This window comes from Haliotis rubra, unplaced genomic scaffold, assembly GCF_003918875.1.
Source record: "Haliotis rubra isolate DU_JTF1 unplaced genomic scaffold, ASM391887v1 Scf48, whole genome shotgun sequence".
NCBI lineage: Eukaryota > Metazoa > Mollusca > Gastropoda > Lepetellida > Haliotidae > Haliotis > Haliotis rubra.
The window spans coordinates 234,441-361,803 of record NW_025767168.1 but is presented as its reverse complement, the minus strand read 5'-3'; the positions used below and the strand labels follow the sequence as shown (position 1 = coordinate 361,803).

At 39.0% G+C, this 127,363-nt stretch overlaps 1 protein-coding gene across 1 annotated transcript; it reads right to left on the bottom strand.

Annotated features, from left to right (window-relative positions):
• Window positions 1–58,112: 58,112 nt before the first annotated feature.
• On the bottom strand, window positions 58,113–112,665 carry LOC124291053 (neuronal acetylcholine receptor subunit alpha-10-like). The gene is made up of 7 exons (XM_046727955.1): window positions 112,364–112,665; window positions 65,999–66,116; window positions 65,443–65,606; window positions 65,105–65,149; window positions 62,239–62,348; window positions 60,986–61,524; window positions 58,113–59,289 (listed from the first exon to the last, which is right to left on the bottom strand). Exons 2-7 carry the CDS (start codon window positions 66,069–66,071, stop codon window positions 58,724–58,726), a joined length of 1,497 nt encoding a protein of 498 aa, XP_046583911.1. The 5' UTR covers window positions 66,072–66,116; window positions 112,364–112,665; the 3' UTR covers window positions 58,113–58,723.
• Window positions 112,666–127,363: the final 14,698 nt, after the last annotated feature.

Sequence of the window (127,363 nt, the reverse complement as noted above, 5' to 3'; positions counted from 1 at the left end):
TAGAGATATTCATATTCTTTGTGGTGACTTCCCTTACTTCCTGCGATGCAGCATGCAGGATATTATGCATATGCATGGCGCTTTCAATTGCTTATAATGAATTGATCACAACTGCGTTAGCTCACTAGGTTGTGAAATGACGATGAGACGAGGTGGAAATTAAGAAAATAGAATCAGGTCAATGAAATATGTTTATTACAAAAGTTTAAAAATACATGTTGTAATGTTGCGTGTGAATCTCAATAATTATGTACAGGAATGATTATTTTGCCTCATAAATGTTTATGGATGTTAGTGAACGTGAACGGAAGGGGGCTATAATGACAGGATAACTCAAGTGCAATTACAAATGTGTGTTATAATATTCCCTCGACAACGTCCATATCGATCATCGGGCCAAATATGTTACTGTTATGTAACTCTTGTCTCCTTGTTCACACTGGAGGTTCATGGCGTGTTGCACTTAATCTGCAATTATTTTCCCTTTTTATTCTAATTTCGTCTTTATCTAAAATCGATTCACGCGAATCTGTATTTGACAATAATTTTTACCTCCGTCAGTTTGAACGGTCGATGAGTCGAATGTCCCAAGTCCTATTGGGGAAACACAAATAATTCGGTTCATTATCTCAATCTCACTTTGCGACCACTTTTAGATTCTTTATGTTCAGATGCAGAAATTTCAAATCAACAACACTTGGAAAAATCTCCAGTGAGATGAAGCGGAAAATATGTTTGTCATCAAGGAGACTCGAATTTACGATAATGTCTTCTTCCAATGTTCAATTCGGGAAATGAATAATTCAAAATTTCGCTGTAAAGATATGGGTCACAAGAGTGCACTTAAAGCGTGTATTCACATCATCAAGTGTTGCGGGAAAGCTGGAGAAGGAAATCTTACCTGGAATGTGTTCATGCCTGTATGTTTGGATCTTTTCTGCGTGGAAAGTACTCATCTTTATGTCGTTGTCGTGGGTTAGAATTGGTCCCCGAAACGTAAGGAACTTGATGGACGGACTCGGTGACAGTTTGATCGTATGTCATAACACACCAACTGGACGGGTCATTGTGCATGAAATTATTCAGTCGTTTGCCGGACCTAGGTACGATTGAAGGTGGTTTTATTATTGTTTAAGTTCTCCTGACTGCAGTGTAAAACAATAAACGCAAGGTACACACGTGAAATGGAGTGGAGTGTCTTGCAACAGGGTCCATGATGTTTCAACAAGCTACGAGTGTATATGGGACATTACCATACGAGGTCTTAAATATACTAAGGCAATCTAACCCGTCAGATACTTTCAAAGCAGATGATTCCCTGATATAAATCCACCGAATAGTTATGATATGGTTTATATTTACATGTGAGCATAATCATCCGGTACATATACACAACGACCGCCTCCGTGGTGTAGTGGTTAGAGCGTCCGCCCGGAGTGCGGAAGGTCGCGGGTTCGATCCCCGACCGCGTCATACCAAAAGAGGTTAAAATATGGTACTTGTTGGTCCCTGCCTGGCGCTCGGCATTAATGGGTACAACAAGGACTGGTTGGCTCAGAGTCAGTATAATGTGTCTGAGTGGCGTATTCATGCCTCACTGCGGCATGGTATCTCAGCGGGCTAGCACTATAAAACCAGTTTAAGTCTGGGCTAGTACAAGCAGCCGCACATACACATACACACCCATGCACGTCGTCATATGAGCGAAATATTCTCAAGCACGACGTTAAACCCAATTCCACCACCACCACCACATATACACAACAGCTCGACAAGAGAAGTGCTCTCTAGAACCTGTGGCTGTAAGTGCCGACCAATGTGATCTGACTTGTCTTGCTTGTTGATTACCACCGCATTCAGCAATATTCGAGGTATATGGCGGCGGACTGTAAATAATCGAGTCTGTGCCAGACATTCCTGTGATCAACAGCATGAGCATCGATCTACGCAATTGGGATACGATGATTGTGTCAACCCAAGACTGCGTGCTTGACCTCCCGATCCCGTTAGTCGCCTCTTAGAACAATGATGGGTTGATGAAAACCAAATCTAACCCGCATCTTCACGGGTATGACATGTTGTGGTTATAGTACCCTCACTACGTGTCTAGTTGATCATGGTATCAACCACATACCTAGTGCCACAAAGCAGAGTATTTACACCTTACGAAAGAGCTTCCCTTAGTCAGGCTGTGGCCAAAACTATGGCCTATCCTCATCTCTAATTGTGACCAACGTTGTCTTTGGAACAGATTGAAAACCTGGTTCTAAATACACATGTGTACTATTTACAACTCCTGCTGTAGCATTTTAGCATTCTCTCTACTTAATAGAGTAAATATTAATCATTCTAAATCCCAGTAATTGGTATTATACTGACTTACAGGGAACATCATTGCCATAACAGCAAATGTCATCATCCTTGTGACAAAGCTTTAAGGGATTCAACGAAAGCCATTGTAGGAGTATTTATGTGCTCTTGCTTTTCTGAGGGGCGGTGGGGTAGCCTAATGGTTAAAGCGTTGGCTCGTCACGCCGAAGACCCGGGTTCGAATCCCCACATGGGCACAATGTGTGAAGCCCATTTCTGGTGTCCCCCGCCGTGATGTTGCTGGAATATTGCTAAAAGCGACGTAAAACCAAACTCAGTCAGTCAGTCCTGCTTTTCTGAACTCCTTTCTTGAATAATATGGACCCTATAGATTTTTTTTAATTTGTACAAATATGGAATCTTACCAAGAAAGATTACAGGATTATGAATGGCAATATCAACAATGATAATTGATTTAATGAGGACATAAATCCAATTACTGCTTTGTAAGCTCAGACACAATACATAAGATCCCCGGAACGTTTAATAATGAAAGGTACCGGATGTATGTGGATTGTTTATGAACAGCAATTGACTCAGTACCAACGTTAGCCAAAAATAATGAGCAATCATTTGACATTTACGCACACTTCAATAGGACCCTGTAATCTATTTAGATTGTTATTGGCGTCTGAGCAATCTCCTTTCAGAATCTATTCCACCATTTGACCGTTTTTCACTCTGCCCAAATGCAGGAAGGAAGGATCTCTTAACGCCCCGTTGTTTCAATTTCACTTAAAAAATCTTTGTCGACATATTAGTTATTTCGCTAAATCTCCAGCTATGTTTCTGAGCCAAAGGGAAACTTTGTCGATGACGATAATGGGGAAAGTTGCGAGAAAAGACATTGCTAGCAAATTATACTGAGACGCATTTACATTGGATTAACATTAGTTTCTGAGAATAGTTTCTGTACCACTCGTTATAGAAGGTCTTGTAGGTTATATTAGTTGTATAGGAGAAGTCATTTCGTGCTTTTTAACACCATTCCTTAGCAAGATTAACAAACCTGAATTGTACCATTCCTCAAATAACGGCTTATTGAGCTCTTTTTGAAATATACATGAGTGCAATCACAGACTATAAACTTATCCAACCGTGAAGATACGGGTTAGAATTGGTCTTCAGTAACCCATGCTTGTCGTAAGAGGCGACTAACGGGATCGTTGACACATGTCATCGTATCTCAATTGCGAAGAACGATGCTCATGATGTTGATGACTGGATTGTCTGGTCCAGGCTCGTTTATTTACAGATCGCCGCCATATAACTAGAATATTGTTGAGAGCGGCATATAACAACAACCAACCATAAACGTATCCCACCCATCTATGTCACAGAAGGTGAGGTCACGGTGAACTGAATATGAACAGACAACTTTGATGCTCGCTTTGATGAAAACAAACATCACCAAGTGGAACTCCTGCCACCTCTGCTCATCTGGAAACAGAAGGAGATTCTTGAGCTAACGTTACAATCATGGGTACTGCCAGACTGCAGCACATGTTTCAGTAAGATCGAAACATACATATAAACATAAGGCAGCGTCACTCTACCGTAATTCCAAAATCATGCAGTTTATTCGTTTTTTTTCTTCTTAGATTGATTCAAGTCAACATTTTTCTGAATAAAAATCAATATGACAAACATAGCTTGTCCTCTGCATCGTTGAGTTTAACTCAAACTGCATATATTGCGTAAGATTGGAAAATACTTCAAAACCATTCCATTATAGCCTTTGGGAACTTTTCTCTGCATGATTTTACGAAATTGGACTTCTGTGGCATTTTATTGGCCGAATTCTCCAGGGTTATAATGCTGTTAACGATGCAATATTGACGCATCGAGTGGAGAATTATAGTGTTGGCTTAAAATAAAATCAATTAATAACGAGAGATGCTCCCTCCTCACCAATCATGACCTCGTCAATACTTCGACAACACACGAGGCAGACACTTGATACTCACTGGGGTTCCAGCTGAAATTAGATATTAAAAATAAATTATGAATCTGACAGTAATTGATCCACGTTCCAGGACACATCCCAACATGTGATTGTCAGACACCATTACGAGATTTGCCATTGTATAGAAAATTGAAATTGCGCAAATGCTGCTTCTTTTTATCGGAATTTATTGCATATAAGATGGATAATGTCGAGTATGGATTTAAAGCAGAAACATGATGAAGTGATGTGCAATGACATGGCCACAGTCTCTGTGATATATCTGTAAGCAAATATAGGTATTATGGGTAACAGCCCTTTGTATTCCGAGCACCCAATGCGGTAGACGTTGTGTCCTATCGGCATTACATCACACATAACAAGTATAGTGCACAGGATTACATAACACATTTAAGTTCCTGTTGCCGTCATATTAAGAACCATTTTGCCAGGATGTTCTGTTTGGATAGTGTACAAAACGTATATAGGGTATTCAATTTCATTGATTACCTTTATCCTTCCGACGTTCTTGTCTGGGACTCTACGAATATGCATGGTATATTTCATGAGAATTGAAGGCCAACAATGTTGGCCAGGATGTTCCAATGCTAATTGAATATATGCAATGAATACAAATATGACATTGACTTAATATAATTACTTCCTGGAGGCAACATGCGACAATAAATATCGAAGGTCTTCAAGAAAATACCCATTTCTGAGCCAACAAGCTTATGCTTGAAAGCACTGCGTGCTTTTGATTGGTGGTATAGTGGACTATTCTTCGGTATCTGATCGTTGATCATTATAAGAAATTTATAGCATAGGGGCCACACATCTGTCAAGTTAATTGACGTAGAAAGATGTAAACAAGGACCTTTCTCCATAACTATTTCTTGGTAGAGTTCACTTGACTGTTTTATTAAACGATTATTCCATAAATCGCCATTTAATTCCCTTACCATATCCCGTTGATGCGGCGTAAAGCAAAGTTCATTCATTTACTTACGACCTTCACACCCACAAATCCCCCCAAAGACATTGTTGTTATAAATCCATATTAGAGGGAACGAGATGAAGTAGAGCCATATTTCATAACGGACATAATTTTGTATCAAAGCGACTATCGATCCCTTTGTTTACCCGATATTTAAGGATAAAATTATGTCATGATAAATTCCTGAACATATAACAAGTGGTATTGGTTTGAAGATGCATATATTGTGACGTTACTGCTGTTTGAAAATGAATGTATTCTCTGAATCGGTCTCGGTTTCCTTTATCGATCAAGCCTTTGCTTTCCAAGACACAGCTTTTTTCCTGAAGCTTTCAAAGATAATAACGATTAATAACATAACAATGTGATTTGCTCCCTGATTTGAACATTTTTGTCCCGAAATGGCTACATTTGTCTGAAAGGGTAAATCTGATCGACACTGAGTTAAAATCACGGCGGAAGCTTGATGCATATATGCCATGTTGAATGCATATCAAAGGACGTAACTTATCTATTGCAGGCACTCTAATGATGAATCCACATCCGAGTTCTTTGAGGACAAGTTTGCAATGCATATTCGAAAAGGCAGAGACATATAGCATACATGAAGCACTAATTACGTGTAACTGATTTTTCTCAGGGAGACAAAATCTGTTATTACCGTTATGGCAATAAATCTGAACAATTCGAGGTCGTCAATGAAATCAGTACTGACGCTGAACATGCCATCCGGCATTATGTCAGATACGTTCCCATGGGGAAATATCCGGGACGAAAATAAACATGCTCGCAGTCCCACGCAAAGCAGCTCGCGTCCACCGACGGCGCATATCCAACACGGAAGAGGAGCTGTAATAAGGTCTTGAGATTCACGACAAGACTTCAGTCCGCGTCAATAAAGTAATGAAGGCTAATGAGACAATCAATACGATCACGCCGTTTATTTTCATTTCAGTCAGACTTGCATAAAATGCAATATGGAGACAAACAGAGAGACGAGACTTGCGAGAAAGACACAAGTATAATAGGAAAGGTCTTATTGCGTCGTATGGCCAAGCTGTTAACAAAATAGACTTCGTTTCGACGAACCTGAATTGAAATACCATACAGCGGTTTCACCAGAAAATCGTTTTCGAGACTCTGCTATTCGACAAATCAGTTTACGTTTTTCATCGATAATTTGCTAGTATTTTTATGCTTTTCATAGGTTCACATTATTGCAATCAACAACTGACATGGCGGTATTTTACCGGTGTGTGGAAGTAGTGTAGTGGTTCAGGTGTCTGCTCATCACTCCAAGACCCGTGTTCGATTCCACACATTATAACAATGTTTATAGCCTATTCCTTGTGTGCTAGATTGGTACTACATGTATTTAGATAGCGCTGAATGTGGCGTGGCACTACACTCACTCATTCATTCGTACCTTAACACTGTTTCGTAATATAACCACTGGAACTTGATGGGATGCTAACAGAGGGCAGATAGTCAGTTATATAGATGACGTATTACTCAGTGGTCCATTCATATACTTTTCACAGCTATCTTTTCCTTTACGCAAAACGAAATCTATTTCCTAGGACAGCCAAGCTGATTATTAAGAGGCAATCGGAGGTTGTCCGAATATTCTTAACTCCTGCAATATAAATCGTTATGAGAATTAAATATTGATACAGTTTAGAGTGTCTGTAGGGTATCGGTATATTTACACCTAAACAAATTCAGATAAATAACCGTGTTTTTTAATTATAACATATGTATCCACACTGCATGTTGTACCGATCCGAGTTAGAATACATACCACCATTCTATTGCTCGTGATAAGAGACGACTGATGATGATTGGCTGGACAAAACTTCATGATATTTTCACGGGAAAATGACATTTTTCTATGCAATTTGCTTGAATCTTAAGTTTGACCTGGATAGTACTTCAATCAGCACCCAAGCTCCCCCGGTGTCGATGACAATGGCCTTTACACGGGACAGACTGATTTCAATGGGTCAACCTGGAGTCACTTCAGCTCCCTATTGTCTTCCAACTGAGCTTCTTGATCACTTACGCAACCTTGGAATATCTACCAGCAAGAAGACAAAGAGAGGTGTTCGAGCAGGCAGGAAAATACAAAGGAAAATTCAAGTTCTACATAATGTGTTTAACCCACGTAAAAATCTGCACTCAAGGACAGTGAATTTAAACAATCTTACCCATGTTCACCCAACTTCCCAATCTCCACTCATCCTCATCGGCCTGTGGAATGCAAGGTCATCCCGCAACAAAACACAAGAAATCTGTGACTTAGTTGTTAACGATAATCTTGATATTTTGGTGTTAACTGAATCATGGCTTAGTTTGAATGGAGATGAAGGTAAAATAGCTGCGATGACGCCACCCTCACACAATTTCCTTCATGAAGCAAGGCAAAACAGAACTGGGGGTGGCATTGCCGTCATTTATAGGAAATCTCTTTCTGTTGAGAAAGTCTGTCTTAAAGACGATCTCTATAAATCCTTTGAGAAACTTGTTCTGAAAGTGGTTATCTCAGAAACAGCACTTACAGCTGTGTGCATTTATCGACCGCCTTATTCAAAGCAGAATAATTACACAACACTCGACTTTTACACAGACTTTTCTCATCTGTGTTCGTCTAAGACAAAAGCCAACTCTATATTTCTGGGTGACTTTAACATCCACTTCAATGGAAAGGATAAACCTGATGTGAAAAAGTTCGTATCTCTCCTGCATACGCACGGTCTTCAGCAACACGTTGATAAGGCAACTCACAAATCAGGAAACATTCTCGACTGGGTTTTGTCTCGTGATGACTCTAACATCATCACCAGCGTGTCAGTAGAAGACAGACTAATGTCAGATCACCACCTTGTACTTGTTAACACCAACCTTCATAAACCAAAACCCGAACACAAATATGTGCTGTGTAGAAATTTGAAGAGCATTGACATGGATGCTTTTCGGGCAGACCTAGAATATTCAGACTTGTTGACTAAAGATACTCCCCAGGATGTTAACCAGCTTGTACAGTTGTACAACCTGACACTACATGAGCTGCTCGATAAACATGCCCCTCCCATGGAGAAGAAAATAACTCAGCGTCAAGGTCTTCCATGGTATAAAGAGCAGGTACAGGAAGCGAAATCTCTACGAAGAACGGCTGAACGAAAATGGCGTAAGTCCCGTCTTGAAGTTCATAGGCAACTCTACTGTCAGGCCAGAAACAACACAACTAAAGCTATATCCCAAGCTAAACGGGAGCACTGTCTGAATACCCTTCAGAATTCAAAACGAGACCCCAGGAAAATGCACAAGTTCATGAAATCACTGCTGGGCAAGAACAGCGATAGTAGACTCCCTTCTTGCTCAGACCAGAAAGCCCTAGCTGAGTCATTCAATGTCTTCTTCATAACCAAGATAGACAAGATAAGAAATACACTCCAAACTGACTCACAAGCTGAACACAGTCTCATATCATCACAGAATTTCAGTGGTGAACCACTTACTAACTTTCATCCGTTCTCCTCTAATGAGATTTCTGACCTCATAACTGCTTCCAAGCCTACAACGTGTGACCTTGACCCGATCCCAACAGCCATTCTGTTGCAGCTACTAGATCAGCTGCTTCCTGTCATAACAGAAATTGTCAACATGAGCCTGGAATCTGGAATATTTCCTTCTCACTTTAAACAGGCAGTTGTGAGACCTCACCTCAAAAAGCCGAACTTGGATCCTAATGACCCTAAGAACTTCCGACCTGTGTCCAACCTTTCCTTCTTGTCCAAGTTACTAGAAGAACTGTCAACACCAGGTTAAAGGTCCATCTATCTGTCAATGCTATACTTGACAAGTTCCAGTCTGCATACCGCCAATATTACAGCACTGAAACAGCCCTGATACGTGTCCTCAATGACCTACTGTCTGCACTGGATGATGGCTTCATGGCTTCCCTTGTCATGCTCGATCTGTCAGCGGCATTCGATACCATCGACCATGAAGTTCTCCTAAGCTGTCTTTTGGTTGAATCTGGCATCCGTGGTAACTGCCACAAGTGGTTTTCATCCTACTTGGAAGATCGTAGACAAGCAGTCATCATCGGCAATGAAAAATCCGATTTCGTCAAACTACACTGTGGTGTTCCACAAGGATCTGTTTTAGGTCCGATACTCTTCACGCTGTACACGGCAAATCTGGCTAACATCATCCAACACTTCAAGCTTCTTCACCATGGATATGCTGACGATACACAAATGATGGACAAATTCAAACTCAAGAACCTTCAGGTGTCCTTCCAACGCATATCTGATTGTACGACAACAACAAAGTCATGGATGACAGCAAATAAGCTGAAACTGAACGAAGAAAAACAGAGGTGATGCTGATTGGCACTAAGCAGCAGTTGGCCATAGTAGAAGAACAGTCCATCTGATAGCGGACACGGAAATAGTTCTCAGTGACCACCTTAAAGATCTGAGAGTATTTCTGGACTCACACCTCTCCATGGAGAAACAGGTTACCCACATCAGTCGAACCTGTTATTATCATCTCCGATCCATCAGCAACATTCGACATTTAATAACCGCAGAACCTGCAAAGGTACTTGCCCATGGTCTAATAACATCAAGACTAGATTACTGCAACAGTTTGCTTCAGGGCATCAGTGGTAAACTGCTATCTAAGCTACAGGTGCTGCAAAATTCTGCAGCACGGGTCATCACAAGAACACCAAGACACGTGCACATGACACCAGTGCTCAGAGACCTCCACTGGTTGCCAGTAAAAGCTAGAATAGAGTTCAAGCTTCTCTGTATCACATATCGATGCCTCCATAACACCAGCCCTGACTATCTATCTGAACTCTTGACTCCACACACTCCAGCACGTAAACTCCGATCAAGTGACCAAAATCTCCTCCAAGTTCCTAAATATCGACTGAAGACATTTGGCTCCAGATCCTTCTCCAGCACTGCCCCTATCCTCTGGAACTCACTTCCATCAGAGTTGAAACTGTGTCCAACCTTTGAGAAATTCAAATCAAGACTAAAGACCCATATGTTCTCCAAGTATCATAGTGACATTTAACTCCACTCAACAACACTCCCTGACTTTTATCTTTATACATTCCCATTGTAGCGATAGCCTTGAGCAGGCATATCTGTCTGGATTGCGCGCATTATAAATGCACATTTATTATTATAGTAAAAAACATCAAACGAGCCATATAAAAGGAGACTTTAACGTCTCTCTAAAGATCATTGATTTCTGTCCATTCATCAAATATTTTGTCGAGAGAAGGTCTTGATTAATGACGGCATATATCAAGTGCATCACGCACTGGCTCTCAGTACAACTGATACCCTTCCATCTGATCTCAAACAACACGATATCTGGTTACTGTTGCCTTTCATCCATATTACATCTTCATCTTCATCCTAGCAATCTCTTCTGTGTGGAAATGTTTACATATTTGGAAGGCGTTAAACGCGTATACGAGTCAGGGTGGCCGATCTGCCTTAAACGCAATAATTCATTATGTAGTGTTACATCCTTGTGCCGTGATAGGATTCACTGATCACTGGTTCGATTCTCAGAATTATGCGTCACTTCCTATTCTCCTGCTACGGCAAACAAGGGACATTAAAATAGACCTCTGTATATCAGGACGGAACGTTCCCACTGAACAGAAAACGTCCCTAACAAATTTTAGCAAAAATAGGATTCCCGGAGATCGCAGTAACGAGTGTTGATAGTATAGGGATATATATGCATTATTATGTGTGCAACATGCCCCTTTAAACCGCCACTGTCCATGGAAATATTTATGGCAATGTACATGGGGAATACTGCAAGGTTTCCTTCGGTACCATTTGTTCTAGGATTTGTTTTAGGACTTATCTTAAGAGCGATAAGTAAATCTAACATATAACACGACACTGGTCTGCAGTAATCTATGTCTTACCCTATTCATGCTAACATCGAATCAGTGTATATTTAGTCTGTTCTTTGTTCGGCGTGGCGCCTTAATACATACCACGACGGACATGAATGACGTCATCTGGCGTAGTGCATGCTCATACCTGGTGAAATCCTCCACAAAAGTCATTCAGCCCTAGCTCTGGATTATCAATGTGATGGTGGTAATGTATGAAAGTAAGATATCAAAGAATATGATATAAACCCTCTGCGGCAATGAAGTTTCAACAAGAGGGAGAATTCGATTGAAGCACAGAAACGGATAAGTATATATCATGAACGTTATATTTTGACTAGGTCCTCACAATGGAGTCAATGACGGACCTGGAATTCAATCTCACACATAGGTTTGATACCTGTTATGTCAAATTGGTTTCATAACTCACTTGTATCTACGAACCTTAATATTCTTAGTAATTAAACTATTCGTAACTGAATCCCGATCTCAGGCGCAAATAGAGAAATGTGCTATTCGTTGTGCAAAGACGTTAAAAATTGAGCAAGCTTCAAGATACCAATATGCAATGTATTGTTTTGGCGCTCTCTCGACAGATCTGAGTGAGTATAGTTTAAGGCCAGTTTGAACATTAATTCAATTTACATATGGTACTGGCAGACTGCGAAACAAAACTGCAGATTTCTGGCAGGCCTTCGACAGATATGGATACACGTTGTCCTAAACGAAGTTATAAACAATATTTGAAAAAGAACACCACTCTCAGAGGAAGACAAATGGGTCCTTACATTTCGTTCAAAACTATAATACAGTATTAAACAACAACAGACCTATATATTCAACCCTTTTCAATGTACTGTAATCTTGTCCTGCCGTCATAACTATAAAATAATTTCTGAAAGTAGAAACAAATCCTCGAAATATATTCAGCATGGGAATGATGCATTGTACGTAACTATCCCATTAACATATTTCTATAACTCATCTAGCTCATCACTCTTGATCAAGGACCATGAAATCATAACACATAATGAAAAGTACATACAACCCGTAGAGCTACAATCATTAACGATGCCATCTGTTATCCATTCGTGAAAGTGTGTAGGTTATGACGGTGGTGCTGAATGGAAAACTATTCTTAACCTGTATGCTATTTTCTTGTGCTATTATGGATTGGCACTGACGCCAAAGTGTGATTCACTTGAAATTATACAGTTATTGTCCCAGAACAAAAAATCCAAAAGAGCGGGCAGTATATTTCACTTGGCAGCGTCAGTTTCCTAGTTGGAGTCACTTTGGTAAATGTTCATGTTTGGTGTAGGAAGTGAGGAAGACTCTGTGAATGGTTTCGATATTCCATAAACTAAGTGTAAAGTCAGCAAGATATATTGGAATGCAATAGTCAACATATTTGATCACTAAAGATTATCTGCAATACTCGAAATGATTTAAAGAGTCGTGCATATGACGCTATCATATCAAGTTTCTCTGGCAAGACGTGTTTTTTAACTTTGAGTTGTATATACCACATTAACCATTTCTTTCATAAACATTTTTTAATAGACATCTTTTTAGATTGTCGTTGATGCCGAGACTAAGAACACCAAAAAATAATAAAGCAGGCGTTATTTTGGTTTCTTCTTTAAGACGGTTGCATCGATTCTCACTTGCTCATACAACTACTACTAATGGGTGAAGTGTGTGTTTTCTTGTTGCTATCCTACTAGATTGGCCTTCTCATTGCAGTCATTGACCTGAGATCCGAGAAGGCTTGCAGAGCGGCTTGCACTACGCAGAGCAGAGATGAATTATAGAAGAGGCCTGAGGCAACTTACTGTTATTTTTGTGCCTTGAAATGTTTTCCAACAGTGGAAGAATAATACAACGATTGTAGAACTTTGCGATTGAGTATTGATTGAATCATGCATATAAATCTAAACAAAAACACATATCAACGTCGTTGTTCTACATTTACATACACTGTCGTACTACTGGCGTACCACTGGCGAACAAGATATATTTAACAGTTACATGTATAATATATAACATGTTTCCAGTTGATCCGAGGAATACGACCTGAATTGATTATTGTACATGGACGTATTCTTACGATGTGAAGGATATTCCAACACCCAATGAACTTCTTGTATCGATCTTTGTTGCATTGCAATTGTTGCAATTGTTGCATGTACTGAAACTCTTTAGGATGTACAATGTGCATCACCATGTGGTGTAACAAGCAAACTCATTGACAATAAGCCACGGGGTAAGCCATATGGGATTTACAGTGTGCGGTTTGATAATATGCTGTAAAATGTGTCCCGTATTTACTTCCTTTGCCTTTTTGTAAATGTGAAGGGTCCTCTTGGGTGTCATTCATAAAGGCTATTCGCAGAGACATGTGCTAAGAAGCTGAGTGAAACATTATTCATCTTTATAAGTGGCATGTCGGTCTTCAATATTGTGACCTTGTCTTATTCGTATAGTGTAAATATAGGCCAGTTAATACCATTCCAGTTGAAGCACATGTGTATTTATGATGTAACAATCTCAGCAGAAGATATTAATGTTGAATAACGAAATTGTAGTTAACGTCAACTTCAGTGTTGACGTAATGTGTCAGTGATGATGTGAAAGACGATTATAGTTGACGGCACATTGGTGCCGTAAGTTTCTAGAGACGGTAAAAAACGTTGTGATCTGACTATGGCTAATAGTAAGGATTGGATGCTAACAACATATTTACAGGGAACAGGTCAAAAGGGCCGCATTGCAAAAGGGCCCCAAAACGGAAAAGTCAAAAGGGTAGCAAGAAAGTCAAAAGGGCCGCAAACCCCTAGTCAAAAGGGCCCCATATGAAAAAATAATAACATCTTTTTTTAAAAGTGTATTATAGTAAAAGGTTATATACATCTATACAATGTATACTTTATACATACTAGTTCAGTTTTTAATAGTTATTTTTTTTCAATATTTGAAAGAAAATGCTGAGAAAAAATAGGTGTATGTGATGGTTATTTATTTCATCTAAGTAACAAAACACTTATCATTTATGATTATGACAAATACTTTGGCAGAGAAATAAACAATCTGTCTGTCAGTTTTAGCTAGAAATTCTATTGAGAGATTTGTAACACCCTTAAATATGTCACTTATATAGGTATTTACTTAAACTTAATCAAGAAATATTTGATATTTTCAGCTTGAGCATTTAATTGTTGAACACCTTGAATGTATTACTTCAGATCCAGTTATATTGATTGTTGGTGATTTTAATGCAAGATCTCCTAGTTTGGTGATCTACATTCAGCTGTTGGCGATCTATAGCCAGTGTTTTATATTGTATTGTCTTCTTTAATTGGAATGGTTTACCTTTGCTCGCTAGTTTTATATTATATCTGTGATTATCTAGTATTTTTACTGTCCGTCGTCGACAGGTTTTAATCAAAACGTTTTCTCTATATATTGTATAAATTGTTTTCGTCACGATATGGCTGAGATATTGCCGATGTGACGTTAAATATTAACTCACTCACTCACTTTAATGCAAGATCAGGTGATTTTAAGGAGAGTATTCCTGATTTTGATAACAGTACAAGCACTGATTTTGAATTTGCTTACACAGTTTGTTACTCAACAACAGACAATATTTTTGCATTAAATGCTCTTATTCAAAAACATATATCTAAATGGAAAGGTAGATTCTATGTAGCATTTATAGATCTCCGTAAAGCCTTCGACTCTATTGATAGAAAATATATAATTATATCACTAAATCATATAGGGTTATCAGGAAACATTTTGAGTGCTTAATGGGCTATTTATTACGGAAGCGTAGTAGGGCCACGGTGAAAATTTTTTGGGGGGTCGTAGGACTTATCTCCTACGTAGGGACTCCTACGTAGGAATATTCTCCTACGTAGGACTTAGTAGTATCTCCTACGTAGGACTTAGTATCTCCTACGTAGGACTTAGTATCTCCTACGTAGGACTTAGTATCTCCTACGTAGGACTTAGTATCTCCTACGTAGGACTAAATATCTCCTTTCTAAGGATGGTTATTAAGTTGAGAAATGTTTGGCTATGCAGGACGTTAGATAGTCGAAATATGTGAATATTCATGACACTAACGCAGTGTTACTGTACAGTGTTATTGTGTGTGTATTACATTAGGGTGACGTGGACCCTGTTCTATTTGCAGTTATGGAGGTTTGGGTATGGTTATGTTTAATCTATCATAGATACATCTATTCACACACACAAACACACACACACACACACACACACACACACACACAGAGGTGGGTGGGATGGTTGGGGTGAGGTTGTGATATGAAACTCGGGTTATAACACGACCTCCGCAAGTTGTTGCTTGTCTTTATAGGGCTAGGTTGGATCGGATGCAACGCTCGTTTGCGGTTTTATTCTTAATTGTTTACAGGTTGACCTGACTGGGGTGGACAAGTGTTGAGTGCGGCGTAAAACAATACGAAATTCTAAAAGGCAAAGAATTGTCATTATAGTTATTTGTATAAATATAAGGGGATACGTGCACATAGATTGCCACCTATAGTCTACGACACGTCTGTACACGCAGATTATGATTCATGTGCAACGACCTCTGAAATATCCAATGCATAAAGTGTAACAAAGTGCAACATATAACAGTGAACTAACTGCAACGCGTAATAGTAAACTGAACGCAAGGCAGTAAAGTATAACAGTCGGTCCAAAACAGTAATGTGCAACAATTAGTTGAACACATAACTCTAATAGTGAAGGAAACAGTAGACTCTAATAGTAAATTGAAACACATGATAGTAGACTCTAACAGTAAATGAAACACATAACTGTAGACTCTAATAGTGAATGAAACGAATGACTGGTAGACTCTCACAGTGACTGAAACAGTGAAACAGGAGATTGTGTGCGTGTCTGGGGATTTAAGTCGACCGTTTCCGATTAATCCATATAAACGTATATCGATCATCTCCTACAGGAAATAGTAAGTACTACGTAGGAGATACTATGTCCTACGTAGGAGATGCTAAGTCCTACGTAGGAGATACTAAGTCCTACGTAGGAGATACCCACTTAGGAGATACTAACTCCTACGTAGGAGATACTAAGTCCTACGTAGGAGATACTATGTCCTACGTAGGAGATACTAAGTCCTACGTAAGAGATATTAAGTCCTACGTAGGAGATGCTAAGTCCTACGTAGGAGATACTAAGTCCTACGTAGGAGATATTAAGTACTACGTAGGAGATAGTAAGACCAAAAACAAATTCACCTTGGCCCTACTACGCTTCCGTAATTTATGAAAAGAGTGAAAAACACAGAAAAGTCTAATGATTCCTTCTCAGAGGTATTTGAATCGTCCCTGGGACTACGTCATTGAGTTTTCAAACACTTCACACACTTTTCTGACATGGTAGAGGGAAGTGATATCAAAGACAAGTCTGTCCAGGATTTTAAAGTCACATATTGACACTGAGTCAACTCAACTGACATATGTATTTCAATTGTAAGGTTTATTAACAATGAAAACAATACTCTAAAATATTCTGACAGTATTCACTGAAGAGCAAAGAGATCTTAGGGATTGGTGACAGCTTACACGATTGTCAAAACACGGCAAAATACGGCATCAAAGGGATAATGTGTTTTTGTGAAATGTTTTAGTTTCTTACAGGTGTGTTGTGGTACAAATGCATTTCTCTGCCAAAGTATTTGTCATAATCATAAATGATTTTTTATGCTTAGATGAAATATATAAACATCACATACATCTATTCTTTGTCAACATTTTCTTTCAAACATTGAAAAGATATGTTATTAAAAACTGAACTAGTATGTATAAAGTATACATTGTATAGATGTATAACCTTTTACTATAATACTCTTTATTGATATGGAGCCCTTTTGACTAGGGGTCTGAGGCCCTTTTGACTTTTTGATGCAGCCCTTTTGACTTTCTTGCGGCCCTTTTGACTAGGACCCTATTTACACGTGTGTATCATACGTGTTTATGTACTCGAAACAAGATGCTGTTGCTCTTCAGTTTTATAAAGTTTTTTTATAGGAAATGTTTCTCAATGTAAACGCAAAGAGCAGAATTGTGGGACACATACACACGTGTAACAATACACAAGTAAACACGATAAATATCTGTTGATGTACTTCTGTGTTTCTGTGTAGAAACTTCACAGGTCAGCCAGAGCAGTGTGAGTGTGAGTGAGTTAATATTTATCGTCACATCGCCAATACCTAAGCCATATCGTGACGAGAACAATTAATGATTATATCATATATCAATAAAATTAGAAATTAAAACTTGTTGACGAAGAACAGTAAAAATACTAATACAGTTGTATATCACAGAAATCCAGTTAAAACTAGTGATGAAATCGAAAACACGTTAGCTAGAAATGACAAGACAATGTAAAACAGGCTATAGAACTGCCAACAACTGAAGGTAGATCACCATACTAGGGACCATGGGGACTTACAGTACATATGCTTCCTGCATGGACCCCAGCTGGATTTACACCATTCCTTCAGCCGTTAGCAGTTTAGACACATTTAGCCATACATTAAAAAATCACATATTCTACGATTAAAAAGGATGGATAGATTTAAATTGACTTTGAATGTTTTGGGACTTACGTACCCTCTCAGGCGGACAATAATTTTACAATACTTCAACCCCCATTGAGGGTCAGCCAGAGCAGTCTTTGCAGTATCATTGTTCGCGTGTTCCATAAACACGGCCGTTACAACCTTGCTACTTTTCTAAGATCTTTATTTATTTTTGCTGTCATGTATGTGATTTCAGTCTTAGAGTGAGAGAGGGAATAAGTGTTGTTTAGTGCCGCAAGCAGCAATATTCTATTTCCGGACAAGGCAAAATTGTGACTGAAAAAAGGGAAAGTGATTCGTGTGATCAGCGTCTCAACACACCATCCAATTTAGTCTCCTACAACGTCCAGCAGTGTGGTGGGATTCGAAATGTCAACGACTAACCAACATCTTTGTTAAATGGCAATAGTTCATTACATACACACAAACAGAAAAGTAGGAACAATTTGTAATGCCATTCGATGTATTGTTATATTTTTTTCAATGTTCACAGAAACACCAGGGAAATGAATCATACCTTGTGGATAAACACATTCAAATGTCTACATGAATTTTCTGCAAGACCACTGAAGGAAAAACGGATTTTTAATCCTACTTTAATCAAACATATTCGACTTTCAAAACGATGATTTCACAGGGATATGAACCCTTACATTCAAATCGAATTTTCATTAAACTTATGTACGATATTTGGAATCTCATTAAAGACAATTAAATGGATGAAGAACGCCATTAATCTGTATCCAATGTTATAAAAATCTCTCTCATGGAACGTAGGAGTCTAACGTGAGTTGAACTATCTTCATCTGCAGGATTCACGGTCGCTGTTCACACACAGCCAGCTCTTTGATAACCGGGTGAGCAAACCTTTGACTGCGGATGAGAGGAAGACGCCAAGACGGAGGATGTTCCCACCGAGACACCAAGAAATAATGTATCCGTTTTGCTATAGATTGAAGGAACGTAAGTATTATTGCAGGGTGATTTCTGAGTGTCTCGAACCTCAGGACGTAGTATGTTTAGGTTTAGAGAAGGCATGTGAAATCCACAGTATAATCATACTGAGTACAGGGACACATGGACGTCGGCGATCATTTAAGGCACTGCTTGGCTGCAGTTGTTTACTCCCCATGAGTTCTGGCAAAATCATGTGCATTACGGCTAATATGGCTTATTAATATAAGCATTCATACGGCTTATTGTGCCGATAAGACATTGATCGTATTTTGGAACGAATGGATGAAGGAGGACATAATATAATTTAATAAAAACAATGCGACGTTTTCAAGGACATCTCGAGAGTCGATTGTACGATTCCGACTATGTAATTAGCATGTATTCGTGTATCACTATCAAATAGTTTTGATAACGGGTGTTCACGACAAGGTGAGCATGTCCAGCCCCACCTGTCGAGCCCATCACAAACATAAAGGGAAGTCGAATGTTCTGCTGAATAAACTCAGGCATTTGATGGTACAAGTGAAAATAGGGAATTACATAGGGCATCCTTTAAGACACTGATCCGTTGAATCAGGAAACATTTTTAAGCTTATTTGTTACTTGAATGTTGTGACCTTGATCACACGTGTTTTGACTAAATGTTGCCAAAAGTGGTATTTAGAAGTTAACAAATAGCTGAAACTGAATCACATGTGTGAGATTAGATTAGAAGGATTTGATTGTGTGGAGCGTCAGGATGATGCTGGATCTTTCAATAGACTTCGAACATGTGATCAGCAGGTGCCTCCGCGACTAAATTATTGAAGGACACAACAGTGCTTATCCAAAAGACGACATGACTGGGTCACCTCCACTGTATTAGGAAACCAACGATCATGGGTTCAACTATCGATTTGTCCTAATTGAGCTCCGACCCCGAGCTAACACTACTGCACCAGTGTTCAACACGATTCTGCTCCATATATATGCTAAGTACGATATTGCTATAGTTTGCCATGGCAATGTTCGTCCACTCTATGCACTTACTTGCATAACTGATATTAAACATTGATGTCGATTGCAGCTTTAGCCCTTTCCGGCGCTGGCTAATCACGCACGTGGAACATCGTGCAACGACGGATTAATACTGACGTCGCCTGACAGAGAGGGGCTTAATGAGAGGGCAAAGGTGTCGTGTATTGAGTAATCATATCTTAAGGCACCACCAACAGTTGTATCTACGCCAAACAAAGTTACTCAAACAGAAAAATTAATGAGCCTTTTTACTTGCTTTAAATACCTTCGTGGGGTACATTTGTATTGTTTATTTAAGTCTAGTCGGTGCTTGCTGGAATGTGATATATGTTGTTAGGCAATATGGTGATAGACGAATACGATTTTTACAGTTGTCAGTACCGAATTCCAGAAGGGAAGGGTCTATGTGTCGAGTATTAACGGTATCATGTTTTCTTTGTCAGCCTTGACCATCCACAAACATGTTGTAATAACATAGTATTGTATTCTTTAAGATGTTTGTGCATTCGGCTAATGACAGCTGTTGCTTAATACAAAGAATGAAAATAAAATATCATGTTGCCGTTTCGTGACAGTCACTTGTACTGCAATGTATGGATAAGAGTTTGATCTTTGACTGGTTATTGTTTTTTCCGAAAAATGTCTGAAAAGTGTGTTGGGCACATTTATCACGAACCCCCTGTGCAGACGCAGAAATGTCCGTCAATTTGAATAGTTGTTAGAAGACATAAACATTGCTGACGGAGTAAAAATCCGTAAATATTCACTCTTTATTTATTCGCTCGTATTTTAAACAGGAAGTATCATTAACTTATACGCCTCTGACCAGAGAAAGATAAAACCTTTCCTGTAATCATTCGAAATCTCTGCGAGAAGAGACTTCGCTCAACAATTCCGACTGCATGTTTGTGAAATGGGGCGTGAATCCAACGTCACCTGTGGCACGTGTCACAAATACATTAAAAGACAAGGCAGACCTCCGATGTAACAAACACTCGGGCTAGAATCGAATTGCGAACTTTGAATGTTTCGTAGAAAGCGTATGCTTGATTAAACATCAAACGTTGTGAAAAGTAGACACCGAATGCTGATGTTGTTTGAGTACTGCTCGACAATACGTAATACACAGACATACGTATCCAACACACAATCGTTTGTCATCAAGCGTCAATTCAGAATATCATGTTATGGAACCATTTTTGAATGCGAACCTTATGGAACTGACATTTGCACACGTACGGGGACAGGGAAATTCCATTTTCCAAACTTATAACATAACTATAAAAATGGATACTCTTCCATTGTTCCGAGACAATGCAATTCTACGAATACATTTACGCTTTTCATCGAAAAATAGACTTACATTTTTAAAGTTTTCATAGGAAAAGTTGACAGTATAGCACTGAATTACTGATATTGTCGTAGCTATGTTACAGATATGTGGCGGTAGTGTAGTGGTTCAGGTGTCCGCTTGTCACTCCAAGACCCGTGTTAGATTCCTCTTATTGGAACAATGTTTATAGTCTAATCCTAACGTGTCAGACTGGTAGTGTTTAAATAGTGCTTAATGTGGCGTAACACTAAAATCACTCATGCACTTGTACCTTATGACTGTTTCGTTAACATAACCTTTGGAACTTGATTGGATTCTACCAGTGAACAGATAGTCAGTCATATACATGATGTAATACTAACTGACCCAATCATATAACTTCCACACCAAAGAGAATATATTTGAGGATAGCCAAGACTGGCAGGCCCTTCCAAAGAGGCAATCGAAGGTTTTCCAAATATTCTTCTATGCTGCAATTCAAATCCTTATGAGAGCTTAATGCTGCTACCGTTCAGAATGTCCCTAGGATATCGGCATGTTTACACCTCAAAACATTGACATAACTAACTGTATGCTTTAAAATACCACATGTGTCCATTGAACTGATCCGAGTTAGAATACATCCCCCCATTCTATTGCTCGTGGTAAGAGACGACTGATGATGATTGGATGGACAAACGGGCAGAGTGGAATGTTGCTCACAGAATCAACCACTTGTTTCTTGTGACAGCTCGAGTATTTACTGTCGTCCTTGTATAGAGATAACATTATTGGATAATAAAACATGAAAGAACAAAACAAATGTTATGCTGTACACAGGCATGTTGATGGACAATAGAAACGCATTGTGAACTGTTATCAGGATATGCAAGCGTTGAATATGAACGCGTTCATCACTCTTCAAACAATTTTCCCTCTTTACAAGACGTTCCAAGAGTGGGTTTATGGTACTTATAAAAGATGTGCAGTTTTTCGTGATATTTCATACAGATACGGACGAATAATGTTTTATCAACATATATTTAGATCCTAATAGATAATTCCACTTCGTAAGTATGACCAGTAAAAAAACATCAAAATCATATTACTAGAGACTTTAAATGTCTCTCTTAGGATCATTAATATCTGTCTATTCATCAAATATTATATCGATAGATGGTCTTGATAAATAGCTGCATATATCAAGTGCATCCATCGGAAGCATCACGCTTTGGCACTCAGTACAACTGATACACTTTCATCTGATTTCAAACAACACGATATCTGGTTATTGTTACCTTTCATCATATCACATCTTTAACCTACCAGTCCCTTCTGTGTGGAATGTTTACTTATATCAAAGGCGTTAAACCGAATACAAGTCATGATGTTTGATCTGCCTTAAACGTAATAATTCATTATGCAGTGTTGACTCATTCTGCTGTGTTAGGATTCGTTGATCACTAGTTCGAATCTCATAACTTATGCGTCGCTTCCTATTCTCCCGCTACGACAAAAAGGGACATTACAATGTTGGTACTTGATACCCGTCGTACCAAATGGGTTTCTAACTCATGTGTGTCTACGTACCCAGTATCTCAGTATTTGTAACTGAAATCCCGATCTCTTGCGCAAATGCAGAAATGTGCTATTCTTTGTGCAAAGACACAAAATTGAGCGAACATCAAGAGACAAATACGCAATATATTGTTCTGTGACCCTCAGTGAAATGCAATTATGTCTACAAGTGTGCTATCTAATTCCTTAAGTGAATTTGCCCAGATAGGTAACAACTGTTGTCTGATAACATATGAACTTAGAGTAAATATGATATTGTAACTGAAATCACACATGCTTACTTATGGCTGAGAGGAATCGTGGTTGCAAATATATATTCGGTGACTTCAATTTGAAATGTATATTTTCAATGCAAACAGCAGCGTCATAATACGTGACTATACCACTCTTACCGTTGTTGGTGCACTTTTGCAACTTCTGGGACGTTGAATGGCGAATAGTATCAGAATGGCTTACTTCTGGATAATACGTTTGCTCTCTAGATAACGATTCGGACCTGTATTTGATTCCATCAATACGCATATAGTTCTCATGATGGACAGGACAAACTTTAGAGCTGTTCAAATCTACCAGGGTCAATGTCTTCGACATTAATTAAACTCAGGCTTATCCACTTTGTATGGGAGAAAAAATCCTGATGTAATGCTGAGTCGGAGATGTTCCCCAGCAGTGGTACTGGCAAAACTGGACACACGATTAGAACGAACTATGATTCAGCGTTAAAATCACAGGTTTCTGGCAGGCCTTCCACAGATATGGATAAATTATGTCCCAAATGAAGTTTTAACTTATTTTTGAAAAATGATCACCACACTCAAAGGAAAACAAATGGGTCCTTACATTTCGTTCACAACTATAATACAGTATTAAACAACAGCAGACCTATATATTCAACCCTTTTCAATGTACTGTAATCTTGTCCTGCCGTCATAACTATAAAATAATTTCTGAAAGTAGAAACAAATCCTCGAAATAGATTCAGCATGGGAATGATGCATTGTACGTTAACTATCCCATTAACATATTTCCATAACTCAAAAGTATATACTCTTGATCAAGGACCATGAAATCATTAACACATAATGAAAGTACATATCAACTTGTAGGGCTACAATCCTTAACGATGCCATCTGTTATCCATTCGTGAAAGTGTGTAGGTTATGACGGTGGTGCTGAATATAAACTATTCTTAACCTGTGTGCTATTTTCTTGTGCTATTATGGATTGGCACTGAAGCCAAAGTGTGATTCACTTTATACAGTTATTATCCCAGAACATAAAATTCCAAAAGAGCTGGCAGTATATTTCACTTGGCAGCGTCAGTTTCCGAGTTGGAGTCACTTTGGTAAATGTTCATGTTTGGAGTAGGAAGTGAGGAAGACTCTGTGAATGGTTTCGAGATTCCATGAACTAAGTGTAAAGTCAGCAAGATATATTTGAATGCAATATTTGATCACTAAAGATCATCTACACTACTCAACATGATTTAAAGAACACCCGAGTCGTTCATGTGAAGCTATCATATCAAGTTTCTGTGGCATGACATGTTCTTTAACTGTATTTGAGTTGCATATGCCAAACTATCCATTTCTTTCATAAACATTTTTCATAGACATCTCTTGAGATTGTCTTTGAAACCAAGACCAGGAACACCAAGAAATAAAAAAACAGGCATTGTTTTGGTTTCTTCTTTCAGAAAACACGTCGGAGCATCACGGTTGAAAGCAAGCCCTCGATGTATGGAGTAATATAAACATAAGTGTTTATAAAGAAAACATATGGAAGAAAGATGATACAAAGTCTCGAAGACAGTGAGGATGAACGACTTCTCTCCAGTTGTTAGGTGTTATTTCACATTCCTTAAGCAACAGCAATGACATTGAATGAACGTGTCAGAGAAGCTTCATGGTTGACGGTTGCATCGATTCTCACTTGCTCATACAACTACTACTAATGGGTGAAGTGTGTGTTTCAAAGTTGCTATCCTACTAGATTGGCCTTCTCATTGCAGATTGACCTGAGATCCGAGCAGGCTTGGCAGAGATACACTAGACAGAGCGGAGATGAATTATAGAAGAGGCCTGAGACAACTTACTGTTATTTTGTGCCTTGAAATGTTTTCCAGAAATGAAAGAATTATACAACGATAGTAGAACTTTGCGATTGAGTATTGATTATAACCATGCATATAAATCTAATCAGAAGCACAGATCTACTCAACGTCGTTGTTCCTACATTTATATTTACTGGCGTACTGGATGTATTTAACAGTTACATATGTATTATATGACAAGTTTCTAGTTGATCCAAAGAACAAACCTTGAATTGATTATTGTACATGGGCGTATTCTTACGATGTGAAGACTATTCAAACACTCAATCAATTTCTTGTACGGATCTTTTGAGTAAGAAGGAGATGGAACCATATTGTTGTGTGTACAGAAACGCTTTAGGATGTACAATGTGCATCACCATGTGGTATAACAAGCAAGCTCATTGACAATAAGCCACGGGGTAAGCCATATGGGATTTACAGTGTGCGATTTGATAATATGCTGTATAATGGGTCTCGTATTTACTTCCGTTGCTTTTTTGTAAATGTGAAGGGTCCTCTAAAGTATCATTCATAAAGGCTATTTGCAGAGACATGTGGGATAAGAGGCTGAGTGAAAAATTATTCATCTTTAAAAGTGGCATGTCGGTCTTCAATAATGTAACCATGTTTTCATTGGTATAGTGTAAATATAGACCAGTTGTTGTTTTTTCAAATATTTTTATTCAGTTCAAGGGTATACATATTTTAGCATAGTCTTTATATACACCACATTGATTCAATCTTGATACATTTAAATGTCAAATAAATGTCAAATTTCTAAATGTCAAATACATTTTCGCATGTTATACCAAAATATATACTGAGACTGGAACTATTGAAGCATATTTCAGTTCAAGAGTATACATAGATTAACATAGTTCATATAGGCCAGTTAATACCATTCCAGTTAAAGCACATGTGTAAAAATCTTGTAACAATCTCTGGAGAAGATATTATTGGTAAAGTAACAACGATATTGAATTAACATCAACTTCAGTGTTGACGTAATGTGATGATGTGAAAGACCATTATAGTTGATGACACATTGGTGTTGTAAGTTTCTCCAGACCATAGAAGACGTGTTCTGACTACGGCTAATAGTAAAGATTGGATACTAACAAAAGATTTACACGTGTGTATCATACGTGTTTATGTACTCGAAACAAGATGCTGTTGCTCTTCAGGTTTTTAAATATTTTTGATAGGAAATGTTTCTTAATGTAAACTTCAAGAGCAGAATTGTGGGACACATACACAAACGTGTATTAATACACATCTTAACACGATAAATATCTGTTGATGTACTTCATGTTTCTGTGTAGAAACGTCACAGGTCAGCCAGAGCAGTCGTTGCAGTATCATTGTTCGCGTGTTCCATAAACACGGCCGTTACAACTTTGCTACTTTTCTAAGATCTTTATTTATTTTTGCTGTCATGTATGTGATTTCAGTCTTAGAGCAAGAGAGGGAATAAGTGTTGTTTAGTGCCGAAAGCAGCAATATTCTATTTCCGGACATGGCAAAATTGTGACTGAAAAAAGGGAAAGTGATTCGTTTGATCAGCGTCTGAACACACCATCCAATTTAGTCTCCTACAACGTCCAGCAGTGTGGTGGGATTCGAAATGTCAACATCTTTGTTAAATGACAATAGTTCATTACATACACACAAACAGAAAAGTAGGAACAATTTGTAATGCCATTCGATGTATTTTTACATTCTTTTCAATGTTCACAGAAACATCAGGGAAATAAATCATACGTTGTGGAAAAACACATTCAAATGACTAAATGAATTTTCTGCAAGACCACTGAAGGAAAAAGTATTTATAATCCTACTTTAATCAAACATATTCGACTTTCAAAACGATGATTTCACAGGGATATGAACCCTTACATTCAAATCAAATTTTCATCAGACTTATCATGTACGAAATTTGGAATCTCATGAACGTAAATTAAATGGATGAAGAACGTATGAAGTCTGCATCCAATGTTACAAAAATCTCTCTCATGGAACGTAGGAGTCTAACGCGAGTTGAACTATCTTCATCTGCAGGATTCACGGTCGCTGTTTCACGTAGAGCCAGCTCTTTGATAACCAGGTGAGCAAACCTTTGACTGTGGATGAGAGGAAGACGTCAAGACGGAGGATGTTCCCACCGAGACATTGAGAAATAATGTATCCGTTTTGCTATAGATTAAAGGAACGTAAGTAGCATTGCAGGGTGATGTCTGTGTGTCTCGAACCTCAGGACGTAGTAAACTTGGGTTTTATGTTGCTGAATTCGGGTAGCGTCTGAAAGGTTTAGAGAAGGCGTGTGAAATCCGCAGTGTGGTCATACTGAGTACAGGGACACATGGACGTCGGCGATCATTTAGGGCACTGCTTGGCTGCAGTTGTTTACTTCCCATGACTTCCGGCAAAATCATGTGCATTACGGCTAATATGGCTTATTAATATAAGTATTCATACGGCTTATTGTGCCGATAAGACATTGATCGTATTTTGGAACGAACGGATGAAGGAGGGCACAATGCAACGTTTTCAAGGAAATCTTGTCCTCGTGAGAGGTACGTAATTCCCAAAACATTCAAAGTAAATTATAATTCTCCACATTTTTAATCGTAGAATATGTGTAGTTTTAATATAAGGCTAGATTATGCTAAATTGCTAACAGCTGAAGGGATGATGTAAATCCAGCTGGGGCCATGCAGGAAGCAAGTTTACTGTAAGTCCCCATGGTACCTAGTATGGTCTATAGCGGCCTGTTTTATATTGTATTGTCGTGTATAGTTAAACTGTTTTAGATTTAGTTCTATCTGTGATAATCTAGTTTTTTTATACTTTTACCTTTAGTTTATATTAACTTGATTTAGTCACGATATGGCTGAAATATTGCCAAAGTACGATTCCGACTATGTCATTAGCATGTATTCGTGTATCACTATCAAATAGTTTTGATAACGGGTGTTCACGACAAGGTGAGCGTATCCAGCCCCACCGGTCGAGCCCATCACAAACACAAAGGGAAGTCGAATGTTCTGCTGAATAAACTCAGGCATTTGATGGTACAAGTGAAACTAGGGAATTACATAGGGCATCCTTTAAGACACTGATCCGTTGAATCAGAAACATTTTCAAGCTTATTTGTTACTTGAATGTTGTGACCTTGATCACACGTGTTTTGAGTAAATGTTGCCAAAAGTGGTATTTAGAAGTTGACAAATAGCCGAAACTGAATCAGATGTGTGAGAGTAGATTACAAAGATTTGATTACAACGCGTAACTGGCATTAAACATTTGTGTTGATTGCAGCTTTAGCTCTTTCCAGCGCTATGCAATCATACATGTGGAACATCCTGCAATGACGGATTATCGCTGACGTCGCCAGACACAGAGGGGCTTAATGAGAGGGCAAAGGTGTCGTGTATTGAGTAATTATACCTTAAAACACCGAAAACAGTTGTAGCTACGCCAAACAAAGTTCCTCAAACAGAAAGATTAATGAGCCTTTACACTTCCTTTGAATACCTTCAGTGGGGACATTTGTATTGTTGATTTAAGTCTAGTCAGTGCTTGCTGGAATGTGATATATGTAATCAGTGAATATGTTGACAGACCAATACGATTTTTACATTTTTCTTTAAGATTTTTTCTTTAAGATTTTTGTGCATTCGGCTAATGATAGCTGTTGCTTAATACAAAGAATGAAACTAAAATATCATGTTGCCGTTTCGTGATAGTCATTTGTACTGCAATGTATGGATAAGAGTTTGATTTTTGACCGGTTATTGTTTTTTTAATGAAAAATGTGTGAAAGTTTTTGTTGGGCACATTAACCCCCCTGTGTAGATATCTAGGGCAGAAATATCCGTCAATTTGAATTATTGTTAAAAGTCATAAACAATGCTGACGGAGTAAAATGCGTAAATATTTACTCTTTATTTATTCGCTCGTATTTTAGACGGGAAGTATAACTTCCCGATGCGCCTTGTACTCAGTCTGACCAGAGAAAGACAAAACCTTACCTATAATCATTCGAAATCTATGCGAGAAGAGACTTCGCTCAACAATTCCGACTGAATGTTTGTAAAATGGGGCGTGAATCCAACGCCACCTGTGTAACAAACACTGGAATATTCGGGCTAGAATCGAATTACGCGCTTTGAATGTTTCGTAGAAAGCGCATGCTCTATTATACATCAAACGTTGTGAAAAGTAGACACCGAATGCTGATGTTGTGCTGCTCGACAATACGTAATACACAGACATACGTATCCAACACACAATCGTTTGTCATCAAGCGTCAATTCAGAATATCGTGTTATGGAACCATTTTTGAATGCGAACCTTATGGAACTGACATTTGCACACGTACGGGGACAGGGAAATTCGATTTTCCAATTTATAACATATCTATAAAAATGGATACTCTTCCAGAATTATCATAATTACACATTTTCATTTTTGAAGAAACAGAATAGAGAAACCTTACAGCTAATTCTCCAGCCTTAAGTACATTGTTTCCGAGACAATGCAATTCGAGAAAATTAATTTACGTTTTTCATCGATAAATTGCCTTACATTTTTAAACTTTTCATATGAAAAGTTGACAGTATAGCAATCAAATACTGACATTGTCGTAGCTATGTTACAGATATGTGGCGGTAGTGTAGTGGTTCAGGTGTTCGCTCGTCACTCCAAGACCCGTGTTCGATTCCTCTTATTGGAACATTGTTTATAGTCTAATCTGTGTCACACTGGCACTTCTTAAATAGCGCTCAATGTGGCGTAATACTGAACTGACTCACTCACTTTCACTTTTTTGTATTATAACCTTTGTAACTCATCACATTCTACCAGAGAGCAGATATTCAGTCAACTCGATGACGTACTATTCAGTGATCCATTCATATAACTGCCACACCAAACGGAATTTATATCTGAGTATAGCGAAGACTGGGTGTTCTTTTGCACTGATTATATATCAACACTTTGCAGGCATGTGAGGCAGTCCCTTCCAAAGGGGTAATCTAAGGATGTCCGAATATTCTTCTCTCCCGCAATGTAAGTTTTTATGAGAACTTAATGCTGATGGTGTATAGAAAGTCCTTAGGGTATCGGCATATTTACACCTCAAAGCATTTGTCTATATAACTTTATCCTTTAAAATACCATATGTGTCCATAGTAGGTCTCGTACTGATCCGAGTTAGAATATATCCCATCATTTTATTGCTCGTATAGATATAAAATTTTCGTGATATTACATATAGATACCGATGAATAATCTTTTATTAAAATATATTTAGATCCTAATAGATAATTCCTCTTCGTAAGTATGACCAGAAATCATCGGACGAAGTTCAACCATATTGGAAGATACTTTAAACGTCTCCCCTGAAGATCTGTCCATTCTTCAAATACTCAACCGAGAGACGGTATTGGGCATATATCAAGTGCATTCATCAGAGGCGTCTCGGTACAACTGATACCCTTTCATCTCATCTCACACAACACGATATCTGGTTATTGTTGCCTTTCATCCATATCCTATCTTCATGAAACCAGTCCCTTCTGAGTGGAAATGTTTACTTATTTGGAAGCCGTTAAACCGAATACCAGTCATCGTGGCCGATCTGCCCTAAACGCAATAATTCATTATGTCGTGTTACATCCTTCTGCTGTGTTAGGATTCGCTGATCACTAGTTTGAATTTCAGAGCTACTCCATGTGCAAAGACGCTAAAGATGAGCGAGCATCAATATGCAATATTTTGTTCTGGCGACCCTCAGTAAAATGCAATTATGGCCACAAGGGTGCTGTCTAATTCTTCACTGAATTTCCTCAGACAGGTAACAACTGTTGTTGTCTGGTAACATATAAACTTACAGAAAATATGTTATTGTAACTCTAGTCACACATGCATACATATGGCTGAGAGGAGTCGCGGTTGAAATAATATATTCGTTGACCTAAATCTGAAATGATATTTTCAATGCAAACAACAGCGTCATAATACGTGCATATACCGCTCTCACTATTGAAGTTGTTGGCGCACTTTCTCAACTTCTGGGACGTCGAATGGCGACTAGTATCCGAACGACTTACTTCTGGATAATATACATTTAGCTTTCTCGATAACGATTTCAGCCTTTTTTGATTCCATCAATACGCATATAGTTCTCATGATAGACAGTGCAAACTGTACAGCTGGTCAAATCGACCAGGGTCAACGTCTTCGACAGATAGAGCGTAACGTAATTTTGAACTTAAGTTAAACACGGGCTTATCAACTTTGTGTGGGAGGAAACCCTGATATAATGCTGAGTCTGAAATGTTACCAAGCAGTGGTATGGTACTGGAAAAATTTGAAACATGATTAGAACGAACTGTTAATGATCTAACGTTAAGATCACATGTCTCTGGCAGGCTTTCGACAGATATGGATACATTATGTCCCAAATGAAGTTTTTAACCTATTTTTGAAAAATAATCACCTCTTCTAAAGGAAATGGGTCCATACCTTTCGTTCACAACTATAATGCAGTCTTAATCAACAACAAAAACTATATCTCAAAACCATTTCTATGTAACATAGTCTTGTCATAACTATAAAATATTTTCTGAAAGTAGAAACAAATATATTTATATTTAGCATGAGAATAATGTGCTGTTCATAACTATCTCATTAACCCATTTCCATAACTCATCTAGCTCATCACTCTTGATCAAGGACCATGAAATCATAACACATAATGAAAAGTACATACAACCCGTAGAGCTACAATCATTAACGATGCCATCTGTTATCCATTCGTGAAAGGTTGTGTGTAGGCTATTCAGGTGGTGCCGAATGTAAAACTATTCTTAACCTGTGTGCTATTTTCTTGTGCTATTATGGGTTGGCACTGAAGCCAAAGTGTGATTCACTTGAAAATTATACAGTCAGTTATTGTCCCAGAACATAAATTCCAAAAGATCCGGCAGTATATTCACTTGGCAGTGGCAGTTTCCGAGTTGGAGTCACATTGGTAAATGTTCATGTTTGGAGTAGGAAGTGAGGAAGACTTGTGTATGATTTTGAGATTCCATAAACTAAGTGTAAAGTCAGCAAGATATATTGGAATGCAATAGTCAGCATATTTGATTACTTAAGAGCATCTACAATACTCGAAATGATTTAAAGAACACCCGAGTCGTTCATATGAAGCTATCATATCGTTTCTGTGGCATGACATGTTCTTTAACTTTATTTGAGGTGTATATACCACATTAAACATTTCTTTCATCAACTGTTTTCATAGACATCTCTTTAGAGTATCTCTGATACCAAGATCAAGAACTTAAAAAGCAAACGTTGTTTTGGTTTCTTCTTTAAGAACATACGTCTAAGTATCATGGCTGAAAGCAAGCCCTCGATGTATGGAGTAATATAAAGTTAACACATTTGTCTATAAAGAAAACATTTGCAAGATAGATCATATCATTTTCGGACAAACGACTTCTCTTCAGTTGTTAGGTGTTATTTCACATTCCTTAAGCAACAGGAATGGCTTTGAATGAACGTGTCAGAGAAGCTTCATGGTTAACGGTTGCATCGATTCTCACTTGCTCATACAACTACTACTAGTGGGTGAAGTGGGTGTTTCAAAGTTGCTATCTACTAGATAGGCCTTCTCCTTGCAGTCATTGACCTGAGATCCGAGAAGGCTGGCAGAGATACAACTAGACAGAGCGGAGATGAATTATAGAAGCGCCCTAAGACAACTTACTGTTATGTTTTGCCTTTAAATATTTTCCAGCAATGGAAGAATAATACAACGATTGTAGAACTTTGTCAAAGACGATAATAGTTCCCAGCAAGTTGATCCTGTAAGTTTCTTGAGACAGTAGAAGACGTTGTGTTCTGACGACGTCTAATAGTAAAGTTTGGATGCTAACAAAAGGTTTACGCGTGTGTAGCATACGTGTTTATGTACTCGAAACAGGCTGGTTTTGCTCTTCACTGACTGACTGACTGAGTTTGGTTTTACGCCGCTTTTAGCAATATTCCAGCAACATCACGGCGGGGGACACCAGAAATGGGCTTCACACATTGTGCCCATGTGGGGATTCGAACCCGGGTCTTCGGCGTGACGAGCCAACGCTTTAACCATTAGGCTACCCCACCGCCCCTTTGCTCTTCAGTTTCTCTGGGGTTTTGTATAGGACATGTGTATGGGACACATACACATGTGTAACAATATACCATTAATCAGGATAAATATCTGTTGATGTACTTCATGTTTCTGTGTAGAAACGTCACAGGTCAGCCAGAGCAGTCTTTGCAGTATCATTGTTCGCGTGTTCCATAAACACGGCCGTTACAACTTTGCTACTTTTCTAAGATCTTTATTTATTTTTGCTGTCATGTATGTGATTTCAATCTTAGGGTGAGAGAGAGAATAATTCTTGTTTAGTGCCGCAGTCAGCAATGTTCTATTTCCGGACAAGGCAAAATTGTGACACACCATCCAATTTAGTCGCCTCGAACGACTAGCAGCGTGATGCTGGGATTCGAAATGTCAACGACTAACCAACTCCTTTTTCAAATTACAATAGTTCATTGCATACACACAAACAGAAAACTAGGAACAATTTGTAATGCCATTTGATGTCTTTTCCTAAGCAGTATCTTACGTACCTCTATTACGAAAGCACAATATTCTTTACTATGTAATTACATTTTGTACACTGAAACACCAGGGAAATGAATCATACGTTGTGGACAAACACATTGAAATGCCCACATGAATTTTCCGCAAGACCTATGAACGAACGAGTTTCACTCCTACCTTAATGAAACATGTTCGACTTCCAAAACGATGATTTCACAGGGATATGAACCCTTACATTAAAATTTGATTTCCATCAAACTTATCATGTACGAAATTTGAAATCTCATTAAATGGATGAAGAACGCTATAAATCTGTATCCAATGTTTAAAAAATCTCTCTCATGGAACGTAGGAATCTAACGTGAGTTTAACTATCTTCATCTGCAGGATTCACGGTCGCTGTTCACACGCAGGCAGCTCTCTGATAACCAGGTGAGCAAACCTTTGACTGTCGATGGGAGGAAGACGCCAATACGGAGGTTGTTCCCACCGAGACACGAAGAAATAATGTATCCGTTTTGCTATTGATTAAAGGAACGTAAGTAGCATTGCAGGGTGATATCTGAGTGTCTCGAACCTCAGGACGTAGTAAACTTGGGTTTTATGTTGCTGGATTCGGGTAGCGTCTGAAATGTTTAGAGAAGGCGTGTGAAATCCGCAGTATGGTCATACTGAGTGCAGGGACACATGGACGTCGGCGATCATTTAGGGCACTGTTTGGTTGCACTTGTTTACTCCCCATGAGTTCCGGCAAAATCTTGTGCATTACGGCTAATATGGCAGTATATTGTGCCGATAAGACATTGATCGTATTTTGGAACGAACGGCTGAAGGAGGACACAATATAATTTAAAAAAACAGTACAACATTTTTAAGGAAATCTCGAGAGTACTTTACCTGTACGACTCCGACTATGTAATTAGTATGTATTCGTGTATCACTATCAAATAGTTTTAATAACGGGTGTTCACGACAAGGTGAGCTTGTCCAGCCCCACCTGTCGAGCCCATAACAAATAAATGCAAAGGGAAGTCGAATGTTCTGCTGAGTAACCGCAGGCATCTAAAGGTACAAGTGAAAATAGGGAATTGCATCAGACATTCTTTACGTCACTGATCCTTTTACTCTGGAAGGGTCATCCACATGTCTTCCATAAAACAATTTCAATCGTATTTGCTACTTGAATGATGTGACCTTGATTCACACATGTTTTGAGTAAATGTTGCAAAAACAGGTGTTTAGAAGATGACAAGGCGCCGCCATTTATCAATAAGGAATCAGATGTGTGAGATTTGATTATAGGGATGTGGTTCTGTGGAGCGTCAGTATGCTGCTGGCAAAAGCAGGGACTGTTTGTATGGATGTTCGCACCTGTGATCAGGGGATGCTTCCACAGCTATATTGTTGAAGGGCACAACGCCGGTACCGCTCATTAATAGACGACATTGTCGAGCCACCTCCACTGTACAATGGGGAACTGGCGTCTCTTGCCTTTCCGGAAACCATTGATCACACGTTTGAATCTCGATGTGTCCTGAATATGTGTCGGGAGTGTCACAACTATACCTATGCCGCTGGGTTTCAAAACCAAAGCAGAAAACGTATGAGACCTGGATCACTCGCCGGCGCACCACCGACCCCAACCCTCTGCCCACCTCCTCCTGATCCCCACTACAAGCTAACACCACGGTACCAGTGTTCAACACGGTTCTGCACCATATATATGCCAAGTACGATATTGTTATAGTTTGCGATGGCAATGTTCGTCCACTCTATGCACTTACTTGCATAACTGATATTAAATATTGATGTCGATTGCAGCTTTAGCCCTTTCCGGCGCTGGCTAATCACGCACGTGGAACATCGTGCAATGACGGATTATTACTGACGTCGCCTGACAGAGGGGGGCTTAATGAAGGGGCAAAGGTGTCGTGTATTGAGTAATCATACCTTAAGGCACCGCAAGCAGTTGTATCTACGCCAAACAAAGTTACTCAAACAGAAAAATTAATGAGCCTTTTCACTTGCTTTGAATACCTTCTTCGTGGGGACATTTGTATTGTTGATTTAAGTCTAGTCGGTGCTTGCTGGAATGTGATATATGGAATTAGTGAATATGTTGACGGACAGATACGAATTTTACATTTTTTCAGTACGGAATTCCAGCAGGGAAGGAAGGGTCTATGTGTCGAGTATTAACGGTATCATCTTTTCTTTGTCGGCCTAACATGTCATTATAGCACAGTGTTGTAATCGTTATGGTGTTTCTGCCTTTGGCTAATGATACCTCCCCACCCCACCCGCCGTGTTGATTCCAGAAATGTCCTATGATTGTCTCAAGGAGAGAATATATTTGCGATATAACATTGTTTAAACTATCATATTGTTTTACAACAAACCAACAGTTTGGTTAGTCCACACCAGATGATTGTTAGAATTCATAAATAATGCTGACGGAATACAATCCCATTATCATTTGAAATCTCTGCGAAAATAGACTTTACTGAACAATTCCGACAATATAACAACCATGTGTATCTTATAACAGGTGTTTCATAAAGAAGAATGAATATAACCCCACCTGTAGCACTTGTCACAAACACATTCAAAGGCAAGGCATACCTTCAATTTAACAAACTCTGGAACATACAGTACAATCCGAACAGGACCTTGCATCGCTTCGGTCACTGCGTTAAATATGGAACTGGTCTGCTCAGGAATACCTCATAATATTTTGTAACCTCAATGAAACAACCCCTGAGCCAGAGTCAAATTACTCGCTTTGAAATTTCGTAGAAACTGCATTCTCGATTTTACATCACACTATTGTGAGAAGGAGACGCAGAATACTGGAGCTGCTGGAGTACTGCTCGACAATACGTAACATACGTATCCTACACACCATCATCAAACGTCAGTGTCAGAATATATTTTTATAAAACAATATACAGTGAGAACATTGTGTAACTCACATTTGTACACATCCCGGGCAACAGGGAACTTCGATTTTACAAATTTGTAACATATCGCTGAAATGGATACTCTTGACGAATTATCATTAATTACTAAAATGTGTGGGAGAACGATGATAACCACATTACTTTCTTTATTTTTTTATCAATATGTATAAAACATAATCCTATGTGTATGTTCTAAATAGTCCATGGCTGAATGTATGGTTCTGTGTATATCAGTGGGTTTCACTGTATGTCTCAGGTATCTTGTGTACGTGCGTGTGTATGTGTGCGTGCGTGTATGTGTGTATGTGCGTGTGTGTTAATGCCTCCTGTGCACATTATTGAAGGTGACGTCACATATGTCAAACTTGTAGGTTGTATTTCGTGCAGCCGTCAGTCATACAGACATATTCAGAATCAAATGTCTGGTTCTTATCTTATTGCCACGAAAATCAATGTCCCCCTTCAGTCCAGTTTGCTGAGTAGGAGATAGCTAACATCTCCTAAAAGTAGAGTAATTGGTTGTACAGTGAGGAGTATTTACTATTACGAAACGCATTACCCGAAGGCAGGGTGGAGTAGGATTGAGGTTAAAGCATTCAACGAAGATCCGGTCTCGGTTTTCCATATGAGTATTGGTGTTGGTGTCTACTCAACGTGAAATAGCTGGGTTTGTGGCATAGGTGACATCACAACTCTCACCCACTATTGAGTAACAAAGTGACGTCGTGGATTTAGCTGTTGAGAACCATGCGGTTCAGTCGAACCATAGACATCCACAATCTTCTAGGCATTTATACAACTATGCATTACTGTACACGTTACTATCCTGCAGTCTTGTACAGAGCCAGTTAGCCTCGCTAAAATACACAGTGTCATTAAGAGTTGTATGTATAACAAGGACCGAACCTTGCTCACAGCTAGCTGGTGATATGGTGTACATGTGTGCAGGGACTTCCTTCACGATTCGCACGTGCTGCATGTGCTCAATTTGTATACTGCTTTGGGGTCATTTAATAAGATGTGTACATTCTTATTGACAGCAGCGCGTCTATTCTCAGCTGGACCTGACAACTATCTCCCTCAGTCACTCTGAAATTCCAAAGGATCTCGCCGTGCAATATCGAATTCAATTGCAGGAAAAGCTCGGAGATTATACAGGTTCATAACTGAATTAACAGCATCTCTGTATTATAAAGTACTTGAGTTCACATTTTATAAAGTTGAGAACATGCACGCTCGAAGCGAAAACGTATAGTTACTTTGTTTAAAGACACATATTGAGGTGATATAAATGATTATACATATGCCTCGCTTTACGTGGATTCTTCTAATTGAGGGCAGGAACTTTATCCAAACTAGAAAATGAGTCATAAGTAGGTTCAAATTCATTGATTTACGTCATGCACGAACAGCACAATCCACATCTAAATGTGTACCTGACACCAGTACCATGCCCGAGATAGGAATACCTGTCTGAGACCTGCACAGACCATAATATAGAACTTGCTGAGGAGACAGTAGCAAAACAACGTTATATCAGGTTCACGATAAGGTAATCCATTTGGATATCATTGTGCAGCAAGATTCGAACTTCCTGTCTGGAAAATCGTTTCCAGACACATGGAAAGCTGGATACGACCAATATAGACAGGAACAGGTTGACGTTGGGTGCATGTTTAAGGTATCGTTGCTAGGCGACAAGGGCATCTCACAATGACGGCCAAGCGCCGACATGTACATCTGCAATTGTGTAGACAGAATGTAAGCTGGGACACGCATAGACCAGTGATCGTAAAGGTCTCATATGAACCATGCCTCCTTTTGAAAGATCTAACGGTAGAACAAGACGTGACAGAAATTGCAGCAAATTTTACGGTTAGCTTCAGTGCTGGAGACACTTTCATTGAGATAGAGAAGCATTCACCGACACTAAAATATAGCCTAGATGATCGTTACGTCTTGTGATTTTATCGTACTACTTACATATATGAAAGAGTGCATCCCGTAGTAATAGCTTTCATACACCTTTACATCCTAGCATGTGTTTTACAACCTCGGTAAGACGACACGTTGTTGAGATGAAGCATCACTATTTGCAATAGAATATCGTAGATGTATTACCTCGGCCGACAGAACATTTCGAGCGATCACCTATTGCGCAAGTGTGGAATGCGACGTAACAATATGTTTCTTCCGTCTTCGAACAAGCCAAACTGCATTAAGGTGGCCCGTTCCCTACTATTACCTATTATATTTACCTTATTGTAACTACCGCCCCAAAGAAAGTATACCACTAGTTTCGAAATCGAATTAAGAAACAACAGCACGATTTCAACAAAATATGATGCCAATTTCATATTTCATTAGAGTATTAATTCTGCATTATTTAAACATAAACACAATTCAGAAATAACAAGAAAGAATAAAGAAATGAAATGGAAACAAGCACATGGGGTGTGGGGTCCAAAATGGATCATAACAATAAAACTGTACAAACAGAAAGTTTGTTACAATTTAGAGCCATGTACTGCCTCAGTGGCGAGTATGTCCTCCTTGAGCATTCACAGAAGCAACAATACGTCGGCTCATGGATGACGTCTATTGACGTTGCATGGAATCTGTTGCCAGGCTTATTTCAGGCACTGCTCCAGCTGTCGCACGTTGACTGGGGGTACTGGTCTGTTCCTGACCTGCCTGTCGAGGTGGTCCCACAAATGCTCGATAGGGTTCATGTCTGGTGAACACGCTGACCATGGTAAGACGTTGACGTTTATGTTGTTCAGGTAGTCTCTTGTCAGTCTGGCGGTATGGGGTCTTGCATTATCATGTTGGAAGACAATGCCACGTGGCTGTTGGTGATTGAATGGAAGGACTACCGGTCGCAGAATGTCATACCTGTACCTTTGTGCAGTAAGGTTGCTACGAATGTTGACTAGCCTTGTTTTTAGTTCACGACATATCCTCCCCCCCCCCCACACACACACACCATAACACCACCAGCACCATACGCCGGAACTTCCTGGATACAGTTAGGAGCTAAACGTTCTCTAATACGTCTGTAGACACGTTGACGGCCATCAGCTGTGAATACGCAGAACCTGCTCTCATCCGAAAAGAGAACTCGTGACCAGCCTCGGACTTGCCAACGTCGAACTTGTCTTGCCCACTGGAGCCTGTTACGCAGGTGTTGTTGTGTCAGTACCACCCCACGGTATGGACGACGTGCTCGAATAAACATGTTCACGCAGTCGTCGTGATACTGTCTGTCGTCTGATAAAATGTCCGAGTGCCGTTGCTACCGTTGCTGTTGCCGGGATGAAGCGGTTCATAAGGTGGATTACCCGGATGTAGCGGTCCTCCCGGGGCGTGGTCACCCGCGGTCTCCCTCTTCTCGACATGTCTACTGTCTGCCCTGTCTGGTGGAGACGCTGAAACAACCTGGTGTTGCATACCCGGGTGCAGCCGAAGGTTCTCGCGAAGAGGCCATGTGACGCTCCTTGTTGGGCCATTCCTACGTCTCTCTCTCTCTGTACTGCGGTCAGGCGTGGCATTTTTCATGTGTGCTCTTAATTATTCGGTGACAATACCTTGTGTCATCAGCTGCTTTTATACGGTGCATTTTGTGGAGCACATGCAGAAAACTTTTTCAGATAATGAGCGTTTGAGCGAGAAGATTCGCGAGACGAGGAATTTGTCATAACACATAAGTAGCCATTACCTTGTCACATGTTTCTGCAAATTTTCCTATATCTGGGTTCAAAATTAAGATTTTTAACGACAAAAATATTTGGTATACTTTCTTTTGGACGGTAGTATATATAGCAGTAAAGCCAACGTCAGAGCCAACGTCTGCCAAGAACCATATGGGAAACATTCACAATACTGAACAAACACCCTTTGGTACGTTTGCTTGCTTCCTACCAACGTAAGCGTGTTTGTTTGTTTGTTGCTTAATGCCCCACTCAGCAATAGTCGTCTCTTGATGAAGAACAATTCTAAACCGAATCTTCCCGGGTGACATAAGCATGAATTGTTTAGCTGCTTGTCCAAATGATCATGATGTGTAGTTTGATCAATAAAAAGATGTCAGGTCTAAAATATACCACCACAGTCAGTAAGTATAACAATGAGTTTCAATCGTATGTTAGAGTGTTTTGATGAATAGAAATCTTCTTGTAGAAAGTTATTTAGCGACTATCCCAACTGACTTACATTTGCATGCATTTCTGACGGGTACCATATGTACGCGATACATTATATCATCAATACTTGATAAGTAGTAACAAACATAATAAAATGCTTCTGATTCAGTCGAAATCGTACGGTAGTATCCGCTTTCAGAAACGATTTCATGTGTGAGAACAGCGGTGTTACCTTTAGGGACGGTATGTTTACTCTTTTCAGGTGAGAACAGGATGCCAACTCTTATTGTATTTGGTCCATTCGTATACTTTTAACTTCTTGCCCTTTACGCCAAGTGAATATGTTTCTGGGGATAGTCAATACTGGGTATTCTTATATCATGATGTGTTATATACTGAGTCAAAAAAGAAACTTCACAAAATGTAATTTGAAAAATCATGAATAATTTTTCTCTGATGATACATCTATGTATGCGAAATGGGATCCCTATATTCGACTCTAGAAAAACGTTAGCAAAACCCACTCAAACCCATCCATTCCTCGTGCAAATGACGTTAGTGCCAAATCAGGTTTTGCACGTGCAGTCGATCACGTGATCTTCGCATCGAAGTTTTCTTCTTATGCACGTGTTTGCATTGGCCTCAAAACACTTTTAAACCACAGTTCTAACGGTACTTGAAATGCCACGATTGTCAAATGTGCAACGTGAACGTGCCGTTGGCATGTTGCAAGGGGGAAGATCAGTTATTGACGTCGCAAGAGCAATGGGATGCAGCCGTCGTACTGTGTATGACTTGCGAGGTCGTCTACAACAAACTGGCACCACTTCTGATCGCCCAAGGTCGGGTCTTCCACGTGTGACGTCACGAGCAGAAGACCGTCAAATCGTCCTACGTCACCTACGTGACAGATTTCTGCCGGCTACACGAACCAGGGCTGAGATGTTTAGAGGTCGACTGTCCTCACAGACCATTCGAAATCGGTTGCGGGCTGCCAATCTCCATTCTCGACGTCCATATCGTGGGCCAATATTGACGCCGTTTCATCAACGTCAACGTCTGCTGTGGACCCAACGTCACCACGATGGAGCCAGAGAGACTGGAATCGAGTCGTCTTTAGCGATGAATCCAAGTTTACCCTCAGATTCGCGGACGGCAGGCATAGAGTCTGGAGACGACGTCGTGAACGGTATGCCCAATGTTGTGTACAGGAAGTCGACAGTTCGGGGGCGGAAGTTGCATGGTGTGGGGTGCTTTCTGTGGGAACAACCGTTCCCGACTTCTGGTCATGCGTGGAAACCTCACAGCTACTGCTTACCGCGACCAGGTGCTCACCCCTGAACTCGTTCCTTTCATGGCGGCTCATGGCCGAGGTCTACAGTTCCAGCATGATAATGCTCGGCCGCATACCGCGATGTTGACACGAAATTCCTTCAAAACGCTGGAATCAACGTCATGGACTGGCCATCGAGGTCCCCTGACCTTAATCCAATAGAGCACGTTTGGGATGCACTTGGGAGAAGGCTTCGTGGTCTTAGGAACCAACCTCAGAATTTGCAGGAACTTGGCGCTGCCTTGCAAGAGCAATGGCGCAGAATCCCCAACCACGTGTTCACAAGCATCAGGCAGTCGATGAGGAGACGGTGTTTGGCAGTGGTGAATGAGCGGGGCGGCCATACACGATATTGAACTGAGACATTTCGCATTTTTAATTTTTATTCTTGTGACTTGACATTCTGTATACCAATGTTTTGGAACGGCGGTGTAGCCTAATGGAACTGATTATGCCACTGTCAGTGTACCGAGTACATCACACAGATCTCAGCAATGAAATAATAACAATTTAACCATCTTACCATCTCTTGTTCTTTTATAGTGCCCTGAAGAAAGAATGTGAAGTTTCTTTTTTGACTCAGTATATTTGTGATTATTAAAACGTTTTTCACTTTTAGAGTTATGCACACCAAAATGTACATCTATATATTTATTCTGGAGTGCATGAGATCTACTTTGTGTTGCTTGCTTCTCGTGCGTCATGGTGTGAACATTAAATGGCAAAAGCCAGGACGATGAACAAATAAATAATAAATGATTCGACTGTGTTACATCATGGTTAACAGTAAACATTGTTTAACTTAGCGAATAAAATCTCCTGAAAGTGTAACGCAAATTCCACATTAACAACTTCAACCGCGACTACCTCACGAGCCCATTAATTACAACAAGGGCGTTTTGGTGATAGAACGTTTCACTTCAAGTCCACAAAGTTACAGCTTCACCTCAACTGTTGTCACTAATGACTTGAAGAGTGTCAAGCTCGTATCAATTTGAGATCTTTGCTAACGTCGAAATGTTGTTCCAGTCAGGGATATCATGGAATGGAAGGAACTCCATTCTCTGCCCGGATTCAGTTTTATGCTCCTTGTGTAAGGGTGAACTCGTCAAAGCCCCAATCGAGAACATCACCAGCACAATCCTGTCATAATTATATCATACTTTGTGACATGATCTTTAAAGTGAATTGTTATACCTATCCCAAGTGACACTCTGATACAGTACATTGCGTTTGTTCGTAAAGATCAACTGAGAGAATGTGCTGGGTTTTACTCTTCACATGTCAATTTTTTTGTCACGTTACGAAGGGCCACGCGAAATGGCTTCACACATGATGGGAATCTAACCCAAGTCTGCGGAGTGACCAACAAGTAGTAAAGCGAGGGTTTGCCCCAATGATCCTATCGTTTCATCTCCATATGGGTACAGTACGTGAAGCCCTTTCATTGCTCTACGTTAACGGCGTAAAACTGCCCTCGCAAGAAGTGACATAGGTCATCAGTCGACTGATGAATGAAATCCACGAGTGCAGATGCTTATTAGGATTCACATCAATGATGACGACTGGGATACTTAGTGTACATCAATAGCTAGACAAATGATCCCGTGTAATCTTTAATCAATCTAGATCACTGGACCACCTTTGTTTCCTCAACGTTATCACATCCTATAGTGTGTGCAAAACCTTGTGTATTTGTCCCTTTGTCAGGATACAGTTTCATCATCCACTATCAGATTGACATTGACGTTGCAAACAAACTCGCAATACACGTGAGAGAGAGAGAGAGAAAGAAAGAGTGAGAGAGAGAGAAAGAGAGTGAGAGAGAAAGAGACAGGTTAGAGAGAGGTATTAATTATAAAACTTTCAATTTTAGCAACAGGTAAGAGATTGCATGCCTTCTCCCTGGAGTACATAAATACCTGCAATACACACCAGTAATGTCCTTATCCCTCTCGGTCCCTTTATGTAATCCATTATTTACAACTAGCTTTAGCATGAATGGAACAACGTTTACACTGAAAACCTATTCGAGAAACTAACAGGAGCAACATGCCGTCAACAAATAGTCGTCTTTGACGTCATTACTGACACATTACGTCATCTCGTTGGAGATGTTCGATGTGTACCCAGAACACGGTTAGGTAGATGCATGCTGCAACGTTTCTACTGGCAACGTGTATACCCTTCAGATGATGTCCATTACAGATGAGAAAGTAGGTCCGGCATTAAAGATGAAAATAATCACAAATAACATTAACGTGGAAGAGCCAGAACAAAACAGAAGCTTCTTATCTGGCGGAATTGCATATAAATAAACATTAAAGGATAAGCAGTAAGACAGAAATGTCTTATTTGCGTCTCTGAACAGAAACGTCACGGCATAATCCGAGCCAATCCTCAGCTGTGGCCAAACTACAATCGGGCTTAAGTCTAAATGTGTTCAATATCGTGTACGTTGGAACTGATGAGTGTGGATCACACATTATATGTACTCTTCTTGAACTAATCTACATATTCATCACTTGTGAGTTACCAAAGTTATATATATCACCGAAGTGAGTTACTGGCTTTCCTTTTGCGTGTGCCTGTGGCATATCACCTGCGGTACAGGGTACGGACATCTGCTATCACCACTGTTTGATATATCGTACAATGAAATCACTTTCATCAGAGATTTCTTTTATTTGCATCAGTTCTCGTCTAACGATCCTGTATCTGAGAATCTGTAGTTTACGTGAGACACAGGTGGTGTTAAGTGGCTTTGTTTATGTTGTGAGAATTAACAGTCGGAGCTATTTACTTTGCTACCAACCATGATATACCGGTATATATTTACACATATATGCCCCTTTCAGATGAGAACAAAAGAACGTATTTGGAAATCTTTGAACACCCTTGCCAAACAGTGACGATATACTTGCGTGCCTTCCAGGACGAGAATCGTTAAAAAACTATTCGAAAGAGATTGTTTGTCTACGGTCTGGTTTGGATGAGTTTACTTAATCATCCCGATGTTGGGGATTGTTGATTGTAAAGTTGCTGAAAGATGTACCACATGGAAAGCGATGTATTATAAAAATAAGTGGGCGTTTAACTGAGAGGAATTCAGGCAAGTTTTTTGTAGAGATAGTTTGCACGACTGGGCCTGAAACGGTTGAAGATACTGTGTGCATGATCCTGAAGGTATGAATTATTTGTGATTGCGGAGAGTTGTCACTATTGTTTATATACCGTTATTTATACCGTTATTTATATATTGTTTATATGCCGTTAATTATTTGTGATGGCGAAGAGTTGTCACTATTGTTTATATACCGTTCACATACTATGCTTACAGCAACAAAAAAGTAGCATATGTATAAGTTGCACTTTCCATCTGTGATCACGTCGTCCCAGGCATATGTGACATAAATTCAGTATATATTTGTGCATTAATATCATTTAAAAGATGTCTACTTGCTTGAAACAGTCTTTGCGCTATAGTCATCATACATCCTTCAGATCATAAGATCGCTTGCCATATACATGTCAAACAAACAAATATTTAACATTGTTGGGAAAAGTATTACTGTCTATTTAATAATGCATTCAGCGAAGATCCGGTCTCCGTCCTCCAGATGAGTACTGGCAAATGTTGGTGTCTACTCGTGGTGACATAGCTGGCTTTGGTGACGTCATAGGTGACGCCAAAACTGTCACCCACTGTTGAGTAAAGAAGGGATGTCGTCGATTTAACTGTTGAGAACCATGCAGTTTAGTCGAAACATTAGACATACGCCATCGTCTAGGAATTTGTACAACTACGCATTACTATACATGTTATTATCCTCCAGTCTTGTACAGAGATTGTATCTCCCTAAAATATAAACTGCCATTTAGATGTATATGTATAACAATGACCGAACCTTGTTCACAGTCAGCTTACCCGTGAAGATCCGGGTTAGAATCACTGAGTTGGTTAACACATGCCATCGAATCCCATTTGTGTAAATCGATGCTCATACTGTTGATCACTGGATTGTCTGGTCCAGACTCGATTATTTACAGATCGCTGCCATAAAGCTGGAATATTGCTGAGTGCGGCGTAAAACTAAACTCACTTACAGCCAGCTGGTGATATCGTATGCACGTGTGCAGGGACTTCCATTCACGCTTCGCGCGTTCTGTACGTGCCCCATCTGCATACTGCTTTGGGATCATTTAATAAGGTGTGTACATTCTTATTGACAGCAGCGCGTCTCTCCTCAGCTGGACCTGACAACACTCGTTATAGCCTATCTCCCTCAGTCACTCTGAAATTCTAAAGGATCTCGCCGAGCAATATCGAACTCAACTGCAGGACAACCTCGGAGGTTATACATGTTCATAACCAACAGCTTCTCCGGGTTTACATTTTAAACTTTGAGAACACGCACGCTCGAGAGGAAAAAGGAAGTAACTTTGTGTCTTACAGATACACACTGTGGTAATATACAAGATATGTGTCGGTTTACATGGATTCTTCTAATAAGGGCATGATCTTTACCCAAGCTGGAAAATGAATCATAAGTAGGTTCAAATTCAATTAGTTCCGTTATACTGGACGAACCACATCGATGTGAGTACTTGATACTAATACCATGCCCTAGAGAGGAATACCTCTCTGAGACCTGCACAGACCATAACGTAGATCATGCTGAGCAGACGGTAAGGCATCAACGTTATATCACGTTCACGAGAAGGTAATCCATTTGGATATCATTGTGCAGCAAGATTCGAACTTCCTATCTTGAAAATCGTTTTCAGCCAGACACATGGAATAAGTGATATAAACAGGAACAGGTTGACGTTGGGTGCATGTTTAAGGTATCGTTGCTAGGCGACAAGGACATCTAACAATGACGGCCAAGTACCGACATCTACATCTGCATTTGTGCATACAGAATGTAAGCTGGGACACCAATAGACAAGTGATCGTAAAGGTCTCATATGAACCATGTCTCCTGGTGAAAGTTGTGATGGTATAACAGGACGTGACAGAAATTGATGCAAATTTTACGGTTAGCCATGAATGCTCTAGACAGACACTTTCATTGAGATGGAGAAGCATTCACCGACACTAACATAACCTGGATGATCATTAGGTCTTGTGATTTGATCGTATTACTTACATATATGAAAGCATTCATCCCGTTGTAATAGCTTTCATACACCTTCACATCCTAGAATGTGTTTTACAACCTCGGTAAGACGACACGTTGTGGAGATGAAGCATCACTATTTGCAATAGAATATCGTAGATGTATTACCTCGGCCGACAGGACATCTCGACCGATCATCTATTGCGCAAGTGTGGAATGCGACGTAACAATATGTTTCTTCCGTCTTCGAACAAGCCAAACTGCATTAAGGTGGCCCGTGCCCTATTTTTTACCTATTATATTTACCTGATTGACACTATGTGGCAGTAAAGCCAACGTCAGAGACAACGTCAACGCCTGCTAAGAACCATATGGGAAACATTCACATTACTGTACAAAAGTATCAAACAAACACCCTTTGATACTTTTGCTTGCTTTCTACTAACGTAAGCATGTTTGTTTGTTGTTTAACACCCCACTCAGTTATATTCCAGCTATATAGCAGTGATCTGTAAAAAAAGCGAATCTGGACTAGACAATTCAGTGATCAACATCATGAGCATCGATCTACTAAGTTAGGATGCGATAGCATGTATCATCCAAGTCAGTGAGCCTGACCACCCGGTCCCGTTAGTCTCAAGAATGGGTGACGTAAACATGAACTGTTTTGTCGCTTGTCCGAATGATCATGAAGTGCAGTTTGATCAATCAAAAAAGTCTTGTTAAATATTCCACCATAGTCAGCAAATATAACGATGAGTTTCAATCGTATGTCCCCGTGTTTTAATGAATGGAAATCTTGTTGTGGAAAACTATTTAGCCACTATCTCAAATGACATTTCTGACGGGTACTATATGTACGTGATACCTTATGTCATTAATATTTGATATTTGATAAACGTAATAAAATGCTTATGATCAGTCGAAATCGTACTGTGGAATTATCTGTCAGCAAGGATTTCATGTGTGAGATCAACTGTGCTACCGTTAGGGAGAGCACGCTTACTCTTTTCGCGAAAACATGGTGCCAGCACTTATATTTTTGGGGTATACTATTTGCCCTTTACACCAAATGAATTTGTTTCTGAGGATAGTCAGTACTGGGTATACTTCTACAATGACGTTTTATATTTATGATTATAAACACGTTTTTCACTTTTAGATTTAAACACACCAAAATGCACATCTATATATTTATTCCCCCGTGCATGAGATCTACTTTGTGTTGCTTGCTTTGTCGAGTGTCATGGTGTGAACATTAAGTGGCAAAAGCCAGGACGATGAACAAATAAATAATAAATGATTCGACTGTATTACATCATGGTTAACAGTAAACCTTGTTTAACTCAGCGAATACAATCTCCTGAAAGTGTAACGCAATTCCACATTCACAACTTTAATCGCGACTTCCTCACAAGCCCATTACAACAAGGACATTTTTTGTGATAGAACGTTTCACTTCGAAATGTTGCTCCAGACAGAGATGTCCGGAAGCAGTTTTATGCTCCTTGTGTTATGGTGAACTCGTCAATGCCTCAATCGAGAACATCACCACCAGAATACTGTCATAATTATATCATACTTTGTGACATGATGATTAAAGTAAATTGTCATACCTATCCCAAGTGACACTCGGATACAGGATTAACTGAGAGAGCGTGCTGGGTTTTCCTCTTCACTTGGCAACATTTTTGTCACATTATAAAGGGCCACACGAAATGGCTTCACATATGACGGGAATCCCAAGTCTGCGGAATGACCAACAAGTAGTTGAGCGAGAGTTTGCCCCAATGATCCTATGGTTTCATTCCCATATGGGTAGAGTAAGTGACGCTCTTTCATTGGTCTACGTTAACAGCGTAAAACTGTCCTCGCGAACAGAGAAGTGACATAGGTCATCAGTCGATTGATGAATGAATTCCACGAGCACAGATGCTGATTAGATATTCGCATCAATGATCACGATTGGGATACCTAGTGTACATCAATAGCTAGACAACTGATCCCTTGTGATATTTAATCAGTGTAGAACACTCACCCACCTATATCCTCAGCGTTTTTACATCTTATACTGTGTGCAAAACCATATGTATTGGCACCTTTGTCAGGATACACTGTCCACTTGTCAAGCTTTCATTGACACATAGCAGATCAAACCATCCAACCTCAACCGTCCGAAGCAAACAAGAGAGAGGTACTGATTATATAACTTTCAGTTTTAGCAACATGTAAGAGTTTGCATGCCTTCTCCCTCGGGAACATAAATACATGCAATACACGCCTGTAATGTCCTTATCCCTCTCGGCCCCTTTACATCATCCATTATTTACAACTAGCTGTAGCGTGAACGGAACAACGTTTACACTGAAAACCTATTCGAGAAACTAACAGGAGCTAAATGCCGTCAACAAATAGTCGTCTTTAAGGTCGTTACTGACACATTACGTCATCTCGTTGGAGATGTTCGATGTGTACCCAGAACACGGTTAGGTAGAAGCATGCTGCAACGTTCTACTGGCAACGTGTATACCCTTCAGATGATGTCCATTACAGATGAGAAAGTTGGTCCGGCATTAAAGATGAAAATAATCACAAATAACATTAACGTGGAAGAGCCAGTACAAAACAGAAGCTTCTTATCTGGCGGAATTGCATATAAATAAGCATTAAAGGATAAGCAGTAAGACAGAAATATCTTATTTGCGTCTCTGAACTGAAACGTCACGGCATATTCCGAGCCAATCCTCAGCTGTGGCCAAACTACAATCTGGTTTAAGTCTAAATGTGTTCAATATCGTGTACGTTGGCACTGAAGAGTGTGGAAGAAACATTATATGTATTAGAACTTGTATACATACTCATCACTTGTGAGTTACCAAAGTTATATATATATTACCGAAGTGAGCAACTGGCTTTCCTTTACATGTCTCTGTGACATATCACCTGCGGTGCAGGGTACGGACATCTGCTATCACCACTGTTTGATATATCGTACAATGAAATCACTTTCAGCAGAGATTTCTTTTATTTGCATCAGTTCTCGTCTAACGATCCTGTATCTGAGAATCTGTAGTTTACGTGAGACACAGGTGGTGTTAAGTGGCTTTGTTTATGTTGTGAGAATTAACAGTCGGAGCTATTTACTTTGCTACCAACCATGATATACCGGTATATATTTACACATAGATGCCCCTTTCAGATGAGAACAAAAGAACGTATTTGGAAATCTTTGAACACCCTTGCCAAACAGTGACGATATACTTGCGTGCCTTCCAGGACGAGAATCGTTAAAAAACTAGACGAAAGAGATTGTTTGTCTACGGTCTGGTTTGGATGAGTTTACTTAATCATCCCGATGTTGGGGATTGTTGATTGTAAAGTTGCTGAAAGATGTACCACATGGAAAGCGATGTATTATAAAAATAAGTGGGCGTTTAACTGAGAGAATTCAGGCAAGTTTTTTGTAGAGATAGTTTGCACGACTGGGCCTGAAACGGTTGAAGATACTGTGTGCATGATCCTGAAGGTATGAATTATTTGTGATTGCAGAGAGTTCGTTATTTATATATTGTTTATATGCCGTTGTCACTATTGTTTATATACCGTTATTTATACCGTTATTTATATATTGTTTATATGCCATTAATTATTTGTGATGGCGAAGAGTTGTCACTATTGTTTATATACCGTTCACATACTATGCTTACAGCAACAAAAAAGTAGCATGTGTATAAGTTGCACTTTCCATCTGTGATCACGTCGTCCCAGGCATATGTGACATAAATTCAGTATATATTTGTGCATTAATAGCATTTAAAAGATGTCTACTTGCTTGAAACAGTCTTTGCTCTATAGTCATCATACATCCTTCAGATCATAAGATCGCTTGCTATATACAGGTCAAACAAACAAATATTTAACATTGTTGGGAAAAGTATTACTATCTATTTAATAATGCATTCAGCGAAGATCCAGTCTCGGTCCTCCAGATGAGTACTGGCACATGTTGGTTTCTACCCGTGGTGACATAGCTGAGTTTGGTGACGTCATGGTGACGCCAAAACTGTCACCTACTCATTAGTAAAGAAGGGATGTCGTCGATTTAACTGTTGAGAACCATGCAGTTTTGTTGAAGCATTAGACATACGCCATCTTCTAGGAATTTGTACAACTACGCATTACTGTACATATCCTCCAGTGTTGTACAGAGCCAGTTAACCTCCCTAAAATATAAACTGCCATTTAGATGTATATGTATAACAATGACCGAACCCTGTTCACAGCCAGCTTACCCGTGAAGATCCGGGTTAGAATCACTGAGTTGGTTGACACATGCCCTCGAATCCCATTTGTGTAAATCGATGCTCATACTGTTGATCACTGGATTGTCTGGTCCAGACTCGATTATTTACAGATCGCCGCCATAAAGCTGGAATATTGCTGAGTGCGGCGTAAAACTAAACTCACTTACAGCCAGCTGGTGATATCGTATGCACGTGTGCAGGGACTTCCGTTCACGATTCATTTAATAAGGTGTGTACATTTTTATTGACAGCAGCGCGTCTCTCCCTTCAGATGATGTCCATTTCAGATGAGAAAGTAGGTCCGGCATTAAAGATGAAAATAATCATAAATAACATTAACGTGGAAGAGTCAGTACAAAACAGAAGCTTCTTATTTGACGGAATTGCATATAAATAAGCATTAAAAGATAAGCAGTTAGACAGAAATATGTTATTTGCGTCTCTGAACAGAAACGTCACGGCATATTCCGAGCCAATCCTCAGCTGTGGCCAAACTGCAATTGGGCTTAAGTCTAAATGTGTTCAATATCGTGTACGTTGGAACTGAAGAGTGTGGATCACACATTATATGTATTAGAACTTGTATACATACTCATCACTTGTGAGTTACCAAAATTATATATATTACCGAAGTGAGCAACTGGCTTCCCTTTGCGTGTGCCTGTGACATATCACCTGCGGTGCAGGGTACGGACATCTGCTATCACCACTGTTTGATATATCGTACAATGAAATCACTTTCAGCAGAGATTTCTTTTATTTGCATCAGTTCTCGTCTAACGATCCTGTATCTGAGAATCTGTAGTTTACGTGAGACACAGGTGGTGTTAAGTGGCTTTGTTTATGTTGTGAGAATTAACCGTCGGAGCTATTTACTTCGCTACCCACCATGACATACCGGTATATATTTACACATAGATGCCCCTTTCAGATGAGAACAAAAGAACGTATTTGGAAATCTTTGAACACCCTTGCCAAAGAGTGGCGATATATTTGCGTGCCTTCCAGGACGAGAATCGTAAAACGCTAGACGAAAAGGATTGTTTGTCTACGGTCTGGTTTGGGTGCATTTAATTAATCATTAATCATGTATGGGGACTGTTAATTGTAAAGTTGCTGAAAGATGTACCACATGGAAAGCGATGTATTATAAAAATAAGTGGGCTTAACTGCAACAAGATGTTTGTAGAGATAGTTTTCAAGACTGGACCTGAAACGGTTGCAGATGCTGTGTACGTGATGCTGAAGGTATGGATTATTTGTAATGGCAACGAGTTGTCACCATTGTTTATATACCGTTCACATACATTTTTATGTCTGGTCTTAACACATCAAAATAGTAGCATATGTGTAAGTTGCATAAACATTTAGAGAAGAAAATAGTAAAAAGAAGGTTAGACATGAAACAAAAACACCAAAATTTTGTTCATGTGTATGTCTTGAAATGCTATTGTCTTCAGGTTATGTTCGCGTTTCCAACGCCGCCCTGAAGCACTCGTTCCATTATCATGTTGGAGGTATTCATAGTGGCAGCTTACTAAAGGTGTCACCAGGCTCCAATGTATCGATCCATTTCATATTTAAACCAGACGATACACGATATGTCTACTCGTGTATGAGTTCATGAATTAATTCTGTCCAGATTTTCAAAAGGTTGTCATGATGATAACCAGATAACCAGGTCTCTCGCACACTCGGGCTAGCGTTATCGTAACAAAATTATAAGTGTTATTACTTTTATTGGAGAAACGGTGCATGTAAAGATCAAACCACCACATGAAGTTTAAACGCAGGTTTTACAAACGATATCGTGTTTGCAGGCTAAGAGGAAAATGGAAATCTCACGCCAGTATAGAGCAAAGTAAGTATCTAGACCATTAAGCAAAGTAAGGATCACGACTTTTATCGATATCTGGGTTTGGCGTGTAATATATTACCCAATTGACAGATTCCATGTAAACATTCAGCTTAAAGCCACATCTGAATGGTTCTAACCACTCACAAACACAATTAATTGCCGATAACAAGTTTGGATTTGTTTTCAGAAGAACGTGAAACCAATATATTTTGTTGCGCTTCCTCATTTCCTACATCGGGGCCAAGGGCTTAAGAAAACTAAATCTGTTTAGTAAACGTATGTTATATATTCTTCGAGTAATTATACCATGCACATGCCTCCAGTTTTCTCAAGTGCTGGAGTTCTGGAATAAGAGATTACTGCTATTGCCATATTGGAAATAGGGCAAAGGAACCCTCTCCATATGCGTAAAACCATCGATTTCGCAATTCTAAGTTTAAGAGAAACATTTTCATGTCTGGATTTTATTGAAGAATGATAGAGAACTCAGAGTTTATAAAATGCAAAACACTATGATGCAGGTAATCCATTTTATTTAAGAATATAATATTTTCTCATATAGGCTCTTCTTCTTGGTACTATTCTACTGCAATTGCCCGTATTGGCGCTGGCATCAGAGATAGATGTAACGAAACTTTACACTACAGTCTTTGCGCTACAGTCATCATATATCCTAAGCGGCGTAAAACCCAACTCACTCACTCACTTCAGATCATCTGAAGCTTGCCATTCACATGTACATGACGATTATTAGCTATTATAATTTTTGGTCACAATACTAATTTGTCATGAAGATTGCTGAGTGTGGCGTTAAATAAACAAACAAACATATGCTCATAGCATAGTCGGAATTGTACATTCGACTCTCCTTTTAGCAGATATTGTTTATGGAGGTGGAAATTGGTTTGTAGCGTTTATCTATTAGACCGAATGAGCCATGAGTTTCTGAGATCACTGTGGTCCATGAATCTGCAAGACGAACTGGCATAAAGTTTTCTTTTAATTAACCCTGTGGTTCGCGCATTGATATCTTATAGTACAGGAAGAACGTGTCTCACAATTCACCTTCAGGGATACCGTAAATCGTGATGGTAACCCATTAAACTATCGTTCGAAATCAGGAGTTAAGATCAATGGCAAAACCACATTCCGTTGAATAGAGTATTAAAAAAATATGTTCAGCAAAAAGACATGCGAGAAATTGCATTTATACTGGGTCGGTTGTGCGGCTATTCCACTGTCTCCCCGTGTCCTCCTCTGACTTGTACAGGTCGCCATGATCGGAGCAACCATTGCTAAAAGACAGGAATGTACGTCGGGCCCATAGTGCGCTTTGAAAAGACAGTCTATTCCCTAAAATAGGTGTTGACATACAGGTCAAACAAACAAATATTTAACATTGATGGGAAAAGTATTACTATCTATTTAATGCAGAAATAGAAGAAGTCTTGGGGCATATGTAGGAAGTGTGTTTATTCGTATTTCAGTGTGATGCAAAATATTATAGCTGGGTTGCAATGATAAATTCCCAAATCTGACCTTGCAATAGTAATGGCATCCTGTCAAATGATATAATGCCTAGTTATATAAAATGATGACGTGGAAGCAATTGTCCAGCTGCAATCAGGAATATAATGAGTTGGTAATGCAATAACGCAAATCAGCGATAACTGGAACACTTAATTGTGCAAATTACGATTAAGGAGTTAGCTATTTGTTTAGGCCTACGTATGCAAACTGGAGCCGAGATAAAGAAATTTACACCGTTGAGGATTTCGATTTCCGGAAAGTTAACTGCATGCCATTTTACAATCGTGCTAAGATCGCTTTGTACAAATGGATTACGACTTTGGTGTTGGAATTGTAAAGTTGATTGTAAGCTTTAAGCGCTAAGATCGATTATAAATAAGATTGGTGGCTGCATGTGGGCCTGTTGTAAACTCCAAAAACATTTTTGTCTCGTTCATTTATCCTGAATAATGTAACAAATATTGGTGTCAGGCAAAATCCATCGGCACCATTTGCTGTTAAGAAGGAAGTTTCCTCTACGTGCTTTCGAATGTTTGGGAGAACTACCAGGTGAATTATCCTTAGTTTCTTGCATGATTAGTACTATGCGCAAATGTGTCCTACAAATACATTTTAGGTCAGATGTTTTCTTTAGTCTGTGAAGCATATTGTAAAGGCACCTGGGATCGGATATAATTAGTCCATTTTTGTCCAGGATTGAAAATGGTATCTTTAGATATTTGCAAATGAGTATTTGGTAATATTGTCATTCAGCTTAGACGTGTATACCAATGGTGGTTCAAATGACTATGCACCACACAAACAGTGCATTGTACATAAGTAGGAATTGAATACCCGAGCAGTTTGAATGCTCAATATTGCATGTTTGTACGATGAATGGTTGGATTCTGATGTAATACAGGACTTACGCCATATATTTGCTGCACATGATAGATTTTATCAGGCTATCAAGCCTTATGAAGAAAACACTCCAAGATCTGTTTGTACAAAAAACAACAACATCAACACTGTACAATGAACTGACCATTAGGAGGACAGTAGGGCTGTCCTTGACCTTTGATTGTAAAGAAAAAAATATACCTTGATAGATGAAATAGGCAGCCTCTGACAAGACTTGCTCTCATTTTATTGGGCTTATTCACACCTTATTCACTTGCACACTACGTTTTAACTAAAATTGTTTGTGTGGTGAGTACTACCGGTAGGGATAAACATGCTTTCATATTTCGTAATCTCCTTGTGACAGTACTGACATATAGTGACCTATCCGTACGAGTTCCACTTTCGCCCTCTGTAGTGTGTTTCAGTGGATATTCCAGACTAATTATTCTCTGGTGTTGACGGTTTGCAGTAATCTGACAATAAACAACTCTGCACGGAATTGGAAACGCTACCGAATTTATGACAGTATTCTAGACCCCTCAGAAAAAATTGTACACAGAAAAAAAATCGATATACAAAACTGTTACTGCCATAGATGGGGGTTAGAGCTTATGCTTGAGAAACAAGTTGTTCTTTTTCAGAAATTGTGGATGGGAGTACAGCGAATTCAATATTTCGTGATCGTCATTTTATTAAGATGTTTCCTCAAATGACGTTTCTTCAAAAGACGTCTATTTTTAGAAAACGTAGGTAGTAAGTGATGTAAGTACAGATCATTTGATTTAAACTGAAAAGTATAGATGTTGAATATTGTACATGGGTAGACACTGTTATCAGACGGACCTGTTGTGAAATGCTTAAACCTCATGATGAAAAGAGCAGCAAAAACAGTATAGATAAAAACATACACTGGCGCTAAAATGAGGAGGGATTTCTCATATGCTTTGATCACAGACATTTGTGGATGCATATCTCCATTTCTTTCATGATCCTTTAGCATAAACATTTAGGTATATATATAAATTCACAATTGGCATGGTAAATGTGTTAGCTAACTACCAAGTCAATATTCGTTTGACATCATCCTACAAATAGATGTATACGTGAACTAGAACAAAACCTGTTCCAGTTACTTCCAAAGACAGACAATTGTTGTGACCCGCATACTGTGCAAATTCCGTGGTGTAAACCATGCGTGTAATCTTATTGAAATAGTGCAGCCTACTGAAATGTAGCCAATGTGAAGATTATACAGTTAAAGATGACAGATACACAGATAACAGACAAAAACCACATCAAAGACTGACAAATTGTACCCTTGGCTATGAAGGCTTTGCCACAGATAAGCATCTCGTCTTGTCTTCACTATGTGAAGAGTAGCCTCAGTTGATTACTCGCCTCTTACTGTGAATACGGCATTAATGATAATTTCATATATAAACTAGTTTGTGTTTCATGTTGCCAGTATTTTATATTTAAGCTGTATTCATAGTCATTTTGCGTTATTGTCTGAATCCAATTTCAGTGTGATATATCTAAATCATTCTGATTGTACATTGTATTGAAGATGATGACCAGATAACCTACTAGATGGTCCAAATTATCCCCATCTTGTGAATTAAGGGAAATTTAGATTTCGTGACAACACACCAGGAATTCCTGAAGCTTGAAGGTTATTCCACAACTATGTCATGTAACACGTCCAAGATGTTAACTGAAGGGAGGACCGGTGACTCGAAGAGGGTAGTGCAGTGCAGATCCTACTAATGTCTGACTTGTAATTCCGAAGCACTCCAGTTTCTCAGTCATTAGCATATGTATGTGTGAACGCGACCTCAGCCGTCCACATAACGTGGATGTAACACACTCCCATTGAATATTCAGTTGAGGACTTCGCATATTGCTATGGGTAAGTGTTTTAAATTATTCCCACTACATATACCATCGTACTGGTTTCCCTCAGAGAGAACCGTTCGAAGCCGCCATATAAAGTGTTACAGTGTTTCAATCACAACGTGTCAGCTTAAAGTAGTGGTGGTGGAGTTCTGAGGTATTCACATCTTTAATGAAACCCATGTGGTCTCAACAATATTAGCATCATCATCCTTACAATCGTATGTCCAACAACCTAGCACATGATCCTAGCACAACTGAGGGTAGCAACTCATCACAGAGACGACTGAGCCACCTGACAAAACCCCACGAGTTTCCATCTGTGATGGTTAGAACCACACATTTACTTGAACAAAACTGAAACACAATTATGAACAAAGGACTGACTGAGTTGGCTTTACGCCGCTTTTAGCAATATTCCAGCAACATCACGGCGGGGGACACCAGAAATGGGCTTCACACGTTGTACGCATGTGGGGATTCGAACCCGGGTCTTCGGCGTGGCGAGCCAACGCTTTAACCACTAGACTACCCCACCGCCCCCTATGAACAAAGGAAGAGACGAGCATAAAAAATACACATTTCTTTATTTACAACAATGTTCTACATTTATATTCCATACACTATGTCTTTGGTGTATCTAAAATATACTTTTACATATTTGTTAGTCTAACTATGTCTTCTAGCTTATTGATCTGGTCCTAAATAGGTTAGAACTTCATTGGTTACATTACGCAACTAGTCATACGAGAGAAATTAGTTTACAGTACGGTAGGGAAGGCGTTAATTGAGAAATAGTGTGAAAAGGGAAAGCAATATTTGGGACAGTTCTTCCTCGGTTATACCGAGAACACGTGTACGCATATATACAACGATTATAACGTTTTGAAGACTGTAATAATATAATTATACAAAACAGATACAGCCACTGTTGATGTAACTATGTAATGGTATGTTGGGTGAAATGAATTTGGGTAACACAAAACCAATAATCAGAAAAGTCACATCTAAGCTTGGGGCATCACAAAATAATTGTATCCAAACACATGCGGATTTTCCATTCAAACGACGCACTTGGATCATTTGTTATTCAACTGAACATCTCCCGAAAGCATCAAAATACACCTTAAACCGTTCGTTGGAAGTGAATCATTTCAAGCTGGATGCACTAACTTTAACATTCACGTTGTTTTCTCTGCTTTTGTCATTGGCAAGACAATAAGTAGAACTATAGTCACTGATACTGTACCTGTGATAAACACCCAGAACATAAATCTGTCGATCACTTCCGCAGCTTCTTGCCATTCCCGGCACATGTTGTCTTCCTTCTCTTTTTCCTCCTCTCGAAAAATCAGTTCTTGAAGCCTCGCCAAAACCTCGTCAAAGTCACCAACGTTTCTATACTCTCGCCGAGTGTTCACGTTATCTAATCTTCTATGAGACGTTGGTTCGCCATTTTCGTAATCTATTAAGCCACAACCAGAATCGTTTGAAAAGTTATTTTCAGTTCCTTTGTAAAACTGCCTGCCGCCCCGCATTCCACTTCGAAGAACCTCTCCCTCGTTAGCTAATACTGGCTTGATGAAGTACAGTCTTTTGCACATAATTCTCGCGAGGATGGTAACAAGTTTCTTGAGCCATCTCGGGACTGAGATTTCTTTCTTCCCGTGACTGCTGATGTTAGACACCGTCACCGCCAGGATTACCGAGAAAGATGTCAAGGACATCACACTTGTCAAATAGATACCTGAAAAAACAACAACAGAAGTTTAACATGTAGCCAAATATGCTTGTCGCAAGATATCGCTTCTATGATAGTCGAGTGGTTGCACAGTATAGGACCGGGGCGATTTGTACAATCGTACAAGACAGAGTGGATCTCGTTTGGACTAGATCAGTTACTGTCGCGGTAAAGCTACGTTATTGCTTATTTCGAAATACAAAGACATCCATTCACCCATTCCCTCTTTAGTTGATGCACGCACAGAAAATCATTCTCTGATATGAATGAAAGTGCTGTATTTTGCAAGCAATCATTTTGATATACAGAAGAAAACTACGGCTATCACGAACTCGAAGGGACCACTAATTTGAGTTCTTCATAACCGTAGTTGGTTATACTTACTTCGGCCAATATATACAACACGTGGCCGGGACCAAAAGAACAGACTGAGTTCTTTTTATCCATTAGTTCGTTAAAGACATGTTCGGTATAAGCGTAGTTTATATAGTTCCTTTTACAACTGTCGAAATACGATGTTTGCAGAAACCCCACACAACAGCAACCAGAAATGATTCATAGAGCCTTAGGGTTTCTATCAATTCATTTAACAGACCATTATGCCATTTCAAAAAACCATGAAAACATGACTACAGTTCCCAATTTTATGCGAGGTCAGGATTGCAATGTACACCTCTACAAATATTGATATGGTCATTCCATTACAGTGGTCTATGCATGATTACATCCAGTGAATAAGAGCAACGTGTTGTGGTTACAATAGTCAGTCATCTACAAGACCTGAACGTTCTTATGTGTTCAGTAGAACTGATTAAACTCAAACATTGGATCCTGGAGAACCTATACGAACACCATCATGTTTGCACTTGGCTCATATTTTCTACAAAGGCACATGCATCTCTACAACGACACATGATGAATTTCCACGAAGACACAATCCCCGATGATAGACATAAAGCAGTGAGAATTGCCCTGGCCACAAGAGATCAATATGTAATTGAGATCGTTTTTTAAATCTGAACTGGTAGCAGAAAAGAATTCACGCAACCACATTTAATGTCATAACGATTCTCCATTTCATAGTGGTCATATTATTTAGACGTTTAATAGTGGTCATATTATTTAGACGTTTAATATTGGACGACTGCGACTTTTATCTTTTATATGTGGACGTCATTAAAAATTTAAAAAATATGTTCAAAGTGATACATCAAAGCATGCGATTTACTATTTCAACGTACGATTATATACAAAATACATCGTTTATATCCTTATACAATAAAACTATCTGCATTATAATAGATCAAGTTCCATTCCCCAAGATAATGTTCATGCGTCTACATTATTATTAACCCAGTCAATGGACAGTGTACACTCGATTAACCCTCTCAGGTCCACCGGGAGTCTTCAGCCTATGCTGGATGTAAGATCCTAGAAGGGTAAAAGTCACATTACCATCTCATCCTGTAGGGTTCCATTTACTGTTGGGTGAACAAATACTCATTATGAACAATGTTCGTATGTTACCCAAATCGTCTATACACGTAACATTGCCCCAACTGTACGTAAAACTATAGTCTGTAGACGTCTCTCTTTGTTTGTAGAAATGCCCATAGAAAGAATATTGTTATACGCCTCTTATGGGCTCATTGTATGAACTACATAAAATAATGTTTCTTCTTCAGGAACCCCACATGCTTACCTATGAGAGGCACGAAGCTTGACGTTGCGGGCATATTCTCAGCAATAAGCAGCATGAACACCGAGAACGCAAGAAGAACCGTCAACCCCAATGTGACTTTTTCTCCACTCTCAGGAGACATCCAGAAAACCAATAACGTCAGCGTCGACAACATAATACAAGGCGTTATGACGTTGTAAGTGTAGTACAGGGTACGACGACGGAGATGAATGGTGAAGGTGACGTCAGGGAACGGTTCTGGACAACACTGGTAGTACACGACATTCCGGATTGCTTCCACGCTCACTAAGTCCCATTCTCCATTTTCTACATAATTTGACAGGTCCACTGCCGTTGCTGACCTGTTGTAGACGTTGACCTGAAAGCCGTCATATGCCCACGAACCTATCTTCATTTTGCAGACTTGATCATCAAACGGGAAGTAAGTGATGTCAATCTGACATGTGCTTCTAAGTTTGACGATAGGAGGCCAGAAGACAGTGCCATCGGCTTGTACCATAGCAAGAGCCTGCATATAGCCGTTTGTATAGTCCTCGGCGCTGTAACAAAGTTAATTTAATGATATCAGAGATAGATCAGTATTAACATTAGTTACATATACAATGTATATTTATGATCTCATTGACAATATATGAATGGATATCTTCACCCCTTTCCGTTGAAAAAAAGTGTTTCCAGCCCTTGTCCATAATCCTACATTTCTTAATCTGTTCAAAATATCTAGAATGCTATCGATTCCTCTTTGGTTTTGTTGGTCAAAGTGTTCTACGTAATTTCGTCCGTTATAAAAATAACTAAAACAGATTGGTCTAAAACTAACACTTTTTAGGATCTAAAAGCCAGTTCAAAAAATGAATTATAATTTTTTATCATACCTATTTTTAGCTCGTCCTTTTCGACAAAATGTCAGGCTGTCAATTTCTTAACCAATTATTAAGATATGTGTCCATCAATATCAGTTAGTGGAAACATCAAGGGTGTCTAGGAATGGAAAGATATTTGAGAAAAAACCAACATGCGACCATTTCTCAAACATCTCACTCTAGAAGGGCATCGAGAGTGTCTGAATGATCAATGGAAGGGCAGATATTTCGGAATAGCCATCACAATACTGAATATCAATACCACTCACGTCATGCAAATATAAAAAGGCAGATCGTGCTGACAATTGCTATCACGCTATGGCGTGTTCGGTTTCTAACCCCGTTGTTGTGGACCCATTCCCTGTTAGGAAAACTTGTACTGGAATATACCTGTTATAAAGCACGATATCTGGTTTCCAAATCTCGCTGCATGGAATCCTCAGAACTTTCAAGCCGTTGTACTCGTCCGGATCCCAGTACAGCTTCTCATCCTTCCATTCCTGAAGGGAGACAGTGAGGATGTCATTAATTATACATTGACCTGACCTCATGGGTACGGCGTCAGTAATGACCTCAAGAGTTGTACACTACATCATTGAGAGATGAGGTACACCCTACTAGTTAACAGAATGCACTGAACAGATTCATCTCTCATAGTGCAGTGATTGTCCAAGAACTGATGCAATTCATCGTCACGCATGTAAAAACAATGAACATTTCCCGATGACAATACACATTCGATTTCACTAGCATGTCCCATGGGATATTAAGCAGAGACGTGTGTATTGTAGATGTATATGTTTAATAATAGTCATGTATTCCCCAAAACTCCAAAACTACAGCAATATCACAGCGGGGATAATTTGACGTTCAAATTGAGACTCGCCGATGCCACCAAAAGTAATTATTTTGGACATGTGAAATTAGTGCTGCATGCCTCTTACTTTGTTCAACTAAAGCAACATTACATTCATATTATTGTCACATCAAGTACGACATCAAAGACGAAACTGTTCAAAACAACGCAGATCGTGGCTTTCCTCTTCAGCCAATGCATAATTCACCGAAACATGGGAATACTTTTGTAGGAACTACAGGCCTTAATGATCTATCTAAATTTATCAATGAAGGGAATTTTGATATTTTACCTCTATATTTAAACGCTCGCCGCTGTGATATTGCTGGAATATTGCTAAAAGAGGCGTAAAACCATGCTCACTCGACAACCATATTCATAATCTGGAGAAATATTTGCTAAAATACGAGTCTCTTCTACACTTATGGCTATATAATGAGCATTAGTTAATGAATCACCATCAAACGGAAACGATACCAGGTATTTTCGGATAGGAGAGTGGGCCTGTTCCACCATCCTAAACACATACAAAGGCAGAGTAATTTTTTCACATGGAAAGATTCTTGCATCAATAAATTACTGTGTGTTCGTGTCGTAACAACGCCGTCCAATGTGAGGATATGCGCGTGTCCCGGGTTACAGTTTATTCTTCAGTCTGTTGGCAGCATAACTTTGCAGCAACAACGGTAAATACAGAATAAACTCTTAATTCAACACTCCTGTAATACTTGGACACAAGTTGTTTGACAATGGGTGGTTAACTGATGTATGATTACACATCAAAAGTAATAACCTACCTTGTGATTACCAGAAACTATTATTTGAAATATAATAAGGCCAGATGTCTAATGTTTGTGATCGGATAAATCAGATGGAAGACAAATCGCAGTTTAATCACTGATACATGCCAAACAGAATCAGGGCATATTGGATGATCACAGTGTTAAAGTCCTCACGGGATTCATTCAACTACAACACATTGTATCTAATGTTCTAATAACGCACAGCGTATCGTGTGTTAAGCCACTAGGTATTATCATACTGTGATTCATTAGACTAAGTGGTTCATCACAAGATCTCCACGAGTTTTTGTTAGGAATTGTTTTACCCATCCTCCTTATTCAACCTCTCACATCGCGTTATTAAAATCAGGCTGTTATGGGGAATCGACCCGTGTATATGTTGTAATCACAAGGCAAGCACTTCGTGTTGAAAATAGCCACCGGTAATGTTTGTAATCACGGTCCGACAACGCCAATCTCGGCAGCTGAGTTAATTGCTATGATATTTTTTCAAAACTATGGACTATCCATGTTGCATCCAAGATATTCCACTCGATGCTCAAAGAAATACAAAAAAACTAATTAGACTGCTAAACATTCCAAAATCACCATGATGTCATTAATGCAATACGCATCAGTTGACGTCATTAAAAAAGAAGATAGTCTGTCCTCTTGTAACAGGACGTAAAGGTTATTATCTAATTCAGATCTGCATCAAGATATGTACCGCAATATTTAGACAAACAAATCGACCTTAAACATTATAAATATAATAAATAATATTTGTAAAAAAACAGAGAAATTGTAACTTTTACAACTAGTGATAGAACTAATATTACAAACCGGATATTATCTGGTTCCAAAATCAATATTTCTCTGTAGGTTGTTCTCAGACAAACAAAATCTGTTCCTGTTTCAGGAAGACGTATTTCACATCGGTTCAGTTTTATTCACGTCTGTTCCCATGAGATGAATCGAAATAATCTGATTAATGTCATATTGATATTTACTAGATGTCAGGGGAAATCTAGAGAAAGCATGGAATATACAAATGTTGGGATGTAGGCGCACTTACTTCACTCATATCTCACATGAATGAAAATACGCGACACTAATAAATGAAATATTCATGTGTTCAAAAGCTGCATAAAAATACTGAGAGAATAGACTGAAATAATATCAATAGAATTCATCGTGTTAGTTAGATTAGCTTTATATTCACATATGTCGGGGTTGTATTTGTACATTGTCTCTCCTGTGGTGTGTTAGTAGACAATATATGTGCCTCAAGAGTTCCATACAATAACACACAAAGCCAGGGTGTAACCTTTTGCTGAAGATGTTAATATTGACCAGAGCGTAGTCAAATGCCAGAGGCATCACACAACTAATGATCGTCTTTTGTTGAGTTCGAATCCCAGATTTGACACTGACCCATGCATGATATCTGTACAAACAGCAACAGTACGTTTATCTTTGAGTCAGTAGAAGGGATGGTCGGATTCATAACTATTTTAATGCCAGTAAGTCACGAACGTATTGTTTATGAACAGTTCTTGAATTTATGATAATTACCCGTATCAATGATAAAGCAAATGACTAAAATCAATATTCTTACCTGATCTAGCCAAATATTTGTAGTTAACACCTGGTTTTTCTCGTCCTGAAAATATAATTTCACACATTACGATAATGCACCTGGACTATGACGTATTATTTAATACATGACGTTCAAGAAGGGTACAGCAATCTTAATAGCTTGATATTAAACAGACTTCGTGGTCAAATGTTTAAAGCGTCAGCCAGTAGTTCGATGTCAGGCTGCATAATATCAGAAAGTGTTAACAAATGGTACTTGATGTCACCATGCCTCTGTGGGGATGGAACATGGACTGGGCTATTTTTCAGTTATCTTTAGCAATAAGGTAACACGCAGAGTCAACGGCATCTCCTCACCACGTCAAAGACCTGTGTTAATGTAATGCCAATGTATACGTCGACGGAGTGAGAGGCGTTGTAGACAGGACGGGTGTGTCTGTCGTACCCAGCCATCAGGGACATGTACAATCTCTGCTCATCTGTCAGTATTGGCGCACTCTTATTGATGCAAATCTGATACTCTGGAAGTAAACATCAGATAATCAGAAATAGTGGGCAAAAAGTATAATTGTTCCCTCAAATTATACTATATTATTTATATATTTTTTAAAGATTAACGCATTTGCAGACAATATCATGCGTATGAAAAGTTTCGTGTGTGGATTAATCTAAGAGAAACAAATAATAAGCACAATATGTACCCTTGATGATTGACAAATGTTATAATGAAATGCACAGTGTATTAGACTGAGATGTATTTAATAACATATTACTCACATGACAGAGACGAGGGATGGTATGATTTGATATGATTACCCATGATGATGAATAATACACATCCCATGCGACAGTTGTATCGATTGTACAATACTCTTTGTTTCAGATCTCGTTCTCATTCGTCGTAATAACATACCTTTGTCTGCTGACACATCATTGCTGAAACATACCAAGAACGACAACCCAACAAGGATTCCTATTTTCGCCATCTTGAATGATGAAGTTTCATACTTCCGCAGCCGACATAGGATAACCTACAAGGAGAAGACACTCCTGTATTCACAGAATCTTACCTACTTCTGATCTACCGCGCCACACGCCAACAGTGTACGATTACAAATCACCTCTCTACCTCGTGTAGCTTTAGCCATCTCATCACAGACCCCAAACCCCCGGAGATAACGTATGAGAAACATATTGCCGTTCCACATTACCTACACCTACTGGAGATTGAAAACTACTTCGTACTTGTTTGTTATAGAAACATAAAGGTCTATTTATGCTAAGACCTTCTGGCAACATTTGAGCCCCAAAGCAAATATTTTGCAAACTTGTTTACTTGGCTAGCATGATCAAGTACAGTATGATATGAACATAAGCGTTTCCTTCCCACACTTCATATCGACAGTTGAAGACTTTGCATCTGGTGTCCATGGCTCATTAACCTACTGTATCATATCGTGGTTTCCAAGGAGCCAGTTTGCAATTACATCACAAGTTACAATACATAATATCAATTGAATATTATCGCTCATCCGTATACATGTACATGTAATTTTACTTGCAGTGTAAACACTCTAAAACGTTTAGGTTTATGTCATATCTATACGTATTTATTCAATGTAAATACAAACAAGCATTTTACTGTTCGTAGTATTTCGAGTGAACATTAAATAATTGTACAAAAGAAACATAATTTTCACTGTTGTACAGGTGAAGTTACGTTATTAATTACCTACCTTGCACATTGAATATCTTATTCCATTTACCGTGTACACCACAAAAACATACACACCCACTAGTTCACAGAATCACGTTCTGTTTTATAAAATTAGCGCATTCCCTCGCAGCAGGATAGTCTGAACAAAGGTGTATCACACACAATACAATTAGTTGATCCTTGCACTTGTTACAGCCAACAGGAGCATTAGTGAAATATATGTTATTCCGCAGAGGTTGCGTCAATTCGTGCTGTCTCTTTGGGACATGTAATATCCTCTTCCCTGGTGTGACAATAATGCACTTCTATAACTCCATGACATTTATAAATCTTTGCATGCGCTTGCAATGGTACTGCGGACACAACACTAAATGTATCCAGACAGTCAATCTAGGTGGCTTTAGCTTCATTCTACAGAAAGTATACACCTATATGCCTAAATGGCATCTTGGTTGAAAAGGAGCTGGAAATGAAAATCATGTTGTGGGATCGTGTGCATGTAGTTTTTTATCAATGATCACACCGTTCCTTGTGTGTTCCTCGAAGCAAACAATGAAAAGCCATGAAGAGTGATTCCTGACAGGGCATACACGCCTGTCCACTCAAGTTAAGCCATTATCAAAGAGACGTGCAAATGCATAGACTTGTCGTAAAGGATTGGGATATAGCTGCGGAGAGTGTGAAACGGAAACGTCGATTTGAACCATTTGCATACGTTTCACGTAAACCTGTGTGTGATTTTTTTGACGTTCAACCATGATGGTGAGATCCATTTCAACTTGACAAACTATGAATTGTAATGTAATATGAGTACGTTTACTGTTTAAATACGGTCTTCCAATGTACACATCGGTGAAATACCTGTTATCACATTTACATCACTTAATGACCAGGGGTCACTGACCATGTAATACAATACAATAATATTGCATATTCATCTAAATGATTGGTACAATATGTATGATTCACAGAACAGAACTTGATGTGTTTTCAGTTCACAGCAAGTTTACCTGCAAATGTACCTCTGCTAAAATTAATTGCGAACTAAAAACGCAATATTTTGTCAGTTATTACGACATCTATTATTGTTTACAAATGCCTTAAAGAAGTAGTTTTCTATAACGTTTATCTTCCACAGTGATGCGAGGTTGTTATTGTGATTTGATATCTGTGATTGATAAATCCGAATAGATAATTTTTCAAAACCAATGTAGAATTAATGTTCGACGACCCTAAACAATCTACAAAGCATTCAAATAATCAAGTGTATACCTGGTATTTTCTGATTCTGTATTCTGGTGTGTTTGATTGTATGTTTGTTTGCTTGCTTGTTTTACTCCAGATATATGACATGAACATTCCGGGTATTCCATACTTTTACAGACAATCCAGTAATTAAAAACCCTTTGAAACGCAATCATATAGTGTCCACAAATGGTCTCCCGTTCCAAAGACGTCTAACAAGCATATTTTGCTGAGGACCAGTCCTAACCCTGAACCAACACCGGGTTATCAGAAGAGCATATTACAGGCTGGTATGCGTTTCTCCTTATTTTCGCCTGTTGAAACAAACATAGTCTAACACATACATTACTAAATAACAGTCCATACAGGAAATGAAAGCTTCTTGACATAACCGAGATACAAAATAACGATAGTTCTTTGCGTTCCCCATTGTTATATTTCCTGCGTTAAACATACATACTTCGGAGTGATAACAGTGGTATGGTAATTTGTTCATGGACTATACGAGGTAGGCATAACAAGGCTGTGTAGATAGTGGCACATTTCCGTTTACACAAACATTCCATCCAACAACACGTTCAGATAAGGATAGCTTTTGGGATATATTTGTGAAGCAGCATATTCAACTCTCTTCAGATTCTCACGTGTGTTGCTCACAAAGGTCAATGACTTGTTTGGCTTTGGTCCGTAAATTGGTATAGAATTGGTCGGTATAATGTTTGTGCTGACGTTCAAAGTAGGAACAGGTGCAGTTGAATATGCCGACAACAAGCTTGGTTAGTAGACGTGACACCATGTAGACACTTCAGTAAAACAATGAGAACAACAGTGCTTCACATTAGCCATAGCAGGTAGTTAAACTCCAGGTCAAGTTCAGATGTTTCACCTCTATATGCTCCCATGAGAAAGGATTTGAGGTTTGATTAGTATCTCCTGCTGCCAATTGATCAGAGTAACTGAAACTTTCATTGGTCCTGTACGCTGAGTATTCAGTAATGGCGTCACGACCTCAATTTAGTCCAACTAGGAATGTACAGGCACATGGACACCATACTTCCTGTAATAAGTACTAATAACATCCACGATAAATAGTGACAGTTATGTAGATACGGGGGGCGAATGAGGTTCCAGGGATTTGAAATAGTAACCTGGAACTATGTCAAAATATCTAACAGAAGGCACATGAGGGTATGTACGTTCAATTTGGTTGATAGCCCACAAAACCAGAGTAGACTCCAGCCGGAATGCACTGGTCCAATAGCGCGACTAACAGTTAACGTCTTTTCATAAGTACAAGGTCATTGCTTACCAACATGTCACAGTTTCTGATAAAAAACAAGCACTTTTCCTGGACAGTCCGGAAATTATTGTAATATGTTCAAAGTATAACCTGCATGCCTTGCAGCCGGACTGGCTATTTCAAGTTAAAGAACAAATAACAATGTAATTATCGGAACTGATTCTAAAAACTGGCGTTGTTAAATGGGTTTATGGTATGGATGACAATGCAGTAATGCTACATTGTAAGTTGTTATAATGGGAACACAGAGACACCGATTTGACGTCGTGTTCAAGATCATTTCCTTTACATAGTCACGGATATGTTTGGCAGCTTGTACTGTAATGGAGTTTTTTTACCAAGCGCCGTGACAGGATGTACTTGTTGTTTCCCTGTCTGGTAGTCAGAGGCCACCATCAATGACGTCACGTCGCCTGGCACCTGCATGAGCGTTTGATTGTCTCCAATACTTGCTATGTTCACACCTTTATTTATGTATGAAGACACTGTCTGAATATCTTTATACTTTCTGTGTGCACAGTTTCTTTATGTGGCCAGTATATATTGCACTGGACTTGTACAGGCAGCCACACAAACGAACATGCACTTGGTTACATAAGGCCAACAATCTAAGAAGCCAAGCTAAACCCCATTTCACCTCAATTCGTGCATAGGTTACCTCTGGGTAACCTGTTTCTGATTATGGGAGGTCACGAGAGGACACGTGACCATGACCCTTCCTCGTGCTGGATGTCAGTAGGTACTGAGAATGTGTAACACGGTAATCTACTTTCCTAATAGATGAAGACTGTGACATTAACTCAGGCCTGGGGTTTGGAGCACATCATGACACGTTAACAGCACCGCCGCTGAAGGCGAACTCTGTGGCCATGGTGGTGCAATTAACGTAAATCATACGTTGAGGTTTCGCGAGATCACATATTATGACGGATACTTATGTGTTTGATTAAGAAAGGAGATCAAAAGTTGGACGCCTACTAGTGTAATTCGCAGACACGAAAATCGCGCCAACTTCATCAGCTTGAGACTTAAACTTATGCTAACACAATTAGTGCTAACCGAGAAGAATTGGTTGTCAAAGTATATGCACCCAGTGATGTGACGGCACTCGTTTTCCTATCACTATTTTTATTTCAAATGTTATTCCACCTGCCTGGGTGATAATACAGGCACGTTATCCAAAGGCGAGGGCGGTCGATCAAAACGTATACACATCGTAGTAAAACACTACATAAACTGAAGGGGTAATTAACATTATGCCACGAAAGCAGATCATACAGTGCTAAACTATTATCAATTTCTGTCAAATATGATTACATCTATCATACTAATTTTACACTTTGAGTAGTTTCGAAATGGCACCAGGATTAAATTCTTTGGCATGTCTGACATTACGTTTATAAGAACAAAGCATTAGTTTCAGTGATTGCAGTTCGAAACCTTTATTCATCAAAAGACTTTCCTTCAAAAACTAATAACATTTCTATCTACATGTTCTTCAGATGGATGATAATACCAGTAATGTTTTTGATTAACTACACACGTACTGGCATTTGTAATATGCTACGAAAACACGTTTATGTATTTCAGTTTGAAACCTCCACCAAAATGAGGTTCGCCATTTTGTAACAACCTTCTAGAAGTTTCTACTTGTACTGCCACGTAAGTCTCATGTCCTCGACCTTTATGACAACAGCTTCAAAGTGACCTAATGATGAACAGAGGCCATTAGGGAGTCATGCCCAGATGCGATCACCTGGATATCAAGATCCAACTGAGAAATATGTCATGGCAGATAAACGGCAGTTAGACAAAGGAGCAAGGAGTAACCCACCATCATGGCTATTTCATTATATTGCACTCCACATAACAATTGCATATGACCAAGAAGCATCAGCCCTACCAGATATCTCGATAAACGGTTGTGAGCCGTAAACGATGGCATTTCGACTTATCTATGTCACTGGAACACGATCGTATTTACGATAAAACATATTACGGTTCATTGATGATAGAGTTTTGTGTTGTCTGGCTCAGAGAGGATGTACCAAATATGAAAATGGCAATGGTGTATTTCTGTACAGTTTCGACAACGGGTGTTTTGTTTGAAAGGTCACACGCACTTCGATTCAAGGTTGTCTGCATCGAGATGTAAGCCTCTCTTGTCAAGGAATAAAGTTATATATAACAAGTGACATTGCCTGATTCTTTGGAGATAGAAATACAATTACGATATATGGTGCATCAATGACCACACAGAAAGGTAATAAAGGAAGGTAGGAAAACATAAGTCATTAAACTCTTGTTTGTATTGTACTTGTGCCAGAGATCTAGACACAATAGTGGCATCAATTACCTGTACTGACGAGAGGGCCAGGCAAAGATGCAATGAAACAGGAATGTAACGACCATGATGTCGCAGCAAGTCACCTTGGCAACGATGGAACCTACTTATTCCAAGTTGGTATTATTAACATGTTCTGCTTCAGATGAACTGTGTGAGAAACGTCAATATGAACAATGCTCGTGTTCGTTTTTTTGACGGTGCATTTCGCAGAATTCCAAGGTTGTCAGTAAATATTTGGACCAGACTATTCGGTGACTGACATTGATCGACGCAACTCTGCATCAAACATGTCGTCGAACCTGACAACGCGGTTCCGCGAGTTGCGTTCCACGACAGGGGATGGTGTAGGTCAATCTAGCCTCTCTTCACAGGGGTTGGAATGAGCGTGTAAACTATGTTTAAGGCCACTTTGGACATGTTTCATCACGCGGCCTGTTCTGGGTGGGAGGAAAGCCCGAAATAATGCATGCTGTGGAACATGTCCCACTTCGTCGAGTCTCGCATACGTTGGCATTAATCATGAGCTGGCAATCAAAGAAACAAAATGCAGAGTGAATCCATGTTTCGAACCACCATAAAACGTTTCTGACACGCCAACATAGAGTTACATGTACTTTTCTCCCACTGGACGGTGTTGACTTAATGGTAACTCAGTAATATGTTTGGAACATATCATTTCGAAATTATTTACACAATCGGTTTTTCGTTTTTAGTCGTTCTTAACATGCCCTCCACGAACAATCAAACAAAATCACAATACAAATTGAAAGGCAGATATGGGATAGGTTGCAATTATAGCTTGTTATCCTTTCCTGTTAAAGTATTAATGGAATCTAATCATATTATTAACGTTAATGCAAGGGAACTTTCTCATCGGCAAAGGCCACCATAAGTCTATATTTCTGATTTGTACGAAATCAAACCTGTTTTATGAGCTGTTAAGTTCGCAACAAAGTATGATTAAATTAAACTGCCAGTGCAAAGTAGCACTCGCAGAGAAATGAACTCTGTAATTACTTGAATGTTTTAGAGTTGCGTAAACATGGTGAAAAATAGATGAGAAGTCAAATTACGTTTCGTGATATTTGGGAAGGGCTTCCACTATGGCTCTTAGGTACACACGCTTATGACACTGGTTAGGAGGAGAGGTGAAATTGGGTTTTAACGTCGTGCTTGAGAATATTTCGCTCATATGACGACGTGCATGCGTGTGTATGTGTATGTGTGGCTGCTTGTACTAGCCCAGACTGAAGCTGGTTTTATAGTGCTAGCCCACTGAGATACCATGCCGCAGTGAAGCATGAGTACCCCACTCAGACACATTATACTGACTCCGAGCCGACCAGTCCTTGTTGTACCCATTAATGCCGAGCGCCAGACAAGTACCATATTTTAACGTCTCTTGGTATGACGCGGTCGGGGATCGAACCCGCCACCTTCCGCTCTCCGGGCGGACGCTCTAACCACTACAGCACGGAGGCGGTTACACTGGTTAGGAAGTAACACAACCTTACTGAATGTTAGTAAAGACGTTTCGAAAAAGTAAGAAAGCACTTACACATACACACAATAATGTAATGTAAGCACATTGATTAGTATCAACCATTATGTACAACAATACAGGTTTATGCCCATCAGCCAGGCAATGCTTGAGCGTAGCAACCCTGTAAGAGACTCGTGTGTTTATTGAACTAACCCACCACTAAATCTTCATATTTTTTACACTCAATTCTAACGAGAGACATGACTATGCTAAATGTTATTCTTGATGAAGAAAGCAGGGTTCGTTCTACAATACAGCCTTAGAGCTACAACCATATTAAGCCAACATACAGGAGTTAAGATCATATTACTGTTAGGGTCACTTTCCTATCCATAAGGTTCAATATTGAACTCTGTGGAACGCGGACCTGGTAGTAAATTCAGTTACCTAAAGTCGACTGCAGTCTAATTCTTCTAAATGATGATGTATTTGATGCATGTATCACAGTTTACGTTTCTTTCGACGATTATGTTCAGCCTTGTAATTTTTAAACAAAGTTTGCAATGTTCCGTTTATTCTTATTTTCATGTTTATGCTTTGCCTTGCCCAGCAGTGTATACATACATGGTACCACTACAGAGCTTGTCACTTACACTTACAGCAACAAATGTCAGTTGACAGCATCTCCCAGAAGAGATGGGACAGAGGAAACAGGCGTGGAGAAATGATGTTGTTTATCTACAAGTCAGTTAATACACGCACCCTGCTTGTAGTACACTCCTTTGGGATTGTCAGGATACCATGGTCATGGTCTTTTAGAATATACCGTTATGTCAGTTTGAGTAACGTAGTGCAGGGCCATTCTACATGTAATTTCAATAGCAGAACCAATGTGCCCGTGTTAAGGTTTTAAGCCGCTGTACATTGCAGCAACATCACGGCTAGGGACAACTAAACGCAGAAGCAAGAAGAATCTTCATAAGCCAGAGACTTCCTTGCTGAAAATCAGTACTCACTACTGTTATAGAGAATATTGACAAATTGAACAAATTGAATGTCTTGATTATAACATCTCTGTTTACGAGTTTAATCCAAGCTTAATATGTTTGGAAATTATAGTATCTGTCACTTCGTGTACCACGATAGTAATATTATTCAAAGTGTTGGATACCTATACCCTGGATACCTATTCTTCGTGGCTGTAGACAAGGCGACCCCTTGTCACCATATATCTTCCTACTGTGTGCTGAAATACTATCAGCTCTTATTAGAAAAAATGAACATATCAAGGGTGTAGTGGTAAATAACATAGAATACTTGATCGCTCAATATGCAGATGACACAGAATTTATCCTGGATGGCTCAAGGAAATCATTCGAAGGAGTCATTGACACACTAGATCTGTATGCACAAATCTCTGGACTTAATATTAACTATGATAAATCAGAAGTGATTTGGATAGGAAGTTGTAGAAATAGTAATCCTAAATTCAGACCAGATCTAAACCTACGTTGGAACCCAGAAAACTTTAAGATCTTAGGGATAATTTTCTCGACTGATATTAACAAGATGATTAAGCTAAATAATGAAAGTAAGCTATATGAAATTGAAGAATATATTAAACAATGGATGAACAGAACTAAAACCCCTCTAGGTAAAGTTGCTATTATCAAGTCACTGGTCATTTCCAAATTAAATTTCCTTGCCTTACTCTGCCCAATCCACCTGGTGTTTTTCTTAAAAAGTTAAACAGTATGCTATTTGGTTTTCTCTGGGATAATAAACCTGACAAATTAAACGAACAATAGTTTGTAGACCAATTGTAAGGGTGGGCTTGGCATGATCGACATATACAGTACAACCAGAAATTATTGAGAATTTAAAGATGTAATTTTTTTATTTTTTTCACTCATTCCTCACGTATTAAATGCGAATATTAGCAGAACATAACTCCAGATTCAAAGACAGGTGAACAGTTAGTATTTTGTCAAGTCACCATGGGCAGCAATGCAGGCTTCAATGCGGCGGGGCATACTACTGATCAAAAAAGTTAGAAAGTCGTGGTCCATGCTGTCCCAATATCGGACCACCTCTTCTTTCATTTCAGCAATATTTGTCAGATTTTTCTTATTGACACTTTCCTTCATAAGTCCCAAAACATTTTCTACTGGATTTAGGTCAGGGCTATAGCTTGGCCAATCTAATAATGTCGTATTTGTGGTCCGAAACCAGGCCTGTGAATGCTTTGAACGATGTTTTGGGTCGTTGTCCTGCTGGAAAATCCAAATATTTCCATAGAACACGTGAGCAGATTGAAGTAAATGTCCCTCGAGAATATCTGTGTACCGCTCACTGTTCATATTCCCTTCAAATACACAGAGGGGCGTTGCCCCTAACACAGATATGCCACCCTACACGTTAAATTTTGGACTGTACTTTGGGCGCTGATACAAAGGTTTTTCAGTTTGTTTGGTCCAGAATTTAAGTGTATTAGGAAACAACCACACAGAACTTTCATCTGAGAAAATCACATTGTCCCAGTTAAAATTTCTATGCTGTAAGCACCAGTTCAACCTTCGCTCCTTTTGTTCAGGTTTCATGATCGGTGATGGAATTCTTCGACTTTTCTGCCAACCCATTGCATGCAGCATCAGTTCTAATTGTCTCCTTACAGACAGCCACAGTTCCTCTATCAATCATATCCAGCCTTAAGTTTTCTAAACTCCTTCGGGTTTTTTTAGAAACAAGAATACCAAGCCGCCTCCTGTCACCGACAGTCAATTTTTTGGGCCTACCTGCGCCTCCCAGGTGCTAAATGCCATATCCATTTGCAATATTTTTCAAAACACGATAAACAGTGGACAAAGGGATGCCTGTTCTACTTGAAATCACTTTAGCTGATCTGATGGCCTTGTTATAAACTCTAAAATCAACTTCCTCTCTCTAAATCATCCATACTGAGGATCACTGAAAATGTCGTCTGCTAGCAAGTAAACAAAGGGGGATAACTCTTCACAAACTAATGAAAACGGATTAACGGAGTTGTCGCTCTTGAATGACACCAAGCATTTGATAGCTGGTCAAGGTTGTTTATACTAGAAATCCAATTAAACATACAATGTATTCCTAAAATTCTCAATAATTTCTGGTCATACTATATGCCTATGTCGATGCCCTGAAAGTAACATAGATTAGAAAATACTACAACAAAACTATGATAGAAAGTGGAAACACCTGCTGACAGAAACACTTCCACAATATTTAAACCTTACACTGTTTGGTAGCGACTTTCCACACAAGCTTTCAAAATCTATACAGAATATGTTTTGAAAAGATACGCTGAATGCCAATTATAGCTATAAAAATAAACTAAATACCTATGAAGATTTTCTTAGGGAACCCCTCTTGTATAACAGAAACATAATTATAGATGGCAAATCTTTCTACAGAAAAACATTTCAAGAACATGAAATTGTTCATATTCATTGTTTACTGAATGACGATGGTAACTTTATGACGCTTGTACAGTTTTGTCGTAAATTTTACAATATAAATTTTACTGAAGTTCATGGTATTGTAAAAGCAGTTAGTAAGTACCTTAAAGCTACAGGGATTAAAAAAAACTCAAATGTGATGTTAAATAACCTTATAAACATCAATATTAATAATCTGTTTTCGTGTAACAAAGGATCAAAGAGCTATTATTTTAAAATCACTGAAGGTGAAGAAAAATTGAAGATCATCGAAAAATGGGAAGATGAAACTTTAATGAATATTAATTGGAGCGATATCTTTATACAACCCTTTAAGACAAGTCCTGATCCCAAATTAAGATTGATGCAATGTAGGTTGCTTCATAGAATATTTCCAGTAAATACATACTTGATCAAAATGAATATTGTTGATAATGATCTTTGCACATTCTGTTGGAGTGAGCCTGAATCCATACTTCACCTTTTCTGGAATAAGTAAACATTTTTGTCAAAAGCAAACTCGGTGGATTGAACAAAACTGCTCACACACAGGTATTATTAATTTCCAGGTTGATCTGATCCTTTTTGGTTGTTCATCCACTTTCCAGGGGCGGTGGGGTAGCCTAGTGGTTAAAGCGTTGGCTCGTCACGCCGAAGACCCGGGTTCGATTCCACACATGGGCACAATGTTTTAAGCCCATTTCTGGTGTCCCCTGCCGTGATATTGCTGGAATATTGCTTAAAGCGGCGTAAAACTAAACTCAGTCAGTCAGTCATCCACTTTCCAAACTGATGATATCTTTCATCTTATTTTGCTACTTGCCAAGTATCATATATATAAATGCAATCTGCAAACGCAATCACCAACCCTCTCCCATTGAGGTGATCATGGGTATCTCAAATCCACCACAGCTTGTGTACCAAGATATCTCATACTGTTGTACAGTTTTTAAATTCATCTACTCAACAGCAAATAAAGCAACAACAACAAAAAAAAAAATATTCAAAGTGTTGTCGTAATTTGACAACTCTATCTTCGAGAAGTCTACGATAATGTTTGGATTAACATGATGCGTAATGGCATCTCATGCTTTGACCTTTACATGGAGTGTTTGCACCTTACCCACTGTCATTTACTGTTTGAATGAGAAACGCGAGAAAAGCTTGTACTACTCGTCGAGGGGGACATGCTTAACCTTTACCAAAAACATTTCCAGTGTACAATTGTCATTATTGTTCAGCCTTCACGAAACATGGAATCTATTTCGGCAGATACTCGAGAATGATTATTCACTAGTTTTGATGTTCTATATTTCATTACCGTTTTACCTATTTGCTCCCATGTAATTTCACACGGCATATATTTTAACAGTATTTCAGTTATATAACTGTATATTAGTTTGTTGTGGGTTGGTTGGTTGATCGTTTAACGCCGCACTCAGAAATATGCGAACTATATGGCGGCGGTCTGTAAATAATCGAGTTTGGACCAGACAATCCAGTGATCGGCATCATGCGCATCGATCCACGCCATTGGGATACGACGACGTGTCAACCAAGTCAGCGAATCTGCCCACCCGATGCCCATGTTGTGGGAGGAAAACCCTAAATAATACCAATTTTAAAGTCTGCATACATGCAGGTGTTATTACCATGAACGTGATTTCTTCCTGCTTTGATTATTATTCTGACGTCCACACGGCTCCAAAACAAATTTGTGCTAAACGGCGTTTTTGCCTTTGCAGCAGTTATGGCCGTGTCCCAAAGCATTGCCTTAGAGTAATTCATCATAAGCCGATAGTTAACAACACGCATCAAGGAGAGCCACATTGCCGTAACGACATTGATATCAATAACGATAAGAATGATGTCAACGCAGATAATCAGTAACTATATGCAGATGGGTATACGGTAATCTAGCGTTACAGCTATTTCATGACATTGTACTCCATATCTTAATGATGAATTACCATAGACAGTACGGTGATACGTCAGAGTGAAATATGATGGTATTCATCCCTGCAGATATGGGTTTGTAATATATTCAACCATGAAATGGTTTGTCTTAAGAAAGAAACCGTATCAACACGACAACTCAAACAGGCATCTGATGGCGACAGTGTTTGATCACCACATCCCAACGGACACAGCAGTACTGTATTACTCTAAATACTTTTACATTACATGGGATTATGTTCCACTAAGCATTATTAACTAAGTTTCTAATCATGGTGGCTTGAAAGCTGTTGACCTGTAACCTATATAAAGATCCGCTTGATGGTCCGTGTGGATCGATGTACCTGTGCTTGTGTCTTGGAACTCGATCACTTACAGACAGGGATCACTGAACTACTGACGATCGAGGAGTTTCAAGTAGCGACGTAGGACACACTCACTGAAATGAAGTTGTTTTGTATAATTATCTATGATAATCTACGTATTATAGTTGTACTTGTTGCTCAAGTGTGTCACCCTTGTAAACAACGGAGTAGTCACTAATTGCCCCGCTCCTGCGTGTAAATCAAATTAACTTTATACATCACCTTAACCCATCGGATGATTATACATGTACTTTATAATTCAACTACATTTTAGTGTCACCGTACTGCTACTTTGATGTTACTGATGGTGGTTTTAGATGATCTTTTAGCTATTATGTATCCGCGATAATACCAGAATATGCCTTCACACACTGTTCCGAAGTTTGAAATCTAATCCGGTGTTACTTGTATTAGGACAAATGGCAAGATATTTTAACGATATCAATACAAGTATGTTTACATTAGCTGAGATTGGTGCTCAAACCAAACACGTGGTAGAATCCCAAATATAGCATATGATACATTTGGCCACTTTCTGAAAAACATAACTTATTCAAAGCCGTGCTAATTTAAACTTGTCAGAGGGGTACACAAAGTACTTGATCTAGACTACAATCTTGTTTGAAGCTGCGATGGCTGAGTGAGTTAGATCGCTGATTTTATGTGCTGGCAATTAAGTACCTCGCTGTGAGAAAATGGGTTCGAATCCCGGATGGAACCCCACTCAACATAGTTCGGGAATATGTACTTTACTGCGAAAACAAATTCAATATATCCAGACACTCAGAAGCCTGACACAAGACGTATTAGATGTTGACCTCAACCACAATAATGCAGAACCACCTTTGAGAAAAGGTTCTTCCCATTCCATCTGTAAATTGATTCTCGTGTTGCATGAACACCGAGCAAGTACATGACTTTCTACACATACACTGTAGAAACCTTTTATACATCCATGAGGAACATTTGAGTATGTCCAGGCCGGTAACGCCTCTGTTTGATTTGAGGTAACGGGATTCTCTGATAGAAAGTGCAGGTGACATCAGCTCTCAATTTCAAGTCAATGACTGCATTGCCGGAAGGAACTAACCTCACATTTCGTTTAATGTTCCTTGCTGACGTTGTTCCCGACTGAGGCATTGAAGGGAGCTTTAATGGGCAGCATGTGAATTCAATCCTGGAGAAGTATGGTCCTGCTACACACGCCTTAATCCGGCTTGGGCCTTTTAACCTTTGTTACTAAATGTAGGTTTTAGCCTAATCGCCAGACGCTTCGATCTTGGAAGGCTTCGAGAAGGGTTTAAGTTCGCTCGTTTTTCAATCAATGTTCCTGACTTTTGATTTAATTCTCTTCTTTGTTGTAATGCTTGGTTTTGTAAGAGGCAACGTGACTTAACGTTAGCAAGTCAAATCAACAGTGACTCTTATCTGACAATTACACACGGATAGAAGTGTGATTTTAACAGCAGTTACATAAATTCGTGGTTGTACTTATGTATCCAGAATATTCCGAATTAGACACAACGACAGGCATGAGGCGTTACAGACTTCGATGCAGCAGCCACAAAGTTATATCTGACGGTTCTTTCAACAGTCACGAGACTGGAGGAATTGATATTTTTCCATATGTGTAAAGGCATGACTGTATCTTGATGTAAGGGAAATAACTCTTTGTTTTCACTAATCTTTGCAACGTGAAGTCGGTTCTGGGTGTTTTGTAATGGGTCGCATGATGATGAAAGAAAATCATATTCGTTTGCTTCATACGTTCGCTTTATGTATGATTTAATCCTTTCTTAAACGTTTTATAACATGCATTTTATGCGCTATACCTTACATTAATTCCTCTCTCTCTCTCTCTCTCTCTCTCTCTCTCTCTCTCTCTCTCTCTCTCTCTCTCTCTCTCTCTCTCTCTCTCTCTCTCTATCTCACTCTTTATATTTGCAGATGTGACTAACAGTTTGTAAGTAATTCAATACGAAAAATGCTGAAAACATTCCATGTAAACTCCGAAAGTACATATCACAGAAGAAGCGTCTGTCAAGGAAGAATATTTTTTAGAACTTGCGTTCGTCAGGATGCCTAATGTCATATTGAAAAACAATCGTTTTGTTAAGGTTTCCAGAAAGTAGTCATGCCCTTTTACAAACTGTGAGAACAGAGCGTTCCTCATTATGAACAGAATCTGTGCATCGACGCAAAAAGTTATATGATTTTCTGTAATTGAACAAAACCAATAGAAAACGGTTTTTATAACGTTAATAATAAGCTTCTTGTTGAGGGGAGAACAAGAAACGCGTGCCATTCCAATACTCTCTTTCTAGGTGACTTTTTGTCCATCATTACGGAGGAAACAATTGTCTGTAATTTCTAGTTCCACTTCTGTTGAATGACTATTTCCTCATTTAATAGTTATCTAAATCGATCAATTTCTCGCTTGAAGAGGCAAATGGAAACGTGTAATAAAGGAGACACGAAACAGATAAGGACATTTACAGCCAATACAGCAACCCGTTTTCATTTACGTCTTGTTTACTGGGCTGGATATTATTAATCTAAATTGAAAGCTCCCTGACTTTATCTCAGCTGCACATTTTCGAATTTCAACAATAATATTTCCCATCGGTTTTGTGTTACGATATACGATAACGTGTTTTGAGATAAATTAGTACGACAATGCTTTCGCTGGCAAAAACAAGTTGTGTGTTGCAGTTCAGACCGTGCAGGTTAGGGTTTGCAAGTTTTGGGTAACTTTTAATCCAGTAGCTATTAGTTTTGAGCGATACTGCTCCCAAGAATTGAATTGACTGCAAGCAGTAGTCTATTTCGCATAGTGGAAGGTATACTATGTGTATAGTAGTATCAACAATACAAGGCTTCACAGACAATTAACCGCTCAAACGTCATCACATGAAGCCTACAGACAGAGAGACAAAGATAGTGGTTATTTCACATCATGGTCAGTTTACATGACGTATTGTTGACGTTTTTTCTGTAGTTACACATTCAAACAACTATTTTACAAAATATCTTAAAATAGTTGTATATTTGGTACATATTAAACACATGGGTCACTACCAACAGACACGTTCAAGGAATTGTAACAACATGTTTGGACACATATAGCAAGGTAACTGACGAAACACTATAATAGGAACTATATGCAACTAATGGAGACAATTATGAATAATTGACCATTGGGTGTTAGCAAAAATTATGTAATGACTAGTATGTAAATGATAAGCCCCAAGTTATTGAAGGTTCTAACCCTTTAACATGAGCTGTAGCAAGAATTGGAAAATGAGTACTCACGACTGTACAACTTCTAATCAGGATCCTTTGTCTTTAGCGAAGCAATATTGTTTAAGGCATGTGTGCATACAGTAAATGACGTAACTTTGAGACTATGAGAGACAATTGAAATTCACTGCCCATGTTCCACATTCTTGGTCGTCCAACTCGAGTACATCTTTATGTTAATTTTCCCAGATGCTTCAACGCTTTTCAAACTTAAAGCTGGCATTTCTTCTAAAATACCGCTCGTCATCTGGAAGGAACTCATCTCTTGATAAGCCCTGAAGATTCGAACAGGTTCACTTCGGCTAATAAACTGTAGAGCTAGTAGATTGATGACTTTTGTGAAGCACTGGTCCTCAATATGCTATGTTTCAAAAACAAGTAATCGATTGAGTTCCCGGTTTATTCACACAAGGGAGGAATCGAAGAAGATGAGGTACTCCTACCCTAATTCACGTCTCTTCTCTTCACATCATCACATTTCCTTTTAAAGAGAATGTCAACCTCGTCTCTGAAAGCATCATTGGATGACGTTAAAAGCGTGCTGCAAAGCATTTGTTAGTCAAGTATGTCACTACACCTGTGAGTCAGGACAGAAAAACAGACACTTTGTTTGATTAACAGCTGGATAATGAAGCTATTTCTCTTATTGAAGACGGTTAGACGTTTAGTTCAAGCTTCCGACTTCAGATATGATTCTAAAGATGCATTACTGGATTGTCAAGGTTCTGCCATTTCCGGTATAGTGATGCTATACAAATTTGAACGGTAGTTTTAGACAAAGCACAAGTGTTGCTTTTTTGTGTTACTTTAATAACCACTTCAGCTCGTTTGAACGCAAAAGTGCTTATATTTTAATGTGCAAAATTGCATGTTAGGTATTTAGCAGGTGATAATGCAAAATCTCGAAGTATGAAATTGTTCTAAAAAATTTCATCGCTTCATCGTTAATCCAATGAGGTTCAATGTTGCAATGTGATGTATGTTCCTTCAGTACAGTTATCAATATCACAATGGCGATAAGACTCCAGGTATTTTTCCAAGTTAGATTTGATTAGGTTTTCAGGAATCAGGTCACAGACTCAAAATCTTATTTTTTTTATCGCATCGCGATTTTGCATTCCCGCATCTCTTCCAAATATCGCAACACCGTAGCATTGCTTCGCTGCATCGCATCTCCTTTGTGAATTTGAACGTGCATTATATCGCAACAAGCCATTGCATTGCAACGTAGAATTATAAACTGAAGTCATGACATCACAATTATGACAGTAAAGGGCATTACATTCGGTAAAACTTCGGAAAATAAGTAACTCGGCAATATGAGTAAAACCTGAGAGCTTCGGGTGAAGATATATGTTGTAGTAATAGGTGAGGTGAAATTGGGTTTAACGTCGTGCTTGAGAATATTTCGCTCATATGACGACGTGCATGCGTGTGTATGTGTATATGCGGCTGCTTATACTAGCCCAGACTGAAGCTGGTTTTATAGTGCTAGCCCACTGAGATACCATGCCGCAGTGAAAGCATGAATACCCCACTCAGACACATATTACTGACTCCGAGCCGACCAGTCCTTGTTGTACCCATTAATGCCGAGCGCCAGACAGGGACCAACAAGTACCATATTTTAAAGTCTTTTGGTATGACGCGGTCGGGGATCGAACCCGTGACCTTCCGCTCTCTGGGCGGACGCTCTAACCACTACACCACGGAGGCGGTCTGTTGTAGTAATAAGCGATTGAATGTGGTCTGACTAAAATCTTAGAGACGTGAAACTGTAAGTGACAAACATATATATCTAAAATCCCAACTGTTAGTGATATACCTAATTTAAACTGTAACTGACAAACATTTACATCTAAACTCCAAACAGACAGTGACATAGATTAATTTAAACGGTAAGTGGCAAATATTTACATCTAAAATCTGAACTGTTTTACGTGCATAATGCTACATATAATCCTAGCTGCTGGTGACATACAGCCAGCCACTGCAACTGACATACCCACTTCGGCTTGTGAAATACATGCGTCAAATGTCAGTGACATCTGTCAGGTTTTCGTGACACAGAACATATGAGTACCTTATGCTATGCCCCTCTCATGTCTCCAGATATCAATCTAATGCCAATGTCACCAACCTTATGTCAGTGACAAGCCTTCAAGTTCAGTAACTTAGCTACACTGTAGCTTTGTGTCATTGTTTTCTGGTTGAAGACAGCGTTGGTATCAACTGTATTGGCACATACATTAGTCTCAGGATAGCAAAAATCATAGGAAGCTGATTGTACAGGTGTAGTAAGTAAGTACATCGTAGTAACTTAGATGTATGTGACAGTGAAGGTACAAACGGATGTCACGTCTTCACAGTTAAGCATGTTTCAAGCCCCCTCCCATTAACTGATGAATTGCTAAATGCGTTTGTAACAGAACCTCTTGACCCGGAGAGTTAAATAAGGGGTCAATAATTTCGATTCTTTTCAATAGCTTTTTGACCTAATTGTTGATATAATTATTGATATTTTGAAGCCAGGTTTTACACGGTGCTGGTTCTAAGGAGAACGAACAGGAACTTGCATGATGAACTAATGAAGTAGCCAATATTCACAATTGATTACGTCGGCAGCATTATTGGAAAAACACTATCTTCAAATAAAATATTCGTACGAAATCAGCAAGTCGTATGACTTAACGCTGACAGGTTACCCCATTTGTAAAAATCCCCAATAAATTAACATTTTTTTATTATTGACTTTTTCAACGTCATTAATTTTCTACTGCACGTAAAAAATTATTTGACGTGACATATTTGCCACTTTTTTTTATTCACGTAGTTTTTATGAGATTATTCTCTGTAACATCTTAATGGACGAAACACCTGCTAGGTGGATATATGTTTATAACATATATGTTTTAATTATTAACTTTTAAAGTCTGTAGTTTGAAGACTTTTTCTTTCTTAATGAGTTTGAAATTATATTTTTTAATTTCCATCCATTACAAGGGTAACAATTGAATTGGCTTCTTTTGAGTTCATAATATTGGTTGGAAGCTGATACTCCCGGTGGGTCAGTATGGTGTTGCAGAAGCGACACCTTATGGCACAAAGTGGAAGATCGCTTACGTTAAGTTAGATTAAGTACGTTTACGAAAGGAAAGTTTTTTATACGAACAAACAGACTATACAATTATTTTAAACTACACATTGCATACGGTCACAGCTGCGTTTACACGGAGAGAGTGTCCAATCTGGCAGCCTGAGAAAAATGTGTGTGTGTGTTTTTTACTACATTTGGTACGCAAGCGAGTTTAACGGTATCATATTCCAATGTTGCTGAACATTAGAACTGATGTCAAAACGAAGTAGGTAAAGCTACTATCAATACTGAATGTTCTGCCAAAGAGGAACACGAATGTTTCGATCGGACTGATTCCATGCATATGCATAGTGTTCTTTTGTACAAATAACCTGATAGCATGATACTACCACCCAGCACCAGTGATAACATGATACCTTTATCAAGCACCAGTGATAACATGATACACCAATGCATGGTGTTCTTTTGTACAAAGAACCTGATAACATGATACCACCACTCAGCACCAGTGATAACATGATACACCAATGCATTGTGTTCTTTTGTACAAAGAACCTGATAACATGATACCACCACTCAGTACCAGTGATAACATGATACCATAACACAGCACCAGTGGTAACATGATCCCGCAACACAGTAACATTGATAACATGATAACAAAACACAGTAACAGTGATAACATGATAAAACTATCCAGCACCAGTGATAACATGATCCCATAACACTGTATCGTTGATAACATAAAGTAGTAAACATTAACATAAATAACATAAATAACATGAATCCGTGATAGCATGACATCACTGAACAGTAGCTACAACAAAATGTAACCACTACTACAGGAATCCCTGATAACGTAATGGTGCCCCTAAACAGTATCCCTGTTAACATGATACTGCCACTACACACTACCCCCTGATAACATGATACTGCCCCTACACAGTATCCCTCTTAACATGATACTGCCCCTACACAGTATCCCTGATAACATGATACTGACCCTACACAGTATCCCTGTATCCCTGTTAACATGATACTGCCACTACACAGTACCCCCTAACATGATACTCCCGTATGCCGCCACCACAGTATCCCATGATAACACTACAATATCCCTGATAACTGATACTGCCACAGTACCCCTGATAACATGATACTGCCACTACACAGTATCCCTGATAACATGATACTGCCACTACACAGTATCCCTGATAACATGATGCTGCCACTACACAGTATCCTGATAACATGATACTGCCACTACACAGTATCCCTGATAACATGATGCTGCCACTACACAGTACCCCTGATAACATGATGCTGCCACTACACAGTATCCCTGATAACATGATACTGCCACTACACAGTATCCCTGATAACATGATGCTGCCACTACACAGTATCCCTGATAACATGATGCTGCCACTACACAGTACCCCTGATAACATGATGCTGCCACTACACAGTCCCTGATAACATGATGCTGCCACTACACACTACCCCTGATAACATGATACTGCCACTGCCACGCCACCCCTGATAACCCGATGCTGCCACTTCACACTACAACCGATAACATGATGCTGCCACTACACACTACCCGTGATAACATGATGCTGCCACTACACACTACCCGTGATAACATGATGCTGCCACTACACACTACCCCTGATAACATGATGCTGCCACTACACTACCCCTGATAACATGATACTGCCACTACACGGTATCCCTGATAACATGATACTGCCACTACACGGTATCCCTGATAACATGATGCTGCCACTACACAGTATCCCTGATAACATGATGCTGCCCCTACACAGTATCCCTGATAACATGATACTGACACCACACAGTATCCCTGGTAATATGATTCTGTCACTACACAGTATCCCTGATTACATGATACTGCCCCTACACAGTATCCCTAATAACATGATGCTGCCACTGATACACAGTACTGATGCTGCCCTACACAGTACTGCTGATAACATGATGCCGCCACCCTGATAACATGATGCTGCCGTGATAACTGACACAGCAACTACCCCTGATAACATGATGCTGTCACTACACAGTACATCCCTGATAACATGATGCTGTCACTACACAGTATCCCTAATAACATGATACTGCCACTACACGGTATCCCTGATAACATGATGCTGCCACTACACAGTATCCCTGATAACATGATACTGCCACTACACAGTATCCCTAACAACATGATACTGACACCACACAGTATCCCTGGTAATATGATTCTGTCACTACACAGTATCCCTGATTACATGATACTGCCCCTACACAGTATCCCTAATAACATGATACTGACCCTACACAGTACCCCTGATAACATGATACTGCCATTACACAGTACCCCTGATAACATGATGCTGCCACTACACACAGTACCCCTGATAACATGATACTGCCACTACACAGTATCCCTGATAACATGATACTGCCACTACACAGTATTTCTGATAACATGATGCTGCCACTGTACACAACAACTGATAACATGATGCTGCCACTACACACTATCCATGATAACATGATGCTGCCTGTGCACACAACAACTGATTACATGACACTGCCACTACACACTACTCCTGATAACATGATACTGCCACTGCACAGTACCCCTTATAACATGATACTGCCACTACACAGTACCCCTGATAACATGACACTGCCACTACACAGTATCCCTTATAACATGATACTGCCACTACACATTACCCCTTTTAACATGGTCCAGTCCCAATACAGTATCAGTTATTGCACAGTATTACTGTGTAGTTGCAGCTTCATTGTTGTATATTTCTCTAAAGACATTTGTTTCGTTTTTGAAACTGACACTGCACTATGTATTCATGAGGCAACACCTGTTCATGATCAATAACACTTGTACATTAAGTTCCATTTCCCCACGCGAGGAACTGTGTCTGTTGCAGAAATAGCACGTAATTGCTTCTATCTGTCTCGTTTTCGATAAGCGAAAGCCAAGAATTTAGAAACAGCACGTGTTACTGTCGCAATTCACCTCCTGGAAAGTTATTGTCACCATATAAATCTAAATTAAATTATATAAAATATGGCCACTTCTGCCAGAGCACCAATTGTTGGCTTGTAATAGTTAAGCACCTGCGATAACTAGAAGGATCATATAAATTCAGAAGATGAAGTTCTTCAGCACAGTATTATACGTTTTAAATTCATCATGGAATGAAGGTTGATGATCTGTAAATCTAATAGGAAACGTCTTGATGTTTTGAGTGGGAATATATAGCTGGTCCCTACTTTTGCATGACTGCACCTCGCGAGATGGAAAAAGACAAACTGTCTGGCACGTCTTGGTGCAGTTGAATTAAGTTTCCACTAGGCATTATGTGATAAAACTGGAGTACTGTTAATTAGAGGTGTTAAACCCAACTTACTCACTCACTCACATCGTGTACTATTATATACAATAGGAATTGTTCTTATATTTTGCATAGTTGTACGAGATTTTTAAAAAATTCACTTACTTTTATGCCTTGTCGTAATCCCGTCCTCAAGTACACCGATTCCTCATCCCTTCACTGAGTTTATTCGGTTAAATCATTGTCACACAAAGTGTTTAAGTAGTACGTGAATTGGCTTTCGCAATACGTCGAAATATTCTGGCATCATCTCATGGGTATATCGGTATACATAATGCTTAAGGACTTGCTTCCGAGGCATCAGTAGTGAACGTAAGAATATACATATTCCAGGGAGAGCCAAACTACAAACAGTCAGTCAGTGGCAGCTACCTGGCATGAACAAAACACGGAAATATAACTATTGTAGGTATTAATGAAATCTTCGCACATGACGTATTTTATCTGTGTGGTCGTACATTGTAAACTGATACAATGCTTAATTCTGAGAAATTAATGTCACCGACTATAGCTATACGGTGAAGTATAGTAGCATCCTGCAAATTTAAAATGCAAATTGTACTGCTGAATGTAAATGGAAATAAAGCTTCAATACATTTGCTTGTGATTGGGGGATTGGATAGGTGGTTGAATGCGGATTGGGATGCTGAATGGGGGTTATTCTGGAAGGTGAGGCCTGCGAGTACTTAGGGATGCAGGTTAGAAACAAATCCCAGGATGCCCGTATAGAAGATGATACGGGATACAAATGTAGACTCACGAAAATCAGGAATTCAGAGCTGGAAGTCAAAGCCCATAATATGTTACAATACCCGTCCTCTTTATTCTTTTAGTGTTTTTGATTGGACGAAACAAGAAAGTAAGGAGACTAAAACCCTCACATATAAGATGATCCCGCGCAATCATCTTCATTACCTCCGATGCTTATCAAGTTATCAGTTATAATGGAGGAGGTGGTTTCATTAAAGTACAGGCTCTTCCAGAAACTTTGGTTAGATTACCCTTATTTGACGCATGTCAAGACTCATGGTGCAAATACCGCATCTTACGGTTTCCTTAAACGCGCCAAGAAAGTAGGACATAATCCCCATGTCAATGTCAATGTTAATTTGTTGTCTACTGCTGGAAACCATACCAAATAGGTAAGGGTGGAGTTTTTTTCTAAGGAAAGGCTTTCTGAATCACCAGCATCTAGCTGATGTGCTATGTGTTACATAAGAACAGCAACCGTACAGAATCTTTCGCTTGTTTGAATTCGTCTGAAATGAAAACTGACTAGTCCCTTCCTATGGAAAACAAATTGCGATTTTGCATCTAAATGTGAAAATATGAAATACAGATTAATCAATGAATTCAATGTGACTGTCATTTCTTACACGCTATCAGTGGATGCCAAGTTTTGTACTTAGAGGTCAATCCATGGTGAAACCCATGATGAAACCCATGAATATGGCGTCAAGGAAAATGATAGTATATATAACACTCTGTATACCTTATACGTATCCAGGTCTACATATACAGCCCTCGACTACGAAGTGTTTTGCTGGCATCCCAAGTGCCAAGCTGTCCAACCCTCCGTGTTCTAGGTGCCTTTGGTTTAATACCTCCCAATCTGTTGACTGACATTGGGAGAGCGTGAGGATTTGCTGCCAGGAACACAGCCCTTCTGACACTTTGGGTAATGCAGGAGGCTGCAGTTACATATCTCGTTTCGTGATATCGCTTTCTCGCGGTCGAATTTTAAGGCAAGAGAGCGATTGCTCCATCACCCACCATAGTTATAGGCAGGTTTCACATTCTCGCAAAAGATTCTGGTGCTTTCAATTTGGCAGCGCTTCCTGGGAGAAGTCCCATTTGCTGTCTGTGCTGTGTGTAGGAGGAACATGGGCCCTGAGGTGATGAGTGGTCGAAGGTTTCTGTAATAGTGCATATCAATTAGTGCCACTGAGTCAATGGTAATAGCGCTGGAGGATATGTATTTTAAACCCAGATTTGAAGGACTTAAGTGCTGGAGCTGACTTCAGTTTGAAAGGGAGGGTGTTCCACAAAGAAGCGACAAGAACGCTGAAAGATATGGAGCCGAATGTCTTAAACTTTGATTTTGGCAAACAGCAGGAACAGTTGATTTGAACGTAGCGCGAGATATTTTAAATGCGGGAAAAGTTCTGCACACTGCTTCATGCGATAATGACAGAATCATGAAATCAATCCTCTCCTGCTCTGCTAGCCTATGCTGGGACTTCAAAACTCGTTTGAAATACGATCTGAGTCTTAGCTTGGTACGAGAGATCATTCTTGTCTTAGTGTTAAGCAACCTTTACATTATTTCCTCTTGACATCCTTGTCAGGAGACTATTGAAGTAGTCCAGCTTCGATAATATCAAATATCTTACTGGGTAGCATCGACGTCACTGATTCCGAGATAGCAATAGCATCCCTTGAAGTCATTCCATGGTAAGACTGATTCCGAGATGGCAATAGCATCCCTTGAAGTCATTCCATGGTAAGACTGATTCCGAGATGGCAATAGCATCCCTTGAAGTCATTCCATGGTAAGACTGATTCCGAGATGGCAATAGCATCCCTTGAAGTCATTCCATGGTAAGACTAGAGTCACTAAACACATTGAGGTTCTTTACAACACATGAGCAATAACCGATGGCTATTCTGCCATTCAGAAGTCTGGGTGGATTTGTTATTAGGATGACTGTTTCTTCCTTAATCAACTGTAACATGTTCAGCATGTGGTTGTGCGAATTTCCATCGTCTTCAGCCTGCTCTGTGCTGCCGTAACCTGTTCTTCCTGCATAGTTCTGTCCTGTATTGCCAGTTCCGTATGCGATGTTCTGCCGCACCCTATTCTACCTTGTTTGTTCTGCTCTTCTCAGTTCTGCTCTACTCTGTTGTCTAATACTCACTACCATTGCCCATCTGCTTTGCTCTGTTCTGCTCCGTTATATGGTATCTTCTGTTTTGCATGTTCTGTTGTGCCCCACGTTGTGCTCTCCTGTCTTGTCATATAGGATGTGATCTTCATCCAAAGACATCATACACACAACTATTTATATTATTATATATCTTGTTTCAACTTCGGGTGCATAATGAATACTTGCAGTTGCAATTTGAGTAAACATTTTGAGTATATATACATACATTATAACCGAAGGTTAATATTTTCAAGTTAATAGGCGTGTCGATTGTAAAATTACGACTATATTTACGACTATATGTCAATCACCATCAAGCAATGATGATACCAGATATTGGCGAAACGCTGACTGCACCCGCTGAGTGGCACCCGTCACAAAAACACACAAAGGCAAGTCAATGATTAACTGAAAAATACGGGACGTTGGACATCTTTAAGGTTACTCATGCGTCAAATTTGAAAATATCGCCCACACACAAATCATCTTAGAACTAAACTAACTAAACCTTTAATGGATGTAATTTCACCAAAACACATTTGAAGCTCACATGAGACTCTCTGAAATCTTTCTCTATTGTAAATCAAAAGTGAGAAATGTAATCGTCAAAGGTTGGATGTTCTGGAATAATGGGAAATGCAGTCCCTCTTGCACAATGATTTTCGATACGTGAAAGCCTTGGCTCTCAAAGAAATCTATCTTTCTGTCAGAAATGACATATGATACATCGCCAATTGCTATCGTTATTTTGTACTTTTACCAAATAACCAATCACTAAAATAAGAGTGTATAGTACTTGTTTTCCAAACAGATATTTGGTTTGAACAGGATCCTTTCAATATTCTAATGTTTCTTCATAATTTATGCAGAATTTATAGAATGAACATGTTGAGCCATCGTGTCATCATACCACTGGGAAACACTTTGTTCAAGGACAGCAAGCTTGTACTGGGGACCATACATCAACTGCAGGGACATTAGTGTTGCAAATATCTTTATTCCAAATAATGCCATTATTTTGTAATTTTAGAGTATCGTTTTCAACACTATTTTGCCCTTCATTCCAGAGGAATATGTTTCGACAGATACTCGGGACTGATTATTCTCTCGCGTTGCCGTTTTCATCAATATGGGTGATTGATTCTTTAAACACAAGCATAATTGATGGATTTCTTTGCGAAATATATTTTTATTACATCCACTACCTCGACCATCTCTATGACTTCTCTATGTTTTCACCGCAGGAAACCACAAATTTAGAGGAAGATCAGAGAACTTGTGACAAGGCAACACGTAAAAAACACGGTATTTGTTGTATTCATAATCTATAGACACGAGCAGTAATCAAGCACCACCTGCGGTAGTTACGAAAAGTACGAAAGCATTAGATTTTGTATATGCTTTGAAAACCAGATTCTGCGTATTAAAATGGTAACGGTAACATATTTTACTCACGTTACGTAAAGAGTCTCTGTTTTAACCACAGCAGGTACAAAACTAAGTATTTTAGTCTGTTGCTTCATAAGACAGCGTTACTTGACATCTGCTTTACAGAAAAGTAACAAACCTAATAGCCGAATCCAGTCACATTTAACAGGATCATGCACTTCATAACGGATAGCGTTGCAAACAGCAACAATCCTTCGTACACTAACACGTTTCTTGCTAAACCACAGCAATTGTCTTTGTTTGTTTGTTACTTAACACCACACAATAATCGAGCTAAGTCATAAAAATGTATATAATAAGGTCTTTATTATACTGACAGACTGAGTTTGGTTTTACGCCGCTTTTAGCAATATTCCAGCAACATCACGGCGGGGGACACCAGAAATGGGCTTCACACATTGTACCCATGTGGGGATGCGAACCCGGGTGTTCGGCGTGACGAGGGAGCGCTTTAACCATTAGGCTACCCCACCGCCCCCTTTATTATACAAAACGGTCAGTTGTATTACTGGCTATGGTCTACGTCGTCCAGGTATGACCAACTAAATCACCGAGCCAGACCATCTGATCCATTTAGTTGAGTCTGCTGACAAGCATCAATTGATGGGGGACAATTCTAAGAGAGAATCCCAACTGTGTCACGTCATGTTATTTCATCGTGTAAACGCTCAAGTAGCTAGTTCCCGTTGGTGTATATGCTCGGTAAGATGTTCCAACATGACAGGACTGTCTTACGTAGAACACAAATTGAAATAGAAACCAATATGAAGAAGCATAAGAAGGCGAATGAAGACAAACTAATGGAGCCTAGCCCACCAAAACCAAGAGAAAACTATGAGCAAGTTTCGTTTAAGTGTCAGTGATTTTCATATTTCTGTTGGTGGTTACCTTGTTCCCATGATTTTTATGATTTCTTGTAATTTCCTATTTATTTCTACTTTCTTTCGTGATGCTTGCATGGGTGATTTTGAGACTTTACTAGGCTTTATTGTGTTCGGGATTGCTCATTAGCGTTTCTCAAAAAGGACACTTTCTTGATTTTCTGCTATTGGATGTCAACGAGGATAGATACTGGCGTATATTTGGATTATGCATTTGATTACTGAGTTTTCAACTTGGCAGATTTCTGTGCAGTGTATTTTAGAAAAACATTTAAGGTGATGAAATTGTATTTCGAGGGCTGGAATTAGATCGTGTTGTATGGCGTGCTATGGCTCTTCGTGGGATACTCGCTATTATGGCTTACTTTATCTGCTGGTGATGGGTGGGCAGGTACTGAATGTAATGATGAGTTGGTTTCCGATGGACATCAGTTTGGTCTTTACTTCACCGCCTTTCAGTTACACAGTTAAAATAGGTAATTTTCTCTCCTGTCCTGTGAATTTGATTCCCAATTCTATTCGCTATTTGCGATCATTCTATAAGTTTTAAGGAGGCTGAAATTACAAGAAGTAATTACAAACGACCCGTTTCAATAAGTCACGAGAACCATTTGCAATCATGCAAGGATCCGTAGTTCTGATTTACGCTGCCAACGAAGATTCCTTCGATCACAACTGAAACCATTTTCTCATTTAACTGTCTGAGAATTTTGAAATCGTTTTTCATTACGCTGCCAAACTAATGACTGGCGAAATGTTTATATAGATTGTTTTAGACCATATGTGTTTCAGCAATGGCATTTGTTAGTTGGTTATTTAACACCGCACAATAGTCGGGCGTTTTGCTGACGGCATGTATGTAATCAAGTCCTCATTATAGAAACCAGCCATTGGTATCACTGGCAATGGTCGACGCCGACTAGGTATGACCAACTAAATCACCGTGCAAGACTATCCGATCACTTCAGTCGAGACTGAAGACAAGCATACATTATTGGGTGACAATTCTGACACGGAATCCCAAGTGTGTGACGTCATGTTATTCCATCGTGTCAAACAATCAAGTAGCTAGTTCGCGTTGGTGGATATGCTCGGTAAGATGTTCCGACATGACAGGACTATCTTACGTAGAAAACAAATTGAAACAGAGACCAACATGAGTAACAAGTGGAAGCAGAAGAAGACAAATGAAGACAAAAAATGGAGCACAGTCCACCAAAACAAAGAGAAACCTATGAGCCAGTTTCGTGGTAGGTTTGTCCTCTTTTGAAGTATCAGTGATGTTTCTTATCTCTGTTGGTAGTTAGATGCCGTCATTTTACTGGGTTTTATTGTGTTCGGGATTGCTCATTAGGTTTTCTAAAAAAAGGACACTTTCTGGATTGTTTTCTGCTATTGGATGTCGACAAGGATGGATACTGGCGTATATTTGGATTCTGCATTTGATTACTGTTTGCAGACTTGGCTGATGTCTGTGCAATGTCTGTCAGAAAACCATTTAAGGTGATGAAATTGTATTTCGAGGGCTGGAATTAGATCGTGTTGTATGGCGTGCTATGGCTCTTCGTGGGATACTCGCTATTATGGCTTACTTTATCTGGTTGGTGATGGGTGAGCTGATGGTGAATGTAATGATGAGTTGGTTTCCGATGGACAGCAGTGTGGTCTTTACATCATCGCCTTGAAATCAGTTCCACGTGTACAAATAGGTAATTTTTCTCTCCTGTCCTGTGAATTTAATTCCAAATTCTTATGGCTATTTGGGATCATTCCATAAGTTTTAAGGAGGCTGAAATTTGCTGAGGATTATAAATGTGTCATCTAATTTTCTGTATGTTTTTTGTTTGTTCTGCAGCGCCACTCTCAATTATTTTGTATCTTTATGACAGCGGTGTGTAAATAATCGAGTCTGGACAAGTCAGTCCTATTCGACTGAGCATCGAACTGCGCAATGGGGATACACTGACAGGCCACCAGATCGCCTCTTACAAGTATGGGATTTTGTGCAAGCTTAACTTGGGTGTATTGAATTTACATTGGATTGTGAGATCCGTTGTAAATGTTCCCTTTGGCAGTACTACACAACAAAATATATCCTGTTAAGTGTGACCCAGATGCATGCTGCTATCAGATACGGACATACTCTATTCCAAAATGCACCAGTGACCTTATATCGTGCACCAAACATGTTTCATTACAAACCACGTTTTTTGTCCAGTATCATCTAATTCATTTTTTCAGTATTGTAGACGAGCCTAATGCTACAGTCAAACCCATTCGTTGGCCATCCTAACAGAATGTTTTCATGATGACAGGTCTGCATACAAGAAGTAATTACAAACGACCCGTTTCAAAAAGTCACGAGAACCATTTGCAATCATGCAAGGATCCCTAGTTCTGATTTAAGCTGCCATCGAAGATTCTTTCGATCACAACTGAAACCATTTTCTCATTTAACTGTCTGAGAATTTTGAAATCGTTTTTCATTACGCTGCCAAACTAGTGACAGTGGCGAAATGGTTATATAGGTTGTAAACACATATTAAAGAGCTTCTGGAGGAACTGGGGGTTGCAGACATACTAATGTAAGTGTCCCATAGGCATAGTACTCGGGCAGCTTATACATTTCAGCTGTACACATGGCAGCTGCATTTATTTGCACATAACTATCGATGAACGATGATCTATAATCGGATCACGAGAAGAGAGACGTCATGCGGACATTTTGTGAGTGAGCTCTTAGTTCAGTGTGTGTGTGTGCGCGCGCGCGCGGGCGTGTGATTAGAGAGAAAGACAGGGAGAGAGAGAGAGAGATTTGGGATTGTACGTATGCTAACAATCTCACTGTTTGTAACGTCCTTTCATTTATTGATTGGCATACTCTGCTGGTCTCAACATAGTCCATCCTGACTATGTTGAATCCATGCCTTTCTCCACTCCGCAGTGAATGGGTACCCGGTAGGATGAGCTGGTACTGTGTTCCTAGCATAACCTTCTGACACCTCACCAGTATTATTAAATCCAACTGAAACATATACATGTTGTTCAGGCAATAGAGGAGACGACCATTGGTTTTTCTCATAATCACACAGGTGCAGAACACTCAACTCGGCTTTCCGAGTAGCCGTAATTTACATCAAGAAACGAGTTCAATATTTAGGTCCCTGAAACGTCTTGAGATGGTCCAAGAAGCTACCTGTAATGACAAACGGGTATTTTCCCTCGGAGTGGAAGCTTTTCATTAGATCCCTGACACAGGAAATGCATCACCTCCTAAATTGAGAGGAGCTAATAAAAGCAAGAGCCGGAGGCACCAAACGGAAACGTTGTAAGGTATAGTTCAGAGCTTTTTACCTCGCCACACCGAATTACAGAACCCTCAGTAATTGCAAAGAAATTCGTCGCCACGGCAAAGGCTTCAGAGGCATTTCACAAACTCAGATGTTAATGTGCCGAGCAAATTCTATTTCAAAATGGAGGGTCAGCCTTAGATCAAATCGGTTTTGTGGAGTCCGCTCTGTGATTTATTTCATGTTATAGATAATCACGGTGAACTCGTATAGCATCCTCATCACTTCTAAAAGCATATTTTGAATAATGTAACTTCTTTCTATGGAATTTATACAGTATCCCTACAACCACTAAACGCAGGTTTAGCGGATAGACCCCATGCACGCACCGGTTATTGGAATATGCTCTAATGCAGCATATAAACGATCTGGTTTTATATAATAACTTCCATATTTTATCAATTTTCAGCCTGGTGTGTGGAAGTTAAAGTCTATTGTTGCTCGAACGTATTCGCCGCTCATCTAATAATAACCAGCTACAAATTCTTTGAAGTTCTAATGTGCATTATCACCGCAGCAAGCGAATATTGACATACAGATAATCAGTTGCCACCAATTACACAAAATATGCAGGAATATAATGCACAGGCTTCGCCGTACCTTAAAACAACCCCCTCCTCGTCAGGAACCTTTACACTGGCGCTGTCACGATATGAAGCTGATGTATGATCAATCAATTAATTACAGCGTGCAAATTTATGTCAGCTAGGTTCACACGCATGAACATGCTGGAATGTCAGTAACACCGCGAATCTCAAGAGGTCAAGGCCACCAAAAGCTATGATGTGTAGTTTCGTATTAAATGCTTAAAATATATTTTTGGCGTCTATAAGTAGCAAAATTGTGAACATACTTGCATAATTTACTATTTGTGCCTTTATTTCGATATTCTTGATGTTCTCAGTGACCAATGACTGCACTGGATAATCATGTTTATAAGCTACACAGTCTCTGTTCTTATTAGCCTTTCAGCGTTCGGGTAACTGAAGTTAAATTGATAAATTGCAGCTGGGGTCTCGGGTCAATGTTAAGACCTCGTTGTGTGTCGCTTCATTTAATTCCAAACGCATACGTTCTGAATACTCAGGCTATGAGCATCCGACGGAACATAAATCATGCGCCGTGGGAAATTAAAGCTGCATGTTAAGAAAGTTTAAGGACATACTAAAGTTAAATATTCGCAGAAATTAACTAAATATCATTGCTTGTACCCATGATTGTTCCTTTCAACAGATGCGGTTCATCCTGGATGTTGAAACATCACGGGAGTCGTAAAATGTATTTTACGACTTTGTGAAGCAACTATGAGAGAATGAGATGTGGTTTCACAAAACGAAAGCATCAGCAATTGAAATTTACTGTACAATTTTCAACGTAACTTCAATCGACTTTACATATAATTCGAATCAAAATTATAATTAATTATGTCCAGTTTCAGGGTTTGATGTCAATAAAAATGTAAGCAAATTGAATAATGGCCTTTCAGAAAGACTGAACAGTTAGAAAAGCACTCATGCTGAGGGTTTGACTCAAAATTGTGAATGAGTGAATGATCTGTGTTTAAAGCTTGAACAATATTTCAGTTGTATCAAGACATATCCGACTGACAATTGGGGAGAACTAAAGGTGATCCCTGTGTGGTACTGTGAAACGTAGCAATGACATATCGATGGGAAACCATCATTCTGGGATTCAAACCCTAATAAGGATACTGTCAACTCAGCACAGACAATGCAGCCTGTGATGTTGATTTATGATACAAAACAAGAATTTCTCACAATATTGATGGTCGTATTTAGAGCTTTCATAAGTCCTATAAACAGTTCTCAACCATGACAACGAGCGAACATTCTCCGCTAATGAGACGTGCTTTCAGATATTGGTGGCGGGTGACATCCGCGGTGAAATGTACACGATTTCAACAACGGTCTACTAGTCTAACAACCTTCCGATCTCAAATTGCCCCCAATGCATGTATTAATAGCCGTATGTACAACAATGCCATGTAACAGTAATATTGAAGAACACTCTTGTTATATCACAGTATGCCAAGTAATTGAGTGAAAGAGTCGGAGGTGATGCAGGTGGTAGACATTTAATACTTTGGTGAAACTCACGTACGAATCCGGAATACAGTCGGAGCTAACAGCGATTCGACCCCATAATTATGGGTTTTATGCCATGACCAAGGAATGCAACTCTACATGGCGTACGATGGCGCCCTAGACCACTTGGACATCTGTCTTCAAACACAAATCTACAAACACAAATCAGAGTGTATGGAAATGTTATCTAAAAGCATGATGTTGAGAGATGAACACGCAACATTTTGCCTTGTGCTTAAGAATAATTTTTTCCAATCAATTACAGTTTACTCAGACAGTTTACTTTTACTGCACTTATACTAATCCTCTGAAGAGAATGTCTGCAATCTCTTTGAGTTTTGGTTTCCTCACAGAACATGTATACGTATTTCTCTTCAAAGTAGATACCGTAACCTTCTTAATGCATAGTGATTATCGACCTTTAGCAATCCGTCAATTGTGGTTTTCAAACATTTCTCAAATATTATTTAGACGAATGGCATCTGCGTTTATGCCTTCAATATGTTATTCTGTCATGTTTCATTGTGCAAAATAGGAATAAAAGAATAGTGTATGTAAAAACCAAAACAGCTTGAAACGAAATAAGTCGAAAAGAATGTTTTGATTACAGTCAGCAGATAATGGGTCAGACATTATACAGCAGATATGATGTGTTTGAGGATTGGAATAGACATTTGTTATTTCCTATGGTGTCAACTTTCAGGAAGAAAACAATAAGGACCCGTAATGGTGTTAATGGGTCTGACGTAATACGTCCTTGAAACATCATGTTAATCTTGGTCATATAACCAGATGTTCATTTTTTACTTACTTACTAGCATAAAACATTTGTGACATCCTTTTAGACATGCAATGAAAAGGTATTTTCAGACACGGGAACAAAGAAAAAATAATAACCCACAACGAATGTGAACAGTAGTTTAAAAATCTGAAAATTTCCTGACGCAGTGTAATGAGCTATCAAAAAAGGATTTAGTGGTATACCTGTTGTGTTTTTCAAGAAAGCACCTTCATTTTGTATAGACATGCTTGTCGCCTTGTTTGATTCTATTTTGTCATCTCGAATATACCCCCAGGAATGGCCACTTGGAGTTATCCTCTCTATACATAAGAAGGAAAGCATCAATGACCCTGCTAATTATAGGCCTATTGCGTTACTAGAGGTTAGTGGCAAGATATTTGCTAAGGTTCTAAGTTGTACACTGAATAGATGGGCTGAAGAAGAAAGTTGTGTTTTTGCATCTGAACAAGAGGGTTTTCGTAAAGGGTATCAGACTATTGATAATGTACTATATTTTCATCCTTGATACTATTCATACTAAGTACTTGTCTCTTAAAAAACGTAGATTGTATTGTGTTTTTATTGATTTAAAATGAGCGTTTGATTCAGTTCTAAGGGAGGGTCTGTACTATAAACTGTGGATAGGAAATATTGAATGTAAAATGTTTCGTTAACTTAATACCATATACAACAATGTCAAGGCTTGTGTGTCTCTTGAGGGTGACTACGGTTTTCTTTGAGTGTTTATTTGGAGTTAGACAAGGTTGTCAATTATCACCATTTCTTTTCGTTTTCTTCATAAATGATATTGTTGAGTATTTGTCTATTTATAACTAAAGTGTATTGATATAGATTTGAGGGGACTTTTAATTTTTTCTCTTTGCTGATGATATTGCTATGTTTAACAGTACGATTAGAGGTCTCCAGAAGAGAATTGATAAGTTATCAGCTTATTGTGATAAATGGCAAATTACGATTAACTTTGAAAAAAGTAAAGTCATTGTATTTCGAAAAGGTGGTAGAGTTAGAAGATGGAAATCTAGTTGATGTTGATTCATTTTATAAGTGCCTAGGAGTTCACTTCACTTCTCCGGGTTCCTGGTTTATTACACAGAAGATGCTATCCAAGCAGGCTATCAATATGCTATCAATACTTCGATCAAAAATCCATAACTTTGTTAATCTATTCCCCCGGGTCCTAACCCATATTTTCGATGATAAGACTTTTCCAATTCTGATGTATTTCAGTGAATTCTGGGGTTTCCATGCCTCACCGAATATTATTCGTGTCCAAGATACGTTTCTGAAGGATATTTTACATCTTGGTAGGAGTATTGTTGCTGAAGGTGAACTTGGTCGTTATTCACTCCAGGTGAAGCAGCAGGAAAAAATCAATTTAGCTATTGGTTGATAATACTTTACCAACAGGATAATGCTATACTTATACATATTTTCTTATCAATACAAGTTGACAGAAAAGGGAATATATTGTTGGGCTCCCAAAGTTAAGGAGCTATTATTCAGTATGGGCTTTGGCACATCATAGATAGTGGAAGGTGTTGAAAATGTTAAAGGGATTTCGTAACATGTTCAAACAACGATGTGTGGATATTGATAACCTAGTGCAGTATTCTAAGTTAAAGTTTTCTAGACAAAAAAGTTTTAAGCTATCCGGCAAAGTATGAAACATTTACACTCAAAAGCTCCATTGAGTTCATACCAATATTTCAACAATACCCAGTGACGCGTCCATTGAGAAATTGGGAGGCAGAAGAACCGGATAATAACGAAAGAATGTAATTTCCTAAATAGTGAGCCCATAACGAACCGGCAGGTCCTCTTCTTCCAGTGGAGACAGTGTATAGTCATTAGTCATACACTGAGACCCACTTCCTTGTAAAAGACGGTCTAGTGTTACAGAAAGAGGTAGTAGAGATGTCAAGATTGATTGCTGGAGCACACGTGAGTAATTCAGAATTCTATATTTTTATGGAGTGTCGGTAATCAGTCTTTTCTGTTAAATATGATCCGCTACTGTTGGTTTTGACATTGCATTCATTAAATTAAGTCTAATTGAATCTGTTTTTTCTATTGTGTGAAGTCTAAATAGATTTTCAGCCAAAGTACAAGTAATCCTTCTATCCTAAATCATCAATACACGTGTCAAAGACTGTTTCAAACAAAGAAGACTGCCGGGCCGTGTTTGGCCTGTATATTAAACCCAGTTTCACATAGCATGTTATAATATATTGTTCTCAACCCACTTGGTACTTGGTATTGGTATGCGATAATCCAAGGCGCAATATGTTCCCCGTGTGTTTTTCAGCTGAACGATTGACCTGCCTTGACGTGTGTTTGTGACGGGTGCCACAACTAGGCAGCAAGCGATGATCCTTTCACAGAGACATGTCTGGATCGTTCAATCGACTGTGCTTTTTCCAGAAATGTCTCATTGGTCTGAAAGTATTCTCGCATTTATTTACAAATTTGATTTATGTATTTCAGTTGCTCAAAGATAGAAAATATTGGTTGAGATTTAGATGGAAAACTTACCAAGCGTAATCGTAAATATCTACCATATGATCATGACAGACGGAATTGCACTATGGAATTTGCTTTTAACAAGCACTTCTTATGGTCATTAGGGAAGGGCATGTTTACCCGTTTTGAGAACACAAGGTGGCATGGTTGATATTTTCATCCAGTGATAAAATCTTATGTTTATAATTCTCATAGCTATGTGTACCTCAAATGAAATCTGTTTCGTTGGATAATGGAGACTTGTTATTTTCTGGCATTGGTGTAATATATATTATGACTTCGAATGCATTTTGTCGCATATATTTCAGAGCAGCATGAATACATATGTCTTCTGAATAATGAAGGTAAATACAACTACTGCTGCTAGTACAGAAGCATGCATAATTTAGATAATCAAAACATTCCTGGCTGTCACTAAATTACAGAGCGGTGTGCGATGTGTCGTTAGATCTTCAACCGAAATAACCCTAATCCAAATGCACAACCGTCTAGAAAATTTCTATAATTGACTTGAAACTCCACTTGTATTTCAGATGGCTTGAATTCCCCAAAGGGTTTGCTGATATTATTACTTGCGTGAACGGTTTATTCGAGTAAATTAAACCACTACCCTAGATCAAAAAGCGACTGAGAACATTAAAAGAAAGGTTGACGGTTCTCAAAAAAGTCAGGAAGCGGTTACAATCGCTACCAAACGTGGCAAGGCATTGAAACAGCTTCTTATTATAACTATGCTAGCAATATGCCACATTCAAGTCTGTGATGTTTCTGTCGTCTATTAACTGCGCTTTGTGTCACAAGACGTTTCTACTAGATGTCAGATCACAGATCCAAAAGGGTTTCTTCCAAGCAAACAATGTTTTTGTATTATTTTTTTCTCTGAAGACATTTTCCCAATCTTATTTCCCTAGAGCTTTTGGAATTTAGGAGTCATACGCTGAATGTGCCATAAAGTGAGCAAATTTCTGTAATAAAACGCAATTGGGTTTGTTTAATCTCAAAGATGTTATTGAAGAAGTTTGAACGGTTTTGTATTGACTGGGCTGAACTGAAGTAACGTGTTTTAAATAACTATTTGAACAGTGGGAGCGGCTTTCCAAATACACAATGAAGTTGGGATGTTTTTAGATTCAGCACAAAAAATCATTTTACACTCAACCATCTTTCAGATATATCACTCTGTTACTTTGGGTTCTTTCTTACATTCGTTCTGCAGGTCACGGCATGACGTGGGTAAACCCTTTGAAGTGCAGCAACAGAGTGACGACAGTCTCGTGTGAGCCACCAGTCTTTATCACAAAGTACTCCCTGGCGTTGGTAGTTTTACAAAATATAAGTAGAAGGGACACGCCTCTTTCTATCAAGAGCAATCTGTGTTGAATGCAGAGGACATTCCACCAAAGTACATGTACAGCAAAAATAAGTATCTAATAGTGCTTGGTTGGTTGGTTGTTGCACTCGGCAATATTCCAGCTATATGTTGGCAGTCTGTAAATAATCGAGTCTGGAACAGACAATCCAGTGATCAACATCATATCGATCTACACAGTTGGGATACGATGACATGTGTCAACCAAGTGAGTGAGCCTGACCACCCGATCCCGTCAGTCGCTTTTACGACAACCATGGGTTACTGAAGACCAATTCTAATCCGGATCTTCACGGGTCACGCTACTCTAGAGAGTCACGCTACTCTCTTATATATTTTCGCAGAAATAGCACACTCGATTGTACCTCAAAACGTGTGAAATGAAAACATCAAAGGCATGGTGTTCACGAATATTGCTCGAATTTAAACAGAAAGTTGACTATTGGAAACTTTAAATTATACGTTTCGACATTCTATCTTGTGGAACGTACGACCACTCTAGATTTGATAGATTTATACCAATATTAAAGTATTTAAGAATCTGTATTCAAATACAGTTTGAGTTTTGAAATGCATAACTTACATTCCAAAATAACGTTGAAATATTCCAGGTGATGAAACTTGTTTTAAAGTTTGAAAGTTATTAATACACACATGCATATTTAAACAGTCTGAACTGAACAAACGACTCTTTAGATCATATCAGCATGGAAAAGGTTTTGTCCTTCTGTACATGTAAACACTGTTTGAACTAGTTCTGTTTGGGGATTGGGTATCTTTTGAATGTTTATTTTTGTAAACATATTTCACCAAAAGATAAACTAGTTTATTTTGATAATTATTGTGTTCGTGAAACAATATTAAAATACCCACAGTTAGCAATGTATCGGGTTTTGGGATATAAAAAGTCATCAAACTAATATGAATGTTTTCACAAATATTGTAATAGCCGTACAAAGCTTCAATATTGGTGATTTAGGGTAAAAGGTGCTCTCTCTTAACAACTGTCCATTACCATTCATGAACTATTGGAAATATTCAAGCAAGTGTGGTGTGTTTGTTAGAGATATGGAAACATACAGATAAAACAATTGTATTACGATGAGGGTTCATCTGTACCCCATCAGCAAGTGTGAATCAGGTCTTAACTCCTAACACAACAGTCTTATGTTCACTGTGTCAAAGCGCATTATGAAAGAACATATATTTATTACGAATAAACAATAGAGAGACAGTCGGACACATCCTCGGCGCCATGAGCTGCCATGTGGCTGAAACGTCCTAATTAGTTATCGCACTGAGCATTGGTCAATATGTATATTTCGGTGTCTGTCTGCGACGACACAGGCTATTTTTCCTCCATCGTACACTCGCTGCGCTGATCACATCTTGTAAACTTGTGAAACATTGAAAACATTAAGTTGCTTTGGCCTATTAATTCACAAGCATTTGTTTTGGAATAGGTTTCACAAAGACTTGTAATACGATTTCCGATTTGAATCCCACAGACACCTCAGTGAACTATTGGGCTCAACATCTTTAGAAATTGCTTTTGTTCACATTTACCATTGTATTTCCGGCTTATTATCCGTAATGTTCCCATAAAAATAGTCATGTATGGTAGGTTAAGCTTTTCGAGATGATTTATATTACCAGCTTTTGAAATTACACACGTTTGTATGTACAAAACACGTGTTCTGCTTGTACTCGCTTGGAAGTATGCCTAAATGCTTTTCGTACTAATATCAGATATGGATGAATGGGTTATTATCATGTTAATATTCATAGTTAAAGTATTTTCTTCGCTTGTAATAATGAAAAGGGTTTTTTCACATATATATCGCCCTTCCTAATGTGTGCACATGTTCAGAAGACAATACTAAGTAGACTCTCTGTTGTTGCATTCTACATGAACATACATGGACTGAATCTATAACTTGAACAATTAATATCCTTCAGAAGTCTGTACAATATCACATTATACAATGTATAAGCTACGTTGTTTTTCACTCTGATATCTGCTGCAATATTAGTTCGATAGGATTTTACCACATTTATACACCTGGCTTTTTAACAGAGGCTTTGACACATGCAAGGATCGCAACAGCTGAGAATGTAATTTCATATTTGTTATGTTTTTATGTCATTCCTTACTTTCCCCATCCCTTTCTCATAGTTTCCCCATCCCTTTCTCATAGTTTCCCCATCCCTTTCTCGAGTACGAGGCATGCATGAACGTTTCAAGCAGATCTACTGTTGTAACAATCGTTATTAGAAACAAGTAGAAAATGGGGAAATATAATAACATTGCAATGACATAAGGCACAAGTCACAGAGAAAAGTCGATCGTTGTGGGATAGTCTTGAAGTGATCCATCACATATTCTTATTTGCTAATATCGTTTAGTTTAAACACATTTAGATATTAAATGTAAATTATTATCTCAATACTGTATCGTGTTGCTTTGATAGTACGAAAGGTTCAATATAGAAAACAAATATCAAGTCTTGGATTCAAACATATTTATCATCGAAATGCAATTACGTTAACAGATATTAATTGAACACGTTTAATGAATATTTACTGTTTGGTAGTAGACATTTCTAGTCTAGTCTAGTCTAGATAGATTCTGAATATATCTTAAGCTCATACACTCAAAAGTGCACACATTGCAATAGCAAAGTCAAGCGTTTTTGTTCATGCTTTTAATGGATCCTCACAAGAAAAACGACTTGATATAATTTACTGTTACGACATTGACACGTCGACACGAACGGCGACAAATACATGGATATAATACAGTATATTTAGGAAGATGGATGGCTGTATCACTCACCTGTCATAGACATACACCAACACACAACACATGCACGGCAAGAATGTGACGCAAAAGGGAAATTTATTCCATGGACAAGAAAACGAGCAGCTGTTGAAGCGATTCTTTTCAACTGACACACGTATATATCTCAAATACTGTATTCAATTTAAAATCGACGCCCGTCACATATAAAAGTGATCGATAAATCCTTGTTGAGAAAAGATATCAGTTTACATCCTTTTATTGAGTTTAAGGCCCTCTCGTGTACATGTGACAGCCTAAACCTACAGTACAGGGTAGCAAACATAGGACCACGCCCATAGACACGGTTGGCATAATTGGTATTCAATAAATGCATTGTTGTTAAAGGAAATGACACTACGATAAAAAGCGGATAACTGTCGCGCAATGTGTTGAAAGACACACAAATCCTCATGTATGTGTTTAGATAACTCAAACGAGTAATATCGCTAAAACTTAAAATCAATATTCAATAATTTGCATTTTATAATATGCCAAATTCACACCCTAAATAATTTTCCAACTACATATATTAATAGAGAAGTGTTTTCATTTACTACAACACCCTGGGAAGAAAAATAGCAACACTGCCTGTGTGACTTGAGGTGTAACAGTCACATGACCATCTCATCCTAACGGATACCCATTAACCGCGTGATGAGATGCATATGTGTAACAGAGTTTCCAGTCTACACTACATTAAATTGTCACATGTGCTTCACTGTAGGGCAGCCCCGAGGCCGTGGAAACCCTTGGAGTTACACTGTCGAATACGGCCACCCGTTAAATAGACCAACGTTGGTTAGCTTCGCTTGACGTGTGACCTGTACGCTGTCCACAAGACCACGGGCCAATTTTGTTTGGTGATTTAGATGCATTGGCAAATCCTGAGGGGGTGGGGTGGTGGGTTCGACCCCCCCTTTGAAAATGACTTAAGACCACATTGAAGATTCTTTTTGCGTTGGCGGAGCCAGTGGGGGTTTCAGGGGGCTCGAACCCCTTGAAACCCCCCCTCTTTCAAAACTCCTGGATCCGCCCATGAGATGTATGTGTGCGTGCGTCCATGCGTGTATGTGTTTGTGTACAGGGGCGTATTTGAGGTTACCCAATGTAAGGTTTACCTATGGAATATTCAAGTATCAGCCAAGTAGTTGGGAATTAAAATGGAATTTTAGTATAACAATTGGTCATTATTGCTGCACCTATCCCTGCTCTCCCACAAACATACACAAACGTGCACACCTGTTCCCCAACCCGACAGTTTCGTGATTGAGACTCGGTTACGGACTTGTGTTTGTCTGGGATTGTTGATCGTAAGGGACTTACCAGGTTCCATTCGGTATACAACTTCTTTATTATTAATATGAGCGACGTGGAATGCAGCCGTTCGTTCGTAATATCTTAAAGTGAACTTATAATGTCAAAGAGACGAACGTTGATGAAAGTTTAGATGAAACACTTTTGTCCAAATTGATGTCTAATGAACACGTCTGAGTGGACGGAACATATACATACGATACAAAAAGTTAATGTTTACATATTAAACACGTCTCTGATGTCTGGTCGATGGAACGATGGAGTCACTGCTTGTTTATAACCCAGAGGTGTACACGGTTCGGGCTGCGAGAACATGATCCATTTGTGCTTAAATTATTTCATTAAGCACTCTCGATGCCTTTCCAATGCGAATGTTTTGTTTAGACGCGTGTGTGAGTTATTGTAAGGCACGTTGAATAGACCATCTCGCCATGGCCTCTGAGATGGTTAAGTAAGTATTGAAGAATGGCCATGATGTGCAAATGGTGTTGTTAGAGCTGAATTACATTAACCACGATGTGCTCACACCATGGTTTTCTCAGCTGACGCATCAGTGCCGCCCCATTACACTGATATCACATTACCGCAGACAAGTAATGATCAATATGTCATGTATGCTTACAATGGAAGCCTTTAAAAATGTTCAGGGGGAGTCAAGCTTATCGGTAACCAATGACATCAACATTACACAAAAACCACCCATACTTGTGATTATATCCCCAAATCCAGAAGTAGCCTTTCTGATGAATGTTCGGGTTCTTTAAGTGTTGAGTTGAATGAAGGAAATTGTAATGAAAACGTATTCCCTTCGCTATGTAGCCTGAAGCTTAAGGTGGCTGTGTACGAAGCAAATTAGCTCAACAGCAAACTACAGGGAGCAGTGCATCTGTCAGACTTGCGTGAGGATGGTTACACTTCTAAATATGCGGAAAATGGGACTGATTTTAGGGAAATAAATGTCTGAAGAGAATTCCCCCAAGGGTGCAGCATTTCATCATGGAAAGAAAACTTGCCAACTTCGAGAATCAGATGCGTTAAATTACATTGTATTCTCTGAGTGTAGCTATTATATGGTCAGGGAATTCAATGCTCTTTTGTTGTATTCTTTATGGTATCCAGACACTTGTACGATGTGTTAAATGGCACAGGTACTAAATGTTTTCAAAACTCACAGTATTTTAACTCCCGCAAGCTCCTATATCAGAAGTGTGATGGTTCCCGAGGCGCCTTCTTATAGGGGAAGTACAGATGTGCGATGTCAGGCAACAGACACTTAATCTTAATGCAAATTGTGTCAGTGAGGTAGGGGAGAGGGTGTGTGTGTGGAGAACTTGCTTTCCTTTTGGCGAGTACCTATCATCACTCATTCACAGATGATTCATTCATATCATATGTGTCATTGCTATTTTGACTTCGATACTTTGTCTTGGCTGACATTTGACTGTAACATATAGGATGGAAATATGTATATCACAGCCAGTACAAATATATGACAGACATTTATGACCTACCATTGCATATTCAGCACATACCACCATACTTAAACTATCAACTTGGCAATGATCGGCGATGAATACAGTTTTCATTCTTTTCATTTATAGTGGATTATACAACACCAAAGCCATATTTGCACAGTCTCTTTGTTTGTTTATGAGCTTATGTTTAGAACAACTTGGTATGTGTAACCAAGCACAGATGTCTATGTTTAAGGTCGTTGTTTCTTCCTATTACCTCACAGGAAACCAAACCCCAAACCTGAGTGAAACGATAGGATTTATCTAACAATGGTATTAAAACTAAGCAAAAAACTTGACAATCAAGCCAGTCAATAAAACACATGCTTGACTAACCACTGAAGAGGTATTCGATGTTTGTTCGTAAGCTTGGCCACAAACTCAATGGACACCGGTGTCGAGGTCAAACCTGATTTTCAAAGCATATGCATTCAGACACGTCAAGTGCTGTAGGGGAAATGAAAACACGTTTCTCAAATCTCGCTGAGAACTATTACCGCTACAATATTTATTCTCTATTGAATTACACTTTATTTGTGCATGTTACAATGGAATGTCACTAGCGACAATTGTCTGCACTCGTTTACAGATCGTTGGGTTTGGGGACTGGTCTGGTTCTGTTGACGTTTTGACATTATCTCTGCTAGTTCTGTCGCAGAACTTTCAAGTATTTCAGACCAATGAACTCAACAGTGTTCATAACTATGGTCGAATTTAGACACAAGAAACAATGATGTACTATTCAATTGTGTTTCCATTCACATATGTCCTTAGACATCTGAGACTGGTTACAAGGTACATCATATATAATCACACATTTAAAAAGTTTAAAAGTTTCGACAGTGCTTTGCTCGTTGAAATCAATGTCAATGTTCCACATGTATTTTATAATTAATTCTGTTAAGCAGTACAATACAGCATAATAAATATATTTTGAACTCATGTACCAGGCATATTGTGTGTTCGGAAAAAGATGCAGAGGCTAAGAAAAGTAACTATAACAAAATTGTAATGTCATGTCTCAGTGATTTTCAGTCAGGTCGAATTAACAACAATGCCACATGAATGCTATTTTAATTTCACTAAAACCACAAACAATAAATCTGCTATGTAACACATGAGTGTACATTCAGTAAAAGAAATACTCATATAGAATATTTCAGTATATACACATAAAATGTTTAGACGATTGACATTTTTTTAGAAAATACTGTCTATTTTGTGTCATTTGTTTCCATAATACATGCAGTATACGTGTTGGCCTACGGCATGCGGCACTTTCCGATGGATGCCAATACATTCGTACATATTTGCCAAACAAAACAATTTAATTAATGTAAAACAGATATCACCAGGAAAATATTTAAAACGTTCCAATTTGATGTTGCAATGTCATGTGTACATAAAGTAATCATATTTACATTTTTTCGAACTAACGCATACTTCACTGAACACAAAATTGTAATCCACGCTAGTGAATCACCCAAACTGTACTTGAATTATGCTTTCCAAAAGTTAACATAACGCATTGCAAGAACAACTACCAGCAATTCATGTATAAGCCATGATGTCCAAAGCACTTTTTCAAATTTTGTGTTCCATAAGTAGCTACATTCATTGTAAAAGGCAATGTCAAAAGCATTATACTTCTCCGACTCCAGAGAGCGATTACAATATTACAAACAAGCAAATGCATTAATGTTGGATAGTGTTATGCGTTAACTTGTTTTTTTTCTATAATATGAGACAAAATATCATTTATAACTGTTTGATCTTTTTGCTTTGGAGTTCATTTAAACAGTTTGCATCATACTAAATCGATTTGAGATACCATACTGTCGTTAAACTATCCTAAACACGATCCCATAATGGCAGTTTGTACTTGATAAAATCACTTCGTCGACTTTCAGTTACCAGACCCATATATATCAACACAACCTGCAATACCCTCGACAGCCAGAGACACTAACTTGCCCTTGGTGACCCGCCGTTAGTTGCTAAACGAACGCAGTCGAAGACAGCTAACAGACTAATTAAGTAATCACTAATTAGAAACAGACGCTGTTTGATGTACACATTACATCTCCCAATATGAATCCTGGTATCGTTAATGTGATAAACATACAGTAGCTGTAATGTTATCTTTTACTGAAACTAGTAGCCTGTCTACGTCAATATCACTTTAAGACAAGCCAGCTATCGGAATTCAAATTGGGCATCAAATCATGAAAATTGATTACAACAAGGGTCCTTTCTATTAATACAATTTCACCAAATGAATTTCGATAAGGGCAGGCGGTGGGATTCACTGGCTAATCTGATATTGTTCTGAGCTATAAATAGGAGCATGCAGTTACCTCAAACTGCATTTTAATACCCGCTAATTTCCTTCAAATGGTAAAGGATCAAGGGGTAATTTCATTAACCCACTGGAAACCCAACAGTTATTTATAGAGATAAGATAGGAGCATGATTCATTATCACTTACCTTATCAGAACCTCATTGCGTCCTCCTAGTTTTATCCAGTAACAAAGTTAGATCACAGATCATGGAAGGAGAGCTGAGTTCTTCAACGTAGCCATTGTATCAACGCTTTGTGCTGCTTCAAAGTCTTACTCCCTATTGAATAAACAATAAGACAGACGAATGCTGTACCGCTGTGAGATTCAATCGGCAAACACTCAGTAAGTGGTATTCATTGTAGTGTTTAGTGTCCTGAACAAGACCAGCTATCGGACGCGCCGTCCCAGGTCCTAGTCGTAACATGAAAGAAGCAGACATATGCTTGCTTTTCATCGTAGTTGCTGTAACTATGCATGGACCTGCTGTTAAGAGCGCAAGCCAAACTTTTTACATCGCTGTCGTAAAACATTAAAGGCATTTTCTTATAATATACGGCATCGGCTGTGCGTTATATCACTTTCGAAGCAGCCCTAAGCTAATATCTGTTAAATTAAGCATTAACATTGCCGAAAAGCGGAAGTTAAGCTTTCGACCCAAGAGGATCATTCATTTAGGGGTTTGGGCAATGAGCATCGTCTGCTTCGAAGCTAGGAGACTTTGCTCTTCGATTTCTCCAGGAGGCAAATCTGTGAATCACTCGCTAATATTTAATGTCATGCTCTGTCGTTGTAAACCGTACCCTGTCCAAAGGGGCACAATTAATTACACAACTCATGTCGAATCAGGAGTGATTTATGTAAGTTATGTTTAAAGAGCCAATACCTTCTGACGTTTCAAGACATCGCTACCAGCAGACTGTTAACATCACTTGGTGACAGGTCCTCACCATAAAGTGAAATCATTTGCGAATCTCGGGCTCTGCAATTGATTCACTCTCCCCATACGTAACTCCAAGTCACTCATTCTTTGTTCGATAACATCAGGCGTGAGAGAGCGAGTGTCAGCGTTAAAAATGAATTGCAATGTATTTTATCATCTCAACTAGCCACCATCCAACCTGATTACCGTATTTATCCAAAATATCTTTTTATCGAGCTAGCAACATATTGCTATGGTAAGAACTCCATTGTAGACAAAGTGTGGTTAAATTCTCATTTTTTGCTATGATAAATTTGCTCGGCCGTCGAATGACATTTTTCATATCCGATGCACTGGGCCAATAATTCCATTTGCAATGGAATGCAACCCAACACTAACTGGAAAATGTTTAGAGTCGAAAATTCAGCAAACCGTGTTTAATGAATGTTAACATCCGAATTAACGATGCTAACACATCTGACCGCACAGCCGTTGTTCTTTAAAAACAAGTATGGTTTCCTCAGCTGTCAGTTCCCCAATGGGCGTGTATCGAATCCATAAATATGACCATTGCCTTCGCAGCACCAAACCCCAGGGGTGAAAAGTCTGATCAGTGATGTTAATGTTTTTACAATGATGATATACATCTCACAAGTGATGTTAAACGTGGATTCATTTACGTTGAAAGCTGGAGCCTGGTCATAGGCTCTCGTAATGGGATCATTGCTGTGAACAGTCTGATCAGTGATATTAGTGGGTTTATCATTGCGATAGCAGTGCGATTAATAACGCTGACAGCTATAGTCTGTTCAGTGAAGTTAAATACTCGATGAATGTCGACAGCAGTTGGATATTATAACTTTTATAGTCTGATAATTATCATCTAGTGGCCTCCTCACGTCGATTATCTTGATATTGATATCAGTGAAATTATATCACCATCAATGATGTTAATTTTCTGATAAATGATATTGTTATATCTCCCATCAATGACGTTAATAGACTGAAAAATGATATTGTTATATCTCCCATCAATGATGCTAATGGTCTGAAAAATGATATTGTTATATCTCCCATCAATGATGTTAATGGTCTGAAAAATGATATTGTTATATCTCCCATCAATGATGTTAATGGTCTGAAAAATGATATTGTTATATCTCCCATCAATGATGTTAATGGTCTGATAAATGATATTGCTATATCTCCCATCAATGATGTTAATGGTCTGAAAAATGATATTGTTATATCTCCTATCAATGATGTTAATGGTGCGGAAAATGATATTGTTATATCTCCTATCAATGATCTTAATGGTCTGATAAATGATGTTGTTATATCTCCCATCAATGATGTTAATGGTCTGAAAAATGATATCGTTATATCTCCTATCAATGATGTTGATGGTCTGAAAACTGATATTGTTATATCCCCCATCAATGATATTAACGGTCTGAAAAATGATATTGTTATATCTCACATCAATGATGTTAATGGTCTGATAAATGATATTGTTATATCTCCCATCAATGATGTTAATGGTCTGATAAATGATATTGTTATATCTCCATCAATGATGTTAATGGTCTGAAAAATGATATTGTTATATCTCCCATCAATGATGTTAATGGTCTGATAAATGATATTGTTATATCTCCCATCAATGATGTTCACGGTCTGATAAATGATATTGCTATATCTCCCATCAATGATGTTAATGGTCTGAAAAATGATATTGTTATATCTCCCATCAATGATGTTAATGGTGTGGAAAATGATATTGTTATATCTCCTATCAATGATGTTAATGGTCTGAGAAATGATATTGTTATATCTCCCATCAATGATGTTATTTGTCTAAAAAATGATATTGGTATATCTCCCGTCAATGATGTCGATGGTCTGAAAAAAATGATATTGTTATATCTCCATACAATGATGTTGATGGTCTGAAAAATGATATTGTTATATCTCCCATCAATGATGTTGATGGTCGGAAAAATGATATTGTTATATCTCCATCAATGATGTTAATAGTCTGAAAAATGATATCGTTATATCTCCTATCAATGATGGTAATTGTCTGAAAAATGATACTGCTATATCTCCCATCAATGATGTTAATAGACTGAAAAATGATATTGTTATATCTCCTATCAATGATGTAAAAGGTCTGAAAAATGATATTGTTATATCTCCCGTCAATGATGTTAATGGTATGATAAATGATATTGTTATATCTCCCATCAATGATGTTCACGGTCTGATAAATGATATTGCTATATCTCACATCAATGACGTTAATAGACTGAAAAATGATATTGTTATATCTCCCTTCAGTGATGTTAATGGTCTGAAAAATGATATTGTTATATCTCCTATCAATGATGTTAATGGTCTGAAAAATGATATTGCTATATCTCCCATCAATGATGTTAGTGGTCTGAAAAATGATATTGTTATATCTCCCTTAAATGATGATATTGTTAATGGTCTGAAAAATGATATTGTTATATCTCCCATCAATGATGTTAATGGTCTGAAAAATGATATTGTTATATCTCCCATCAATGATGTTAATGGTCTGGAAAATGATATTGTTATATCTCCTATCAATGATCTTAATGGTCTGAGAAATGATATTGTTATATCTCCCATCAATGATGTTAATGGTGTGGAAAATGATATTGTTATATCTCCCATCAATGATATCCATGGTCTGAAAAATGATATTGTTATATCTCCAACAATGATGTTAATGGTCTGAAAAATGATATTGTTTTATCTCCCTTCAATGATGTTAATGGTCTGACAAATCCTAATATTATATCTCCTATCAATGACGCTATCAATCTGATCAATGGTGTTAATCTATCTCCAACCATTACTGCTGATGGTCTAATCATTCATGTCATTATACCTCTCATTAAAGATGTTGATATTTTATTATCCTTGATGTTATTATCCCAACCATCAATGACATTGATAGGCTGATAAATAATGTGACTATTCCGTCCATGCATGATGTTAACAGTCGGACCAATGATATCAAATAATTCAGTTATAACGGGAACTATAATCAAAAAAGAAACTTCACATTCTTTCTTCAGGGCTCTATAAAAGAACAAGAGATGGTAAGATGGTTAAATTGTTATTATTTCATTGCTGAGATCTGTGTGATGTACTCGATACACTGACAGTGCCATAATCAGTTCCATTAGGCTACACCGCCGTTCCAAAATATAGGTATACAGAATGTCAAGTCACAAGAATAAAAATGCGAAATTTCTCAGTTCAATATCGTGTATGGCCGCCCCGCGCATTCACCACTGCCAAACACCGTCTCCTCAACGACTGCCTGATGCTTGTGAACACGTGGTTGGGGATTCTGCGCCATTGCTCTTGCAAGGCAGCGCCAAGTTCCTGCAAAGTCTGAGGTTGGTTCCTAAGACCACAAAGCCTTCTCCCACGTGCATCCCAAACGTGCTCTATTGGATTAAGGTCAAGGGACCTGGATGGCCAGTCCATGACGTTGATTCCAGCGTTTTGAAGGAAATTTCGTGTCAGCATCGCGGTATGCGGCCGAGCATTATCATGCTGGAACTGTAGACCTCGGCCATGAGCCGCCATGAAAGGAACAAGTTTAGGGGTGAGCACCTGGTCGTGGTAAGCAGCAGCTGTGAGGTTTCCACGGATAACCAGAAGTCGGGAACGGTTGTTCCCACAGAAAGCACCCCACACCATGCAACTTCCGCCCCCGAATCTGTCGACCTCCTGTACACAACATTGGGCATACCGTTCACGACGTCGTCTCCAGACTCTATGCCTGCCGTCCGCGAATCTGAGGGTAAACCTGGATTCATCGCTAAAGACGACTCGATTCCAGTCTCTCTGGCTCCATCGGAGGTGACGTTGGGCCCACAGCAGACGTTGACGTTGATGGACGTCGAGAAGGGAGATTGGCAGTCCGAACCGATTTCGAATGGTCTGTGAGGACAGTCGACCTCTAAACATCTCAGCCCTGGTTCGTGTAGCCGGCAGAAATCTGTCACGTAGGTGACGTAGGACGATTTGACGGTCTTCTGCTCGTGACGTCACACGTGGACGACCCGACCTTGGGCGATCAGAAGTGGTGCCAGTTTGTTGTAGACGACCTCGCAAGTCATACACAGTACGACGGCTTCATCCCATTGCTCTTGCGACGTCAATAACTGATCTTCCCGCTTGCAACATACCAACGGCACGTTCACGTTGCACATGTGACAATCGTGGCATTTCAAGTACCGTTAGAACTGTGGTTTAAAAGTGTTTTTTCAATTCTTGAGGCCAATGCAAACACGTGCATATGAAGAAAACTTCGATGGGAAGATCCCGTGATCGACTGCACGTGCAAAACCTGATTTGGCACTAACGTCATTTGCACGACGAATGGATGGGTTTGAGTGGGTTTTGCTAACGTTTTTCTCAAGTCGAAAGATAGGGATCCCATTTCGCATACATAGATGTATCATCAAAGAAAAATTATTCATTTTTTTTCAAATTACATTTTGTGAAGTTTCTTTTTTGACTCAGTATATATTGGTATATCCAAATAAAGAACACACGGGCAATGTATTCAATGTATGTGGCATAACGATTACCCTATAGCAGGTGCATGTCCAGCTCGAGATCACTGGTTATTAAGTATTCAGATTGTCAGCGTAGCGTGTCATCACAACTCACTGACAACGCAACTTCACTGGTCATAAACGCTTCTTTATCCGTATATTCCAGGAGAAATAAGACAATATTTTAGAAGGAAACGCAGTGTGCCAGTAGACAACATAGTGACAGCCCCTTCCGTCTCTACCCTCGACCAGGACGCCAGTCTAGAGATTTATTAATAAGGGGCACCGTGTCGAGGCCAGACATGTTTCCTGACTTGTGTGATCAACAAACACTGTCTGGAACGTCTGTAGATATAACACATCAATATCCTCCAAATGTACATCTCTAGTGGCCACTGTGAGTTTGTAATAAGAATGTAAATAATAACAGTTAGGGCACCACGATTTGTAATGACAAATGAGTGAGTGAGTTTAGTTTAACGCCGCTTTTAGCAATGTTCCAGCAATGGAACCCGGGTTTTTCGGCGTGACGAGGGAACGCTTAACCACCAGGCTACCCCTCGCCCCTGTAATGTCAAACCACGCCGAAACCTTTATATATTTTGCACCATACATGTCCACATGTCATAATCGTGTCCAACCCCCAGGTGCCTTCCTGATCATAGGCGCTCGTAATGGGATCATTGCAGTAAACAGTCTGATCAGTGATATTAGTGGGTTTATCATTGCGATAACAGTCTGATTCATAACGCTGACAGCTATAGTCTGTTCAGTGAAGTTAAATACTCGATGAATGTCAACAGCAGTTGGATATTATAACTTTTATAGTCTGATAATTATCATCTAGTGGCCTCCTGACGTTGATAATGTTAATATTGATATCAGTGAAGTTATATCACCCATCAATGATGTTAATTATCTGATCAATGTTGTTATTATATATTCTATCAATGATGTTAATTTTAGTCTGATAAATGATATTGTTATATCTCCTATCAATGATGTTCATATTATGATAAATGTTATCATATCTCCTATTAAAGATGTTAATTATGTAATAGGGCGGTGGGGTAGCCCAGTGGTTAAAGAGTACGCTCGTCGTGCCGAAGACCCGGGTTCGATATCCCACATGGGCACAATGTGTGAAGCCCATTTGTGGTGTCCCCAGCCGTGATATTGCTGGAACATTGCTAAAGGCGGCAAAGAACTAAACTCACTCACTCACTCACTAATTGTCTACTAAACGCTATAAGTAGTAATGTCTCCTATCAATGACGTGCATAGTCGGATCAATTATGCTATTGTATCTCCAAATAATAATGCTGACGGTCTATTCCTTCATGTCATTATACCTCTCCTATTTAAAATCAAGATATTGTTTTTATCCTTGATGCTATTATCGTGTACAAGCCCCAGGTTGTGTCAAGCATATACACAGATTATTAGGTAAACACACATGGTATTAAAAGCAGGTCCCTCTCCACAGTCAAACCACTTCTGTAGTGACGGCAGCGTCGATTCTGGTTATACATCACATACAGAGAAACGGGTACCTTTTTTAACGACATTTCGCAGGAAGATATCAGTTAGTACCTTGGTGTATGCACAATGGGAACAATTGAAAATGTTAATGTTTGCTTAGCTTTTGCACTGACCGTAAAATGGTATTGCAAATCCGTCAGAAATAGACATGACACCTTCGTAAGATATGTCAAACAAATGCAAAAGGCATATCATTGAAGCGAATGCACGCCAATGTTGAACAAGTAATGTTATTTTCACCATAAGAATTAAAAAGATACTCTGTTAGTTTGAAATCCAAAGTTTAATTCATATTCGACTTCTGTAATTGTCAGATAAACATGGTTTCATTTTTTCTTACCCGGTCTCCTCTAACGGGAGTTCATATTTCTCATATCTGATGATTCTTCGTATTCTTTTTGACTATTCATTTCATGTTTAATTTGAGGTTACTCTGTGTATCATCATGGGTGGTATTTCAGTCATTATCTCAAATGAGAGCCCTTACATCATGTAATTCATCAAAGGATACGTTTAGAAGCTTTCTGTAACGGTTACACGTTGATGAATGGGTTCGAAAAAAAGATATGTTAACTATTATTTGCCTTTCATTAGCCCCTCTACTTGTTTGCATTCTCACTACAAATAGTTCCTGTCAGTGAGTGTGATTCATTGGCATGATATGCAAAGATAGAACGGTAGTTTATGTGATGAACACTTGGCGGAACACCATACAGGCATACACAGAAATAATCCCTGTGTGCCTAGACGGTCTGAGGTATTCACCATAAAAAACCATCATAGATTAAGGTCATTTTTCATATTAACTCAAATTCTGAAATCTCAAAGCAGATAAATTGATATAGCTATCAGAGTACTGAGGATATGTAGCCTTGGTATTTTCATGCAGCATAAAAATGCTTCCAGCAAGACCATGCTTCCACAAAAGCGATGGAATTATTTCCCTTTGATTTACAATGTAACATGTTTGCTAAAAGCGGAGTCCGAACATACCATAACAATGTGTCCATGATAAGCTATTGCGTCACGATACCAGGTATCTCACCATATTGGTGGTACCCATCACAAACACATGCAAAGGCACGACAACTAATCAAGTAATAAGAAACGGGGTTCCATATGGGGTTAAAATAGAAACTTGAATCGGATGTCATTTTGGATTTGTCCTCTATCAAAAAAAGAAAGAAATAGATTTTGAAAGTCATAATACTAGGGCCTTGAATGTTGTGAGGCTGATCAAATCACTTGTATATATGTTTGTGAATCGTTACAAAGTGATTAGCAATACATTCATCCACTCACATACACCCCCCCACGCACGCGCGCACACACACACACACACACACACAGAACCACCAACTTTCAAGCAATAGTTTCGCAGTTACCATCACTAACGTGTGTACACCCATATGAACATGTAAGTGATGTCCTGTATGAGTCGTTACTCAATACTTGAAACACTTCGTTATTTACAGAACACTTGCACAGACATCTAGAGGCAAATGAATTTTGTACTAAGACACATCCCAGACATTGCATTTACATATTCCCTTTTTTCAATCCCACATCTTTTCAAAATCAATTTAACACTGATGATCCAATACGACGACTGCACAGTTGTATGGACTGTGGTATCCAAATACTTGCCCCAAAACAGTGAACTCATTTATTCCAGTAGAGGACATAATTCCCATACATGAATACATGCAGCTACCTTCTAGGCTTGTACTGAGTAAGCGAATATCTATCTACGCACGTAGTCCATCTTCTTTAACTCTCGTAGTCTCCTTCCCACTGACTCTCAAAAACCATGGACTCAATAAAATGAGAAACGATTTCAGCATTCCTATTCAAGGTATATTCACCTCCAAAGCTAAAATTGACCAAATAAGCTCTTACCCAAATAGCACCAAATAACTTTGACAGTACGTACAACGGAGGTTATGCTGGGTATTTCTTAACGGTGCTACATGCTTGAGCACTACCTAATTAGGTGAATTCATGGTCATGAAAAGGCAGTAAAGAGGCACCCGGTTGGAATCCACTTTTTGTTGAATGCTTCCCCATGCGATCGAACGGAGGTCAATACGTCGTGCAGTTGCCCGGAAGATGACTGTTTTTGTTCCATATTCAGAAAATGAAAGTATAACCCAGTGTCTCGATACTCTGCAAACATATTCCTTGCCTGAGAGCACTGGGCACTCTTGCTCTGCTACTGGATGTTTTTGTTAGTGATTTTCCTTTAAAGAATTACCCATCTATGAAATTGATGTTGCAGGCCAGAGGCGTCATGATCTGTTTGTCTGCTTCAACACTGCTTCAAGTGTTTGATAAATCGTTTGTATTCGTCATTTAACGTGACGTTTTCTACGCTTAAACAGATTGGCATTGACATAGTACAATCAAAGCACTAATAATTCTGAAAGCCAATAACCTTTTTTCACAAGAAGACAGATAACATGCCGTTATGTGTAAAGGCCAATATTTTGATGCTTTTAAATAACGACCTATTTTCCATCCCGAGCATACAGCATTGTTTCATTCCACAATTTAAAAGTTTGTAGGAACAAGTGATCATGCTCTATCTACAAAGACTTCAACAAGCCACACACAACTATTTCTGAAAAGTTATTTACTCAAACAATCAATTCTTCTGTAAGGCTTTTAACACGTGTCATGGTAGATATGTTGTGGACATGTCCCCAAACTAGATGCAACAAAACGTATGTCAGTTGATTTTTCAAATTGTTAATATATCCCGATGCTTTTCACGAGAAAAATTGACCCGCATTTACATGTGTTTGTGATGGGCTATATCTGGTATTTTCACTTGTTGATAGTATTTCAAAACTATACGATTGAATCAGCTGCTTTTATAAACAAAGTGAAATGGAAACAGTTTTATCGCTTTTAGCTATCAAGTGATTCAAGCGTAAGTTCATTTCAGTTGAGAATTACGAAAATGTCATTTATTTGTGCCTACGTTAACGATGGTACCTTTAGGCAGGGCAATCTAATCTTTTTCGATAGTAATTGCTTTCGTCACGGCTTTATAGTCATCCGTCGAATAGTCTCCAGCCCAATTCTGCCTTTACGCCAAATGTAATCTGTATGGCCGGATAATCGAGACTGGTTAATTGTCTGGCATTGACGCTATATATGTATTCCTACAGTAAAGATTCTCGCATATATACTTTTATGTGGAATCAATCTAGGATAGATAGGATCTATTCAGTATCTATGCACTCGATTCACTCTAATATGTGAGATTTGTCTGCAGGAGAGAATTACTGAGTTTGCATATAGGTAGCCGTGCATTCGTGGCATTAGTGAATGAGTTTGGCTTTATGCCTTTTTAGCAATATTCCAGCAATATCACGGCGGGGACACCAGAAATGGGCTTCACACATTGTACCCATGTGGGGAATCAAACCCGCGTCTTTGGCGTGACGAGCGAACGATTTAACCACTAGGCTACCTCGTGACATTAAGTATGGCTGTGGGAGTATGTTGTATTCACGTTAACACACGATAAAAGCAAGGGAACCTTAGTTATTTAGTCAGCGCCATCTTTTCTGGAACGTCTTCTGCAGGACAGAATTTCCTAGTCAACTAATTCCGTCGAGGACATGAAACCAGACCTGTCTGCTGTATATAAAAGGTTTGGCATTCTCCACGACACTTTATATCATCGCCATAAAGGTCAAGTTTTACTACTCGTTAACGTGACACTTTCCTCCACGGGTTTTACACCCATGGTTAGATGACCATAATTATTGCAGAGCAGATGACCGATAGCAGATGTATGTTCCAGCACATGCCTTATATCATGGTGATTTTTATGCAGCTTGTGAAGGAATGGTGCATGTCTATATGGCATTATGATTGACGTTAAAATGGTGAATGATGGTTTTCACAATAAGCTAATTATAAAGTGTGTGTGTGTGTGTGTTTGTGTGTCTATGCATGTGCCTGTGCGTGAGTGTGTATGCACGTGCGTGAGCGTGTATGCGTGTACCAGTTCGAACTATAGCTGGTGTACTGGTGCTACCCAACTTGAGATACACACAGACACATATTCCTTAATGAACACACACACACACTCTTGAACACACACACATGACAATACACGCACGCACACACTAACTCTCTCTCTCACTCTCTCACGCACTCTCTCTCTCTCTCACACACACACACACTCAAACATACATACACACACGTACACGCACGTCTATTTAAGTGTTATAACCATGGACGCGACTTTGAACCCCATTTCCCATCACATCCCCTGACGTGGTTACGGGAAGTATGCATTATGTGAATGCAGGGTGCAGTTGTAATTATGATTAACTTTCTCTTCAGACATTTCTAAATTTCTAATTCCTAATGTGTATGTGCGGCTGCTTATACTAAGTTTGTTTTATAGTACTAGCCCACTGAGATACAATGCCGCAGTGAAGCATGAATACTCAGACACATTATACTGACTCCGAGCCTTGTTGTACCCATTAATGCCGAGCGCCAGGCAGGGACCAACAAGTACCATATTTTAACGTCTTTTGGTATGACGCGGTCGGGGATCGAACCCGCGACATTCTGCTCTCCGGGCGGACGCTCTAACCACTACACCACGGAGGCGGTCCACATTTCCACATTTTCTAATGACAGATTAATTGCAGTTTAACCCGTTTGAAAATTGTTCTCAGACACACACTCGCTCTTACTCACACACACACACACGCTCTTAGTCACACACTGAGGTACACATTCATGCATACAAAATCAAACACACACACACCACACTCAAGGAGAGATGCACCAAGAAGAATTCCTAATTGCACTGACAATATTGGAAATATTTACCACACATTCTCATTGGGATCATCTCCAGGCTGAGCCAGTGAATGGTAACAAGATAGATAGCTACAGACGATGTTGACCGATCATTACCGGGGCCAGACACATGTGTCAGATAAGGTGGTGTGAAGTCTAATTATGTCTTTTACTTCAGTGCAGTAATAAGATCTCAGAGACTTGCCACCTCTTATCTCTAAGCGGTTTCTTGTGTATCCAACACATACTCTCTCATTTAAGACAATAATCCTACTTAGAAGTGCTACAACCCCTGCAGACGTCTACCCTTTGGTTCAGAGGTTTCAGTGCTTTGTAGGTAATTTGAACGGCTGAGAGAAAACGGAATGTGACAATAATCATATAACAGGAAGGCCGTTGTCACTATTTTTCATTCATAATATTTATCTTGGCAGATGCATATTGTTATATGACAGTGTAATTGGTTGTAGAATTATATTACATTGTTTCAGTTAAGATTCAGATGAGGTTCCTGAAACAGCATAAACAACATCAACTGTAAATGTTGTGGTTTTTCAGACTACATAATGGGGCAATCGTATGGTCTTGTATTCTGTACCCTTGATGTTAAGTCCAGGTCTAATGTGAATGTTCGAACTGGGTCGCTGATGGGTGAATATCTATATAATATGCAGAAACATAGTTCATATCTATATATTATACAGAAACAAATATTCCCTCATTTCTGATCAATATGTATCTTATCGTTACGCGTACTAAATCATGTATATACACCTGCTAAGTTTTGTAAAAATTAATTATCAATATATATCAAATGCAATAAACTAGTTCACCCAACCACTAGGACAAGATAGGTTGACATTGCCCTCGTTGTAAGACGATGCATAGACTTATACTCTTCCCATGATGATTAAGCCATAAATGGCCTGACATAAAGACGGTAGTCTGAAGACAAGCAGCGACATCAAGTCAACACTGAGAGCTATGTACATACCAAGACTGTACTCAGTGGCGTCTTTATGTGATCACCCCCATCCTTGGATCCAGAATCATTTTTAGTGCGAAGAAAGATCAATTTTATGGCTTATAAAAAACAGGATTATTACATGATGCGCCCCTTTCATTTCCCCTGCGCCATTGTTTCGGTAATGTCAATTTGCCCTCTTCTCGTGATTCTGATGAGATTGTATCGTGCCTTCACTTCTCCGTGCAGTGTTTACATGTTGCCAGAACTTGTATGTATTTTGTGGACTATTCTATTACGTTTATCGTTATATACTGTGCAGTATGTGAGCGTCTTTAGGTGGCATTTATTGCCTGATTTGGTATTAATATGTTCCGTAGTTCACCTTTACATGTGCTGGAAGCTACTAATCAGACAACATCTCACAACAATGTCTCGAGTGAAGCACTTTGGGTATACCAAATGCCTGGTAAATAATTAGGGTCACCTAGGATGATGTATTTTGCATGTCTGTCACGTAGCAGTAACGCCGTAATCGTTACTGACTGGTATGGTTATGTGAGATATTAAGTTCTAGGCAATGTTCATACAATACTGTAGCAAGGGCAACGAAAATGATCTCAGATGCATCTATTGTGGGACATTGGATTGGAAACCGCAAGGATCTCAGATGCATCTATTGTGGGACATTACGCCGCTTTTAGAAACCGCAATCACGGCGGTGGACGAACATGTGGGGATTCGAACCCGGATCTTCGGCGTGACGAGCCAACGCTTTAACCATTAGGCTACCTCACCGCCCAATATACTTTGGAGAACAGGCCACAACATGATCATGTGCAAAGAGACGGGATACTAATCAGATAAGAATTAGTATTTCTCGACAAATGTTTCCTTCATTGCTCCGGTAAACTGACAATATGTGTAAATTCTGTACGTGTCGTTTACTTGCTCCTTTAGTATGATCCTAGCGATAATACAACATCAGTCACCATTGGATCTTTATCAATGCTGATAATTGAAGCAGGTTTTAATTGATTTTCATCTTATTTCAAATCATGTATACGTACATACTTTAGATCAATCTTTATTTGCAAAGCACATAGCTGTAATGAATGGACTTTGCAGCGTGTGTTTTCGGTCCACTCTATTCGTGACGTCAACGAGTCAATGACACAATGTAGTCTCACGTGAGCTTTCAATCAAATGCGTCTCTTTCTATTCTATTCTCCCGTTCTATGTGACACTCGGAGAAAATTTGCCATTGCCCAAGTGTTTTGACACAGTATTTTAGAAAGGGTTTTATTTTACGGTCACTCATGTGTCGTCATACATAACAATACTTGGAAACTTTGATTACACAATGCCAGGTAGAATACTTGGAAACTTTAGTAATTGATCGGAGGGTGGCATTTCTTTATTCTCTACAAATGTATTCCACAGGCTACACATTAAGGAAGATTACAATATTTTTGCTTGTAATGAAATACAAATCTCAACGCCAGAAAACAATCCGTCTTGGTTATCTGTTGAAACAGATTCACTTTGACATTAAGGCAACATAGAGGCGAAAATTCCATGAATTGACCACTGGAGATTAGCGATGACACCAGGTACGGCAAGCATATTCTGCTATGGCGAGTGATAACACACGCCACTCACACGATTCAGGTCGTTTCACGTTATTGCTTTAAGTCTTGTCTTATTTTACTCGACATGAGAACAGACACTAAGTCGTTTAACACATATTCAGAAGAGTAGGAAAGAACAAATCAAGAATTTCAAGATGTGATCATCTTGGCAGGATACACTGAAGTCAAATATGACTGTCATGTTTGCCGTTAAGTTAGCTCAACCATCTTAACAACATTCTTACGCGATACAATCTGCCTGATGACCCATGATAAACAATGGCATTGACTGACACAGGTTTTGTGTGCACCTTGGATTAATTACACATTGTGTTCCTATTTTGACGTCTCCTTTAGACATATGCAGACAGTGAGTAGTGAAGCAATCAGGATCTAGAGCACAGGAAATATTGAAAAAAGTTCGGACGATGGTATCTGCACCCATCCTATAAGCTTATCTGGATAGAAGCTATTTTAGTTGCTACAAGATTTGTTTAGTGATTTATTTTAACAGGAGTACTTGTTCTGTCTTAGATAGGTATTTAGACGTTAGGAGAACATGAAGATATAACACGTGTGTATTGACTGTAGAAAGTGTACCAGGGTTACTTCTCGCCCCTCTCTCAGCTGAATAGAGTAAGAGTTTAAT

What these genes read in the sequence shown, in the direction of transcription:
- LOC124291053 (XM_046727955.1), bottom strand. Translation starts at nt 66,071, where the DNA reads ATGGCGAAAATAGGAATCCTTGTTGGGTTGTCGTTCTTGGTATGTTTC. An exon ending in TAACACAGGTCTTTGACGTG is followed by an intron (nt 65,150 to 65,442) that starts GTGAGGAGATGC and finishes TTATATTTTCAG; the next exon opens with GACGAGAAAAACCAGGTGTT. An exon ending in CAAATATTTGGCTAGATCAG is followed by an intron (nt 62,349 to 65,104) that starts GTAAGAATATTG and finishes GTCTCCCTTCAG; the next exon opens with GAATGGAAGGATGAGAAGCT.